The 144179-nt window shown below is 46.4% G+C and overlaps 2 long non-coding RNA genes and 1 pseudogene across 2 annotated transcripts; 2 read left to right on the plus strand and 1 right to left on the minus strand.

The window, feature by feature from the left end:
- Positions 1-26011: 26011 nt before the first annotated feature.
- On the plus strand, positions 26012-26447 carry LOC112666111 (NADH dehydrogenase [ubiquinone] 1 beta subcomplex subunit 2, mitochondrial-like; annotated as a pseudogene).
- Positions 26448-45548: 19101 nt separating this feature from the next.
- LOC112666067 (uncharacterized) lies at positions 45549-63043 on the minus strand. Its single transcript, XR_003140699.3, has 4 exons — positions 61687-63043; positions 58383-58594; positions 47111-47241; positions 45549-46591 (listed from the first exon to the last, which is right to left on the minus strand). It is a non-coding gene; the product is annotated as an uncharacterized LOC112666067 (long non-coding RNA).
- A 66-nt stretch (positions 63044-63109) lies between these two features.
- Positions 63110-121239, plus strand: LOC118351690 (uncharacterized). Its single transcript, XR_004807551.2, has 3 exons — positions 63110-63239; positions 65030-65251; positions 121050-121239. It is a non-coding gene; the product is annotated as an uncharacterized LOC118351690 (long non-coding RNA).
- Positions 121240-144179: the final 22940 nt, after the last annotated feature.

Below are 144179 nucleotides of genomic sequence, written 5' to 3' on the forward strand. Positions count from 1 at the left end.
ATTTGTTCTATTGCGTACTGGCCAGAATATAAAGCAGAAAGTTCCTGGGTCAGAATCAGGGTGCCAGGATTTTTTGTGTGTGTGTGTGTGTGTGTGTGTGTGTGTGTGTCTTTTAAAGATTTTATTTATTTATTCATGAGAGACATAGAGAGGCAGAGACATAGGCAGAGGGAGAAACAGGCTCCATGCAGGGAGCCCGATGCAGGACTTGATCCCAGGACCCCAGGATCATGCCCTGAGCTGAAGGCAGATGCTCAACCACTGAGCCACCAAGGCGTCCCTGGGTGCCAGGATTTAAGTCAGGTGCTAACCAGTGGCCCTGGACACATTTCTTAAACCGTAGAGACCTCCTTTTTCTAAGCTGTGACATAGGGATGGTAACTCTGTGAGGGAGCTTGACTTAGAACAGTGCCTGGTGTGTAGGAAGTGCCCAGTTATTTGTCTGCTATGATTTTTTTACTCGGGTGGGAGAAAGACTCACAAGAGCCAAAATTTTAGCAGGGCCGTGTTGCTGAAGGTTTGACAGACCAGGCAAAGGAGTTTGGATTTTGTCCAGGAAAACTTGAAGAATTTTAAGCAAGTAAGTGGTCTGATCTAATTCTGTACCCTCCCCCTAAAACACACACCCTCAGGGGACATTTGACAATGTCTGAAGACATGTTTGGTTGTTAACACTTGGGTGAGGATGCTTTTGGCTTTCAGTGGCTGGAGGCCAGGGATGCTGCTCCACATCCAACGATGCATAAAACAATCCCACATAACAGGCATAGAGCAGTCCCCAGCAGGATCTGCCCCAAATGTCAACAGTGCCAAGGTTGAAAAGGCCTGGATTCACGCATGATGAAGAAGAGAAATCGGGGATCCCTGGGTGGCTCAGCGGTTTAGCACCTGCCTTCAGCCCAGGACCTGATCCTGGAGTCCTGGGATCGAGTCCCACGTTGGGCTCCCTGCATGGAGCCTGCTTCTCCCTCTGCCTGTGTCTCTGCCTTTCTCTCTCTCTCTCTCTCTCTCTCTGTCTCTCATGAATAAATAAATAAAATCTTAAAAAAAAAAAAAGAAAAAGAAGAGAAATCAATCATGTCCCATGCTGGGGACTTAGTTTCCCATCTTTCAAAAGGTGGGCTTGGAAGGATCAACCGATCTGTTCCTTCCACGGGAATCTGTAGTGTTTTCCCATCGTGATTGACCCCGTGTCCTGGGCCCCTCTTACACCAGCTCTGGTGCTTTAAGGCTCTCCTTACAGGTAATCCTGACAGAGCCAGAGAGTTTGTGAAGAATATAGGCTCGGGATCCCGCCACCCACTTGCCAGCTGCAAGACCTGGAGCGATTTTCTTTGCTTCTCTGAACTTCGGTGGTTCTGTCCAAGGACAGGGAGTGATAATAACTCTACTTGCTTGTAGTAGAGTTGAGAGGGTTTGGAAAGCCTTTAGCTCAACACCTGTCCCATAACAGGTGTCTGTCCCATCAGCCTCAGCCCTGGGGGCATGGACTGCCCCGCCTCATAGGGTGTGAGATTGACAAACACAGGAAATTTTTGAGAAATTCAGACGGGGCTCTCTTTAGATGCCTGTGATAACCCCCATCAGTCAGAGGAAACCAAAGACACACACGCAGACACAGACACACACACACACACACTCCTTTGAATATTTGCTGAACTCCATCACAGAAGGGGAGCTGGAAAGGAAAAAGGAAGCCTCAGTGCAGTGCAGGACACACAAACCCCGTGTCTCAGGGCTAGGGAGGTAATGCCAAACAGCAGGGTTAGTCAGTCCGTTAATGACTTGACCGAATGGTACCAGAGACCTAGAAACGAGAAATGGTTTTCTCAGAGATGCTGAATGGTGGACCAGGAAGCCTGAGTGGTGAGTTCAAAACCCATTTAAGCCTGGAACTAGCTGTGGGAACTTGGGCAAGTCACTTTACCTCTCCATGCCTCAGTATACACCTCTCTAGAAATAGAAATCTAGAAATGATGATAATACCTACCACAAAGGGCTCAGAGAATTCAATATATATAAAATATACATAAAAGCACAAGTATTTGTGCCTGGCACAGTACAAGTGCTAGGGAGGTCATAGCTTCTAACTTTTGTTACGATTCTTACGCTGAAAGCAAACACTCTCCATCGCCCTGGGAGTGAAGCAGAGTAGTCTATAGACCAACAGCATCATTATCACTTGGGAGCTTGTTAGAAATGGGAGTTCTCAGGCTTCACCCCAGAACTACCCAATCAGAAACTCTGCTCTCAGCTCTTTAGTGTGACATTTGTCTTCTGTCAGTTTCTAGACTGTGCCAACCTCTCTTCTGTCCCAGGGCCTTTGCATGTACTGTTCTTTCAGCCAGAATAGCTATGCCTTGCCTCTCCCTGTGGTTGATCCCTGCCATCTCTTCGGCTTTAGCTTAAATGTCACCTCACCAGAGAGGTCTTCCCTTACCATCCACCCCTGCCCATCCCTCATTACTCCATGTCTCTACATGTCACATATTTCTTTCCTGGTACGAGTCCCACTCAACAGTTAACATGTTTCTGAGTCTGCTTATGTGCCTCTTGCTGTCTTCCCTCTCAGGATGTAAGCCCCAAGAGGGCAGGGATTGGGTGTCTGTGCTCAATGTCTGGCACAGAGTGAGTACTCCATAAACATTCATAGAAGCAATGAATGTGTCATATAATGAGTAGAGAATGTTCATCACACAGCTGGGCACATGGTGAAAGTCCTGTTATAAAAATAGTATTATAATATTTTTAGGACAGAATGGGCTTCCATGCAGACCTGGGCTTCTTGTGAGTGTGGACCATGGCCTTTGCAAACGGCTCCCTGAGCAATGCAGGGGCTAGCAGAGGCCCTTCCATCGCTCAGCCAGCCCCTGGCTGTACCCTCCTGCCCAGTCATGTAATGGGGCCACGCGGAAAATGATGTCTCATTAAAATCTGGGAATGGCTATCATATTGTTGTCACCTCACCCCAGCCATCAAGCACTCCAAATTGGTTTTTGCCATTTTATACAGCACAACATACATTTGTTAACTTTTCGAACAGTAAACACCACCTGCAAAATGCCTTTAATATTTAATATAACCATAAATTGTTTTGAAAATAAATCCAGCCATGTGGAAAGGCAGCAGAAGAGGCAGGAAGCAGATCCAGGCACCTGCTCCGTGTGGGGCAGAGCTGGTGAAGCCAACACCAACCACAGCCCCAGTTCGGCCAACCCAGCTCTCAGCCCCCCGACCAGCCACGCCAGCCATTAGCACGGGGAGCATGCAGTGTCTAACAGCCTGAGTGTTTCATTTGCTCGGCACGTGCCATTTGTTCCCCTTTTTGTCTCTCTCTGTCCCTTCTCACACATGGGTATGGGGCCTCAGCTCTTTTTGTCTTATTCACCTCGGATGTAAAATTGGGATGCTAATAATATCTACCTTGCTCACTGCTGTAGATCTGAACGGGGGAGTGTACGTGCAGATGTTAGAGCAGTGCCCGGCAGACAGGACAGTTTATGAATGTTTGCTGTAGGTTTGCTGTGGGTTTGCTGCCAGGCCTGATGGGCATCCTGCAGCCCGCTCCCTGTGGCTCTCTTTACTCCCATTCCAGCTGCATCCGCCTCTCTGGGCCTCGAGTGTTCCCTGCTCCCTCCCGCCGCTGGGCCTTTGTACCAGCTGTGGCTTCTGCCGAGAGCACACGTTTCCTTCCTTTGTTTGCCTGGCTAACTCTTGTATATCTCTCAGCTGTCAGCTCAGTCAACTGAAATGTTGAACTTTTGGGGAAAGGCAAACCTATGCTGGGTCCAAGGGATTTGGCAATGCCCCCAGAAGAAGGGAGCTGCTGTTCTTGGCAGACAAGGCTGTCATTGTCCGTCACAATGAGATGTGTGTCCCAGGACAGTCCCCCTGGGGACCACATGAGGAGGAGGTAGGCATCTTTTGCTTTGGTGGAGGCTAGAAGGTAGAGGGCTGATGATTTGGAAGACATTTCAGAGAAAGGAATGAATGAGAGAAAGGGAGAGAGGAGAACTCTGGGGCTTCTGACTTGGGTAAGAGAGTGTATGGTGGTACCTGGAAAGGGAATGACCGCATCCTTGTCTTACCAGTGACCTTATGTGATGTAGCACAAACAAGAAGTGGTGGAGGGGTCTGAGACAGTGGTACCCAGCTCAGACAAGAGGACGGCTGCGGGAGCAAACAGGGAGCTCGGAGTGACTCATCTCATACCATTTAAGCAGATAGATAAATGAATGCTGGTACTGACTCTGCTAATTAGCAAAGGGGAATTAATGCCACCCTAGTTAATGTTTGGCCCTCCTGGCCAAATTCAAGCTAAGACTCACTGTGTCTTCTTGCTTGCTTCTTGAAGTTTCCGAAAACACTGAAGGCTCCGTGTAAGGATATCTGATCATCAGTTGCCTGGGTTCTTGACTCTCCCAGTGACCATGCTCCCTAGTATGAGAAGGTTGGGTCCCTTACTGAGCAATTTGCTACTAGCCACTGAGTTATCTAAATGGCATACAGATCCAAATGGACCCATGGATGGGAAGATGTTCTCAGCTCTGCTCATCAGTGGACCATTGGCCATCTCAAAACAGCATACCCAGAGAAGACTTCTTGGCTTTCCTTCCCAGACATGCCCTTCTCATCTCAGTACATGGCACTACCGTCCACCAAATCCTCAAGCCAAAATCCCAAAACTTGCATGCCATCTCCCCTCTCCCCCTATCCAATCTACCTATAAATCCCGTTGGCCCTACCTCTAAAATACACTTCAGTGTCTCCCTATCCAGAATAATCCCCATCACCTCACTTCTTTCTAGTCCAGGGGTTGGCAAACTTTTTCTGTAAAGGGTCAGATAGTAAATACTTTGAGCCTTAAGGACTATATGATGATCTATGTTACACTCACTCAATGTATCTTTAGTGCAAAAGCAGCCATAGACAATAGTAAACACAAGCATGACTACATTCCAGTAAAATTTTATTTACAAAGACAGCAGCCCGCAGGCCACAGTTTGCCAACGGCTGTTCAACACACACACACACACACACACACACACACACACACCCCTGCTCCCAGATCCAGACAGTACAAAACCTCCAAACTGATCTCCTTGCTTCCACTCCTGCCACCTGTGCCACACAAGATCCCCACAGCAGCCAAAGCAATCTTTAAAAAGTAGTCAGACGGTGTCTCTCCCTGGCTTAAAATATCCAGAAGCTCCCCACTGCCCTTCAGTGAAATTCCAGTCTTTGCCTATTTTCCCTCTGCCCTCTGGGCTCCTGCCCCCATCCTTGTGCATAGCACCACTTTTTCACTGGGTTCTTTGGTGCAATTTTTCCTTCTGTCTTCTGCTGGAACATTCTTCCCCTAATTTCCTCCCCATTCAGCTCCCAAGTCAAATACCTCCTCATCAAAGAGAGCCCCTCTGACAGTTGCTTATCGCTGTCCCCCCCACCCTTCCTCATTACTCCACGTGAAACCGTCTTGTCTGTGGATTTGTTGAGTGTTTGTCTTCTCACTCTGGCACATACGCTGTGTGAAAGCAGGGACCTGGTCTCTCTCTTTGGCACTACTAGCAGCTCACGGCCATATAGGAAATCCTCAAATATTTGCTCCCTGAATAAAGAGAGGCTTCCATGCTGTATTTCCAGGCCATGCCTGTTCTACTGTCTCTTCACCTTCAATTTCTCCACCGGTGATCCAGCCCTTCTTGCGCTGGCCCAGGAAAGGCTTGCCTATAACTTGTTCAATGCATGCAATAAAGCAAAACGAAAACGAAAACCAAAAACATTTCTTGCTTGGCAGTGTCGTTTTGCTTGTCCTGGGACCCCTGCCTGTGCAAACTTGTGTGTCATCCGAAGGCCACACCAGGAGAAGGACTGCTCTTCCGACAGCTGAGCTCCACACGGAGGCCTATTTACCAACAGCTGTCATGCCCTGGAAGGACAGTGGGGACGCTTGGTCCTCTTGAGGCTCTGGTTCAGGAATCTGCCTTCTGTTCCTGGTGCTCCCTGATGTGTGCTACAGGTTTACTGGAGCTTCATTTCCTTCTTTCTGAAGTGCTCCCTCTCAGGTGTCCCCACGGCTCTCCCATCCCCTCCCACCTGTTTGCGTTATTGATGCTGGGATCAAGGGACTGCTAGTTGCCACCAAATATCCTTTCTTCCCTCTTCCTTGGTCCTAGAACCCCAACTGTATTGGAAGTGGTAATGAACCCGGCAGAAAGACTCCATTTGTCTCTTTTGCAGTTAGGTGTGGCTGTGTGACTATGTCTGGCTAATGGGATAGAAACAGAGGCTCTGATGGAATTTCTGGGAAGGGTGGTAAAAGGGGGCTGACTCAGCCATGTCTTAGTCTGCTCAGGCTGCCATAACAAATATCATCGACCAGGGTTGGGGGTGGGGGGCGCGGGCGGCAAACAATAGACATTTTCTCACAGTTCTGGAGGCTGGGAGTCTGAGGTCAAGGCCAGCCAGTTTGGTTCTCTGGTGATGACTCTTCCTGGCTTACAGCTGGCTGCCTTCCCAATGTAAGAGAGAGAAAAGACATTTTTCTTTTTCTTCCTCTTCTCATAAGGCCACCAATCCTATCAGATTAGGACCCTACCTAAGGTTAAATAACCTCATTTAACCTTAATTATCTCCTAAAAGCTCTAAATCCACATAAAGTCAAAATGAAAATTAGGACTTAAACATAGAAACTTGGAGGGACACAACTTGGAGGCTCAGCAGTTGATCCTCTGCCTTGGGCTCAGGTCCTGATCCTGAGATCTGGGATCAAGTCCCGCATCGGGCTCCTTGTAGGGAGCCTGCTTCTCTCTCCGCCTATGTCTCTGCCTCTTTCTCTCTCTCTCTCTCTCTGGGTCTCTCATGAATAAATAAATAAAAGCAAAAAAAAAAAAAAAAAAAAAAAGGAAGCTAGGTATGACCTTTGCTTTTCCCCTTCCTTTCTTTCTCCTTCCTCCCACTTAGAATGCAAATATGATGGCTGGAGCTTCAGCAGCTATCTTGGGCCATGTGGTGACATTGAGAATAAGTGCCAGATGCTGAGGATGAAAGTGTAGACAGATGGAGAGGATCTGGGTTGACTTTGCAGAGCCACCATCTCATCCCTGGAATGATGTTGGGATTTGCCTTATGGTCGAGCCCCGGTTTTCAATTGCAGCTGCACATTAGAATAACCTGGAGAAGTGTGAAAAATCCTGGTGCTTAGGTGTCACCCCCAGAAATGTTGATGTAATTGGCCTTTTAGAGTGCAGCCTAGGAATACTGGTGGGTTTTTTTTTTTTTTTTTAAAGCTTCTCTGGCGATTTTGATGTGTTAAGGTTGAGAACACTGTGTTAAAGAATAAACCCTTGCATAAGAGAATAGACTATATTTTAAACTCTGGTATTTTAGTTTTGTTATACGAGACTAACACAACTCCTAACAATCAGAAATCTAATTTTGGGAGATGAATCACTTCCATCTTCTAAGATCTGCAGAGCAGGAACTAGCCAGAGCCGGCAGGAGCCCTGGTCACATCCTACCGCGTTCAAAAGCATGGACTGGTAAATCTCAATTCAAACTGAATGGTGACAGAGCTGTGACATATTAACTACTATTTTCTTTCCCTCCACCCACATGAATAAAACAGTGTGTGTAACTAAAAATAAACTTGAGGATTAAAAATAAGCATTCGATTTAAAAATAGTCAGAGGTGGCACTTCTGTCAATACTTTTTTTCTTTTCCCCTGCAAGTGAAATCCATTGGTAAGGATCACTGGAGTCCAGTGAACTCTTCTTTTCTGTGACCCAAATCTGTCTTTGTGTCCCTACCACCAGTGAGAACAGGTGAAGGGTAGGAGCTCTGCGAGCTGGTGAGAGAGCTGGTTTAAAATCAGCAGGTGCCTGAGTTTGAATCCTGGCCCTACCACTGAGATGCTGAGCGCTCTGAGGCAAGTCATTTTACCTCTCTGTGCTTCAGATGCCCTCTGCACAAAATGGGGTTACAGTTCCACCCAAGCCCTGGGTTGGCGATGCAGGCTACACCACAGCAGGCGGAAAAAGGACTCGGCATCGTGCCTGACATGGAGTAAGTGTTTGCCAAGTGTCAGCTGTCACTCCTAGATATGGCCAGCTGCTCTTCCTAAACTGCATGTCCTTCCCATGGGTGGGGATGCTCTTCCTGCTTCGTTTCTGGGGAGGGCTGCCAAAACGGGGCTGCCTTTATGAATAGGGTGCCAAATGAGCAAACACACGTCTGGAAATAAAGGTAATTCATCCCTGGGGAGATACCATCTCCCAGGTTCAGGGGTTAATGGGCTTGGAGGATCCAGGACAAACGGGGCCTGAGACAAATTGGCTGAGCGGCTATTGTTGGGCAGACAGCTTCAGCTGTGTCCCATTTATTAGCGTGGCTGCCCCAGAAACAAATGGAAAGGCAAGCCCCCGCAAAGATAAGAGAACTCGAGCGCGCGGGGCAAAGCGCCCCGCAAGTCCTTGCTGCTTGGTGGCAGCCACCCCGGGGACCCAGGCTGGAGGGAGCTGGACAGAGGCCAGCTGCGTGCAAGGCGCAGGGCTCTGCTTGGTGGCTGGTGGCCGGGGAGCCACCAGGGGAGGCAGCCCCGGAGAAGCACTGACAGATGCGAGGCAAGCTCCCCCGGGGCCCTGTGCCACCCTCCGGTGCAGCGCGGACCAAGCCGAGAGCAAACCAACCGTCCTCTCTGGGACTGTGCATCTGGAAGCGAGCGGCCAGGAGCGTTAGGACCAATAAGTGCACCCAGCCCAGCACCTGTCCGGGGGTAATTGCATGTTTTCATCCTCCCAGACCATGTGGAAAGGCTCCTTATGCAAACCTGCCAAGCCACAGCAGACACCCCCACCCTGCCCCTGCCCCTGCCCCTTCCTCTCAGCTGGCCTGTAGGTTGGCGCAGCCCATTTTCTTGGGAAGGACAGTGAGTGGCGAAGGCTTAAGGTCCTAGAAGCTTTGCAGTGGGAGTGGCAGTCTGGGAGAGTGACAGGAGTCCTTTGCAGACCTGTGGGAAATGTGACCAGATGGAGCGCAGGCCTCTGTGGGTAATTGGCTTCTTTAGGGTTTCTCAAAGTTGGGCCCTGGACTTTTTGTTGTTGTTGTTGTTTTTTCCTAATCCCAGAGTACTGGTTAATCATATGGATTCCTGTGCCCTACTCCAGACCTCCAGGATTCGACCCTTGGGAAATGAGTGCAGGAATCCTGCATTTTAATACAGCTTCTTGAGACATTCTTATGCATGCTAAAGGAGTCTTCCCAGGCTTGGGTGGGCATCAATCATCCACGGAGCTTGTGAAACACAGGCAGTAGAGCCCTGCCCCAGCAAGCACTCCTGACTCAGTGGGTCTGAAGTGACACCTGCAGACTTGCATTTCCAACAAGCTCCCCCTAATGCTGCTGCTGGGGTCCTGGGGGCTATGCTTTGAGTAGCATGGCACTTAGATCCCCTGAACCGCCACAGGGTTTGCATTCAGGCCAAACAATGTCCCATTTGTCAACAAACATAAATGAAGCCCCAGCTAAGTGCTACACCTCCCTGTCTTCAGGCATCAGACCCTGAGGGCCAAAGCTTCTTAACTCCTAGGCCCCCAAAGATGCCTGAAGATATCCCCCAAGTTAAAGATGACCCCAGCAGGGCTTTGTGCTTCGTTTGCAGAAACAGAGGGCTTACCTAGACAGTGGTTCTCAGCTGAGAGAGGTCTTAAAGACTCTCCAGTGCCTGACAAAAACACCAAACCAATTAATTTAGACTCTCTGGGGGTGGGACTCACTCAGGCATCATCGGGGTTTTTAATGCTGCCCTGGGGAGTCCAATGTGCACCCAGGGCAGAAAACTACGCGCAAATGTTATTAACCCTGAGTATTGTTGAAACCACCCAGGGCATGATGAAAGACCCCACTACTGGGCCCACTAGGCCCCACTCCCCCACCATCCCGATTCCTTATTTGGGGTGGAGCCTGTTCCCTGGTGTTAAAACAAAGCCCGCCCACGATTCCCAGCGCAACCACAACCAGAGTGCAGGGGTGCACACCTGCTGGCCTAGTGGAAAGAGACTTGGGAGCAGCAGATCTTGGGAAGGACTAGGGGGTGGGATGAGCCAAGGATTGGGCCGGATTCCTTCAGGTCACCACAATCAATGATGTCGGTAAAGCAGATCACAACAGCGATGAAGCAGTTTTGTGAAGTGGGAGCAAAACAAATTTCTTGCCCTCGTACCAGAAACAACCACAAACTCTTGTCTCCCTCCCTGGCCAAGGCAGGCATTTGTGAGCAGGGTGGGGAGACCAGGACAGGAACTCCCTCTGCAGCTTCAGACCTGCCTCTCCTGGACTGCACAGAGGGGCGTGTCCCTGCCGGCCGTCCAGCCTGTACACCCAGATTTCTCCAGCTTTGCGGGCCAAGGAGAAAGTTCTGCTAGAATTACTACCTCACCTGTGTTATCTTTTTTATTAAGATGCTGGTTCCCTGGGTGCCATTTCAGCCTTCTGAACCTGGGGGTAGGGCAGTGAAATCTGCATTTTAAATAGACATTCTGGGTGATTCTAATGTACTTAATAGTCCAAGAATCACTGGCATGAAGCTTCTCTAGCTCTCTGAGGAAAGGGGAATTTTAGAGAGGTAGGGCAGAGAACACGGAAGGGGTGTTCTTTGCCATTTTTGGGTTACCTGAGGTCTCTGCTGGGCCCAGGATCTCTCAGAAAATCATTTCCCCCAGAGATAAGAGCCTGACCTTTTAACACAATTTACATCTGGGTCTAATAAATGGAGCTGACTTTACCCATGTGAGCCTGGGTGTCATAGTCAGCTGTCTTTGTTTTGATGTGTTTTTAAGGCCTCTCTAATAGAATGAGCTAGATTTCTGGCAAAGAAATGGATTTCTCTTCTCTCTAGAGAATTCTAAATCTCCTCACTAGAGATTTAGGCTGCCCGTCCCAATAATGACGAATGTTTATCGGCCCAGCTTTGGCCAGTGGTCCTGGCCTGCTGTGTCTGCCCATGACAAATGTTCCTTTGTGATCTGCTCACTCTGGGGTTACCAAGAATTTCAAATGGGGAGAGGGGTGGGGAGCAAAAAGGGAGGGAAGTGCGGAGACCTATTTGAAGTCCACTATGACCTTGGAATTCACAGACTAACCGAAGGACCCGAAGCTCTGTGACCCACAGCCATTTGCTATTTTGATGAGGCACAAGTTTGGACAGTGTGTGTCTTGACACTAATGAAGGTGAGTAGCTGGGGCAGGGGTTGAGATGACCACCGACCTCTTCACTTTGTAGGACTCACCACACGGTGCGACTCTTGTTTCTTGGTGAATATGGCTATGTGCCTAGAGAGAGAATTTCAGAGAACAGGAAATAATTATCAAGTTGTGGTAAGAGAATGGCACAGGGTGCTCATGACTCTTGGAAAGACATGTGATTGGGACAAAGCCAGGGATCTGTGTCATCATCTCCATCACTCTGAATCCAAGATTCCTGGAGGTCTCAGAACTAGCCTTCCCAAATATCTGTGGTCTGCTCTGTGCTGGCTGGGTCATGGGGGAAGGAACGGTAAACAGGAACTCAGATTTGAGTGCTTGTTATGGGCCAAGAAAAGTACAAAGAGTTTAGCATACATCATCTCATTTAATCCTCATCCGATCCTGGAGGTACATACTTTTGGGATCCCCATTTTCTAGATGAGGTACAAAGAGGTTATCCAGTTCTATCACAGCCGCACAGGGGCAGAACTGAGATTTGGACTGACAGACTCTTTCCTTGGCCAACTTCTTGGGCCTGTCCAGCCCAGTCTTAGCAAAGAATCCTGCTGAGTTGTTGAGAAAGAATCCCCCCCCGCCCTATCCTTGATGTCTGCTCACCCTTAATACCTGGTCATTGTAGTCTGTCTTTGATGTATCAGCCCTTGACCTGCCATTCACAAGAATCCTGTGAGATCGGTTTGCCAAAAGTCCTTACTTTTGACGTCCCCTCTTAATAATCTTCCATCCACCGACTCCTTTCTCCATTACTGGTCCTGCTGGATTCTACATTGAGCCTAATCTCTCTCCCCTGTTGCACTTGTCTTAAATAAAGTCTTTCTTATTATCTTAACAACTGTCATATAATTTTTTTTCTTTCACAGAATACAGGCAGTTGAACTCTGGGACCTACATTCTTAATCCTTACACTGTCCCGGCAGACCAGTGGTGTCAGATAGAACTATAATGCCGGCCACATTTTTCACTGAAGATTTTCTGGTGCCACATTAAAAAAGGAGAAAGAAACAAAATGAAATTAATTTTTTACATATTTTTCTGTTTCTGAACTATTTCAACATGGAATTGATACTAAAAAGTAGTATTAAGATATTTTACATCCTCTCTCTCCCTCTTTCTCTCTCTTTCTTTTTCTCTCTCTCTCTTTTTTTTTTTTTTTTTTTGGTCTATTTAAGTGTTTGAAACCCTGTGTATTTTCGATTCAGCGCATCTCGCTCTGGACGAGCACACATCAAGTGCTCAGTCATCACAGGTGGTGAGTGGTTATGGCACTGGGCAGCACAGTGGGGGACCAGCCCCCAGTAGGAGACAGGCTTGAGTCAGAGGATTTGTTTGTGCAAGTGCCTGGGACAGGTGGACTGCCGAGGATGGAGGACAGAGGAATAGAGAGACAAGGCATCTACCTGAGGAGAAGCACTGCTGACACCCGCTGACCATAGGGAAGTAGAGCCTACTGAGCAGTTGTGCCATGGCGGTTAAAAAAAAAAAAAAGAATGCCCCAGATTTGGAAATGAGAAGGATAAATGGTGAGCAGCCTGGAGGACCTGGCTCCAAAGCTAGGGCAGACAGAGCCTCATATGATTGGGAAGGGCAGGCCGGTGATCCATGAGGACCTTGGTATCTTGGTATCTTCGGTTGGAATGTGTACTCATCTCACCCTCTCACCCAGGAGCCTGTTCAGATGCAGATTCTGATCTGGTTGATCTGGGATGAAGCTAAGAGGCTGAATTATTTCTCAAGAACGCTAAGGTAGGGTGGTATGGCTGGTACGTGGACCACACTTTGAGTAGCAAGGGCTAGAACACATATTCGTGCTTTGAATGGTTGACAGGCAACATGGAAGGGGATGAGGTCGAAACTTTCTTAAGCTGGGGAGAGCTTTTGGCTCGAGTTCTTTCTAAGCTGTGGCCACAATTACAGCTCCTGCCTGTTGAGTATCACCTCTGTCCTGTGCTTTATACCAGGGGTCGACAAACTGTGGGCACCGGGCCAGATCTGGTCACTTCCTGTTTTGGTGAATAAAGTATTATCGGTATCCAGGCACACCCATATGTTTACATACTGTCACAGCTGCCTTCATGGTACAATGGCAGAGCTGAATAGTTGCAACAGAGACCATATGGTGTGCAAAGCCTAAAATATTTACCATCTGGCCCTTTATAGAAACGTTTTGCCATCCCTTCATACAGTGTCTCATTCACTTCTCATCACATTGCACAGTGAGTTAAGTACTATTATTGTCCCTTTTTACAGATGGACAAACAAAGGCTTGGAGGCATCAAGGCACTTGCCCAGCACCTCCCAGCTAGTAAAAGAAGCAGAGCTGGTTCTTATGCCTGGGCTGACTTGTGTCAAAGAGGCCAAACCTCAGGCTCTTTGTTATCCTAGTCTTGTGGAACTAGGAGTGGCTTCTACAAAGTAAAAATGTCTGTGTGGAGCAGCAGAAGTCGAAGTGGGAACACATTTTTGTGGAATGGACACAGACACATGTGTTCCTTGAGCACCCCTGTGTGCCCACGCAGGCTGGGTGCTCTCTGTTATAGCTCTTGCCCACCTTTGCCTTTCCCTGAGGCAGGGATGGCCTCCCACCCCAAATTGGCATTGCTGTCCCTGAGGCCTCTCTCTCTGCTGTGGGATGGCATTTGTTAGATCAACACCCCAACTTTGTGTCTCTTGGCGGGACAGATCAGAGGCACGGTCCCCCATGTCACCCACCTAGTCCCTGCCTTGTGCTTCTGATGAGTAGCTCCCAAACAAACTACCTGCATCCAAACCGCATGTTGGGCCCCGCTCTTAGGGAAACCCAAACTAAGACTCATAGCTGCTCAACTAGATACCGTGATAACTGGGAAAGTGCTTGCAGACCCACATTTTACAGGTGAGGAAACTGGGAGCTCCCAAGGATAGTAGCTTGTGTCACTTTTAGGGGTGGGGGTTCATAGCCAGATCTGCTCAACTCATTACTCGATGAGTCACACTGCCTGTTCTTTGATGATGATGATGATTGTGATGGCGATGGTGAGGATTGCTGAATGCTCCCTGTGGACAGATGAGGAGTCAGTGGCTCAGGGCAGTTTGGTAACTTGCCCAAGTTTTGTCCCCATGTGAAGAGGTTTGACCCAAGGAAGCCTGGAGTAGCAAGGCTGGAGACCGCCGTGGGCGTGGTGTTGGCACTTCAGCCCTGCCCACCAGGTGGGATGAGCATCTTCAATGACTGCTCCTGGGGCCGGTTGCCATGGCTACCACCAGGTAACCCTCAGAATAATGGAGGTCAGTGATGGGAACTGCAGCCACACCAGCACCTCAGTATGACGTGCCCCCCTCCCCGTTCCTAGTGCAGTGGAAGCTGGGGGGTGGGCAGGGAGCAGCCTGGTTGCTGTGAGACCTAAGGGAGCAGCTCTTATGATTGCATCTCTAGACACCTGTGAACTTGACCACAGTGTCTGGGAGTTGCTCTTGCTCTCCCTTACCCACCTACCCCCTTTAATTCTTCCCATACCTGGATATGAGCAGGAGCCTGCCTGCCAAGGGTGGGTGTTGTCGCTCAGCCCCCAATCTGCTCGTGCCCTTGTTGTTGTCTCTCAGCCCCCGATCCTGCCTGTCTCTCCCTCCTCCTCTTCCTTCCACCCTTGCAGAACTGCAGTCTTGCAAAGGCTACAGACCTCTCACTGCATTAGCAGAGAGGCTTGCCCAAGTCCAGATGCCCCCTCCGGAAGCTCTGAGGGTTTTGGTGGTGATCCCAGTCTTGTCATCTGGGAGATGGGGACACAGGCTACTGTGAGGACAATAGCAGGACAGCTAAGAGCCTGATCTCTGAACTGGGCAGACTGGCCTATGAATGCTGGCTCTGCTGCTGTGTGTCATGGTTAATTTTCTGAGCCTCTGCTTCCTCTTCTGTACAGTGAGGATCACAGTTGTAGCAACCTCCCTCGGGGCTGTTGTGTTAATGGTTCTAACGCCCAGAGCCCGCTACCTCTTATTTCCTGAGCCCCTGCCTGCCCGTGACCCTGTAAGGCTTTGAGTCTGCTAAGGGCAGTGGGTTTCTTGTTCCAGACCAAGCACGGTGACACAAGACTGTGCCCTGCGTTGAGAGGGAGCAGCTTGCCTTCCAGCTGGATGCAGGAGAGGGAGATAAGGCACCTCTGTTTCCTCCCTTGACTTGCTGTGCCTGTCACCCGAATCTGATAAGATAGGGCCAGCCGGGTGGGCCCCCACAGCTCCGGAGGGAGGGAGGTTAAGAGCTTGGAGCTGAAGGGGACACAGACTCCTTGAAGCCTGGGGTGGTGGCGTCCTTCATCGCAATCAGGCATGGGGCAAGGGTGGCAGAGGGTGAGGATGGGGAAATGGGAAAGATCTGTAAAAATCCTTTCCCCGAGCTATGTTGATTCTTCCTTCCCTCCTTCCCACCAGCCCTGAAGATGCTCTGATAGCATAGGAAGGAATAAGGGGGGCAGGGGTGTCTCCAAAATCCACGGTAGGCTCTGGGATGTCTTTAAAGTCTCCAGGAATTTTGGGAAAATTCTGCAAGGTTGCGCATTTTTCAGGGCAAAAGGGGACAGAGTGTTCGTGCAATTCTCATCCAATGGGCTTCTTCCAGTCTGGTTCCTGTGGCCGTGTCTTACGGCCATGCTCCCAAGAGCTGGTTGTTACATTTTCAGGGATTTGGAGAGCTGGTCGTTAAACATAAACATTAAATATTAAATGACAGAAACTTACAACAAAATAAGTATATTGAAAACAAAGGTAATAAATACTTCCTGATGTGTATACCTGTTACTATTGTCTCGCTCCGGGAGCTGGGTACGTCTGTTGTATCTGTAGGTGTGTTGCTGAACATTGTCCAGCTCTGCCTCGGTGATGCCACATGGATAGCCAGATGTTGGCCATGGTGGCAATATTCTTAGCAAATGCCACAAACCAGCCCTTCCCTGCACTCTGAAACTCTTATTAAACATTGACTAGTACGACACGGTGCCCACATCATCCACAACAGAATTATCTGAGGTTGTCTGAACGCAGATGCTGGAGCTCCTCTCCAGACCCACTGAATCTCTGGGTTGGGGGTGGGGAGGTGGGGGTCCCAGAATCTGTGTTTTTAGAGAGCTCCACGGAGGATTCATGAACACTGTGTAAATCCTGAGAGCTTGGAAGGGAATAAGGGAGGGAAGGAGATGTGCAGGGAAAGTGAACATGAGGAAAATTCAGGAGAATATGTCCCAGGGTAGTTGTAATGTGGGTGAAGACTGAATCCCAATATCTCCCATCTTTTATTATTATTACTGTATTGAGAGAGACATCTGAGCACTGGCCATGGTTCAGACACAGCGCTAAGTGCCTTCAATGTATGTTTCATCTCTGTCTCACCTCGATGTAAAAGTCAGTTTGGGTACCCACTCTATAGATGAGCAAACTGAAGCTCAGGCTCAAGTGCCTTGCTCAGGGTCCAACCTAGTGAGAGTTAGAGAGAAAATGCAACAACGGGAGTGACAACAGAGCTGGTGATTTTATTCCAAATTCAGTGGTGGGGACCTAGAAGGGACTCGGTGAATCTCAATGGATGGACTTACCTAGAAGTCACCACCTGACCAGAGCAACATTTCCTCTGGAGCGGATCTTATGATTCAGGGTAATTTCTTGAATGCCATTAACTATTTAACATGAGGAAGGAGAAATGCGCCTCCTCCCGAGATGTGAACAGTCAGGATGGGGCATCACCATGCAGGGGTCAGGCATGGGGGAGATGCCCCACGTTGTGTTTTGTGAGGCACAGGGCTCCTCACAGGCTCATCCTCTTCGGTTCCTTTGCTGGGCCAAAGAGTGACACTTAACACACGTCGGTGAGGGCGAAGACGAAGATGGCAGTGAGCATGGAGCTCCCAACACAGTCTGGCAGATTCAAATGAACCTAAGTGAAAAATTAAAAACACAGCAAGAGTCAAACAAGAAAGAAACCGAGTCACTGCCTGTTGTCACAAGTTTAGTTTACAAGCACGTGAAGGTTAGGGGGTAACAGGCAGGTCTGGTGGGGGCAGAGGAGGCTCAAAGTGGAGCAGCGACAGATGGAGATGGGAGGCTGGCTGATGTCCTGGGAGAGGGGTGGGTCAGGAATGCTGATGCTCGAAGTCAGGGAAGGATGCAGTGGTTTCCAAGAGCGGAAAGAAGCTTGAAAGGGCTGTGCTTGGAAGGCATCCAGGGCATTCTACCGCGAGCATCCAGCTGGGGCCAGGAGGCCATGGTGGGTGGGGGGCATCCCGGAAGGCCTGGTGCCCAGTCTGGCTGGCTTTCCCCAGGGGGTTCCAGAGGACTTCAGGACAGCATTCAGCTGACACTGAAAGAGAAACTCTTTCCTGCTCTCTACTCCCACCACGCACACCCCAAAGAGTGGTATTTCCCCCAAACCGTGATCTCTAGGAATTCTGGAAAAAGAGAGCCTCGTAGACAGGTCCAGGAATTGCTGTATATCATATCTTTTTCTGTAGAGATAATAATCATCACAGTAAAGGTTCTGAAAAGGTCTGCACCCAAGAAACATTTTTAGCCTGGTGAATCATTTAGAATGGCAGGTAGCAGACACTGGTGGACTCCACCCACATCCCTCAGATCCCTGGTTCTTGTTTCCATCCCACCCCTGCTTTTCTGCCTGCAGTCACTCCTAATGGCCCCCCTGGTGCTTTTTCAGAGAACTCCCCTCTGGCTAGAAGGCCTAATGGTGTCCTGGAATTTACACCCCCCACCCCCCACCCCCGCGGCAGCCCTTAAGCAATGACCAATATGCTGTCCTAGTTGGGGCAGCTCTGAGGCTAATTGAGAGCCCAGAGTTCCCCCATAGGACCAAGCCAAAGCTGCCCCGGTGGGACTAGGCTTCATGGGTCGTCCCGGGCTGTGCCCTTAATGGCTCTCTCCACTCAGGGTCAGCCTCTGGGGAGCCGGGCCTGCCAAGACCTCATTTCTCCCGCATCAGGACTGTGTGCTTCTGAAACACCTATCGATGTGGTTTGGATCTCCTGGCCCTCTTTGGCAGGTGCTTTGATAAACTCCACCCTGGAGAATAGCCTCCACACCGTGGAATTGATTTTCTGGAGAGGGAGAGCCCTGATTTGATGAGAAGAGGCCTTGCTCTAGCTCAGCCCGTGCTTTCTGAAGCCTCTCTTTGCTGTCCTCAATCCTGGGCAGGGTTTCTGCAAGGGCTCTGAGAAGAGATTTCCTATCCCAGCACCCAGCATCTCACCTGGGGAATTCAGCAGATCGGGCCACGTGGGCTGGATTTTCGAGGCGAGCCTAATTCACCTCTGCCACGGTGCTTGTTTATTTCTGGAGAATGGGTCCCCATAAACCTTTCTCACCGTCTTGAATCTATGTCTCCCTTTGTGGCATGAGGTTTGCCTGGGAAAGAAGTCAGATGCCTGCCTGGGCCAGGAGGATAGTGGAGGGTGAATCAGCCGTGTGGTGAGGTGACTGGGAGTGACAGGGGCTGGGACAGAAAGAGCAGGGTGCCTCCCATCAGAGGGGGCAGGGCCAGGGGCTCCAAGCTAGTTGTTGCTTGTAGGAATTGGACTTACAGGCCAGGAATTTTGGGGGAAAGCCAGAGATCCAGATGTTACTCAAAATCCCTTAACTTCCCCATATTAGCAAGTAGTTCTAATGTTTTGAAACGTTGTGGTACCAAGTAGTCTAGCAGTGCAGGCTTGATGAGAGATGCCGGGTCTGGATCATCTGCAGAAAAGCAAAGATGGTGGAGAGACGCCACCATGGAGGCAGAGGTCTCTGCAGATGTACCCCCTACCCCCAGCACACATATGTTGTCCACTCACTTTGCACATGCTGGTCCCTCTGCCTGAAACACTTGTCCTCCAATGTGTTGCCTGGCTAATTCCTTCTCATCCTTAAGACCTCTGCTTCCTCCTGATCCCGGGCCCCTGAGATGGCCTCACCTTCCTGTGAGAGCTTCCACTGGCTCTCAGCTTCCCCTTTCATAAGACTCATCCCATTTATAACTACCCGCTCAAAGTCTGTCTTCTGTGCCATTCTGCAGGCTTTCTAGGGGCCAGGACTGTGTCTGCCTTGTCCTCTGTTCTATTTCCAGCACTGGACATAAGCCTGACACACAGCAGGTGCTCAGAAGGTGTCTTTTCAGTGAATGAAAGAGTAGTGCATCCAAGAAGCTTCCCTTAAGGGTAATGAAGATCCCACACTCAGTAGAAAGGATTTTGTTGTGTCCTTGAAAACCACTCCCCTGGCTGTTGGTAGCCACTCACTGCGATTGTTCTTGTGTTCATATTGAGGCCCCCAAGGGTGGACATTGCTGAGCAGAGAGCTTAGGGCTGTGCATGCTGAGCTTTGTGAATAGAATCTCCTAGGGTGAGGGGTGACAAACTAGCCTTAAGCCAAAGCTACTCACTATTTGTTTTGGAAAATAAAGTTTTTCAATAAAACTTTTATTGATTGACAATATCAACTTTTATTGAAACATAGCTACACCCATTTATTTCTATGTTATTTTTGGCTGCTGTTGTGCTGCAAGAGCAGAGCTGTATAGTTGAGACAGAGACCATGTGGTCTTCAAAACCTAAAATATTTACTAATACAGTAAAAATGTATAGGCCTCTGCCCTTCAGTGCTGCAGTGCCCAACCTGCACAGCTTTACGTAGCGGCCGTGGGGCTAAGTGCACCCCAACCCAGATTTGAGAGCCACTAGCTACTGAGACCAGGCACATGCCCACAGGACTTGTGAGTAGTCCTGTTTTGGCAGGACGATCGTCAGCACCCTTTCTCCATTGCCATCCATGGATAGAAAAGACGAGAGAGAGAAAGGCAGTAATCAGAGGGCCACAGATGGTATATGGAATAGCAACCACCTTTCCCCCTGGCCTCTCCACCTCTTATGAGATGGAAAGTATAGAACAAGTCAGAGACTGGTCATGGTCCTTTTGCTCCAAAGTTGTCAAGCTCCAGGCCAGTGACTCCTGAGTGTGGAGAAGGGGCAGGAGGGAGCTGGAAGAAACGGGATAGCCTGCAGGCCCACCTTCCAGCCTACCCCCGATTAGTGTCTCCCATGGTACTATGACTGAGCCTTCCCGTCACCTCCCCTCCCCAGTCCATAGGTTGAAATCCTCACCCCCACCGTGATGGTCTTAGGAGGTGAGGCCTCTGGGGGGTGATTAGGTTAGGAAGGTGGAGCCCTCATGAATGGGATTTATGTTCTCATCACCAAATCTTCCAGCACCTCGATCTTGGAATTCCCAGCCTCCAAACAGCATGAGAAATCAATTTCTGTCGTGGGTAAGCCACTTAGTCCGTGGTGCTTCATTTTAGCAGCCCACGCAGACTAAGGCACGGGGGTCAGTGGCTACCAGTGAAGGTGGCTGGCTGTTGCCACCACAGGGATCTCAGCAACAAGAAGCCATGAGACAGATGGCCCAAAGCAGGACCTGCAGATGGGGGTAGGAGGACATTGAGCCTGAGCCCGATTTCCCATGTCGAGGGTCCTTATGGCAGGGACATCCCCACTGGGCCTTCCAGAGGACCAGCGATTGTTGCTCTAGTTATCTAATGCTATAAATAAACAAACTATCCCATAACTGAAAAGCTGAACAAAACAACAGGATTTATTTTGCTATAAATGTGTGGGTAGGTGGTTCTCAGCAAGGACAGCTTGTCTTTGACCAACTCATCCTGAGCGAAGGGGTGTCCCGGGCCAGGGCTGGAATCACCTGGGGGCTTCTTTGCTGGTATATGTGGTGGTGCTCACCAGCTGTTGGCTGAGACCTTCCCTGGGGCTGCTCGCTGGTCCACCTCCCACCTCCATCCATCCTCCCCATCAGCTGCTGGTTTTCCTCACGACATGGTGCCTGGTCCCAGTGCCCCTGAGACAGAGCTGGATGGAATTTGGATTGTGTTCTCTACCCTAGCCCAGAAGTTCCATGGCATAATTTCTACAGGATTCTATTCCTTAGGAAGTCAGTCACGAAGGCTGGTGTATAAGGAGAGCGCATTGGAGAAATCGTGGACATGTTTTAAAACCTCCACCAATACACTTCACCACGAATGAGTCTTTGGCACCTGCCCTAGGGAGACCCCAGAAAGAATGCAGCAGCAGAAGGAAGGAAAAGGAAGCCTGTTTCCTTCTCTCACTCCATCACTGGGGGGACTCTTGCGGGAGGCGGAAACAACCTCTGTGGTCAGTGCAGACTCCAGACACCATGCTCAGTCCAGTGTTGGGAAGAGTAGGCAAGCCTTTCAGTCAAATGTTAGATTCAAGCTTTAGGGTAGGGCTAAGCCTTAAGATCCAAAGTGAGGCAGCTTTGATAATCAGAAGGGATGGCCACGTTAGGGAATGAGATGGAAAGTCAGTTAAGGAATCCTTCACTGCTTAGGGCAGCAGGGAGGGGTAAAGGTTGGGGGGACAGGTGTCCATAGGGCAGTGTAGATAGTAGCAACAACAAAAGTACAGACGGGCCATATTTCCAGCCCAGCAGCAGCAGGCTGAGAGTCCTCTCCTAACGGTCTCCTTTGAAAAGCCTTGCTCGGTAGTCCGGTCCCATGAAGTTTGCTTTTCAGGCCCTATGTTTCAGGGAAATTGGATAAATTGATCCCTGGGGGCCCTTCCCAGACTAACATTCCCCGATTCTCTTGCTAACAGGGGCCGGGTGCTGACAGTTTAGTTAGGAAACGGTGACTAAGAATGTATTTATTTCATTAAGACAACTCTCAGTACAGACATCATAATAGTAGCTGGAGGAATTAGCTTTGTTCTCTGATTTCAGTGAAAGAGAAGTAGTTACACATGGCCTTTCCCAGTGTCTCTGTCTCTCTGGCCTCTCTGGAGATGGCAGCCTCACCCCCCACCCCTCCCCGAGTGTGATTTGACAAGAGGCTTTGAACAAATTTCTAGCAGTGGGACCACATTTGGAGCCAGACTTCTTGACTACTGGGAGTCAGTTTTACAACCCCTGGTCTTTAGAACTTCACAGCCCAAAATGTGGCCGGGAAACCATCAGCATCACCTGGGAGCTTGTTAGAGATGCAGGCTCCCAGGCTCCGTCCCAGAGCCCAGGGATCAGAATCTGCATTTTAACAAGATAGGGGTGGGGGGTGGTTCAAATCTTCTACATCAAAGTTGGAGATGTGCTGCTTTAAGGATCACAATCCCTGGCTTATTATTCTTACTCTGTCTCTTTCAAGACATCTGGAAGTCAAAGGGTCTCAGAGGTGAATTTCTTCCAGTTTTGATCCCTGGAGTCCCTGGCAACTCCCTTTCTAGCTGGTTCTTCAGTGATGGCTAGAGAGCTTAGGGATAGCTCGCTGTAAATCACTAGCTAAAAAGAATCATGCCACACTTTCAGTGCTTGAATTTAAAATGCCCTTCTTGGAGCCCCTGGGTGGCTCAGAGGTTGAGCATCTGCCTTCGCCTCAGGTCGTGATCCTAGGCTCCTGGGATCAAGTCCCGCATCAGGCTCTCTTGCAGGTAGCCTGCTTCTCCCTCTGCCTATGTCTCTGCCTCTCTCTCTCTCTGTGTCTCGTGAATAAATAAAGTCTTTAAAAATAAATAAATAAATAAAATGCTCTTCTTTACTCCTTATCTGGAGAATGCTAGGCAGAAATACTTAATGCTAAATGGTTTCTATTCAAATGTCCGTGTTGTGGAAAGCCAGTGTCTTTTTTTTTTTTCCTTTTAATTCCAGTCTATAGCAAGGTTTCCTAACACCCAGAGCCACTTCCAACTGTGCACTTCAGACTTTAGTTAATGTCAAATGGCTTGTCCTGTTGCAAATCTCAGAAACATTTCTGTTACAAGGTGGCTTGCCTCTAGCTATTTGTATAAAAAGCTAAATGAGCAGTGGAAGGTACAATAAAAATCCTCTATGTACTAGAAATATCACACCATTGTGTTGGGCTATTGTGCATACTTCTCTTTTACCATTTCCCCCTTAGACCACGAACATAAAAACCAACAGGGAGAGGTTTATAATTTTAGACACCCACAGCTCTCTACATTGACTTGAGTTAAAATGCTCTCATCTGACCCGATGAAGTACTTCAGGCATTTCCATTTTCATTTCGAGGCATTTCCATTTTGAACAAATTTTGGCTTGATCAAGTGACAACAGTCCACAGGTGGACTCAATCCATTTTTAGGCCTAAAGTGGTATCTTACTAAGAGTGTATCAAGGCTCTTGGGCACAATCTAAGTCTCTGAGCTAGCCCACCTTAGAAGCAAGGTTTCCCAGCACTCATGTCTACTCAACTGTAGACGCCAGATGAATAGTGATAATAGTGGGTATTCTTAAAATGGCTGCTTGACATCTGCTAAGCTTGCTGATGATTTTTTTTTTTTTTTTAGATTTTATTTATCTATTCATGAGAAAGAGAGAGAGGCAGAGACACAGGCAAAGGGAGAAGCAGGCTCCCTGAGGGATCCCAGGATCCCGGGATCATGCCCCGGTCCAAAGGCAGATGCTCAACCTCTGAGCCACCCAGGTGCCCCCTTGCTGGTGATTTTTAGTCTTCCTAAGTTTGGGTTTCCCCTGAATGCCCAGCCCAAAGCGAGTTTGGGTGCAGGGAATTGAGAAGTGGTCCCAGGAAGCCGGAGTGAGGGGAGCAAATGGGGAAGGTGGTGGTGGGGGGGCTTCTCAAGTTTACTGCAGTCTGCGGGGGCCAAATGGCCTTGGGGCTTTCGAGAAGCATAGAGAACACCTCTCAGAAAGGTGCCTAAAGGCGGATCCCTGGGTGGCTCAGCGGTTCAGCACCTGCCTTTGGCCCAGGGTGTGATCCTGGAGACCCGAGATCGAGGATCGAGTCCCACATCGGGGTCCTGGCCTGGAGCCTGCTTCTCCCTCTGCCTGTGTCTCTGCCTCTCCCTCTCTCTCTCTGTGTCTATCATGAATAAATAAATTTTTTAAAAATCTTAAAAAAAAAAAAAAAAGGAAAGAAAGGTGCCTGTAGCTCAGGGTGTCTGGAACATTCATGCAGTGCTCTCAAACCTGGTTGGCAGAAGGCCGCACCGGGGGCACGGAGCCTGCACTGCCCTGGCCTGGGCCTTAGCCCCAGCCTCGCAAGCTCCTGCGGCCTGGGCGCCTCACGCAGAGCGCGGCCGGCCTTCGCGCGGGAGAGGGCTGGGCACTGCCGGTGAGGGTGCGTGCAGACGGGCCCCTGCCCCATCTCGCAGCATCTGTGTGAGGCAACTCTGTCTCCGTGCTAGAGCCGAGGAATGGGAAGCTGGAGAGGCGAAGCCGTGTGCCCTGCTTTGAGGTAGGGACTTGCGGGTCCCGCAGCAGCTCTCTGACCCCAGAGCCTCTTCTGAGGACTGCAGACCACCCATCCTGTTTGCCCAGGACTGTCCCAAGTTTAGCCCTGCAAGCGGCATGTCTGGGAAACCCTCAATGCCAGGCCCTAGGAGAGGACAGGGGACCTGGTGGCATTTCCCTACCTCGGCAGCTCCTGGCTTCCTCCCTGGGCTCCCTCCCCGAGCAACAGCACGCACATGGGTTCCAGACGGTCTCTCTCATCTCTTGCTCCACTTCTGCATTCCGGTGAGGCTGTTTCCAAGTAAAACCCGGATAAATTTGGATTTCATATGGTGGTTTCTCCTGAGTGAACCTTTTGTGTAGAAAGTGGGAGACCAGAAAGTTTGGTTTTTTTGTTTTGTTTTGTTGTTGTTGTTGTTTTACTTCTTTTAAATGAGGCCCATTTATTCTAATGCTCATGGGGAGAGTGTGATGTCTAGAAATGAAATTTTATTTATCAGCTAAGTATCCATTATTGTTTCACTAGGGTTTTTTTTAATGTTAATGAAAAAAATGTGTGTGTGCACGTGAGGGTGTGTGCGCATGTAGGCACACATCATAAGTCTACGTGTATAGTTTCTAGGGCTGCTGCATCAAAGTACGACAGACCAGGTGGCTTATACAATAGAAATGTATGAACTTGTGGTTCTGGAGGCTGGAATTTTGAGATCATGGTATTGCCAGGGTTGGCGGTGAGGGAGGATCTGGTGCAGGCCTCTCTGCTTAGCTTACAGTCACCTCTCTTCCCCCTGTGTCTCCACAGCGCCTTTCCTTATGGATGTTCTGTGTCCGTACTTCTCCCTTTACAAAGGACACTGGTCATGTTGGATAAAGGCCCACCCTGATGACCTCATTTTGACTTGATTGTCTCTGCAGAGAGTCTCTCTCCAAATATGGTCATATTCTGAATACTGGGGCTAGCACTTCAACATATGCATATGGGGGGACACAATTCAATACATAACACCCTTAGTTACCCTCTGGCGTAACTAAGAAGATCTCAGTTTTGCTGGGCCTTATTGCCTTACCTTCTTCCCTCCTCGTCCCCTTTGAAGCTCCTCACAGTCTTCGCCTTGGAGGATCCCACTGACTCAGCTCTACCTCCTATCAGAATATGTCAGGCAGAGAATCAGCAGGTGTGACATTCCTATAGTTCCCTGACTCACACCTTCAACAAACATTTATTGAGCACCTGCTGGGTGCCTTGCAATGGGCCAGATGCTAGAGAACAAAACAGAGATGAACAAGACTCAAGCCCTACCCTCACGAAGCTCACACAGGGTATAGGAAGAATCTAGTCCTTCGAGCCAAATGACTTTTGGTTCAGATTCTGCTTTTATTTTTATCCAACTTTTGGTGGCCCTGGCTTGTCACATGAGATCTCTGAGCCTCACTTCTATTCTTGGCAGTAGTAGGCAGGGCAGGTGATGAAAGTGCTCAGCCTTGAGAGGGGCTCTCCGGGTGCTGGCTAGCATGTCGGCTCTGATGCGCTTGGCGTCTTTGGTTCACGTTGGAGGCCAGTTGTTCAGAGGCCCCGGCCAGCAGGCGGCTGGAGGCGGTGGAGTCCATCATGCTGGTGGCAAGGTGCATATTGAGCCCCGGTGTAGACAGCTTCCCCAGCTGACCAGGTCCCAGATGATCCAGGCCGAGTTCTTCAGTGGCACCATGTGGTTCTGGATTCTCTGGCATTTTTTGGCATGACTCAGATGCTGTGCTGGGTCACTTTCCATATCCAGATCCTTCCCAGTGGATGGATGAGAAACTAGGTATCCTTCCTGATGATGAAGACTGAAAATATAGATTGAACTCTTTGCAAGCAGGAGCCAGGTGAGAATTTCAAGCAATTACGGACTTCATATTGTACATGAAAGTTGTACAATTAAAGTATTTTGGTCAACAGTGGGAAAAAAAAGTGCTCAGCCTTCAGGGTTGTTGTGAGGAGTAAGGGTCCAAGTAAGTGCCCAGCACAGTGCCCGGCACACAGTAGCCATTTAGTTAATAGCTGTTCAGTGAATGAGAACTATGTGCTCAAGTAGTAGCACCAAAGTGATTATTAGGAATAGCTAATTGTATAAACAGATAAAGGAAAAATCCAAAGAGGTAGGTCCTACCCTAGGCTGCGGAGGTCTATGATAGTGTAATTTTGGTCTGTTGGGCATGTTTCTTTGGGTATCCCCTCCACATGCTGTGAGTCCCACTGAAGCCCATCTAAAGTGCCCTGCATCCTCAGGGCAAGGTTAGGCCCATGACCTCAGATGGCCAAAGACTGAAAAGTTTGTCTTCCCTGGCCAAAATACTGGGTTCACTGATGCATAGAGGAACAACAGGGCCAATGATACCTCCCTGGAAACGCCATCTGTGTGTTGAAAGAGAGGGTCTTGTTTTCCACTGGCTTGCTAAACTGGGACTACATGTAGATAGCAGTCATTGTCCCATGCTGCATATAAGAGGACATCTGGGGACAGAACTAAGGAATGGAGATAAGAGAGAAGGAGACAGGAAACTGACAAAGTTGATGGTACTGTCTGAGACCCTGGATCCAGCCATGGTTGAAGCTAGACCTGCCCCTGAACATCACCTTCCTGAGTCTGGAAGTTATCTATACTGGCCTAATCTGAGCTGAGCTGAGAGATCTCTGCCTTAATAGTGGGTGTGAACAAAGTGATTGGGAACCCAGAAACTGGTCCTACTAATCTTGACAAGGAGTATCAACTTAGTTTTCTTGAAGCGCATGACACGTGGGCCCTCTTCAAAGATTAGCCCATCCTCACCCGGCAGAGGAGCCCAGAGGCACTGGAAGGAGCGGTGTGTGTGCAAAGGGAGTGATGGGTGGAAGGGCAGGGCATATTCATGCTGGAGAGGTTGTGGCATATTCAGCCACAACCTTGTGGCTATGGTTGGAGCTGGATCTTATTACTGGGGATGGAGAATATGGTTGGACTATGAAGGGCCTTGAATGCCAAGGCAAAGTGTCTTTGTTCACTCAAGTCAGGGTCCTCTGCTTTTTTCTCTCCCTCCTCTTGGGAGGAAGATGTGGAGGTGAGGGGAGAAATTGTTTGAAAGGGGGAGAAATCTTGTCTCCAGGCTGTCAAATGTCAAGGGAGGCACCCATTTCCCCCACATTTTTCCAGTGTCTGAGTACCCAACCTGAAGACAATAACTGAATGGGAGGGACCAGTTCATCAAGAAGTTAGGCCCATGGTTCCTGTGCTAAAAATACTGATAGATACGGGTGAGCAAAGGCCCAGAAAGAGGACCTGACACTGAGTGAAGAACTTGAATGCTTTAGCGCAATTTCTTCTTCAAATGGGAAGAAGGGAGCATGAAAGAGGAGGCAGGCAGGTATCGTAGACAGAATAATGGCTCCCAGAGGTGTCCACGTGGAATTCCCGAGGTCAAAACCCCATAGGATAGGTTACCCTACATGGCATAGGAACTTTGTAGGTGGGGTTAAGGGAAGGATCTTGAGGCAGGAATGTTGATGATCCCAGTGGGCCCATGTAATCACAAGATAAGAGGGAGGTAGGAGGGCCAGAGACCGAGAAGGAGGTGTGAGCATGGAAGCAGATGCCACGTTGCTTTCATTGCTGGAAGGGGCCACGCTCTGAGGAATAGTGATTCAGTCCCACGGGAAGGTCCAGGTTGGAAGTGGGTGGTGGGATTATCTCCCTGCCCCATGCAACATACCAAACCAAACTCGTGGATCTGGGTGTGTACTATTTCGGGGAAGGCCATGGAGTCAGACAGGGGTCATCTTGAAAACAAGAGGACGGCACTATTTTAACAGAGGAAATAGAATGTTTGGCATTCTATTTAAGCCTCTTAAATCAGGGTCCTCTGGTCAGCAGTGTCTGCATCTCCTGGGAACTTGATTGAAAAGCACATCCTCAGGCCTCCTCCCAGACCCCCCGATTCAAAAACTCTGTTAAGACTGTGCAGGCAGGAATAGATTCTCCCCTAGAGCCTCCGGAAGGAACACAGCTCTGTAGACATGTTAATTTTAGTCCCTAAGATCTATTTTTGGACTTTGAACTACAGAACTGTAAGATAAAAGTTAGCATTGTTTTAAATCCCTGTTTGTGTTAATTTGTTACAGCAGCAGTAGGAAACAAAGTATAGAAAAAGCAGTTCGGAAACAGCAGGATAAAAGCTTAGGGCATGGGCTCCTGGGTTTACAGACCAGTCCTGCCGCCGTCCAGCCTGCAAGTTAACGCACGCGCTCTGGGCCTCGGCTTCTTCCACTGTAATGTGCATTATGCCCGCTGCTTAGGAGAGTTGGAGAAAAATCAAATGAGGTAGTGCACGCAATGATAATCACAGTGCCTTGTGTGTGGTAGGCGCTTAAGTAATATTGGCCATTTTTCCTTTCATTTTTTGAAGATATTTATTTGAGAGCAAGAGCAAAAGCGAGAGTGAGAGCGAGAGCGAGAGCGAGAGAGAGAGAGAGAGAGAGAGCACGAGCACAAGCAGAGGGAGCAGGAGAAGGAAAGGGAGGAGCAGGCTTCCCCACTGAGCAGGGAGCCTGATGCAGCAGGACTTGATCCCAGGACCCCCTGATCATGACCTGAGCCTAAGGTAGACACAACCCACCGACTGAGCCACCCAGGTGCCCTTTCCTTCCTTCCTTCCTTCCTTCCTTCCTTCCTTCCTTCCTTCCTTCCTTCCTTCCTTCTCTTTCTTTCTTTCTTTCTTTCTTTCTTTCTTTCTTTCTTTCTTTCTTTCCTTTCTTTCTTTCTTTCTTTCTTTCTTTCTTTCTTTCTCTTTCTTTCTTTCTTTCTTCTTTCTTTCTTTCTTTCTTTCTTTCTTTCTCTTTCTTTCTTTCTTTCTTTTCTTTCTTTCTTCTTTCTTTCTTTCTTTTCTTTCTTTCTTTCTTCTTTCTTTTTTATCATGACATGCAGAAAAATGTAAAAAATATGATGTATTCAATGTAAAAAAAAAAAAACTTTTTTTCCTCGTCTTTTAAATGTTTATCTTCCAAATCCTTTTCCGTGGGGGCTGTTTTGGGATGTCATTTGTAACATAAAACAAGAGAATTATGAAGGAGCTTTTATGAACACTTTCAATAACAATTTTTACATTTATATGATGTTTCATGGGCTCTGCCCAAACACATAAACTAATACGAAAAAAGAGAGCAAGCACAACAGAGTTATATTAAACCCAATCAAACCACAACTTGTTTTTCTAGCAGTTGGTTATAAAACATTTCAGCTGACTGGATAAAGGTAATCTGTTGCTTCAAATTATTTACTTTTTGATGCAGAAATAAGGACTGTTTCCATTTTTATTATTTTTATTTATTTATTTATTTTTGTTTCCATTTTTAAAGCACTGCGTGTTGTCCCAGGACATGTTCCCATTTTACGCAGTGGGGAATGAATCTTTCCAGGATCCATGTCCTTGGACCTAGAGTTGGTACATGTTGGAGGGCATGAAGGCTTTGTCCTCGATCCCCCCATCCTCTCCCTGCCTCTTCTTTCATCTATACCCTCCACAGGTGACCTTACCCAGTTCAGTCATTTTAAATCTTGCCATGTGCTTGTGAATTTGAAAAATACACTTCTAGCCATGGCCCTGTGCTTGCAGACCAGGCTCATGAACTAACGGGCTACTGGCCTACGTGATGTCTCCATTTGGATGCCTGCTACGTATGGCTGACTCATCCTAAAAAGAAGTTTTGATTTCTTTCCCTTTGTGGGCTTGCCCCTCCTCCAGCCAGTCCCCTCTCAAAGAGTGGCGTCCTCATCCACGATCCTTTGTGGGGTCTTTCCGACAGCTAGTATTATTGGCTGTATACTCACAATATGACCCAAATCTGTCCTTCTCTCGCACCTCTATCCCTGTCATCTGTACCTAGATGCCTTCAGCTGCCCCTTAAAGTCCTGTAATATTCTCGCATATAGTCTCCCTGCTTGGTGCTTACTTCACTACAATCTGTCCTACATAGTAGCGGAAACGATCTTTGAAAACATTGAAAATTGGATCTTGTCACTCTCGTGTTCAAAACCCCATAGTGGCTTCTCATTGTATGATCAAACTAAACTCTTTACCTCCAGGAGTAAGTCCTCAAAGGGCATATAAAGAGTGTTTTCTGGCTGAAATGATGTGGAAGGAGAGGACCACAAACTGTCTCAAGGTCTACTTTAGGGAAACCAAACTAAGACACCTTAACCAGACTCTCTGCATAACAGGAGAAGCAAGTCCCTACTGAGGAATTGCCAATATGTGCTTCCCAATTACTACTCTAGTAATAACAGCCCTGATTTGCACATGACTGGTATAAAGACTAAATTTCCCAGTCTCGCTTGCCTCCAAGTGTGGTTGTATGTAAGTTACGGACAATGCAACATTTGCACAAACAAAGGTTTGTGTGCACAATTCTGGGAAGTACCCTTTAAGGAAGGGAGCATGTTCTTCAATGCTTTCCTTATTCCTGCTAGCTGCAATGCAGATGTGTTGGCTGGAGCTCTGGCAGACATTGTGAACCATGAGGTGACCTTGGAACAGAAGCTACATCATAAAACACAAGAATGAAGGCTGGGTCTCTGGTGGTTTGAGGAATGTCACACCACCCCTGAATTGCTAATCACATCTCTGCATTTTTATTTTGAGTTTGTCCCTTGCAGCAGAAACAAATGCTAAGTACTGTAGAGGAGGGGCATGACCAACCAGAAGCTGGGAAAACAGTTTTTTTTTTTTTTAAGATTTTATTTATTTATTCATGAAAGACAGAGACAGAGAGAGAGAGAGAGAGAGAGAAAGAGAGAGAGAGAGGCAGAGACATAGGAAGAGGGAGAGGCAGGCTGGATGCAGGGAACCCAATGTGGAACTTGATCCTGGGACTCCAGGATCATGCACTGAGCCAAAGGCAGATGCTTAACCGCGGAGCCACCCAAGCATCCCGGAAAAACAGTTTCAAGATGCCTGCAGCTCACCACCCAAAGGCCTGAGTAGACTGATGGTGATGGAGAGATGTGGAAAACATTGAGGAAGGTGTAGGATGCAGACACCTTGATAATAAATTAGAAGTGGAGCATATGCACACAAAAGACAAATGTCAAAGACACTTCCAGTTTTCTGGCCTGAGCAACCACATGGTTACTAGTTACTGAGTTAGGGGCCAAGAGAGCACACAATTAGCATTTCTGTGAAAGAGCTTTGTAGTGTTGTGTATCTCTGGCATTTTGTCATCTGAATCATTGTATTTATGTCACAAATTTGTGGTGAAATGACCCACTATTTAAATCAATGCATATGATAGGGCTATTGTATACATGTCAGTGCTTTTCCAAATATCTGTAATTTCCATTTCTCATGAAGAGAAATGCCCTTGTTAGAGCCTATTTTTAGGGGTTGGTTCTCAGGTAATGATGTTATTCTCCCTTTGAGCTCTGGGTCAGTATAATCTACAACACATACAGATTGAATCCTAGGCTCTTGGTAAGAGAAACACCATGAAAGATAATCTCCCAGGCCCTTATCCAGGCCTTCCTTACATTAGATTTATGATTTGGTGGTGGGGAGGGGAGGAGGGTAGTTCTAAAATGTGCTTGGAGCTTTAACTCATGTGGCCTTCCCACTTATTTGGGTTGGCAGAGTCACTCATCTTCTTTATAAAGGCTTGGCTCATTGAGGATGGTATTTTATATTTTTTATGTTAAGCTGGAATTTCCGGGTTGGGTTCTGCAGCATATGGCTCTGTTTTTACTAGGTTCTGGTGGGCTGACAAAGGAATTTTCCCTGTTTTGTTTATTTCATGCTGGAGTTTGGGATTGGATCTCCATGGAGGAGGAAGGAAAGTATTGGCAGGGGAGACATTGTCTATCCAAACACAAGTCTATCCAGCACAAGTCACATTTTGGTTCCAGCTCTGGAGATCTGGTTATCCTCAGACTCCAGGCCAGAATCAAAAGCACAAGTGAAATGAATTGCACTAAGGTCCTTCTTTTCGCAAAACAATTGGGCTACATGTTAAACTGTTACCCTAAGGCATCTAGCTGTAGACCCACCCGATGTAAGATGAGGGTCCCTGACTCTACTCGGTAGAATTATCAGTCATGTTCTTAAAGACTTCCAAAAGAGTGGGCTGCTTTCAAAGAAAGTAATACTGCATAGCCAGCCTCTAAAATGGCCCGTGGTATTACCTATCTCCTGATATTTAAATTCTTATGTCCAACGCTTCCACTTTGAATAGGGCTGACTTGTGTAACCAGTAGAATTCTACAAAAACAAAAACAAAACCAAAAACAAAAACACGATGTGACTTCCAAAGCTGGCCCCTAAAAGACACCACAGCTTCCATCATCATGCTATTCTTGGATCACTCACTCGGGGCAGCCAGCTGCCACGTCAGGAGATCACTCAGCAATCCTATAGGGAAGTCCATGTGGTGAGGAGCTATGGCCTCCTGCCAACAGCCATGGGAACAAGCCATCCTGGAGGCTTCAGTCAGGCCTTCAGATGACAGTGGCTCCCCACTGGCATCTTGCCTGCAACCTTGTGAGACACTAAGCTGGAACAACCCAACGAAGCTGCTCCCAAATTCCTAACCCACAGGAACTGTGAGATAGTAAATGTTTATTGTTTTAAGCTACATGTTTCGGGAAAAGCAATTGATAACTAAAACATGATGGTACAACTTGAGAGTCTTACTTAATTCATCTTGAAATAAAATAGCAAAATTAAAACTTATAATAGGAAACATTTTCAATAATTTTTCCCCTTCTTAAAAGTCTTATGAAAAAAAAAAACCTTTTTGGGGGGTATTGTTGTGAATGGATGTGGCAGTTGTTTGTCATTTGCAGCTACTCCAATTCCCTTCACCTCATAGTTGGAATTTCTATCAGGGACGTTATTCTTCCCTTATGTAGAAAATCTGGTTAAAATGTCTTTCTTTGGGTTCCTATAAGGCAGACCTTGAGACGGGGATTTAAGTGCAAGTGGTCATTTGGGGAAAGGTTCCAGGAAACCCTGAGAGAGTGTGGAAGTAGGACATGGAAAGGAGGCCACTGTTTCTTATTTGCATTAAAACTCTGGTCATCACTGTGGGCAACTGGACTCAATCACACTGAGGAACTTCTGAGAAGGAACATACTTCAGAATTTATTTTTGAAGGACGAGGGGGCTGAATTATTGATCTTCCAGACCCTGTCCCTCATTGGTTGGGGGTAGCTCACTGGCCAGGGAGAGAAACAGTCTATACATAGGTGAACCTATAGGTAGCTTCTGGTGTAGGATGAGGGGATAAAGATGAGCATTGACTGCAGCTTCTGCAGAGGGCAATTTCTGGTGACCACTACCCACAGGGAAAGCCAGCTGGTGGAGAGGGAGGGGGTGATGTGGGATAGAGAGTATAAGACCTCAGCTGAGTCCCTCAGGCATTTTCTCGGGTCCCAAGAGTACAAGAGGAGGGACAGCTTAGAAGGCTCTCACCGAGTTAAAGACATTTGGATCAGACTGTTCTAGATTCCAGACTGCAGCTCACCTTCCTGCTTCCTTGGTTCCTGTTGGTCCTAAATCCAGTCTCCAAAAATCAGGGAGGTCTCCTGTAAATTCCACAAGCCCTGGACATCCTCTCGAGAAGTTCCTCTCTGCCTACATTGGCCAGAGTTGGGTTCTGTTGCCCACAGCAAAGAGGCCTAACTGAGACAACAATGGGTCTCACTGAGATTAATAGTAAAGTTCATACTTTTCCAACCCAAATCCCAGCGGGATAGCATAGATTTAAGAACTTGCTAAATGGAGTCTAAAGGTCATCTGTATGTGCAAGATATTCAAGAAGGCTTTGAAAAAGAAATGTGAGGCTGCAAAGATCTGTGGTGGCATTAAGTGGAGACTGCAGTTTATAGAACCACTGGTTTAAAGATAAAGGGCCGCTGGCTGGTCTAATTTGGCAGACAAAAATTTCATTATCTAGAGCACATAAGCCTCTCCCTCTGTTGGACAAGAGATGAGATCCTGTCTATAAAAGCTTGCTCTCGATTTCAAAGGTCAACACTCAAAGCGTGTACATCTGCCACCCTCTTACTGCAGACCAAAGACTGGGTAGGAATGACTTGATATTTAAGCATGACCTGCCTGTCTAGACCTTTTCGTTCTCTCGTGCTGTCTTTCTCCTGCTACCACTTACACACCAGTGCCTGCAGACCTCATGGATTCAAAACTTGTGTTAGCCCATTAGGAAAGGGTGAGGAAAGGCTGCTTGCAGTGAGTACTTCTGAGAGGTGTCAGCAATAATGCTGCTCATTTTCATCAGGTGTAGACCAGCTACTAATCTCTTTGGTGCTGAGGGGCAGTGGGAGGGAACCAGTTTCTTTAAAATACATTATTGACCTGCTGAAGTTGTGCACATGGTGAGGTTGGATGGTCATCACGGCAGTATAGCATAGTGGTTCAAATCGTAGTTGGTGCTCAAACAGCCTGGGTTCCAGTCATGGCTTGTTATTTTCTGATTGTGTGAATTGGAATTTCTCTAGGTCTGAGAGTCATTGACTGTACGGCAGAATAACAATACCCACTTCATGGAATTGTTGGAGAGGAGGATTAAATGAAACAGCCTTTGCAGAGCTTACAGTAAGTGTTTAATAATCCCCATATCATTTATACCAGTGAGGCTCATGGCAGGAAGCAAATGGCAGACTCTGACTGGTACCTTGGAGAGAATTTAATAGACTGCTTACAAAGTATAGGCAGGCTGTAGGGACATTAAAAGGGAGAGTGCAGTTTTACCAAGGGCTATTACCACCCCTGGCCAGGGAAGGGGGGAGTGGGGAGAGGCTTACCAGAACCCTGACACTGAAGAGTTTTGTAGAGAGGACCACCTGACAAAATGGTCATGATGGATGTTGCCACCATGGTGGGCCTTGAGGAGGAGGGTAGGGAAATCAGCATCCTGACCTCCTTCTCTTCCCTCCCTCTAACGTCCTCATGTTGGTGCTCCAGAACACAAAAGAAACTGGGGGAAGATATGAACAGGGCACAAAGCAAGTTGAGAAAGGGCACAGCATGGATTTAGAAGGAACAGTAGGAAATGTCCAGGCTACGATTACTGCCGGTGTTTCTGGGATACTGAAAAGAAACTTAGAGGAATGCCAGGAGCTTCCAATCAATGTGCCCACAGAAGAACCATGGATTTTTTTTTCTTCTGAAAAGTCTCTGTTTGCCTGAAATTTTTCTGTGTTAAGCTGTCTTGATTTGAAAGTTTTGTGATTCCTCATTCCTATGATTCCTCTTTTTCCAAATTCTCCACCTAGTTTTGGAAGAAGACTGAATTCAATGAAGCAACTTCTCCCCTCCTTTGTTCATCTCTTTCTAGAAGCTTCTAAATTATAGTAAATTTCCCATCACGAGCTTCCCACTGAGCCTGTGGATGCAAATTCAATTATAATGGCTAAAAGTTCAATACAATCTCCGGAGGTTAAAGCTACATTAGGTGGAAGCTTGGTAGCTAGATTGAGGACACACAGTTACACACCAGGGTTGGGTGTATATGGTGTACATGGTTGGGCCATGAGCATCCAGCTTTGCCTTTAAGGTTAGCTGAAGTTTGTAGGTGTGGCTTACCCCATTGACAGGAGTTGATAGTTCCCTCCTTCCTTTTTAATACCCTCGTGTTTTTATCATTTGATTTAATCATTGTGTTATTTCAATAACCTCCTGTTTGAAAAGACACTGGCTTATTTATAATGATTTAAAATATTTATATTTTGGGGGTATCTGGGTGGCTCAGTCAGTTAAGTGTCTCTGCCTTCTACTCAGGTCATGATCTTGGGGTCCTGGGATAGAGCCCCACACCTGGCTCTCTGCTCAGTGAGGAGCCTACTTCTGCCATTCTCCCTGCTTCTGCTCTCTGACTCTTGCTCTCTCTCAAATAAACGAACAAATAAATAAAATCTTTTTTAAAGATAAAAATAAAGTAAAATATTTATATCTTGAATTTTTATAATTAATTCGCAAACCCTCTTCATTCAAAAACATTTACTACAATCTTCAGCTCCACCTAACTTTCGGAAGATTAGGCATGTCTTATGACTCTGGTGAACTATTTTGAAGCGCCCACATTGACTCCCCAATTTAAAAAGTTTATAGTGAAATGCTTACTGACAATTAGAAATTTCAAGGCTCAGCGCTTTGGAAGTGGCCAGGCCTTTCTACCTTTCCCCCCCTTGTCAATCAGACATAGATGTGCCCCCTCCTTTAAGGGCTCTCTGCAGCTGAGACAGTCCCTCGGGACTGATGGGTTTTCAGCTGATCTACCAACTGCACTTCTCATCCCCAGGGCACCAAGGCCTTCCTTGAAGGGGGATTTAGGAAGAGTACCCCCCTGTCCTTCACAAAGAGCTTGAGGGAAGATGTGACTATATGCACATCTTGTCGATAAGGAACCTGAGATTTAAGGAGCTGAAAGATCTGACTAAGATCATACAACCATAAATCCACAAGCCAGTGCCTGACACTCTCAGGACAAGAGTTTTAGATTCAAAATTTTCTCTTCTAGAAAGGAAATTTAGTGCATACACCACATATCACACTATATCTCTGTATTAGTTTCTGTTGCTGCTGTAATAAATAAGCACCAACTTAATGGCTTACAACAACACAGATTCATTATTTTATAGTTCTGGAGGTCAGAAAACCTGAAATCGAAGAGTTGGCAGGGATGCGTTCCTTGAGGAGGCTCCAGGGGATATCTGTCCCCTTGCCTTCTCCAGCTCTAGAGGCCACCCACAGTCCTTGGTTCCAGCCTCTTCCTCTGGCTTCCTAGCCATCAGCATAGCTTCTTCCAGTCTACTCTTTCTCTTTGACCTCTGCTACTGCCATTTTGGCTCCTGTTGCTCTGAGCCCTCCGTCTCCCTCCTAGAAGGACCCCTGTGATCACAGTGGGCCCACATGGATAATGCAGCTCATCTTGCTATCTCAAGGTCCTTCATTCAATTAGATCTCCACTCAGTCCATTTTTCCATATAAGATAATGTTTTTTTTCAGGTTTCAGGAATTAGGCATAGATATTTTTGGGGCCATTATTCTATCTTTTTCTATCTAACACAACACCAGAAGTGTTTAGGAGAGCAGTCATAATCAGAATCATTAATATTTCTGCAGCAAAATGTGTATACATTCATGCCAAATCATGTACATCAGTGGTTAGCAAGCTATAGCTTCTAGGCCAAATCCCACCTGTTTTGTAAATCCATTTTGTTAGAACACAGCCCCTCCTATTTGTTATGGCTGCTTTCATGCTACAGTGGCAGACTTGAGCAGTTGTGACCTGCAAAGCCTAAATTATTTCCTGTCTGGCCCTTTACGGAAAAAAGAAATGTGCTGACCCCTGGTATAAGTAATATCTCTAAATGGTTCAGATCAGCTTTGCCACCAATTGAATTTTCCACAAACCTAAAGAAAATCTTTTGGTTTTCAAAATTCCTGAATTTTGGAAGTAGAAACAAGACTACTTGTTAATGATTGAGCAGAGGACTTGAGTCCAGATTGCCGTAAAGCCCATGCTTTTTTTTTTTTTTTTTTTAAGATTTTATTTATTTATTCTCGAGAGACACACCGAGAGAGGCAGAGACATAGGCAGAGGGAGAAGCCTGTGGGGAGCCCAGTGTGGGACTCGATCCCAGGACCCTAGGATCACCACCTGAGCCGAAGGCAGATGCTCAACCACTGAACCACCAGGTGCTCCAAGCCCATGCTTTTAATCCAAACAATCCTTGACCCCATCGCCTTTGCATTTAAGGCAAGAGTATGGTGTGACTCTTTACTGGACCCATTTTAGGGCTCAGACACCAAGAGTCTTGGAGCAGAATGTGGCCCTGGGCATCACCCCCTCCTTGGGTCTGAAGATAATAGTCCAAAGGCCACTTGGGACTAGAGGTGTGGTGGCTAGAGCAGTGATTTCACAGCCGTGTACCTGAGAGCCTTTAGCCAGAAGCGTACATTCTGATCAGCGAGGTCACCAACATACCCTGACTCCCCATTGCCTCACCCAAGCTCCTTCACTCATTGACATTCCCGGCTTGGTCCCTGAAGGCATTTGAGATCCAACTACTGACCTCTCTCCTCCCTCCTATCCTATAGAGGAAGAAAACAAGGTCTAAAAGAAGCAGCTAATATAAGGTTACAGAGAAAAGAAGTGGCAGACAGGAGACCAGAACCTGGTTCCCCTGCTCTCTCTTCCAGTTCCCTTTACTACGCTACAGGTACTTGGTCTTGGCGCAGGGCCAGCTGTGATTCATACACACGGCCTTTACTGGCTCGCTCCTCCTGCCACGTCAGTCCCCTCCTCTGCTTGACTTGGTTTTCCCCGCAGGTCACCAGTAAATCACTTGCCTAAACAATCATCACCTTTAAATGTGCAGTGGTCCCAGATGTTGTAATCTCTCTTGGCTTCCTTTGGTACTCTGGAGAGAAATTTCCTTGGAGATCTTCCAAATTTGGGGCTGAGAACTTGTGATCACATGAGTTTCAGACTGTGCCAGACTTGGGCTTTCAAAACCATCACAGCTCACCTTTCCCCTAAGTCAGGGTTGAGCTGTGGCCTGAGGAAAAAGGTGCCTGAGTCTGGGCGGGGTCAGTTCTAGGTGGGGTTCTGGGGTCTTGTTAGAAGGAAGAACTTTTGGCCCTGGGATGATGATCCACTGACATCATCCTCCCTGAGGTCATTCCTGAAGGGATTCCAGAAAGAAAAAAAAAAAATCTACCTTAATGAGAAAGGGTATAAAATCTCTTCCAGCTGTTGGACTTTTGTGAGGACGATAAAGTTCCCTTTCTGAGCACTCCTCTGGCTTGAACTTAGCCAAACCTCCTCCATAAAGTATCCACCGTGGGGAAACAAATCACTTTTTAATTAGAATCCTTAACGATAAGTTCAGGGATAGGGCCAAGAACACCCTGGTATGCTCCATTACATCTTCCTCTTGAGAGACATTGCAGAGAGCTGGATGTTTCTAGAGGCTGAATATCTGTTTTTCTCTGCATTTGAATGTAGGTATTGTTTTCATTGCTATTATTACATGCTTCAACAAGTATATGGTCATTGATATAGATTGGAAGTTGTACCTGGAAGGGTCTGGTACACAGAAGAAATTTAAATTCCCCCATGATTTCTATCCACTGATCCTCCTCCAGTCATTCTAAATGAACATACTACCTGAGTAAAAATAAGGAGCTTCTCTGTAGATGCACTTCCACACCAAGGCTTCCAGCCATTCCCTTCCCTTCCACCATATTGTCTCCAAGCATCTCTAGAGGGAACTTGTTCAGAGCCACTGTTTGGAATTCAGACTATCTTACTGAAGCTTGATTTGCTACTTGGATAATTACTGTAATGATCTCCACCATTCAATAAAACCGTATTTTTCTGGGGTGCATGCGTAGATGTTTTGCCAAAAGCCCAAACTGAGGGAGCCCTGTAATGTCCTGTAGCCCCTTGATATTTCGTACGGGCTACTCGTGTTGGTGGGCATTCCGTCATATCTGCCCTTCATCTGGGTGAGCCCAGAGTTTCTGTGAGGCTCCTGTGCCTACTATTTGAAGTCTTCATTTATCCTCCAACTGTGCTTGTAGGTGCCTGCTAAGTACGCTAGGCTCTGTGAGGAATAGTCTACTCCCTTTACTATAACTATTATGAGTATATAAAGCTGACGTTGGATTTCTTCCTACACACCAGGCACCATTTTAAGTACTTTATATGTATTAACACATTTAACCTTCACGAGAATCTTATAAAGTAGGTACTACGGCATGATTATTCACATTTTACAGAAGAGGAAACCGCATCAAGGAAAGGTTAAGTAACTTGCCAAAAATCACACAGCTAGTGAGCCGCAGCATGAAGCAGGACTCTAACTGGTTTGGGTCCCAAGTCCATGCTTTTAACCATCGCACCCTATGAAGATTAAGAAGGGATGCTTTCTACCCTCAACTTTGGTACAGCAGGGCTGCAAACGCAAATGCTGCCCGGGAGCAAGCAGGAGATGGAAAAGAGAGAAATAGGCCGGCTGGGCAATGTGGGGAAACAGACAGCTCCACCTTTTTTCAGGGGGCAACTGCTGCACAGACCCAGCCCATCATCACCCTGTAGGCCTAGCAAGGCCCTGCTCACCCGTGCTTCAAGAGAAGCCAAAAACACAAAGGTTTGAAAGTTGAACTCTCTAGCCATAAATGAATGAATGAATGAATGAATGAGTGAATGAATGAATAAATAAATAAATAAATAAATAAATAAATAAATAAATTTACGTTTACCAAATATCTGTAAGCTGGGATGAGTCTGTGGGTTGGCAGTTTGCAAATCCAAATCATATAACCCATATATGCTGGTACCCATCCTGTAATGGGGACAGTGCTGTGCTCGAACAGAGGCACACTGGGGAAATGGTATGGGAATTCAGAATAACAGAGAAAGGTGACATCTACATGGCACTAGGGTAGAAAAAAATGGCAGTTCCGGTGGTCTGTGACAAGGGGCTGGATTTGTAAATGCAGAGAGGCCCTTGTAGGGCACGTAAGGGGAATCAGAAGTTCTGTTTGGCCCCAGGGAAGTCTGGTAGTCGTTAAGTGTTGAAATGTGCTGTACTGGTTGGTAGGGAGCCAGTGGCCCCCCCAGGGGTCCTCGACCAGGCCTTTCCCAGAACCAGGAACGATAAAGGGTTAATGCAGGGCACCACTGACGTCCAGTCTGCTTGGTCAGTGCTTCTTTGGCTCCTTGTCAGATACTTCAACACCGCTGCCCTTGACTGTAGAGAGGGTAATGGAGCTAAGGCTGGCCCTGGGGAGTCAGGCCACGCATAGTGACTCCGGGTGCCAAGCCCAGGTGTGCGGACCCTGACTCTGGAGAGCCCTAGAAGGTGTTCCTGCAGGCCCGGACTTGGCCGTGCGTTGGGCCTTTCAGTTCTGAGTCAGGGAGTGGAGGAGGGGAGCCCTGGTCACAGGAATTAGGGCAGAGGCAGTGGGAATGCAGTGGGAAGGCGCAGGCCGAGGAGAGGCAGGGCTGGTAGAGACGCACAGGGGCCAGTGCAGCCACGGCCGCTTCCGGATCGAAGCCCAGGTGTGGTGCAGGTGGCATTACCAGATACCTGGAGCTGGGTGTGGTGGAACGGGCGAGGAATAGAAGTAATCTTCGGGACAGTTCGGTTTTGAACAACTCCTGGAACTTTCAGGCCGTGTGTATCACTGCCTGTGTTTCCCAGGAGGATAGCCCACGGTCCCAAACAGGAACTATATACATCCACCTCCTTGCCCCTTCCCCAGAAGTAATTTCTTTAAAACATATCAAAGCTTTGAGAGAAAGAAGCACGGGACTGGCAAGTTGTACCTCAGAGGATGAAACACTAGATTTGGGAGCTTTGTCATAAAAAGTCCAGGTAGGAGCAGCCCGGGTGGCCCAGTGGTTTAGCGCCGCCTTCAGCCCAGGGCTTGATCCTGGAGACCTGGGATCGAGTCCCAAGTCAGGCTCCCTGCAAGGAGCCTGCTTCTCCCTCTGCCTGTGTCTCTGCCTCCCTCTCTCTCTCTGGGTCTCTCATGAATAAATGAATAAAATCTTTACAAAATAAAAATAAAAAATAAAAAAATAAAAAGTCCAGGTAGGCCTCGCTAGAGGCAGCTCAGGAGTGCAGGGGGTAACGTTTATGGAGGGCTTGCTCCCTTCCAGGCACAGGCGAGGCTTTATGCAGATTATCTCATTTGATATTCAGAGCAGAAGGGCCCTATGAGCTAGGTTACTCTGACTATTCCCATTGTATTTAGTTTTATTGTTTTATTATTCCCATTTTAAAGATGAGGCAGCAGGGGGTCCCAGGAATGTCACATCTATTTGTGGGAACCGTCCAAAGGAAAGACGAGGACTTGTAAGGCAGACTTGATTCACTTTATGATGTGTTTTCAGAGAGCTCCCTAGTTCCAGGGGATGCTATTGTCATGAGTCGCAATTCCAGTGTTTCTACACTCATCTCAGAACTGCGGCTTTTCATGAGCGCCCAGCCCTGGTGGACTTGTCTTTGAGCCTTGTTGAGGCAGCAAGCGCACAGCTTTTCTTAGAATTTAAGGCGCCTTCCTGTAAATTTTACGTACTATTCAGAGAACTTCCATAGGAGGGGATATGTTTATTTGTTATGACAAATCATATTAGGGTCAACCCTTGATGACACAGTGGCTTCTACGTGTGGGGTCAAGTTGAAAAGCATGGACTTTGTTTTGTGTTTTGTTTTGCTTTGTTTTGTTTTTGAAAAGTATGTACTTTGGAGTCAGAGAGACCTGAGTGCCCATTTTATGTCCATTCTTTACTGGCCCTATGACCTTGTTCCAGGCATTTAAGCCTTCTGTGCCTCCGTTTCCTTGTATTTCATGCCAGCCTCATTGGATTGCTAGAAGATGCAGTCTTTTAAATAAATGCTTTTTTCGGGATGCCTAGTTGGCACAGTTGATTAAGCATCTGACCCTTGGTTTTGGCTCAGGTCGTGATCTCAGGATCGTAAGATCGAGCCGTGTGGGCTCCATGCTTAGCTCAGAGTCTGCTTGTCCTCGTCCCTCTGTTTCTACCCCATCCCACACTTGTTCACTTGCTCTCTCCCTAAAATAAAGAAAATACTTAAAAAATTAAATATATATATGCTTCCCCCCTCTATTCTCTCCTATAATTCTCATATTTTTCGCCTATATTCTCTTTTTTTTCCACTCCATTTCCCTTTTGGATATAACCTAGGCCAGGATCAGCAACTGTTTCTTTTCTTTTTCCAGATCAGGAACATCTTAGACTTTGGGGGCCCTACAGTTTCTGTTGCAACTATTCCACTAGTTTCTGTAGAAGAAAAGCAGTCAACAGACAGGATTCACAGGTAGATGTGGCTATGTTCCAATAAAACTTTATTCATAAAACCAAGCAACATCTGATTGGGTCCATGGGCTGTAGTTTGATAACCCCTGGTCTAAACTGAGTGGTTTTGGGGACTGCCCTGGCAAGTTTGGGAATGAAAAGTGCTCTGCTGGCAAGGAAGCCGACTTCCCGATGGGGGGAAGGATTCTAAAGTGCTGCTTTCTCAAACATCCCTCACGAACATGATGGGAACTCTGTTTCTAAGGAAATGCACAAAAAGGCCTTAGGGATTTCTGAAACAGCTTCTAGAAGATGAGATTTTAATCACTTTTAATGGTTCTGAGATTAAACTGATCAGATTTACTTTCAAAGAGGTACTTGTAAAAACAAACAACAAAACAAAACCGTTGGGCATTGGGATGTCTGCCACACCGAGAATGTGCTCTGCTTTATGGCTTCCGGAGGACAGAGGGACCATTGCATCCCAATGGGGCTTTGCTCACTGCCTGCTTTTCTCCCACAACTCTGTTGCAGGACCATTAATGCCACCAATGTCCATGGTCCCTGGGGTCTGATTCTACTGGCTCCGGTGCATTTAAAAAAAAAAAAAAAAAAAAAGAGCGCCAAATAGGCCTTCTGAGGCTCGGACTCAAAACAATAAGGCAAAAAAAAAAAAAAAAAATTCTCCAAATGTGCGGGGTTTCTTTAATAATATATGTGGCAGCATTGGGTGTGAGCCACCGTAACTCCAGCTCCTGGGCTCTGAGCTCCACCCCTGCGTTTACACCAAAGCCATGCTTCCCACAGATTGCTCCCCGCCAGTGACTGAGTGGATACTGGGGCCCACTTATTCCTGGGATTTACAGACTCTTTGGATGCTGACTTTGGCTCTAAACCTTCTTGAATTTTCCTTAGTCTACACAAATCCTAGGATGCTTTTCTCTACACTTCCATTCTCTCCTTGGGGCAGGATCAGATGGACATAGTTGTCTGAAGTCTCTCCCTTCCCTTTCTCTCATGAGTGTTTTCCATAATAAAAACCTTGTCTGTCTAATCCCATCTTGGTATCTGTCCCTCAGAGGACCTGGACTGGCACAATATATACTTTAAAAAATACATGAACCCCCAGCACTAGAGTAAGAAGGCCCTTTCTGTGATAGCAGCCACCTCTTACAGAGAGAGCATTTTGAGTCCCCAGCATCCCTGCCTTAGTTCGGGTCTCCCCAGGAGACTGCAAAGACTGGGACTTGACTATAGTAGTTAGTACGGAAGACAACTGTGGGGATCAGCAGCAGGAGAGTGTGCAAGTGAGACAGGAAGGACCCAGAAGCCAGTAGAGGCTGTGTTAAAGTCACTGTCATGGACGACTAAAGCTGAGTCCTGTGGGGGGGTCCCTAGGAGACCTCCGAGTTGTACCACTGAGGGAGGGGTGGGCAAGGAAGCTGGGTTGGATGGTTTTTCCATCCATTCCTATGTGCCATTGGTTGGGGGCAGATCCTGGGGGTATTAATTCCCCAACACTTCAGTCTTCTCTGAGCATGGGCAGAGCATGCTCTCCTCTCTAGTGGAAGCTCTCAGGGAGTCACAGGTGCTTCTACTAGGAGGCCATGGGTGTAGGAACAGTGAGTGCCAGGACTCATGGATGGAGCCTGCCAGTGTTTGCCCCAACCTTCATTTTTAGGTTATGAGGTTCTGACCCAAGGCGTGCTCCCATGACCTAAACACTGTCACCTTCCAGCCACGGTGATGAGTTTGGGTCCCCAACTCAAGCTGGACCAATCACAGTCCTCCCTGGAACTTTCACTAGCACTATCAGGGAAGGAGATATTTGCTTTTGAGGTCAAGAGGACTATACGCCACCAAACGGTAGCTGGCAGCCGTCTTGCCCTGACAGTGGAGCAACTGCCCTGAGAATGAATGAAGCCAGCATAGAAGAAAGTAAAGTGAGGGAATGGAAACAGGCAGAGAGGGGCTGATGCTTATTGGTGACATTACTGAAATGTCTAGATCCAGCTGTGCCTGAAGCCAAAGCATTTCTGGGCTTTCTGATCTCAGACTGATTAATTCTGTTCTTGAAAAAAAAAAAAAAAAAAAAAAATAATTCTGTTCTTGCCAAAGCAAATTTGGGTAGGGGCTCCATCATTTAAAAACAACAAGATTCTGATATGAGTAGACTCCTCTCCCCCAAGGGTATTATTTTTAAAATATTTTATTTATTCATTCATTCATGAGAGACACAGAGAAAGAGGCAGAGACAGAGGCAGAGGGAGAAGCAGGCTCCCTGCAGTGAGCCTGATGTGGGACTCAATCCCAGGACCCCAGGATCACTGCCTGAGCTAAAGGCAGACCCTCAATCCCTGAGCCACCCAGGTATCCCTCTCCCAAGGGTATGAATGCGGACTTGAGAAAGAGGAAAGAACTATTTCTTAGCGTAGAATCTTAGTTTCATGAGAAGACTTGCCCACAAGATATGATCTAGATAGAAGATAGAAAGAAGAAATGGAAGATAGAAATGGCCCTGAAGTGAGGCATAGCAGGAGCTTTTAGCAGACATCACAGGCCACAGATTTTAGAAGGACCCCTTCCCAGGTCCTATTCTTCTCAAAAGAAAACTTCATGGAGTGACATAATGGAAGCTCTTACGTTTGTCGTTTGAAGCTTTTCAATAATCATAAAGTAAATGAGCACGTCAGGGCTAGATTTCCAGGTAGCCATGCCACAGGAGTGTGCTATTGGAAAACTATTTTCACCAATATTTCATTCCATTTATTATTGAAGAATTCTCTGAGCTTGACTTTTTTACTATCAGTACCCATCTCCTAAAATTACTTCTGTGGCTGAGGCCTGTAGTTATATGCTTTTTTAGCCAGAGTTCTGAACTTTGCATAAAGAGTACAGATAATTTGCCCTTTGCAAGGTTCAAATAGTCACTGTGTAAGACCTCCCAGTGAGGAATGTTACCAGCCCCATTCCCATGTTAAACCCCTAACCCTCAATGAGATGGTATCTGGAGATGGGTCCTCTGGGTGGCAGTTAGATGGAGAAGAGGTCATGAGAGTGGAACCCTCATGATAGGATTCGTGTCCTTATAAGAAGACACACAGCTTGCTTGTTCTCTCTCTGCACATGTATGCAGAAAGAAGAGGTCAAAGGAGCACATCGAGAGATGACGGCAGTCCACAGGCCAGGAACCAAAATGGACAAGACCTTGATCTTGGACTTTCCAGATTCCAGAACTATGAGAAAACAAATTTCTTTTGTTGAAGCCACTGATTCTATAGTATTTTGTCATGGCAGCCTGAGCAGACTGAGACAGAGGGGGAAGTGGATCTCACTGTAAGTGGAAAATGAGCCCAGGAGTAGGTGGCTTTTTGTCACCATCTCCAGGTCTACAGTCAGAGGTAGTGCTGCTCAGCACAGCCACATGGCCACAGTTGGTGGCTGCGGAGGGTGTGGGACCTGGAGATGTCTACCGTGGTTTCTCGACAGGATTGGTAAGGATATTTGGGGTGGGACAGTTCTTCGAGAGGGGCTGCTACATGCATTACAGGATGTTTAGCAAGCCTGGCCCTTGTCCACTAAATGCCAGTGGGGCCTCCCAGCCATGGGGACGAACAGAAGTACCTCCACACATTTCCAAACTCACCAACGGGAAGGTAGTCCTGCGCCTAATTGCAACCAACTAGAACCGCCACGTTCTGAGCGTTTAGTCCTTGCTTTATTATCATTCTAATAGTTGGCGTGTTAAAGCTTACCCCGTGGTCAGGGCTGCCCAGGGAGTTGTAAGGGGAGAGCATGTCATTCCTTCCGTATTTGATGAGAAGGTGTCCTGGTGCTGTAAGATTTCCAGGGCTAATCAGAGGTAGTAACATCTGAAATCCAGGCCCTGGAGAGGCAAAATGGCATGTGTCCAATGGGTATGCAGTCAGTATTGTACCTTGACAAATTATTTCATTGATTTCTCGCTTCCAGACAGAAACATTAAACTTATGAGGAGTGTCACCTTTTTCCCTAGCTGGCCCTCTCTCATTTGTCTTCTGAGTCTGTGCTCTCAGAAATACCTTCCTTAATTAGTCTTGCTGCAACTTATACCACCTTCTCCTTGCCTGGGCATCCGTATCGTATTACGCTCAGAGACATTAGAACACACAGGGTCTACAGATTGATCTCTGGAGTTAGATTATAGGTTCGAGTCCTATCTCCGTCCTTATTAATCGTGAAACTGTTAGTTGTACAACTAACAGCAATATACTTTTTTCCTCCTGTCTATAAAACAGGGGTAGCAGTAATAGCTCCTATCTCAGGTTGTCGGGAGGGTAAAGTGAAATTCCTGGCATTTGAGGGATGAAGAAGCAACAGTTGCCCAAAAGTCTTCTTGCACAGAACATTCTGTGGCTTCACCAAGGTGCAAGATACTCTCAAAGTTCTCTGCCATTTTGGGGTTAAATTATTTAAAACTCCAGTTTAAAATGCAAATATTGGGAAACTCCTGGAGCACAGAGTTGTGTGTTATCTTTGTATCCTTTGCATGAACGCATGGAAGGTGGGCACCAATCGACTGTGGAGTGAGCAGTGTGTCCAAAGGCTTTCTTTGGCCATTGTGATGGTACCGATAATGGCAGCCCACCTCCACTGAGTACATACTGTCACGCTGAGCTCCAAGTGTTTTACATAGATATTGAGTTATTTAATCCTTATGAGGTAGACAGTTTTATCATTTCCATTTTTTCAGGGAGGAAACTGAAGCTGCAGAGAAATTGATTTGCCCACGTTCACACAGTCGGTAAATGTGACCTCAGAAAAAGACAGAGCAGCCTGGGAGGGAAGCAAAGCTCTGTCCTGAGAACCCTGGCCTGCTAACAGCTCCCCGGGGCCTGGGTGGGTGGGTGCTGAGTGGCAGAGTGGATGGTGGTGGTGGGTGGGTGGTGGCTTTCCTCCAAAGAGTGATCGCACAGGATGTCATCTGTTCTCAATTTCCACTCTGGTTGTCCTCCGTGGCAGTCCTCCAGCCCAACACACGTGCTCAGGCTGTTGGCCAGGAGCTAAATTTATTTGCAAGCTTTGGGTTCAAACAGGTACATAAATTGTATGTATATACCCTCATTCCTCAGTTTAGCCTGACACAGCTGAGTACCCATAAGGTTTTCACAGGCTATGTATTCCCAGGCCTAAGCCATCAACCCCGTCAGACGGCCTCCAGCTGGCCCCCCTTGCATTGCCCCCCAAGCACACACCAGGCACCTTGATGGCCAAAAACTGGCGCATTTCCACCCTCACCTCTAGTGAGGGCTTCCTGATATCCCAAGAACCTAGAACTCAGTCCAGCCTTCTGTCTGAACTCTGCTCAGCTTAGTCCTTATGTCCTGTTCTCTCACAGCCTGACCTCCTCTGATCCTTGTGATTCATCCCTCTCATGCTCCTTCAGGCTTTTCCATTGCTCCCAAATCAAAACCCACTCCATTCAAGGGATTTATTACTCTCTTTACCCTGGGGTTCTCGCCCATCTCTGTGGGCTCCCACCAACCTCCCTCCAGTGCCTCCCTGCATCTTCCTGACCTTCCTTAGTTTCTTATGAGTGAACAGGATATTTTGTTGTCGCCAAGTTGGGTGATCACTTTTCCTTCACTATGAGGGAATAGTCTTCCAGTGATGGACGACGAGCCTGTGTCCACCAATAGGCTTTGCTGGAGGGATCCCAGCAAACCGCTCATAGTGTAAATCACCTTCTTAGAAGTCTCGTCTACCATGGAGTCGGTTCCCACGTTTGTGTTTCCTTCAGTGCCATCAGGTGTATGGCTTTCAGAGGCTGTTTTAGGGAGGCCCACATGACAGAAATTTCAGATGCTCTTTCCACATTTGAGAAAAGACTCCATTCCCCCCAAACACAGGGCTTTTGGGTTTTTTGTGGGGGGGGGGAAGGTTAGCCAAACAGCCTTGAGAGTAGGGCCTTAGTTTTGCATCTTCTGCAGAATTTGACATTTGTTGAACCGAATGGAAAGGGGTAAAGTCTGGTTAGGACATTTCAGAGGATAAGGAGGAGGACGTGCTAGCTAACATTGGTAGCAACCCTAACCCGCAGTGAGTGCTTTACAATACACGGCATCTGTTGATAATCCTCCAAACAATTCTCTGAGCACATATTTTTTATCCCCATTTTGTGAAGAAGAAAACAGACCCAGAAAGGGTGAGCAGGTTACCTCAGGCCACACAACTCGTCTTGGGCAGTGGTTGCATCATAACTCAGGCTTTCCATTCCTTCTACGGTACTGACTTGCTGATTAAAGTCAGGCCATCGTTGTGTTTCAGCTTAGATAGATCCATTTGCTTTTCCCTGTTCCTACAAGACCCTGTTTTCCAAACCTCTAGTGAGGGCTTCCTGATATCCCAAGAACCTAGAACTCAGTCCAGTTTCAAATGTTGTCAGAATTCAGAAGTTTTGAAAGGCTGGTAGCTACCCAGATTTTTTTTTTTTTTAATGGAATTCTGGTAGTAAGTAGTCAGTGTTTGGAATCCACTATCTGAACATTCAGGAGAGTGTCGGAAACGTAGCTGAATAATTTACTGAAGTTTCGTTCACATGTGCCTGCATTATGAAATTCCAGTCCTTTTGCTTTTTCAATCATGGGAAATATTTGGGGTTGAGCTATATCTAAGAGGGAGCATTTCTTTCTTTATTCAAAGGAGTTTAATTTTTTTGTTAAATACTGAAATACATTGAGGGGGCCTTACTTGCTGCAGATATGGAAATGGGACCACTTGGGTTATATGTTACCAGTTGCCAATCTCGCACGCGCTTCCACAATCTGTCTCCTTTCAAAGTATGACAGTTGGCAGAAATTCTCCAGCATATGAGACTGTGATTGTTTCCCGACATTAAAAATCAGCCTTCAGATCATTGTTCCCACATCTCTAGCCCCGTCCTCCGCTTGCCTCTTGCACACAGCTGTAGCTCACCGGCATCCTCGGGCACGGAGGAGACCCCCTCGGGTGTGCACACTGGGGGCATCGGGTTTGATGCTCTCTACCTTCGCTCTGGGGTGGCTAACGGCTGCCATCCCCTCATGTAGAGAATCCATCAGCTGCCTGGAGAAGGCAATGAAGCATGTGAGACCCAGGAACTAACTCTATTTCCTAGCAACCGGGGAAAACCATTTCTCCTCTGTCAGCAGGAATGCTCAGATTTATGTAAGCTACAAACGCCCGTTATCACTATAATAAACCATATATTTGCAGGCGGTATTTACAGCCAGCTAATCGTGGCACTCCATCCTGGCAGCCCCCGGCTTGAGGGCTTCCTATTTGGAGCCCCCCAAAATACGATTAGGTGGATGCTGAGTACTAATTTAGTTAACAGCAGTGCCTGACAAAGCTACTAACCGCCTAATTATGAAGGAAGATTACTGATACCATTAATTGAATGGTTGTAAAACTCTGGTAAAGTCAGATGGTAGTAAAGTCCATTTTCAATTTACTAGGCTATTAAAAGTATTTCCGGCTATAAAATAAACAGACACAAAGCATACTAAACAGGCTAATATGGAAACATAAAAAGAGAAGGGAGAAGCTTGTCGTAGCAATTAGTGGTCGTGATTAGCTGTGCCACAGACCCGGTGGTGGAAATTAAAGATTAATTTATGACAGCGCTCTGGCGAGGGAGATCTGCTGGTGACTGTTCGGCCTACAGGTGGGCCGGGCACTTGTCGTTTCGGTTGCCAAAAAAAATCATCTCTGACTTAGGCAGTGCTTCAGGCTTCTGTGAGACTGTTTGTTAACCTGTAACTGAAAGCTGCTTCATTGATACAGTCCCTCCTTTGGAGCCTCCGTTTCCCTACAGGACTGAGCTGGTTTAGGGGCATTGCAGCTGTAGGAGACCCTAAGGGGACCTGTTCCAACATCACATCCTAGCAGCCGGGATCCTTACTGATCCTTAAATACAGTTCATCTGTTCATGGTGTTCCTACCTGGACACACCTCTCCACTCGCTCTTGGGGAAACTCTTCTGGTTTCCACATTTTGGAGAGTTCTTTTAGAGAACCTGGTCTCACTTGCCATTCATCCCCACTGCCTCTTCTTGTATTTTTAGTTGACCCAGCTGGTAGGTTCCTAGGGAGCTCAATAAAGGTATGTGGTCTAAGGGAAGGGAAAGCATTCCAGGGCCGTGAAGCATGTCACATCTTGGTCAGTTTCACCTAGAAGGTGTGGGAAAGTTGAGAAGAGGTTACATAAGAACCAGTTACTATGCACAAATAACAGGAATGACGTTTGGTGTGGAATTTTGTTATCAAAACATCTTTCATGTTCTGATGTCCAGAAGCAGTGATCAAATAAGCTGTTATAATAATAATGCGTATTACGCCACTCTTGCTACTGAGGAGATCGAAGCTCAGATAGGAGCGCTGACCTCTTTCCAGGTCCCAAAGTCAGCAAATGACAGAGCTAGGAATAGAAGCCATGTCTCTGGCCCAGGCTCGATGAGTCGAACACAGGAACTCCTTTGGGGGTTAGTATTGGCCTAAAACCCTACAAATGCACTAAAGTACTTATTTGCAATATGAATGCAGATAAGAATGCACCGTTGGGGTGGAGGGGACTCCTTAGACTCCATTTTGAGAATGATGTGTGACATGTAGCTTCATCCAATGAAGTGAAGACGTTATGCTCCAGCAGAGCTTGGGTGCATTACCTTTTTTCCAGCTTCTTGGATTGGACAATTGGGGATTGCTTCACCAAAATTTAGCCACCCCATCACTTTCTTGTTTCTCCAGCCTAGATCTGAGCTACTCAGAGTGTGGTCCCTGAGCCAGCAACATCAGCACTCCCCAGAGCAAGGAAGAAATGTAAATTCATGGGCCCTACCCCAGATGGGCTGAATCAGAATCTGTTCCCTAACAAGACCTCAGGTGTTTTCTGGGGGTGTTTAATGCACAGTAAAGCTTGAAGAATGCCTCTCCAAATGTTTCTTCCTAAATTATCCCAGAGTAAGAATCATCTGAGGTATTTGCTGAACACATAGCCTCCTTGGCCCCTGTCTGGAGCTTCCCCACAGCAATGGGTCTAGATGGGTCCTTGGGCTATGTGGGTAATGCTTTCAGGGGTTCCTTTCCCTGAACAGAAGTCAGGGTTCTCTGCTGTAACCCTGTGGTTCTCAGTCCCAACTGTCCATTAGGATTACTTGGCAAGCTTTTCAAAAATACTGAAGCCAGGAATGTACTGAGAGCAATTCCACTCCATTGGGTGGAGGTGGAGCCCAGGTACTTTCCCTGATGAAAGAAAGTGATTCTGATGTAAAACCAGTGTTCATAGCCACTGTCTCAATCATTGGTTCTCAAAAATGTGGTCCATAGACCAGTTGGAAAAACATGACCTGGGAACTTGTTAGAAATGCAAATTTGGGGGGCTACCTCCCAGACCTACTGATTCAGAAACTCTGGAGGTGGGCCCAGTTTTATGTGTTTTTTAATAAGTTATCCAGACAAGACTGGCTACATAATTTGTGGGGCCCAATGCCGAAGGAAAACACAGGGTCCCTTGTTCAGAAATTAAGAATTTCAAGGAGGTGTCAGCAAAGCATTGAATAAAACATGGAGTCCTCTAAGCACCCATGAAGTCAGCACTGCTTCCAAGTGATTCTGGTGCATGCTAAAGTTTCAGAACCACTTGTCCAGATTTTTCTCTAGGTTCAAGCTTGTGTCCAGGGGTGATTCTCAGGACTTAGCATCCATTGTCCCTGGAGTAATGATAATAACAGTACTATTCACTGATCATTTGTGAGATACCAGGTTTGGCATTTCCCACACATTATTTCATTCAAATCTCAACACAACCCCGGGAAGCAGGTTCTGTTATCTTCGTTCCCCTTGTACAGATGGGAAAACTGAGGGCCAAGGCCAGTCGCCATTGGTTGGTTGACTGTGTTGAATATCAACTGCATATCCCCTCCTTACAATTCTTCTTGCTACAGTAATTGTCAGCCCTGAGGCCATCTTTACTCATAACTCTCTAGGTGAGGACAGATTGGAAGAGGAGGGTCTGAAAAGCTTTGCTCTCATAGGATATAAAAGTCTATAATCACAAGTCTTCTACTTAATGTTTTACCAATAGGGAGCTAGAGGCTAAGACAAGGGACAGAGCTAGTTAGTTAGTGACAGTCAGGATTTGAATCCAGAATCTTCTGATCTCGAGTTCCTCCTACTGTTTGAGGCTGCCAGAGTCCTACACACTCATTTACAGGACAGATAATGTTCCTCTTCTGGTAGTTCTGAAAGAGAGGGGAAGAGTAACAAGCCAAGGAAAGAAATGACATCTTCAGAGGGCTAGAAAAAGTGAGCAAGGAACAGCAAAATACTCTAGAGAAGACTTGATTAGAAGAGAGAGGACACTAAAGTGAAATTGTCCCATCGTTGTCAGCTGGGCATCCCTGAGCAAATGATTTCACCTGAGTCTGATTGTTCTCAGATAATAGGAGTATAATAACTACCCACCTTTATTGGGTTATTGTGAAAATTCAATGAGACCATGGTTTAAAAGAGCCAAAGTGTTTAATATAGTATGTGCTCCATAAAAGATGGCCACTTGTGTTATCACTGGGGTAGCCTTTGCTCCAGGCCATGGGATTGTGAAGGAAAAGTCTTTGCTCTACCCCTCTCCCCATTCCTTCCACCCGCTCCCCCCCCCCCCCATATCTGCCTTCCTTACAGTGGTGTTAAGTAAATAAGAAAATTCTGGACTATTTCAGGTTCTGTCCCAACTCCACCACTGTCACTTAGACTTTGGACTTGTCTATCCCCTGTTCTAGGTCTTGGTTTCCTCAGCTGATAGTAACAGGCTTGGACCAGTGACCTATGAGGCTCTAAGATGCCCTGCTGGCCTCTGAGCATCACAGGATCCATTTGCACTTGAAGCCTTGTTCCTGAGCACATGGTCTCTTGATAAACACTTGAAAGCTGAGACGGGAGAGATTCCAGAGGCAGGTGGGATTAAGGTTTGAATCTGGTCTCACCCAGCTATTTACTGGAAGAAGTGTGGGAAAGTGGAAAGTCCTCCCTCTACATGCTGAGCCTCAGTGGCCTGGCTTCAAAGGTTTTCCTGGCATTTCCACGAAGACCACGAGGATCCCTGACTTTCCATGAGCCCCAGAGCTGAATTCTGACTACCATAAATTATGGTGCAGCTCAATTCATTCCTGTCTCCCTTTTGCCCATTGGATCCCCCAGGAAGCCAACTCCGAGCTGCCATTGGTGAACAGGAGGCAACGTCTGTGGAAGAGAAGGGGAAAGGAGGGGTGGGAAGAAAAGGGGAGAGGAGGAGGGAGGAGAACCAGGCAAAGGGAGAAGTGGAGCTGCAATGCTGTCACGAAGAAGTCCTCAGCCACCTCTGCAGGGTATCTTCCCCTGGGAGTTCCCCTCAGAGTCATCTGAGTTGGAGCTGGAGTGGGGGGGGGGGTGTTGGGCCCTGACGCCCCCTTGTCTGTCAGTTGTTAGAAGCAGCCCCCATGGAAGGGGACAGGCTTTGGAGAGGAGGCAGCTCTGACTGGCTGCCTCTTTCCTTAAGGGGTATTTGGATAGCTCCGTGCCATGTCCACCACTCCTTTTTCCAATTAGTGCACCTTGGAAATGCAGACCTCCTAATCTTAGTCTTTGCAAGTGCTAATTGGGTGGAGGCTCTAGAGTCTCTAGTTTTTCACCAATTTGTTCTTTTCCTCTTGAAAATAGGTCGTAGGCACCTGGGTGGCTCAGCAGCTGAGTGTCTGCCTTTGGCTCAGGTCGTAATCCCAGGGTCCTGGGATCTAGTCACACATCAGGCTCCCTATGGGGAGCCTGTTTCTCCCTCTGCCTATGTCTCTACCTCTCTATCTATATCTCTCATGAATAAATAAATAAAATCTTCAAAAAAAAAAAAGTCACACTGGGAGTCAAAGCTGGCTGAGAGTTCAAGCAGAGGGAGTGATATGGGATGATCTTGTCCCAATACTGACACTAAGAGCCCTTAGTTGCTATCAGTTACTGAATACTAACTATATTCAGGCTGAGGATGACTCTCATTTTCTTTAAGGTCCTTTCACAGATCTAGTGTGGTGCTGTGAGCGCTGACTCTGCACCCAGTGGTGCTAAGAGCAGCCCAGTCAGGAGCGCCTGGCCTGGGAAAGGCCAGAGAGGCTTGTTCTGGAGAGAGCAGCTACAAGGCCTTTTGTTTCCCACATCTTGTGTGTAACAACCAAAGCTCTGCTCAGTAGCATCCGTAATGGTGGAGATGAGGTTGTGTGTGTGTGTAAATATCAACCTTTGACCGGCCTCATGAATATTAGAAGTGTGCTGTCTTTGGTGAAACTAAAGCCGATACATGGATCGGCTCAGGTCCCTTAGAGGCATGCACGTGTTTTCATGAACAGGGTATAAGAATTCAGGGAGGTCTGTAAAGTTGGCCCCAAGATAATCACGAGGCACAATCACTAAATGCCTCTGTAAATGTTCATGCCGAGGGGGTGGTTGTGACAAAAGAGGTCTTGTGAACTGTTTCATGCTTGCTTGTTAATAAAATAATCGTTGATAACTTTTCTTCTGTGTGGCAGAGTCCATCTCTTTAAAACACAGAAAAGAGTCCTATGTGCCATCGCTCGCCCTGGTCACCTCCAGCTTCCTCAGCAGCTGCTCCCTGTAAATCCGTGAAAGAGCATGGGGGCTGTCCCTCGACCACATTCTCTCTGGTCCACTGGCACCTGGGCATTAGGCCAGCCACCGTCTGCGTGTACTTCATTTAATACCCATGGCAACACGAGGAGGTAGGCGCTATTGTTTATATCCACTTGATTAGTGAGAAAACCAGAGCTCAGAGCGATGCACTACCCCCATCCGAGGTCCTCACAACAGACCAAAGTGGGATGTGGATCCCTGCTTGTTTGTTTCCCAAGCCTGCTGCCTGCCAGAGGGTTGTCTGGGGCGGCAGGAGGGAAAATGAAGTGGGCCTCGTGCTGTTCAGCTGGTCCTTCTGATCCCCTGTCACTGTGTGCTACAGTAATATTAGGGAAGTGGCCATTCTTGCACATCTGGGTGACTCATTTCTAAAGGATTTTGGCCAGCTCATGGGTCTTGAATTTCACCTCAGCCATGAGAGCTTACTTCTAAGATTTTATCAAGCAGATCAAAAGGCCAATATTTTCACCTGAATGAACGAATGAATTTGAAAAAGCTCATTTCTGACTCTGTAAAAACCAAGGCCTGTATCTGCCTATGGCTCCATCATGAGCCATCCATGTGACCCTGAGCCAGTTCCTTTAACCTTTCCGCATTAATTTACTTCCTTAAAAAAAAAAAAAAAAGATTTTATTTATTCATGAGAGACACACAGAGAGAGGCAGAGACATAGACAGAGGGAGGAGAAGCAGTTTCCATGTGGGGATCCTGATGCGAGACTCAATCCCAGGACCCCAGGACCAAGTGTCTGAGTCAAAGGCAGAAACTTAATCACTGAGCCACCAGGTGCCCCTTAGTTTACTTCTTCCAAAATGGAAATCATCCCTCCTGCCAATTTATGTCTGTGATTTGGGTGTGTGTATGTTTTAAGAAATATAAAGTAGGACCCTAAGATGATGGAACTCATCGTGAGAATGCTCAAAACTGGCAAAAATATCCATAGAGGATGCATCTGCTGTCCAGAAAAGAGCATCAGGAAGTGTGGGCTTTCTGAGCCTTTTCAGGAGTAGAACTGGCCTGTGGCCTGATAGAAAGAGCTTTGGAATCAGCCTGTCCTGGTGTCAAAGACGATGGCAGCACCATCCCTCACCCCGCCATCCCCTTGGCACTCACCATTGCCATGTGTCCCCTATCTGGAGCTTTCTCTGGCCACTGGAGTATGCTCAGCTTATAGACAGGCATGGCTGGGTATGCCTAGGGATGATGCCCCTGACAGCAGCCCCGACCAAAGAGGAATGGGGGTTGGTGGATAAACACCCGTGTCCTCGTCCCGGAAGCATGTGCTCCATAGTCTTCCTGTGGTCTCCGGCTGGCCTGAGCCCTAATCGCCCACAGAGATACCCTAGGCACTAATGCATTCCCTTGGCTTTCTTCTCTGTTTCATCTCTTCATTCCTTTCCCGTGTTCCCTGGGACCACCTTGCAGATGAACTCTTTGCTCTCAGATACTGATTTCAGGGTCTGCTTTTATGGAACCAAGATCCCTGGTTCAGATCCCTTCTCTGCCACTGACCAGTTCTTCGTCTTTGGGCAAATTACTGCAGCATCCTCACCTAGAATAGGGAGATGGCGAACAGAGAACACATCTCACAAGACGGTTGTCAGGATTCCAGAAAATATCCTGTGTAAATGGTTTAGAACAGCATCTGGCATATGGCAGGCGCTCAGTCAATGCTACCACTGTTGTTTTTTATTATTGTAATTATTCGTATTATAATTGATAGCTCCTGAGATTCCCTTGGCCAAGTCTAAATCCATTCTGAGCGCTCTAAGCCCTCAAACCTCCGACTTACTCTGGCTGAGTCTCCCTGGTTATTACAGGGCATCTAATTCATGTATTCATTTAACATATCTTTAGCAAATGTTGACTTAACACCTATTATGTTGAAGACACAGTGCTACGGTGGATATAAAGAGTAAGATGAGGTCACTGTCTCCAAGGAGATAAGACATATCCACACATAGTTCCGGTCTAAGATAAATTGTGATATGTGCTCTAGTCTACCTGCCAATAAAGCAGAAAGTGAGTCGAGAGGAAAGTGAGAATCACTCTATCTGGTGGAGGAGGAAGTGGTATTGGAGGTAGATTTTGAAAGTTGGGTAGAATTTCAACAGAGGAGAAGGAGGAGAGAGAATGTGGTAAAAGGAGGAGTCTGGCATTCTGAAGAGAGCTCGTCCGTTTACAGAAGCACCAGTTGATGGATGAGTCCTCTTAGCTGAGGGGACAGCAGATTCTCATGATAATAATAATAATAGTAATAGTACCTTTCACTTACATAGTACTTACCATGTGCCAGGAACTACTGTAGATGTGCTATACATGTTAACTCAATCCTTACCTTCAAGGTCAGTTCATTGTACAGATAAGGAAACTGAGGCACAGAAGAGTCTAGTGTCTTGCCCAAGCTCACTCAGATGCTACGCGGAAGGCTGGCATACAAATCCGGGCGGTTTGGCCGCAGGGTTCACACTGTGCACTACATCTCAAGAATGACACCTCTTCAGAACTTTAAGGGAATGTGTTGCCGGGATGTTGACAATGGAGTACAGCCTGTGAAAGAAAACCCCAGAGCCCCATAGAAGAGGTCTCCAAGGGATCAGAGGGCTCTGGAAGTTGCAGTTACCCTGACAACGCTCGGCTCAGGCCAGCCACACCCCCAGGCTCACTCTCACTGGTTCCCAGCCCTGGCTTTGCCCCTGCACAGAGTCCCCTTTCCCCTCGGGGCCTGCGGGGAAGTATCCATGGCTTGCGGTGGGTGGCTGCGGTTTGGCACTTGGGACCCATGTGTAAGAGGAGCTCCCTGGGGCAGAGGCATGTGTTTGTCTCCAGAACTCAAGCCCCAGAGAGCCTCAAATAGGTGGTAACATCACTGGCTTGATCCAAATCCAAACAGGGCAGGGTTTTCCTGTTTGTTTGTTTGTTTGTTTTTCCTCCAGCAGGGAGAGGAAAGAATGTGCCCCGGGCTGCTAATTGGATAGCGAAGTGACCGATTTATTATTTTCTTATCCATGCTGAGCAGAGCTATAGGAAATCTCTGGGGCGAGGAAGGACACGGTGGGGAGTCTCTGGGTCTCTTGGAGATGGAGTTCACAGTTAGGACCAAAGCTGCCAGCTGACATGTTTTCTTTGGCCTGCCCAGCATTTAAAAAATGTTTTTAAATAGATGCTGACATTTTAAAACGGGGGAGATTATACATGAAATCCTGCATTCCTGGCCGTATTGAGAAACTGGAAGATCTGGGCTCAGATCCCCCAAGGTAACAGTCTGGGCTGCAGAGCTGGGTCTGCCCCTTTCTGCAGATGGCCGGGATCCCCACCACCAGTTTCACTCAGCAGCATTAGCTCTGCGGCCCCCTCCACATCGGAGCCTGTGACCCCAGAAGGAAGAGAAGGTGTCCTCCTAGGACACCGACCCATCTCAGGACAGGCACTACCGTGCAGTTGTGGTTCAGCAAGCAGACCAACAGCCAAGGCATCCTGCGAGAGGTGCTTCTGGAGTCAGTTTAATGGCAGATTAAGTTGCCCATTACGAAGCCATTAGAACACAGCGTGATGCATCACTGGGTAAACGAGAGGGGCTGAAGTCAGAGACAGGTTCCTGGAGCGCTCCAGCCAATTTACTTCTGCTTCCCCCCACCCCCACCCCCACCCCTAGGCAGATGAGAGTAGAGACTGTAAATCACTCGCTATGCAATGGCTCATCATAAAGGATATGGAGAGAAATTAGGGGAGGCAAGAGAAGGAAAAGCAGTGATGAACAAGGCAGGGTTGTTACGGCGTGATTGAAGACAGCAAGACGGTGCCTGTGAAGCTGCTGGAAATCCAACTTGGGCTTCTGGCCTGATTTTGGCCATCCTGCACTAACTGGGAAAGCCACCATCCAGGCTACTGCTTTGCCCCAGAAGGCCCGGGGCTGGGGGTGGGGTGGGGGGGTAGAGCTGGGGGCGAATACGTGGCTGGAGAACTTCCCAAGACAGTGCCTGATGGTGCCAACTACATGGAATGTGAAGTCACTCAGGAGTCTCTTAATCCCGCTTCTGTTGCTTTGGGCTGTGTGACTTTGGATAAGTTACATAACCTCTCTGAGTCACATTTTCCTCATCTCTTGGATGAAGTAAACATCCTAAATGCAAAAGGTGGTGCTGGAAGTCATTGTAGGCACTCGCCAGGTGATGCTCTCTTCAATGTAATATAAAAGCTATAAATTGGATGATCCCTAAATAAAGGTAGAGTTCATGACCCCTAGCTCAGGTGGCACAGTCAGTTGCACAGGGACGTCACTGGCAGGTTCCCTTTTGTTCCTCCTGAGGAATGGAGGGAAGGCTTTCCCCGTGCGGGGTTCTCGGAGTGTCCCAAGCAGCCACACAGGCTTTCCATGAGGCTCAGGTAGGCAGTTTTGAATGGGAGAGCTCCGTGGAAGAGGAAGCTGCCCTCAGCTCACTGTGCTGCTCCAGGACTCCCCAGCACCGGGCAGGAACAGCCCCCATCCAAGCTTGTTCTCTCCCCTCTCCCCCTGCTCAGGGCCCTGGGATGCTGACCCCAGCAGCGCCTTGCTCTTTGTCTTTGTTTGGGCTTCCGCCAAAGCAGAGCCTTAGATGAGGACTTGAGGACTGCTGGTTTCTCAAGAGGTCAAGTGAACGGGGAGCTGCCATTCAGATCCCCCTTCAAGGAAGGACTGGTGGCCTGGGCAGGGCAGTCAGCTCCTTCAGAATCTGCCCCAGCTGCAGAGAGAGCAGCTCTAGTGCCTGAGGTCAGGCCCTCCCTTCTGGGGGCTGCTAGCATCCCCTCTGCTCCCACAGCCTGAAGGGGTGGACATGGTGAGGCCTGGCCATGCAGCCCCAGGGGGGCTCGCCCCAAATTCCCCGAAGCTTTGTTGGTCCTGCACCGCACCTCACCTTTTCCCTCTATCCAGGGCTCCTTCCTTCTCTAGGTTTCCTAATAAAGATCTTGCCCAAAAATGCGGCCCAAGAGTCTGCCTCTAGAGAATGCAGGTCGTGGTAGGTTGGTCTCCGGACTCAGGAGAAAAGGCAGCAGGGAAGGCAGGAAAGGCAATGTAAGGGTGTGTTGTCAAAGCCAAAGGTGCTGCTAGGACCCCGAGAATGGGCCAAGACCTCCTGGCATTTGTCCACGAGCTGCCCACGGCCCCACATTCCTGGGTGTCACCGTGGACTGGCTGAGAGGGCTCCCCACCTTCTGGGAGGACCCCAAGCGGAGAGTGGGTGCACTGGAAATGGGATGCTGTCAGCATGAGTCTGAGCTTTATGACGCATCTCACTGCAGCTGGGGCTGAAGTCAGCAGAGGGTGTGGGGTGGGGGGGCATGGCATGGGACACCCCAAACATGTTAGGCGTGGCTTCCAGGGCCCAGTGGAAGCCCCAGCAGGAGTTCAGAGTGAGGAGGGGCCCGTGATTTCTCCCCTGTTCCTTGCTGCCTCCACAGCAGCACTCAGGCAGAAACTCTGCTTCCCGCAGCCCCGGGGTGCCAGCTCGTCCCACAGCCCCGGGGTGCCAGCTCGTCCTGGGATGGATCAGAAACCCCAGCCCCCCTCACCCCTTCTGGCTGAGGAACAAGGGCCTCCCTGGATTGCTGGTCTCGGGGTGTCTGCCCCCCCGCCTTACTGCTTCCTTTCCCCCTGCCCTCACCTCTGTCCATGGTCTCCTCAGGAAAGGGTCTCCGGCTGGATGCTCTGGGGACCCTGATTGACAGGATGGACCAGGCCACCTCTCGAGGACGACACAGCCTTGTCTCTGAGTGACCCTCCGGGCCCCGTGAGCCCCCAGCCGCAGCTCCTCGTCTCTCCTCCCTCCCTCCCTGCCAGTGTGGGTCTCCCCACAGCGTCTGCTCACTTTTGAATCTCTTTCTTGTAGATAAATTTATGTCCTCCTCCTTCACGGCTTTGCCTTTTGATTCGGAGGAGGAAAAAAAACCCATTTCTATAAAGCTATTAAATGTTTTCCTTTCACAGACACCAGTTTTGTACATCAGAAGCGCGTTGCCTTTCATGACTATTGAATTCTCGGAAATGGGCTTCAAGTGCCTATTTCAGGAGTTAAAATCTGAACATCAGCTCTTTTTCCCTCTGTGCATTCCTGCCACGCAATCCTAATCCTCTCCGTGATGGATCCCTCTGGCTGGGTAGAAGGAGGATCATTTAAAGGAAATGTGAGAAAGGAAGAGGAGTACTCCATTTCAAGAGATTTTTCTCCCAGTAGTTATTTTCCACAGGTGAGAGGCAGTGAGACTGGCAGCAGATTTTTTCAGTGAATATATAACCACTCCTCCACCCTGGGTCCCCAACACACGCATTCTCCAGGAACGCTGGAACACCCTGTGAGCGCATTCATTCAGCACATGCTGAGTGCCTACTGCATGCCAAGCAGCCAGGTCCTGAGAACGAGGCATGCGATTCCTTGCCCCTGCCATGGAGTCTATATCTAGGCTGCGTGTTAGAGATGAATCCAGTGATTCACACAATGTCACGTTGCAGTTTTCTCTTTGCACTTGCTCTTCCGTCTGCCTGGAATGCTTTCCCCTTGGGTACGCACGTGGCTTGCTCCACATCTCCAGGGGTTTTCTGCAGTCCTCACTCTTCCCGGAGGACCTCCGGCCACCCAGCATTCTTGCTCTCTTTTCTCTTTTGTTTCCTTGTTGATGGTCAGTCTCTGACAGAAAATAAGCCCCGTGAGAGTAGAGATTTCTCTCTCTCTTTCTTTTAAAGTCTTTTTTTTTTTTTTTTTTTTTTTGTTCTCTTTAGTAATCTCAGAGCTGAGAAGAGTACACGGCACATGGTAGGTGCTCAGACAATGCTTACTGAATGAGTGAACTGTACCAAGTACTAATAAGTGTGGGGCTCACAAGGACTGGAAAAGGAAGGCTCCTGGGTGGAGATGCCGATGGGGCTAATCTAAGAAGATCCGGAGCAGTAACCAGGCCTCAAGGGGAAGGGACTGATTACAGGCAGGAAGCCCGAGCTTGGGCGGAGGCCGGGGACAAATGGGAGCTGAGGGGCTTCAGGAACTAAAAGGAATTCAGTGAGGTCAAAATGGAATGGAATTGTAACTGCTCGCTCCCGCAGTGGTGAGCAAGGAGCTGTACTTATCCCATTTTAGAGGTGAGAAAATCAAGGCACGGGGAGTTTCAGTGACCTGTATGAATCACAGACCTGATGGGCAGCAGAGTTGGAGTTCAAATCCAGGTACTCTGACTCCAGAGCCTGGGGTCTTGTCCCCTCTGGCCGTAGGTCTCTATAGGAATAGACTCAGCCAGCACCTGTGGCGCTGTGGAGAGACACTGGATCCAGGGTAGGGACTGCAGAGTTGCAGGCAGTTGCAAGGGGAGTGTCCCCCCACACCCCAGGGGGGGATTCCAGGCTCAGCCCTCCCAGCTCTGCACACCTCACCTCTGCTCCCCCAGGCTCTCCTGAGCCACATCTGCTCTAATTGGATTGACTGTCAAAAACTTGTTCCAAAAAAAAACAAAAAACTTATTACCCATTTCTAGTCTGGATGGGCAAAAGCAGCCTAAACTCCCTAACGGTTTGGCTGTGTACCAATAAGATCCCTTCAGAGATTGTTATAAAGCCAGTGCTCTGTTCTCTGGGATGATGAGTTATTTTAAAAAGCATTAACTAGGTCATTCGCAGTGCAGTGTGGGTGGTTCTCAGCCTTGGCTGTCCACTAAAGTCACCTGGGGAGCTTTTTAAGCATGTCTGTGTCTCAGCCACACCCTGGCCATTTATATCAGAATCGCTAGGGGTAGGACCCAGGCAGCAATATTTTTAAAGCTCTCCAGGGAAGCCTGGTGTGCAATCAAGTCTGAGAATCACAGCTCCCAGCTCCTCAAAGGGTGGACGGGTGGCCAGTACCATCAGCATCCCTGGGAGCTTGTTAGAAACACAGAGGGGTTGCCTGGCTGGCTCAGTTGGTAGAACATATGACTCTTGATCTCACAGTTGTAAGTTTGAGTTCCATGTGAGGTGTAGAGATTACTTAAAAAAATAAAATCATTAAAAAAAAACCCATCTTGCTCCGCTCCAGACCTACTAATTCAAAATCTGCATTTTGTTTTTATTTTTTTTGTTTTTGTTATTTTCAAAGTCTGCATTTTAGTAAGGTGATTCCTGTCCACGCTGAAGTTGAAAAGGCAGCTCTCTCTAACCACACTGTCCAGTACTGTAGTCACGTGTGGCTATTTAGATTTAAATTAAATAAAAAAGATTCAGCTCCTCAGTCACACTGGCCACATGTTGCATGCTCAGTCGCCACCTGCAGCTAGTGGCTACCACATTGGACAGGGTAGATACAGACTATTTTGATGATTGCAGAAAGTTCTACTGGAGAACGTTGCTCTAGAACATTCTGGAAAGGGGTAGTAATTAGCCACCATCTGTTTCCTTTGGCTACTACCAGGCATACAGGTAGCAGGCAATGACACTCACTTGGGTGGGACAAAACTGAGATGCAGTCAACTTGGCACATATCTAGATTATTTTCCATTCATTTTATTTTATTTTATTTTATTTTTTATTTTTTTTATTTTCCATTCATTTTAAATCAAGAGCATGGCCATATCTTCCTAAGCCCTGCATAAGTGCAGTTGGTGTGTGACATGGGGCTGGGGGCACAGATGGGTGGGGGAGAGAGAGAGGCAAGATCACTTTCAAGGGCTAGGACAGAAGGCGAGACTGTTACCCTGGCCCCCACCCTCCCTGTCAGTCCCAGTCCAAGGCAGCAGGAACACACTCCCTAATAATCACAATGCAGGAAAGCACTCGGCGACCAGATGTGACTCATTGGTGACTCCAGGTGCAAATATGAAAAGCGGGCATTTTGTCAGCTGAATAATAATAGCCAGGCTCCAGTGTGATGAGGCTGGGGGCTTAGGTCGTTTTTCTTTGCAGGGTAGAGTTGTTGTTTTTTGTGGGAAGGAGTTCAGTCCCTTCAGCAAAACCCTTCCTCTTTTTATTTTTTTATTTTTTTGAAAAAGGCCAGGCACTGTTTCTCCTGGAGACCTTTGGTTGCTGACAGCAGGCTGCATAATGCAGCGGGAGCTGAACAGTATGATGATGACAGCCCACACCAGCAGTGGAAAGCGACGTGCATTTTCCTGAGAGAAAGCTGTTCTCTATTTAGAGGGCCACTTTGCCAGCTGACAGCAGGAGAGGGGCCGCGCTCAGCAAGCAGCGCCTTCATTTACGCACAGGGTCCTGTGAGTGCTCGCCCTGCAAAGTACTGTGGGGCGATGGGGAGATGGTTCAAAGGGTGAAAGGGTGAAAAAGCAGAATAAGAGAATGGTTGAGCAAAATGTGTCCCTCTGGGTAGCAACTTGTGCCATGGGGTGCTGTGTAAATCTTAACGAAATGTCAATCTTACCACTCCGTTCATATTGTTAAACAGTAAAGCTTTGCATTTTGGAGTTGTTTTGTGATAGCTTTATAAGCTTTATAAGGTTGGTCCTTGTGACTACCTCAGGAGGAAGTCGCAGCAAGTTTCATCATCCCCTTTCAGGTGACAGCCCAGGGTGGTCAAGTGATTCTTCTAAGGTCACACAGCTCCTAATGAGTGGAAAACACAAAGCAATCGTTTATTTACTAGTAACTATTTCTTGAGAATCCTATCAAGTGCCTGACTCCTGGGATGTTTCTGTAGAGTTTCTATTTCCATCGACCTTAGTTTCTTTATTTCATGGAGCTGGGTTTCTAAAGAGGCTGTGAGAGGGGGAAAAAAGGCGGGTGCGGGGGAAGAGGAGCAAATTAGCAAATGATTGCAAATTATGGTGAATGCCATGAATGAAAAAAACTCAAAAAACCACAAAACAACCCAATGGCCAAGGGTAGAAGCACTAGGACAGAGGTAGGCAAGATGGGTAAGTGGATTTGCAAAGTCTTCTCTGAAGGGGAGACATTTGCGTTGAGGCTTGAGGGATGGGTGGTAACTGGCCTAGTGGCTAAATAGCCTAATGTGGTTATTTAGATTTAAATTAAATAAAAAAGATTAGGTAGGGAAGGGGCCTAGGTAGGGGAGGGGTGGAGGCTGGGGGGCACTGCAGACCGAGGGGACTGAAGGATGTAGGGTGGGAATCTGCTGGCCTCCAGGGGCTGCCTGCAGGAAGGCTGTGAGACAGAGTGTGATGCAGGACAGGACACCTGGCTCCCTCCCTCTGCCTTTCACCCCACATACCTGTAACTGAGGGGCTAGCCTCTCAGTTCCTCCTTTCTCCAGGTCCTCTCCTGAGAATCAGATCTGCAGGCTGTTCCAAGGTTTGGCGCTGTAGCTTGCGGGGATGGTGGCGAGATATGGCTCTGGAAAGTTGGATGGAAGGGCAGTGGGACCTCAAAGACACTGAAGCCTGGGTGTCCATGGAAGTGGGAGCAGAAAGGTGAAAATGAAGAATTGAGAGACAGTCAGAGGGCAGAGGTTCCAGAGCAGCTGTCAGCTGTGGGGAGAGGGGCACAGAAGCTGCAGCAGGCTGTGGGTGGAAGCCTCTTCAGTCTCATCTGAGAGGTTACCTTAGGCTGCCTCTCTCTGTTTCTTTGGACAGGCTATTGCCCAGAGACTGGATTAACATGAGCTTATGGAGGTTATTCTAAAATACGATAAATCAAGGCTTGACTCCCAACTGAGAGCCCTGCAGAGTTTGTCAAAAGGCAGTCATAACGATGGGCTCCTGCACATAGAGATTGGAGCCAGAGCCATTCAGCAAATAACAGAGTTCTTTTCTTCTCCACGCCTATGCCAATTGGCTCAGCACGGTATCTCCAGTGACTGCTGCATTTGGGAAGCCTGACTTACTGGATGGAACTGTACACATTGTGAGGTTGGGCCTTGTTAGGTCAGATTAGGAGGAGAGGAAGGACTAATCAATGTTTTGATAGTCATTTCTCACACGTTCACTAATTTCACCATTCTAAGCCTATTACATGCATGAATTTTTTTAATCCACATCAGAACCTTGCAGAAATGAGATAGGTATAATCTACAGCCCCATTTTACAGAAGAGGAAACGGAGGTACAAACTCCTATTGTTTTAAAAGTTATTTATTTATTTTAGGGATAGAGAATGCACATGAGGTGGAGAGGGGGTACAGAGGAATAGGGAGAGAAACTTTAGCAGACTCCGCACATAGTGTGGAGCCTGACACAGGGCTTGATCTCAGGGTCTGAGACAAAACCAAGTCAGACGTTAAACCAATTGCACCACCCTGACACACCTTGTTGTATAAACTCATAAGAGTCAGTAGGTGGCACAGCCAGGACTTGAACTTACTGTGGCTCCAGAGTTCCTGCCCTTTAGCATCGTAGAGGTGACATAAGAGACCTCCGGTCTCATTTGACCACAGATACCACCCCCTTTGGCCACAGTACCTGACCAACATGACAATCACTTCTAGAGCACTTATTAAGGGCAATATTAGGTAACGAATACATTACTGTAAGCTCTCTTCTCCCTCACGAATATGATACATACAGGATTTATCAGTAAAGGCAGTTGGTGAGGAGAGGATAGCTTACAGATGTGGAATGAAACAACCAAAGGTCTAGAAAATTTGAGTTTCTACCAACATATGGCAAAGTACATTGCCATGCAATAAGCATTAGGTTGTTTCTAAAAGAACTAGTGAGAGAAATAAGTCACCACCATGTGAATTCAACAAACCATTGTCAGTTGCCTACTCTATGGAGGGCACTGTATGAGAGACTGGTGTACTACATTGGGTTGTTCTGACCAAGTACCACAAACTGGGGTGCTTAAAGTAATAGAAACTTTAAAAATATATATATTTTATTTATTTATTTGACAGAGAGAGAGAGAGCACAAGCAGAGGGAGTGGGAGAGGGAGAAGCAGGCTCCATCTCAGGACCCTGGGAACATGACCTGAGCCAAAGGCAGATGCTTTACAGACAGATCCACCCAGGTACCCCTAAAGTAAGAGAAACTTTATTCTCTCACAGTTCTAGAGGCTTAAAGTCTGAAATCAAGGTGTTGGCAGGACTCTGGGCCCTCTGAGGGTCCTAGAAAGAATCTGTTCCAGGTTTGTCTTCTAGCTTCTGGGGTTGCCAGCAACCCTTGATATTCCTTGGCTTATAGATGCATCATTCCAGTCTCTTCCTCTGTGCTCACATGTTCTGCCCTTTGGTCTTCATGTTGTCTTCATTCTATGCATGTGTGCCTCTGTGTCTCTACTCCCTATAAGGACGCCAGTCAGATTAGGGCCCACCCTAATGACCTCAGCTGACCTTGATTGTATCTGCAAAGACCCCACATCCAAATACGGTCAAAGCCACAGGTACTTAGGGTTAGGACTGCAACAGCTTTTAGTGGGACACAGTTCAACCATAGCACTAAGATGGATAAGCTCCTTTCTCCACCATGGCAATTAGAGACCTGTGTGTCTCTAAGAGTAACCCATATGGTAAGCTAGCAAGCATAATTTGGGAATGCCTCATGGGCCAAGGGACAATGTCACTGGCCTTCAAAGGATGAGTAGAAATTCAGCATTTGGAAGAGAAATGACATTTCAGGCCGCAGAACTGGAGTGAGCAGAGACAGAAAGGCCAGAAAACAGAGGAACTGCTGAGGGCTAAGCAATGGCTCTGACGCTGAGTAGGAGGGAAGATTTGTAGCCAGGTTAGAGAGGTATTGATTGCTAGTCTGAGAATCTGTACTGGATTCTTGGAACAGTCGTGAAGTGCCGGCTCATAGCCCTCACCTACCCTTTACCGTGCCCACACCTGAGGTCAGGTGAAGGTGAGTGTATGGGGTCTGCCCAGAGGCAGGAACCTCTAGGTGCAGCAGCTTTGCCTTTGCCCTAGGGCAACCCTCTGGAGAGGGTTGCAGGCAGCAGCTGGGGAATGGGAAACAGAAGGACCCCGCAGGATCTGGTGGGACACCCCAGCCTCTGCTACACAGGGGAGAATCCAGGTGCCAAGATCCTGGCGGCAGGAGGAACTAAGGCAATGGAGATTTGGAGCGGGGTCTGGGTTAAAGATGTGAGCTTGGGATTCATCCATATGTAGGGGATATGAACACCTGGGAGTGGGTGAGGTCCCCTAGACAGAGCACGAAGTGTTCAAAGAAAGGAAGCCAGAAGGCAGAGATGAGAAAAACCTGAATCAAGGAGATCAGTGTGCCTGCACTTGTCTAATTAGACAGCTCCAAGCGCTAGATAATTGCCACCCAGGGTGAAAGCCCATGCCTTGGGGAGCTTCAGTAAGACTCATCCCCACCATTCTTTAGGGACTGAAAAAAAGTCACTTTTTTTCAGTGACTTCTGCATGGCTGAGGTTCATTTCAATAAGGGACCTTTGAGAGACACAGGTCTTTATTCAAAAAAATAGTGACCTGTGTTAGTTCAGAGCTCAGGCTCTGAGGTTTGACCCTTGGATCTGGCTTTTGACTCCATCACTTATTTAACTGAGAGACCCTAGTGGAAATTACTTACTTTTTTGAGCCTCCATTCCCCATCTGTCCAACGAGAAGAGTAACAGTACTGATCTCAAAGAGCTGTCCAGAAGATCATGAGAGACTGCACGTCAGGTGCATGGCGCGATGCTGTGCCCATGACAGGTGCTGTCAGTGATGGTCACATTCAGTCAGCCGCTGGGGCAGCACTCCTCAGATGACTGTTACAAGTCCAAGTTGTCGGGTATTATGCTGAGTGAAATAAGTCAATTGGAGAAGGACAAACATTATATGGTCTAATTCATTTGGGGAATATAAAAATTAGTGAAAGGGAATAAAGGGGAAAGGAGAGAAAATCATTGAAAATATCAGTGAGGGACAAAACATGAGACACCTAGCTCTGGGAAGTGAACAAGGTGTAGTGGAAGGGGAGGTGGGCAGGAGGTTGGGGTGACTAGGTAACGGACACTGAGGGGGGCACTTGGTGGAATGAGCACTGGGTGTTATGCTATATGTTGGCAAATTGAACTCCAAAAAAAAAATAAAATAAAATAAATAAAAAAAAAAAAAAAAAACAAGTCCAGGTTGTCACCTATGCTTCTGGCCTACCTGCTCTAGACTGAAGGTTCCAGCGACCCTCTCTTTGGGTTCAATTAATTTGCTAGAGAGGATCACAGGACTCAAAAAGACCTTTTGCTTGCTAGATTACCAGTTTATTATGAAAGGATATAATTCAGAAACAGCCGATGTAAGAGATGCATATGGAAGATATGACGGGAGGATGCAGAGCTTCCTTGCCCTCTCTGAGCAAATGTGACACTTTCCCCGCAACTCCACAAGCGCACTAACCTGGAAGCTCTCCAGATTCCTCCTTTTGGGTTTTTATGGAGGCTTCACCACAGAGGCACGACTGGTGAAATCACTGGCTGCTGGTGATCACACTCCCTCTCCAGTTCCTTTTCCCTCCCCAGAAGGGGAGAGGTGAGGTGGGGGCTCAAAGTTCCAACCCTCTAATCACGTGGTTTTTTCTCCTGGCAGCCAGCCCCACCCCACCCCCCAATCCTTAGGTGTCTTCCAAATGTCACCTCATTAAAATAACAAAAGACACCTTTATCACTCTCATCACTTAGGAAATTCCAAGGGTTTTAGGAGCTCGGTGCCAGAAAAGGGAAGCTGACCCAATACACATATCTTATTATAAATCACAATGTCACACCATCCATCCCTTGAGGGAGAAGGGAGGGGTGGCGCTGAATTAACTCCTGAACTGCGGAAAAGCTCTGTTGATATCAGAAGCAGGGGGAAAGATCACAAAAATAACAGATGTTTGGGGGATTGTGAAATACTACCCAGTCCTAACAAGCCTAGATTAGACAACAGTGTGGTGTGGATACTAAAACACTTGGGTATGTGGACAGAGAGAAAAGGGACAAAATACCTTCAGCCATTTTACTGTGCTATTGGGGGAGAACCCTGTGTCTCTTGATAATGTAAAATTGTAGGAAAGACAGGGCTTTGTAATTTGATAGGTGTGAATTCAATACCAAGCTCTACCAATTACTAGCTCTGAACCTATCATAACCTTCAGTTGTTTCATCTGTAAAACTGCAGTAGTGGTACTCACCCCCATAGGGTTATCACCAAGATTAGATGAGGGTGTGCACGTACAGTGCCAATGGAACGCTGGCATCTGTAGCTAAAAGATGTGAGGAGAAGGAGAATGATAAGGGCTAAAGACTTACTCTGTCTTTCTGGAAAGGGAGGACACCTCCCGACTCTAACTATGTTCTATTCTTATATCACTTTATGCAAGGTTAAGATCCTTAGAAGAGACACTCAGATTGGTCAGGCTTGGATGACGGGGAAGGCCAGGTGGGGTCAGCACACCTTGCTTGGCCAATCCACTGAGACTGTCTAAAAGGGGGATGAAGTGGTTCCCAGCAGAAACTGGGATGCTTCTGGAGAAGAGTGGAGTTGGATGCTGGATAGGAGAAGCACAGATGTATGCTACAGACATTCTCCAATGCAGCATTCTAGGAAGCCCTGCCAGACTTTGGCCCTCTCCTGCTTCCTTGCATTAGGTGTTTCCCCTAGTGGCACCCAGAGAGGAGGTGAATGGGGGATTGTGGCTGACGCTGTCAGTTACCTCCCTTAAGAACCTTACTCCACCTTCCTCATAGTCCACAGCACCTGCTTAAATTCAAGAGTTCACTGTTCCATGTTACGAGGGGATGTTGCTTTTTCTCATTGATTGTGGTAGTTTCATGACCCTTGCCAACAAGGAAGGTCAGGTGGCTCTCATAGCCAGTGGGTTATCAGCCGTGACGCTCTTGGAGAGACAATGCTCTGAATAAAAAGAGACACATGGAATAAAACCCTTCTCTTCTTCAGGCAGATGTTACTGGGTTCCCATGTGATACCTGAGACTGTGGCAACCGCCTTGTAATAACAAGGTGGCGGGGCAACTTGGTGGCTCGGTGGTTGAGCGTCTGCCTTTGGCTGAGGTCCTGGGATCGAGTCCCTTATCGGGCTCCCCGCAGAAAGCCTGTTTCTCCCTCTGCCTGTATCTCTGCCTCTCTCTGTGTGTCTCTCATGAATAAATAAATAAAATATTAAAAAAAAATAACAAGGTGGCAAGCCCAAGAGCTGAGTGGATGTGATGGCAATGGTAGGACAGAAATATATCACATCATCATTTGCTGATCTACTTCTTGTAATGCCTATCATCCAAACTACGTTTAGATAAGTTTTCTGTTACTTGTTGACAAAGCATTTGAATGATATATGCCCATCCACCTCAATATCTCCAACAACAAGGAGGACTTTCTGTTCTGATCAGTGGTTCTACAAGTGTGGTTCCTAGACCAGCAGCATAGGCATCACCTGGAAACTGATTTGAAAAGCCAATTCTCAGGCCCCATCCTGCCTTCCTGGATCAGAAGGGAGGATTGGGGGCAGCAGTAACCTGTGTTTAAACAAGCCCTCCCACTGATCATGATTTAGGATGGAATTTGCCGATCCTTGCTTTATATTAATATATGTCATTCTCACATCAGAACTCACCATTGGCAGTGGTCTCACACATTATTCCTTCTAATGTACCCTGTCCTGTTACTGCTTTGATTCCACCATCCCTAAAATAAAACAATTTTTTAAGAAAAGAAAATATTTGAAAACTATTAGCCAGATGAACTTTTTGCCCATTGTTTCAGTTTGCTTGCTTGAAGTCATTACCTCCTTCCAGACAGTACGTTGGTCTATAATAGCTAGTCTATAATAGCTAGAATGTGGCAGTTAGTTCCAAAATGTTTAGAAATGCTAATAATCTTTATTAGTAATGGTCCATGAGGGTATCCACTGAGCTTTTGGAAGTGAAATTAGTAAGGAATTTTGGGGACTTGTACACTGCTCAGGATATGCAAATAGCCATGTGAAGAGCAAAAGGATTCAGAGTTAGAAGAGGAAAAGAATGAAGAAAGTCACTGCAAGAAAAAGGAAAAAACATAAAAAGGAAAGCATTCTGGTTGGGACAGTAGGTGAAGATGGATTTGTCTTCTAGGACTCTATGCATTTAAACAAATGGAGGGGAATGTGTGGGGAGGCGACTCAGGTGGGGGAGGGCCATGAACAAGGTATCAGGGAAAGAGGGCATGAGATGTGTCTAGAAAAGTGGGCAGCCATGGATAGAATGGTCTACTGGACGCCCTGTGTGGGATGGAGGACCACAGCAAGACCGAACTCTGGCACCACTACCTACTAACTGTGGTCTTGGACAGCTTCCCTAGCTTCTCTAAGCCTTAGTTTTCTCAGCAGTCCTTGGACTCAAGAATAGAGGCTTGGTGGGAGGTTTACATGAACCAGCATGCTGTAGACTGTATTGTGTGCCCCCCCCATTCATATATTGAAGCTCTACCCCCCCCCCCAATGTGACGGCATTTGGGAGAGGGGTCTGTGGGAGGTGATTAGGGTTAGATGGGTTCATGAGGGTGGCTTTATAAGAAGAGGAAGAGACCAAGATCCTGCTCTGTCTGCCATGTGAGGACACAGCAACAAGGCAGAGGAGTGCAAGCCAGTAAGAGAAGTCTCGCCAGAAAGCCAATCAGCTTGCACCTTGCTCTTGGACTTCCAACCTCTACAACTATGAGAATATAAATGTCTGTTGTTTAAACCACCCAGTCTATGGTATTTTCTTATGGCAGCCCAAGCAGACTAATACACGGCATATGTTAGGGACCTTTTAGGGGGCTTGGCTCATTGTAAGTGCTCACTAAATAAGATGCATAACAATAAACACACTAATGAGCAGTAAATTTGGAGGATGAGATTGCTAAGGTCTTTGAATGGCTAAACTGGGAATATAATTTATTCTGTAGATGACTGGAAGTTTTCGAGCAGGAAACTAAAAGACAAAGCATATGTGTGCAGGGTCTGAGGTCACTCTGACAATAGAGCATTATATAAGGCAGGATTGGGCAAACTTTAGCATCAGAATCAAGTCCAGGGCTTGTTAAAACAAGTCCATGCTGCCCCACTCTCCTTTTCAGATTTAGTGGGTCTGGGACAGAATCCAAGTATTTGCATTTCAGATAAGTTCCTAGGTGATGCAGACGCTCCTAGCCCAAGGATGCCACTTCCAGGGAGGGAGGAAGAGAAAGGAATAGAGACTCTTGTGACCTCTGGCTGGTGACTTGCTGCCGGGAATGGCAGCAGAATGCTTGCTCTGCAAATGTTCAATCCACCCTGTGGTAGATGATGGATAATGTAGGTGGTACGTGGAGCTGCCGGGAGAAATTGCTACAAGTACAGCAAGCAATTATGGCATTGGGTTTCTGTTTCTGTTTTAAGGGTAAACCACTATAATTATAAAACTTGCAAAACCCTGACTTATGAAGTGTAGATCCTGGAATGGGGAGAAACACCACGTTCCTGCCTTCTCCAAGTTACAGATTTTGGGTCAGGGCTGACCGCTTAGGCCACCTGCTAAAATGACACAGACTAGTTGCAGGGTGACGTCATAAATAATGCCGGTGAAGTTAGCTGAACACCAGGGTCATTAAGATGTTCAGTTGCATGTGGGATTGTAGGTATGAGACAGACTTTTGTGTTATTATTTATTTTTTTTGTATGACCTTGAGGTGAATGGTGGCTGTTTCTTCCTCAGCATTCCTTTATATTATACCTGCCCTCTCCCCTTAGCTTTCTTAGGGAAATTGTTTTGTCACCATGAACTCCATATGGTGCTTGTGAAGCTGCCAAACTCTTTGGTCCCTCCTTCTGGCCCCAGGGTGGGCACCAGATCAAAGTCTGGCCAATCACAGAGCCGAATCTGCACCCCCCCCCACCCAAGTGGGCTGAGGAGGCACGTGACCCAGCATAGCCTTCAGAATCCTTCTGTGGGACTCATCTGTGGACATCAGAAGAGAGACCCTCTCTCCCTCGGGGCACTAAGCCAAGCTGGTGTTGAGTCTTGGTGTTGAGTAACACATGCTGTTCACCAAACCCCTAAACGTGAGGAATCCTCTTGTCACAGGAGGGAATGAGGCCAACCCATAGAGAAACAACAACCCAACCCTTGAAGAGATCCTTATCATCTCTGTCACTAGAATCCCAAGACTGATACTACAGGTAGATTTTCATTTGCATGAGTCAAAATTTTTTGCCTCTTTTTCTTAAGCTTTGAGTTGGTTCCTGGCACTTTTAATTAAAAGAGTGAAAAACAAAGTTCATATATCCACCCATCACCTTCTAACTTGCAGAAATCAGGTTGTGCCGGAGAAATTGCGTATTCCATACTCAAATGCTGACATTGGCGTAGGAAGGAGTCTTTGGGAGGTGTCTGAAATTTCAGGGCACTGTCTCCATGGGAAGCTTTGAGCATTACGTTTGGAAATGCTAACGAGAGAGAGGGAAAAAGAGAGCAAAGGTTTATTAATCTTCACATGGCCAAGTCAGTCTGTTTAGGAGGGAAAAAGAAACAAAAAGTGATGGAAGATGCTGGTAGTGTTCTTGATGAAAAAATGGAAGGTTTTCATCATTAGGTAGTGGGAACGCTGGTGATCAGGAACTTTTCCTACAAGAAGCACCCTCGTACTTTTCATGTTGGTAGTGGGGGTTAACACTCCTGGGATTGTTCATCAAGCTAATGCTAAATAACCTACATATCTGACCAAAGTGAATTCACCCCTATGTCCTCAACAAAGGGAGCAAGCAAAGGGAATGATAATTCAGCAGTGCAGCCAACCCTTGCTCTCATCCCACCCAGTGGACAATGGACACTTTGGAGGGTGAGTTCCAGCCTCTCACAGTTGAGCATCTTGCTGGACTTGTGGGCATTGGAGGGGATTTTCCAAAACCTAACTGTAGCTAATTTTTATTTTTGTGAAAATTGAGAACCTGACTCCCTCAATAAGATGAGTTACCCCTACAGGACGCCCCATATTTCAAGTTTTTATTGAAGCATATTCAGGGGCTTAAGTGGTGACTCTGCAAGTGTGTGTGTGTGTGTGTGTGTGTGTGTGTGTGTGTGTGTGCTTCTCAAAATGTATCAGGTATTATCTGAGGCTCAGCATTAATAAGCCATATAATTACCAGGTTCTATAGTATTCGAAATCAAAATCACTTTTAGATTCCTTTCCTCCTCTGGGCTGTTGTAAGTGATAAGCACATCAAAATACTTTGTGATGGCTGTGTAGGAGAAAAGTCCTCTCAGTGCAAATTACCAGGCAACTTTTATCCCGTTGAATAAACTCTAGGCAGCCACTCTGCCATCAACAACACATATGAAAGGCTGAACTCTGTGGTTGATCTGTTTTGTGTGAGGTGGGCACTTGCTGTTCTATTTGCCCAGTGGCGCTTTTTAATTGGAATGATTTTTATTTGGTCTGATTTCCTGAAATAGAATACATTGCCTGCTAACCCCAGAAAGTCTATCAGCATAGAGAGCAAACTGTCCTGGGCTCTTGGCTTAGCTGTTTGGGGAGGAGCCGTGGCAGTGGGAGTGGGGGAGTTGCAGCATATTCAAATCTGATATTGAAACAGTTTGTGTGTGTTTAGGGAGTAACCGCAAAATTTGACATGCCATCTCCACCCAAACCCCAAACCCCAAACCGGTTCCATTCCAATAGCCAAGCCTGCTCCAGGCCGTGCTCTCAAAGCTTCTTTTGAGTAGTTTATTTCTTCCTATTTACAACTCCCAGAGTGAGCTGTTTTTTAAGGGAAAATCAGTTTCTATTAACGTCTAGGACCCCGAGTGGGTCTTTGCCTCTAATTTGTCCTGCTTTGTTTCAGCGCAAGCACACTCTGAACGGGTAACCAGGCGAGCGGGGGCCTGTGACAGTCACAATCACCTCGAGTTGATTTATGCACAGGGATTCAAGGAGCAATCATATTTTAAATAAGGCTAATCAAGCTGTCTTTTTGTGCAAGCCCCCAAAACCACACACAGACCTCACCCTCAGCGTGCTCTCGTTTCCACTGAGTAAAAGCAAAGGCGAGAGGCTTATTAGGAGCCTGAAGCTGGCCCGGAGAATTAAGCTAGTGCTGCCCAATGTGTAAGCACAGCAGAATACTCGTCGGAGGGAGGAGGACAAGGAAGCCACGTGGTTCCTGCAAATTAAGGGACTGGATGCTCCGCTCTGGTTGTGATTTTTCTGTTTCAGTTGAGCCCACTTTGGGTTTCTTGCCTTACGTTCTTTTGGTCGACTACTTTGCCTCATTGTGTTTTTACTGCTCAGGACTCTGGCTCCGGGCTTCCAAGGCCGCATAACCAAGATCAAGTTTACTTTTCAACTTTGTGCTGTCCTCTTTGTTCAGTCCTCACCTCCTCTCACTTTCTTCCTCCCACCTCCCACAACCACCTCTGAAACACTAACCCCCTCCATGTGGCACTGGTTTTGTAACCCACCCAAACCTGTCTTTTTTTTTTTTTTTAAGTTTCTACTGTGTCCCAGGATCCACAAACTTTCTGTTAAGGGCTCCAGTAAAGCATTCCAGCTTTGTAGGTCATATGGTATCTGTTGTAACTACTCCACTCTGTTATTGGATTGTAATAGTAGCCTGGCCATCAACAATGCATAAGGAAACAGGTGTGCCTTTGTTTCAATAAAACTTTATTTATAGATAGAGACAATGGGCCAGATTTGGCCTGAGAGCCAAATGTAGTGAATCCCTGTGACATACATAGGAGATCTACCAGACTTTGTAGAGTATTCCATCAGCAGAAATACTGGCAGCTCTGATTGAAAGGATGAGGAGAATAAAGTGAAAGAAGACTATCAGACCCTCTAAATTTTATTAGCAGGAAACAGGCTGATAAAACTAGTCAGCTGCAAACAAATGCTACCTGTCATGCAAAAGGAAGGAGAGGGTAGGGGTCAGTTAAGCGTCTTCAGCTCAGGTCATGATCTGAGGGTCCTGGGATCGAGCCTGCCATCAGGCTCCCTGCTTCTCCTCCTGCCCCTCTCTCACCTCTCATGCTCTATATCTCAAATAAGCAAGTGAAGTCTTTAAAAGAAAAAAAAAGTTAAAAAAGAAAAAAGAAGGAGAGAGCAGAGCCATGGGCTTCAGGGCAGAATTGGGAGCCAGGCTCTTGGCTCCCTGATGGATTTTGCGCAATTGGAGTTAGAAATTGCTTGGGACCAGGGGGTCCTTTTTTCCTTTCCCTTTTCTCCCTTTTTGAATAGGAATGTGTGTAAGATATCCCGAGGGGGTTCTAAACCACAAGGGATAGATAACTTGTTTGCCAATTTTACAGACCCATAAATGGAGAGGAATTATGCCCCTAGATGGATCATATGAAGAGTCACACCCACACCTCATTTAGATGATTTAGGGGATGAGATCTGAGACTTTTGAGCTAACGAAACTTAGATGAGTTTCTGGACTTGAGTTATGCTGTTTTGGGGAACTAGGAATGGGGTAAATGCCTGTGAGGCAGATACCAGGGGACAGTTAGTAGATTGCTGTAGGTTGAATGATGCCCCACTCCAAAGATATCCACATCCTAATCCCCAGAACCTATGAGTATGTTACCCTTCATGGTAAAAGGGACTTTGTAGAAGTGATTAAGTTAAGGATCTTGAGATAAGGAGATTATCCTGTTGGGCCCAATATAATTACAGGGGTCCTTGAGAGAGGGGCACAGAAGCATCAGAATCTTACTCCAGTGATTCTTAGCAATGGTTGATGCTGTCCCGAAGGTGATATTTGGAAGTGTTTTTGGTTGTCACAACTGAGGAGGCTACTGGCTCCCTCTAGTAGGTAGAGGCCAGAGATGTTGCTAAACACAGGATAGCCCCTGCAAGAATGATCAGACAAAAATGTAACTAGTGCTAAGGTTGAGAAGCCGTGTCCTATCAGTCCTGTGAGGGTGGGTGTGGTTATCAGGCATGCTTCATAAGTGAGGAAACAAGGTAAGAGACGTTGAATTAGAGAAGGCTGCAGAAGACCGAATAGGTGGTAGATCGCAGAGCTGGAGCAGAAGCACTTGTCTCCCGGCCTCCAATGCACGGCTTTCTCTTCACCTCCACTTTACCTACCACTTTACCTCCGTTTAGCTGGGCTGGACATACACTGATTCCAGCCTAGAGTCCATAGATATCAGATGCTTCAGCCCATAGACATTTGCAAACCAGGTGTCCTGGGGAGTGGTGGAGGTTTCAGGCACTAGAGCAGGCAGAATAGAATTCTTTCAGGAAGAGATACTTTCAGTCTCCCTTGGTAGATGGGTAGGAATAGGGCTGATAGGCATATTCCACCAGAATCCAGAGACATCCCTGCCTTTTTACAAACCTGAGTTTTATATTCTCTTCCAACTCTTGTGAAGATTTTTGGGCCCACATAGATACTCATTCAGCCAACATTTCCAATTCCTGTTTCTGCGGAAATCTACATCAATAGGACCTCTAAGTACTGTACTCGCCTCCCTGTTTGACAGAAGAGGAAACTGCGCCCCCAAGAGGCTTGCAGTGACTTGTCAGAGGGGGCACACAGCTTTCAAAGGGCAGAGCTGGAATTTGAACCCAGGCCTTTCAGCTTTAAGTGCAGAGTGATTTCCACCATGGAACTTTGTACACAAGGCTCTGTGTGTATTGGGGCGGGGGGGGGGAGAAGAGGTTTTGTAAAATATTCCCTACTTTTAAGGCATCTGCTATCTAAAAGAAGAAGTGGAGTCATAAGCAGGTAACTAAAATATAAGTGAAAGTGAGAACATGTGTTTCACATGGTTGCAAAACCTACGTTTCCACAGGGAAGAGAAAGAGAGAAAGGCCCTTGGGGGTGGGTTGATGGACATCTGGAAAGTCTACAGGGAAGAGGTGCCACTTGAACAGAGGCTTAAATTGCAGGCAGAACAGAAGGCCAGTGCCCCACATCAAACAATAGATTCACTTCCTGAAAGTGGTTTCTGCCTCCAGATGCTAAAAGAAAAACTTCCTCATTTGACTTTCAGCCAGTCCTCAGTGACGAGCTGTGGGACTCCGTGCACGTTCTGAATATTGCTCTTTTTTCTCCATTCATAATTGAACAGCCAAGCAGTCTGAGTTCTGTAAGCTTCTGATAGGGCCTGAAGATTTGCTGTATTTGGCATGCCTTGCGATTTCCATCGTCATCATGATTATACTAAGTTTATGAGACAAGCCTCTTATCATTGCTATCAGCACTTTTGTTTCCCCATATTCTGCTCATTTTTCCCAAATAATAAGATCCAAGCGCTCTTAAAACAGTCAAATAATCACACTAACTAATACTCTCCTGGGCAATCACAGTAGCAAGGTGGAAAGGAAGACCACACACTTTGATTCCACCCATTCAGCTGCTCATGAACTGAAACCTGATTTCTGGGAGTGAAGGATGATTTGGAGCTCTCAAAGCAGAAAGCATGAATGTGCAGATAGTATAAATTCATTCATTTATTCATTCCTCTATACATATTTATTAAATACCCACTCCACTCTGTGCCAGGCACTATTTCAGGAACTAAAGATAACAGCCACAAACTCTCCAGGCAAGTCCCCTGCCGGAGCTTCCCGACTAGATGGGGGAGACCTGTAATAAGCACACAAGCAAATCCGTAAAGGAGGTAAGCTCAAATTGTGACAAGTAGGGTTGTCAGGTCACTTGCCCTCCTGGCTTGCCCAGCGCTGAGTCAGGGCACTTAAAGTTCCAGGCTCCACGGGCGGGCGGCTGGTTATACAAAGTCAGGGAATCCAGGCCATCTGGTTTGCAACCCAGAAGTCCTGGAGATACATCTTCTCCCAGGGAGCCCCTGCTGCTTTCCCCTCTCTGCTTCCCCTCCACCACCACCCCCAACCCTGTAATCCCTCCCTCCAGCCCTTCCTAACCTCTCAGATGCTGCTTCTCTACATTTTATTTTATTTTATTTTATTTTATTTTATTTATTTTATTTTATTTTATTTTATTTTTTTGCTTCTCTACATTTTAGTTGTGGAGTTTGTTCTGCTAGTCTTCAGATCACTCTCCAGGTTATTTACCTGGAGGTAAATGATATCTACTTGTAAACGTGGGATGGGGTGAGTCTGGTGTCCTCCTGTTTGGTCACCTGCTCTTCTCCCGGGTTGCCAGATCAAATACAGGCTGTCCAGTTAAATTTAAATATCAGATTTTTAAAAACCACCTTTTCAGGTGTATTTACCAAAATTGCATCCTGCGTTTTTATTTCCTCAGTCAGGCGGTACTGAGGAAGTAAGTGGAGTAACTGGGATGGTGTATCATTCAGGGCTCCACCGGGAGGCCTATACAGGATATCTGTATTTGGAGATTTATTGCAGGGAATTGACATAAGCAATTATAGGAGCTGGACAGGCAAGTCCATCGGGAGGGTAGGCTGGGGCTCAGGCACAAGCTGAACCTGCTTTCCATTGGCAGAATTTCTTCTTCAGGGAAAACTCAGAGCTGCTCTTAATACCTCTCAACTGATTGGCTCAGGACAGATTATGGAAGACAACCTTTTTTTTTTTAATTTTTTAAAGATTTTATTTATTTATTCATGAGAGACAGAGAGAGAGAGAAAGAGAGAGAGAGAGAGAGAGAGAGAGAGGCAGAGACACAGGCAGAGGGAGAAGCAGGCTCCCTGCAAGGAGCCCGACATGGGACTCGATCCCAGATCTTCAGGATCAGGCCCTGGGCTAAAGGCTGATGATAAACCGCTGAGCCACCCAGAGATCCCCCAGAAGGCAACCTTTATTGCTTAAAGGAAACTGACCACAGACCTAATCATTTCTACAAAATACCTTCCCAGCAACAGTGAGACTAGTTTTCATTGACTCACTAGGGATTTTACCTAAGTTGGCCGTTGCAGATAGAAAGGGGGAAGGGTGCCCACAGTCAGCAGGGAAGGCTCCTCTGAGGTAGGGACATTTGAATTGAGACTTAAACTTTGAGACATTGAATGTTGAACTGCATCTAAGAGTCAGGAGATCAGAACATTCCAGATGACAAGAATAACAGTGCAAAGGCCCTGAGGTAGGAAAGAATCCATTTCATTTTAGAAACTACGAAACAAGTCAATATAATTGGGAAGGAGTGATCAAGGAAAGAGTGGTACCTGGTTGGGTGGAAGAGGAAGGCAGTCTAGGTCACATAGAATTGTGTATGAAAGTCACATTTATAAAACTCCAGGACTATTACTATTTATAAAAAGATGTTGCAGGGGAGAGAAAAGAGAGCATGCCTTTGAAAAAGGTTTCTTTCTGAAGTATTTCTGGGTATCTGGCTGGTACTAAAGCTGTCTGGTTGGCTTTAAAAAATTCCTATGGGTCGTATAGGCATTGGACTTCACCCGACTGACATTATCTGGGACTCCACAAAGTAAGACCAACCCTTATTATTGCTTCTGAAAAGAAATCTTTTCAAGAGCTGGAGAAAAAGCCCAATAGGTAGGCAGCCACTGTAGGGCATCTCCAGCTCATAGGTTTATCCTCAACCAATCTTCTTTTTGAAGGCTAGAATAGTCAGATGGCAAGCCAATTGTTTGCAGAAGTAGCTGGATATGAGTCAACACTTACTTTCTGTCTGTGTGGCAGGACTTATGGTTTGTTTAAGGAAAGAGTCTAATAATTTTCCTTAAAGAGAAAACAAATCAGTTTTACCTATTGATCCTCTATTGGAATTCCACGGGCAGTTTTATCTCTTGGAAATTGTAAATATATCTGTGAGTCTTCAGTGCTGGTGCAGGAAAAATCACTATGTAGACTTCTGGAGTTTCTTAGAATCCACAACTTCTCAGAATTTGCCTGTTGCCTCAAAGTCAGATGCGGATCCCTCTAAAATGTATATGATATCTTTAGGAAAATCACTTGCTTTCTCTCGACCTAGGTCTATCTATTATTTTATAATGAAGATTTTTCTGCTCTCTGAATTTTTGCTCAGCCTGAAAATTCTGCTTCCATGAGAATTCTCTATATTGTAAATTATCCCCAGTATGGCACCTTGATTTGATAGAGAATAAGGCAAGAAATATTGATTTCTGTTGCGTTCACTCCCTGAAATACTGATGAATTCTTCTTGTTCTTTCTCCCACCCCCACTAATGATCAAAATGTGCATAGGTGTTTTGGTTATCCCACTGCTAGGTTGACACATTACCCCTGAAATTCAGTGGCTTAAAACAATAGACAGTACAGTCTCACAACTTCTGTGCATCAAGAATTTGGGAGTGGCTTAGCTGGCTTCCGGCTCAGGGTCTCTTGTACTTGTAGTCAAGATGTCACTGAGGCTGTGGTCATCTGAAGGCTTGTCTGGGGGCTGGAAGATCACATGGCTGTTGGTGGCAGGCTTCAGCTCCTCAACATGTGGGCCTCTCCACAGACTGTTGGATGTGTTTCCATGACGTGGCAGCTGGGTTCCCCCACAATGAGTGACCCTCGAGAGAAAGGAAGCCGCAATGTCTTTGAGGATCTAGTCTTGAAAGTCATAGGTGATCAAGCCACCATATATCTGTTTGTTATATAGATGAGCCATTTTATGTACTGTTGCATCCCATGATAGATTGTGCAGAAATGTTCAAGAGCCAGGCTTGGTGGAGGATGGCCTTCTCAAGAAGCAGCAAGCCGTATAGCTGGGACACCAGGAATTAGCTGCCCGTGAGTGACTCCCAACTCAGGTTGGGTTCCCCTAGAAGTAGACTTGAGACAAGCATAGGTGTGCAAGTTGTTTATTTGGGAGATCTCAGAAACACTGGTGAAGCGGAGATGTGAAGCAAGAAGGGAACATAGGAAAAAGACATGGGTTATTGCTATGGCGCTATTTACTCTCTGGGTGACTGGAGCTAAATCCCACTGAAGAACCCTGGAAATGGTGTAGAGCCCACATCTCAGAGTTTCTCCACCTAAGGGAAGCAAGAGACCTAGGTTAGTGTGTTCGTCCACCAGCTCCCATCAGACTTGGGTTGAGAGCTATTTCTGATTGATTCCCTATCCTTTCTGTATGAGGGTACTAGCCTGCATAGCAAAGACACACAAACTGAGTGGTTCACCATAACACAAATCTGTTATCTCACAGTTCTGGAGACCAGAAGAGCAAAATCACAGTGTTAGCAGAGCCATGCTTTCCTTGATTATGCTAGGAAGGGATCTGTTCCATGCTCCTTTCTAAGCTTCTGGCAGCCTCTGTTGTTCCTTGGCTTGTACATGTGTCACTTTATCCTGTCTTCCTGTGGCATTCTCCTTGTGTGCCCTCACATCGTCTTCCCTCTGTGTATAGCTAGTTGACTCTGTGTCCTTGTTTCCCCTTTTTATAAAGGCACCAGTCATATTTGATTAGTGCCCACCCTAGTAATCTCATTTTAGTACCACTGTAAAGTACCTGTTCCTAAATAAGGTCACAATCTGAGGTGCTGAGGGTTAGGTATTGAGGAAGACGTTACAATTAAACTCACAATATCCTGTGCAGTCAGAGCTGGTGTCAGTTGTTGGGAGCAAGAAGATATATCCAGTAGAGATCCTGTCTCAGGATCTCTGGGATTGGCTTCTGGACCTGGGGCTTCCTGGGTACTGTTGGAAGAGCCCAAGGGTCAAGTGCAGCTAGATACAACATAGGAGATAGGATGCCCCAGCTGTATGAATCCTTATTGTTTAGGTGCTCAACCTACAAATCTCTGAGTCATCCTTGATCCTCTTTTCATTTACTTACTACTCCCAATCCACAGCAGATATGCCAGTTCTGCACAAACCTTTGTATCTAGATTCCATCCCTTGCTTCCCATCAGCCCTGACATTATCCTACTCCAGGCCATCTTCATCTGTCATGTGAGATAAGGCTTGCAGCCTCCTACCTGGTCTCCCAGCATCTGCATGGATCCATCTGGGAATCCGGGATCCTCTTAGAAATTGTTGTGGGCTAGGAGAGCCTGGCTGGCTCAGTCCAGAGAGCACATGACTCTTGATCTTGGGGTCATGAGTTCGAGCCCCACATTGGATATAGAGATTACTTAAATAATTTTTTTTAAAAGGAAGCTATTGTCTGAACTCTGTCCCCCTAAAAGTTATAAGTTGAAGCCCTGCCTTGTTTTGTTTTTAAAAGGATGCACCAAATTTGCTCTTCAATCTTCAGTTCAGTTTTACCTTGTTTTTCCTCTTATCTTTCCCTCCCCCTCCCCTTTTCTCTTCCCCACATGGCTGCCTCTCATTTCCTCAGAATGCATAATAGCACTCTGAAAGATTGAAAGGTCAGAGGCATGGAGTGTTTCCACAGAGTAATGTTAATATAAATATTCTAGAGAGAAAACTGATCCAAACATGGACCCAACTAACACTGATTTCAGCAAAATGAGGTCCCAACCTTCCAAACTATCATTCCCTCTCCTGCTAGGTTTTTGCATCTCCTGTCCTTGACCTTGCCTCACAATGTCCCTTCCAAAGCTATAACTATATTTCTAGATAAATAATTGTATATCCTTTCTCCTGGGATAGATTATTTTCCCCTAAAGTCATATCTGCCCCCAGAACAGAGATAGCAAGCAAGTGACTGAAGTATTTGAAACAGGTGTTTTGAGCTGCAGTGTGTCTATGCCCAGCCAGGCTTGGCCTGTCAAGCTGGACAACATGGGGTAGGAGATGGATAGGATCCCAACGTTCCCACAGAGCCTGACTTTACAGCTGAGCCTCCTAGCCACCATCAGAAACCATCATGAAACCCATGAAACCATCAGAGAGGGATGTGGGGCCATGCCTTTTCCAGTGATCTATCCAAAGGCATCTATGGGTCAGGGTCTGGAACAAGTCACACTATATGGGTCAACTTCCCATGACTCAGCTCATTCCAGTTTTTTAAGTATGAGTGATACCTGGTTAAAAATGAGCACCAGAGTTGTCTTTAGACGAATTCAAGAACTAGGCATTAAAGGGTAAGATGTTGTTCGTTTCCTCTTCACTAAGTAATGGTGAAGGGGTCATGGATCCAATGTGTACCATGTCATATACTGCCGGGCCTCACCTTTAACCTTCTTCCTTACCAATTCAGTGATACTGACTGGATTTCCAACTGCCAGCACCTCTATTTCTTTTCCTGGGAGCTTTCTCTTGCTGCTGGAATCTCCTTTGAGCAGCATTTTTTTAAAGATTTTATTATTTATTTATTCATGACAGACACAGAGAGAGAGAGAGAGAGGCAGAAACATAGGCAGAGGGAAAAGCAGGCTTCATGCAGGGAGCCTGGCGTGGGACTCCATCCGGAGTCTCCAGGATCACACCCCAGGTTGAAGGCAGCACTAAACCTCTGAGCCACTGGGGCTGCCCCTTTGAGCAGCTCTTAACTAATTACCAGTAGAAGTTGCTATATAAGTTAAAAATAAAATCCCAGCTCCCTCACCCCTGGGGCAGGGTAGCTCAAAGACACAAGCTCTATGCTAGTAACTAGAGTACAAGATACCCATATCCTAAGGACTTTAAAACTAGAGTGGCAAGGTTTTAAACCAATGATAAATGTTAGGAACCCTATCAGACACCCCCTTTGTTACAGAGAGAGAGAAGGAAAGAGAACAAGTCCAGTCAACTCAGCTAGGCCCTTGTGGCAAGGAATGACTTTGTGTTTCACCTGGATCTTCATCTTTGTATATCCAGATCTCTTTGGGGGATGTGCATCCTGAGCTGACCCAGCTTGAAGAATGACTCACATTAACCAAGTCTCCAAGAGTCGGTATAGATCAGAATGCTAAGTTGTGAACTAAGACTAAGTGAATTTTTGCCAATTGCCAAGCAGACTCAGGATTACTACTGTAGGCTCAGCAGTGTTTCTCCTCCTCCACAAGAAGGTTCCCAGCTGAAGCCAACTCGCAATCCAGAAGTCATGGGATTGTTTGGGGGAACCATGAAACAGAGCTAAAGTCAAGGCCTAGCAAAGATGCACAGAGATTTGAAGAATGAAGTCATTCATGTGTGATGGTTTTGAACTTTCCTTAGAAAGGGGAGGAAGGAGGAGATGTTTTCAGAAGGTGTGGTTGGTGAAGCTGGGGTTCGAGGACAGCAAAGTGTATAGCAGCCATTGTGAGGAAGAACATGGAGAATGAACAAATCAGAGTAACAAGATTTTCAAGCAAGAATAGCACTTCTAGGGTGCCTGGGTGGCACAGTTAAGTGCCTGACTCTGGTTTCAGCTCAGGTCATGATCTCATGGTCATGAGATCCAGCCCACATTGGGCTCTGCACTCAGCATGGAATCTGCTTGAGGTTCTCTCTCTCCCTCTGCCCTTCCCACTCCTGCTCTCTCTCTCTCTGAAATAAATAAATGTTAAAAAAAAATAAAGAGTAAATGCTCCTTCCAGCCACTACATGTATGCTAAAACAGTTTGATTTTGAACATGGCCAGAATATGAGCTTTTCAATCAGATAGACCCAGGATTTCATGCTCACCCCACCAGAAGTGGACAGTCCTCTCTCACCCTCATCTGTAGGATGGATGTAATGACACATCTGGCTCCTAAAGTCAATGAATAATCAGTGAGACGATGCAAGAGAAGTGCTGAGCATGGAGCCTGGCTCATAGTAAGCACTCAATGAATGGTAGCCAAGTTGACGGTTTTCATTTGTTCAATCTCCAGTCACCTGACGTTCTGCAGCCTGGAGACAGTAGCAGATAACGTAGGTGTCATCTACTCTTGGCAATAGTCAAAGGTTCAGTCATTGGCCAAGGGGATCCAAACAACGAAGTAGCCAGAGAATCAAGTGAACATCAAATACAATCCTGAGGGAGAGAGAGATGAGTCTAGGATAGCACATCTAAAACTTCACTGTGCACACAAATCACTTGGCGGAACTTGTTGAGATGCGGGTTCAGATCCGGAAGGTCAGGGCTAGAGCCTAAGATTCTATATTTCTAAAGAGCTCCCTGGTGACATCAGCGCTGTTGGCCCTCAGCCCACACACAGAGTTACAGGATCTAATGTGAAGCCCAGAAGAAAAGAAGGCCTGGAAGCTGGAGTACAAAACTCAAATGTGGTCAAGGAAAGCCAATGATAATCTTGGAGTTGTATTTCTGTCACTCATCTGGAGCTGTGCCTGGTAGTCACTAGCCCCATGTGGCTCTTGACACTTAACCCTGATGGAGATGCCCTGGATATGTAACAAACACACTAGATTTTGAACACTGGGCGCAAAGAAAAGATCTCAGTACTCTTTTTATGTTGATTACCATTTATGTTGAAATGCTGTTTTGGAGACCATATTAAATAAAATATATTATTAAAATTAATTTCACCTGTTTCTTTTTACTTTTTTTTTTTTTTTTCCCTAAGAGGTGGCTGCTAGACATTTTTAAATTACATTTGCGGCTTACACTAAATTACTATTGGACAGCACTGGTCTAGAAAGAGCCTCTGTCTCCCGCCCCCTCTGAGCGCCTGCCTAAAAACCCATCGTCGCCAATTCTCTCGGTACCTTGGGGAACGTGGGAGACTGGAGAGGTTCATCCCTCTGAAGGGGAGACAGGCAGGCCCGAGCAAGGGAGCTGTTTGGGAGGAACAAGAGAGAAATATGCCAAGTCATTCTCCGCAACAGCAGAGCTATTGCCATGGGGCCGGCTGGGCGGCCTGGATCCCGGAGATGCCAACCTGCCACGCTCCAGTGCCTTCTGTCTGGGCTTCTTCAGTTCTCTCTCAAGTTCCCTCCCCATCCTGGGCGACAGGTAATTAGCAGGGCCAGCTGGCAGCCTCCACTGGGCACTGCCGCCAGAGAGCCGGCCGCCGGCCTGCAATTACTGTAATCCTGGCGTGGCCTTGCAAAGAGCGCTCTGTTCAGCTCGCGCTCTGCAGCGTGGCTCTCGGGTGCCAGGGCTTGTAACCTCTGCGTTCTCAGGGTGTCTCTTGGCAATGAAAGACCCGCGGAAGAAAGTCTCCAGTGTGCATACCTGCCGCAGACTTCCCTTGGTAAATAGCTGGCCAGTCGGGCATACGTCGCTGCCTGCTGGCCGTATTTGAAACGTCTCGGCCCAGCCACAGATTCCTCGGACAGTTTATTTTATGAGTTCCCAGTATCTCCCTCTTTTAGGAAAGCGTTTCCCAGGCCCGGTGGCCGCTCCTTCCAACTCCAGAAACGCTTGTCCAGGGCAGATCCCAGGCCCTCTAGAAGTGCATTCCGAATGACATTTGAAAAAAAAAAAAAAAATCCATGAACCTTAGGTTCTGTGAGGCTAGAAGGGAACGAGGAGTAAGGCTGTTTCATCACGTAGAGATCTCTAGGCAAAGCCGGGCCTGCACAGAGGCAGCAGATAGATCCTCAGTCACAGGCTGACGATTTGGATTCTCAGGCCTCAGTCTCATACGTTAAAATGGGCATAGTAGTACCATGTACATTGTGGAGCTGTTGTGGGGATTAAGTGAAACAGTCCTTGCAAACACTCAAATGTATGCCTTTGAAACTAAGTCAAATAACAGGGAATGAACTGGAAGAGGCTTGATAGATGGAATGCATGTAGACCTAACCCGAGAGAATGTTCCAGGTTAGAGCATAGAGATTTAAGTGGGCAGGAGCTCCTTTTAAAGATGTGGTCTCTCCCTCCACCAAGGGAATGAGAAAAGGTTCTCTTGGAGACACAGTGAGTACAGGACCCCTCTCTACCCCGTCATTAGAAAAGTGCACATTAAATCATTTGTGACATTTGGCACAAGATGAAAATGCAGGGCCTCTCGGTCAAAAATCAAGAAGAAGTTGCCATTGAAGGCACCAAAATGGAAAACTTTTTCCATTCTGTCCATCTCTGGCTCTGGCTCTCTCCCCTTGTGTGTCTATTTGTAGTTTGATGTGCCATCCCTCAGGCAGGAGGATTCTCACCTGGCCAACGCAGAGCATCACAGGCACCTGGGACCCTGCAACTCATCAACATGCAAGCATGTACCACCCCATCCCTCCCCAACAGCAGGTTCCCCCCTTCCAGAAACCACCAGACTGAAGCCCCCATGTCCCAACCAGAGCTGGAGAAGTCAACCCCCAACCCACAGAGGACAGGCCACCTCTGGCTGGGACACATCTGGTCTGGGTCAGGATGCATAAAACACTCACTCCTGCCCGGCTGCCTATCAAACATGCCATGGCACTGTTGTGTCTTGCTCTGCCCCAAGATGTGACCTGATCCTGCCTATTTGGGTGCTGGCCCCTAGGTCAGTCAGAAGAGAGGGTAAAATACATTTTTGGGCAGAACTTAGGGGCCCCTGGTGGAGATGGTTGCCAGCACTGGGCAGTGGCAGGCAGATGGAGGCCAAGCAGGTTTCTGGGGTATCAGAGGGTATAAGAGCAGACAGCAGGGAACTCATCCTGGAGAGACAGAGGTAGAGATGCAGTAGGAGTCAGGATAGCACATGCTCCACTGTAGCACATGCTCTACTGTCCCATCAGAACTGACCTGTGAAACCCCAAATCAAGCATATAATTATTGGGAATTCAAGATGGCACCTATAGAGCCTGAGCGCCCCAAGTGCAGGGCCCCTCTGAGCCTGATCCCTGGCTGACTGCGCTGCTTAGACTCCGAGTAACCAGGCCCTGGATGGAGATGACTGTTGTGTTACCTCCTTATCCCTTTTTTCCCTTCCCAGGTAAAGCCTCGGATCCAGATCCCAGCTCTGCCACTCACTAGTTCTGTGACTTTTGGCCAATTGTTTAATCTTCCCAAGCCCCAGTGTCTGCATCTATAAACATGGCAGAAATGATAGAAATGGACTCTAAAGTTGTTGCAAGAGTTAAAGGAGATCATGCAAGTAGGGTTTAGCTTACTGCTTGATGTAAAGCAAAATTGTAAACAACCATTAGCAATTGCTAACAAAGCAATTCTATAGGGACCCATCCTCCCAGTTTATCTCCTGGAGAAGCAACCCTTCACTCTTTTCCAAAGCTCAGGGATCCTATGGTTCCCTTTTTTGTGGTACCTGATGAGTAGCTGAAGGAAACAAACCAATAGGCAGGGTTCTATTAACATAAATAAGAAAGTGGACATACTTAGTCACATCCGGGCTTATTTGCTAGCAAGTGCTGCTCTTTTTTTTTTTTTTTTTTTTTTTTGTTTAATTTTTATTTATTTGTGATAGTCACAGAGAGACAGAGAGAGAGAGGCAGAGACACAGGCAGAGGGAGAAGCAGGCTCCATGCACCGGGAGCCTGATGTGGGATTCGATCCCGGGTCTCCAGGATCGCGCCCTGGGCCAAAGGCAGGCGCCAAACCGCTGCGCCACCCAGGGATCCCAAGTGCTGCTCTTATCACAGGTTCAACCTGGTCCCATTTGTAAAAGAATAGCTGAGAGGCAATCCTATGGCTTCTATTTAACTTTATCTATTCCTTCTTAAAAGCTGATTTCATTCCCCATTTTCCTAAGTCCTGCTCTCAACCCCCTAAGAGAACTCTTACTCTGTCATTACCTGCATGACCTTAAGTGAACCACACCTAGTAGCGCCTCTCAGGTGTTTTAGTGACAGTCTTTTTACTAGAAGGGAAGCTACCTGAGGACATGGCCTATATTTGGTTTTGCCTAGGAATGAGAATGCTGGTACTTAACATGATCTCTCACTTGTGGAAGATACTCAATAAACGTTTTACAAAGTAAAGGAATACTAGATGGAAGAATGGATGGATGGATGGATGGATGGACGGATGGACAGAAGGAAGGAAAGAAGGAAGGATAAATGGACAGATAGAAGTTATATTTTATGACCTCTTGAGGTAATTCCCAGCTCTAACAATCTTTAATTAATTATGCTTTAAGTCTAACTGCATTGTCTCAACTTCTTCCTTGAGGGGTGAAATTGAAAGCTTCAGAAACTTCTCTTCACATGAGGGGCCCATGAAAGGGGGAAGCCAAATCAAAAGCGTAGGGTGGGTTGGTGGGGTATCCCTGACTTGGCGAGGGCTTGAGACCCAGATACACTAGTGCCATCTTGGTTCTAGTGGAGCTTTTTATCCAGGTCACAATGTCTCTTTAGGTACCTAGGGCTCCTACTGCATTCCCCCGGGGGGCTGGGCTCACAAGAGTGGTAGGCAGTCAGATGGGGATTGAAGCAAATTCTCTGGGCACAGAAGAGCTGCAGCCCTCCCCTATGATTGGCTGGCAACATGTCCATACGTGTTCCCCAGCAGATGGCCTGAGAAGGGCAACTGAGCACTGACTGGGTTGCCATGTGGCTCCCTGGCACTAGAATGGATGGAATCACTCCCAGAGACCTAGAGTCTCTTGATCTCACTTAGCTCCTGTCTCCATGGTCCCTCTTCTCCTTCTCCCTCCCAGGGGTAGAATCGTTTAATTTATCTGGCAGTGGGGGGAATATGTGTTCTGTAAGTATGAATATAAACATTTCTGCCTCGCTTTAAAATAGTGTTGTGTTTTTTTTTAACTCAATAAGCAAATTGCATCCCCCCACTTCCTGCCTTTTTTTTTTTTTTTTTTTTTTAATCTATATCCTACGGTGACTGCCTTCCCACAACACAGTGGGTGACTCATTCTAGCTGTTTGGGCTAAGGAGAAAGACCCCTAGGCTAGGGATTGCTTCTCAAACAGTAATGTGCACATCAATTCCCAGGGGATCTTGTTGAGCTGCAGTTTCTGATTCTGTAGGTCTGGAGCAGACTGTACCGTTCCAACAAACTCTCAGGTGATGCCAATGCTGATGGCCCAACAAGCTCACTTGGAGTAGCCAGGCTCTATGGACAAAAGAAAAGTTCTAGGATGAAAGAGCAGAGAACAGGCACATCATCTAATATTTCAAAACATTCTTGTACCACACAGAAACTGGAGTTCTAGGAACAAAACTGAGAATGAGAACGAGAGGGACAGAGAAGGGCAGGGGGTAGGGAAGGAGGGAGAGAGAGAAAGAGAGATTGAGAGAGATGATTGCAGCCAACTGGTCTACTCTCCTGTTTTTGCTCCAAATTGAGTCTGAAAACCAGATAGTGAAGAATTGCTTGTCACCAGTCCATGTTCACAGGCTGGAAAGGGTCATAGAATCCAAGAGGGGAAACTGAGGTATTATATAGTAGGGAAGGATTTCTTCCTGGCCTCCAGAGACTACCCTTCCAAGATAGAATGGGAGTTGCCTGTGTTCACCACCCTAGGCCCTCCTTTGGATTGAAAACAAATGCTGGCCCTCTTCCCGTCCATCTGCCCGCCGGCTGCAAGGCACTTTTCTTGCCCTGCTGCTGGTCTCTCACACACACAGCTTCCACAAATGCTCTGGACTAATTGGAGCTGAGACAGAAAGATGGCTTCGAGCTTGAAGTGGCACTTTCCCCCTGCTTCTTGGCAAAGCTCCAGGGCCATGGGATCATTTAGGACCAGAGAAGAGAGGGGCATGAGGGCCCTTGAGCGGCCGCCCTCACAGTTCTGAGCGTCTAGTGGGCTTGGGCTCTGAGACCACCGGAGGGATGGATGGCAACTTCCATAGGCTTCATGTTGTCCTTTATTTTATAAAGCAGGGAGGCAATGACAGCCCCAAATGGATTAGATGTTCAAGAGCCCTTATGGGCCACTTCTCCTCCATCCATTGGGATCTTCAGTTCAAAGACCCACAAGAGTCCTTGCACATTTTCTTTCAAGCCAAACTCCAGCCAGCCATCTAAATCTTTCCAAAGAAAAACCAAGTAGAGGCTTAGGAGAAAACTTGCCCACTCAGCTAATGAATGAGGATCTTGGCCTGCCTTCATAGGTGAAGGTCAGAATTGAGGTTTTGCCTGACTCTCCAGCTCATCAATCTAGGATTTGGGATTGCAAGCCCAAATGCCTACTTGGGCCAGGCTGGAAATACACATGGCTGGACAGGAGAAAATCAGGACTGGTGGGTAAAGAGGGCCGCTTCAGATGATGGCTGCCATATGGGTGTATGGGCCCAGCTCTCCCCAGGTCCTGGGCTGGGTGGGGGAGATTCTAGCATTTTTTTTCAAATAATAACAAAACAATTTATAAAGCAGGTACAACATGCCAGGCACTGCTTTTAGCACTTCAGCTATTTTATCTTATTTGGTTGTCATTTTAACTTTATGAGGAAGGTACTATTATTAGCATCATTTTGCAGATGAAGAAATCGAGGCCCAGGGAGATTAAATAACTTGCCCAAGGTCTTCCAGCTTGGAAAGTGGCAGAAATGGAATGTGAATCTAGGAAGTGTGGCTCCAAGCCCCTAATCACCATGCTCTACTATAAGCCAGGAAAGAAACATCTAGATTCTTATGTTCACACTTGTATTAGTTTTTTATTGCCAGGTAACGAATTACCACAAACTCTGCAGCTTAAAACAGCACCTGTTTCTTAGCTCACGATTCTATAGGTAAGTCAGAATAGGTTCAATTGGGATCTGGGCTTAGGATCTTACAAGGCCAAAATTAAGGTGTTAGCTGGGCTGGGCCCTGTGGAAGCCCTGAGGAAAAATCAGCTTCCAAGCGCATTCGTGGTGTTGCCAGAATTCAGTTCCTTGTGGGCGTGTGACTGGGTGCCCATTTCCCTGCTGGCTGGGGGCCCAGGGTGATGTCAGCCTCTAGAGGCTGTTCTTGGGTCCTTCATCGCCATCCACTCCATCCCAAAAGCAGCTACACCACGTCAGATCCTTTGTGTGTTGTCAATCTCTCTACTTCCTTTCTGCTACCAGGGGTGGGGGCAGCATGGGGATGGGGTGAAAACTCTGCTTTTAAGGGATTGCCTGATTGGGTCAGACCCACCCAGATAATCTCAATTAGGTTGATTGACTTGGGACTTTAATTCCATTTGCAAAATCACTTCACAGCAGGGCCCAGATTCCTGTTTGATTGAATAACAGGGGAGGGGGGTCTTGGGGGACCACATGTAGAATTCTGCTTACCATAGCACTTAACTTTAATAGGTATTAAAATCTTGTTTATGACAAACAAAACATCTTCAGGAAAGGGGCTGGGGGCTTCTGACATTTGGTCTTTTATTTTGTTTATTCAACAAATCTTTATCGAGGACCCACTGGGTGTCGGCACCATGCTAGGTGCTGAGAATACAGCAGCAAACAAGACTGACTGCCCCTGGCCTTGGCCTTCCAGGTGCCATGTCACTAGGGCACCTGTGGGGGTCCACTTGGTGAAGTGGCTGCCATGATCCCCGGGCTCCATGCCCATTACTCTGCTTGAGTATTTATTTGTCTTCAGTTACATGCCCCACAAACCCTGTTTGTTTTTCTCTCTCCCTGAATATTCATGACCACGAACTGCTCAGATTCCCTAATCAGTCTCCCATGTGAGCTACATTCAAACAGGGACCACGTCTAACACCTCTGTTCTGATGTTTTGGCCAAAGCAAATAGAATTACCAATGAACAGGAGCCGGCTACATTCCTGGTCCCCGTGAGACAGCTGCTATAGGCAGGACAACTGGAAGTCCCAGGAGCAGGACAGCAGATGCTGGCTGGCACTGGGAAGGCAGGAAGAGACGTGGTAATTTCCTGCCTGCCAATTTTTGTGAGTCCCGTGGTTTATCAGTAGCCTCCTGAAAGAAGGGAATGTCTCCCTCGGTTTTAGGCCTAATATTTCTTAGAGCTTGAGCTGTTAACCTTCTAGAGAAGGGACTTTCTCCCTCCATTTCGGGCTTTATATTCCTGAGAGCTTGAGCTGTTACCTGCTGCTAAAATATGATTATGCACAGCCAAATGATCTGATCCAATATGCACAGCCTTATGTTTTAATATTCTCATTAGTTCAATTTCATTAGTATTTACTGAGCCCCTTGCATTCGATGCTTTAGAAATGTAAGTAGTTCCCCCCCCGCCCCCTCCACCCTTCTCTGCACATGTTCCACCTACATGTCGCATCCCGCACAGCCTAGCAGTTGATCTGTGCATCTCAAAAATATGTCCATGTGCTAGTGTCCCTCAGAGTGTGACATCCAGGAAGAAATAGAATAATGCAGATGTGGTCTAAGCATGACCCCTTTGGTTGGAATGAATTTCTCCTTCTCCCCATGCTCCACTTTATACTGACTCCTGAATGCTGGGGTCATCTTGGGATAAAAGCAGATCCCAAGGGGCTGTTGCGCTTGACTGAGCATTATCTCCCCGTTCTGGATTCCTGGGAAAATGTGCCAGGCTCCCAGCAAGGTCCCCCCTTGGGGCTCTAGCATGCATAGGAATCACAGGCAGGCCACCAGGGGGGTTTTTTGCATAAAGATTTCATAGCCTGTTGAGAGAGAGAATTGATCACCAACACTGAGACTCATTGGACCAAAACTCTAAGAAGGGAAAGGGTGAGGGGCTGAAATCACCAACTCTACCCCCAGGATGGGACTCTTAACATGCATGTGCTCAGTGTGTGCCTCTATTAGCTCACACTAGAGGTGTGAGCCCCTAGAGGTGGGTCCTGTTATGACCAGGGAGTTTCAGGGATTTCGGCTTCTGCAAGGTTATGCAGGCTGCAAGCTGCGGTGCCCAGGGGGAGAGGGTCAGGACCCTCCCAAGATGGTTTGGGAAGCTCAGTTTCTGTCATCTGGGGGAGATCATCTGCAGAGAATGCTGCCAAATGCTGTTCGTCCCCTTCCCCAGCCCAGCCTGCCAGTCTCATGAGAGAGGGATGGAGATCTGCCCCACTGGGGGAAAAAAAGAAAAAGCAAGGAGAGGGGAGCTTTTTAAAACAAATTTTGATATTAGCATTGAGGGGGCTGGCTGGAAACAGGCAGAGAAATGAGTTTTGGGCTTCTCCCAGGAGAGAGTGCTCATGGTTTTACTTTGTTTTAATTTTCTCTCCTGATGAAAAATTTGCCATGGTTAGAGAGGCATCGAATAAACAGAACTGTGACTGATGTTTTTCAAGTTCCTTAGCGGATTCCACGTATTTTTTAGAGTTCCATCAATATTTCAACAGTTTCAACATGGTTCCCCACTGGGAGGCTGGGGTGGAGGGAGGGGTACCTGACATCTCCTTTCCCCCCAACCATGGCCAAATGCTGGGCTCGTGTCTAGGGCCCTGAGTTTTGGGAACTTGTAGGAAGTGGGAGCAGACGGTACTGGGGACCCACTGTATGTCCTTGACGCTCATCTCTACCTGTGAAGGCAGCTACTGCCTGCTGCTGCGACTCTGCTTATGGGCATTGTCCTCATAGGACAGATGCTCCAGGCAGGGCCAAGAATGAATGCTCTGTTAGAGACTGAATATCTGTGTTCTTCAAATTTGTAATGTTGAAATCCCAACCCTTAAGGTCATGGTATTGGAAGGTGAAGCCTCTGGGAAGTACAGATCCTATGAATGGGTATACTGCCCTTATAAAGGAGACCCGGCGAGCTCCTTTGCCCCTTCCACCACATGAGCCAGGAAACAGGGTCTCACCAGACACCGAGTCCCCTAATACCTTGATCCTGAACTTCCCAGCCTCCAGAACCATGAGAAATAACGTTTTGCCTTTTATAAGCTTCCCATTCTTTTTTTTTTTTTTTTTAAGCTTCCCATTCTATGGTATCGTTGCTATGACTGCCAAATGGATTAAGACACACCCTCAGCCAATATGATGGACGGACAAAACCCAGCCCTGCACTTTCAAGTGGAATAATTCTGAGGCATCGTCCACACGGTCTCCCAGAGTTCCCCAGAAAGAATGAACCCCAGCTGCCGCCAACAAGACCTTGCTTAATAATCACCTCTACTGGGGCATCTGCGTGGCTCAGTGGTTGAGCATCTTACCTGTGGCTCAGGGTGTGATCCTGGGGTCCTGGGATCAAGTCCCACATCACACTCCCCACAGGGAGCCTGCTTCTCCCTCTGCCTGTGTCTCTGCCTCTCTATCTCTCATGAATTAAAATAATAATAGTAATAATAATAATAATGATGATGATGATAATAATGCCCTCTACTGGCTTCTTTCTCTTCTCTGGCTCACTTTCCCACTCCCTCACTCATGCTTCTTCCCAAATAAACTATTTTGCTCACATCTTCGCCTAAGACACCGGAGAGAGTTCCACCCCAGAGAGGGCCACCTGGAAATCTAATTTAAAGACCAACAACTGGAAACCTAGAGAAGTGTCGCCTGTTAGCGCAAATGTCTCTACTCTCATACTGTCATAGGCTGGAGGGCATGGTTCTCAGAGACGCACCTGCCATCTGTCTTTGTCTTCCTTGGTGTCTTCTAGTGGACGGGCAAGACTGCCAGGAAGCAGGGCTTGGCTGAGGTTGAGATACCCATGGCTGGTGTGTGTGTGTGTGTGTGTGTGTGTGTGTGCGCGCGCGCGCAGGGGTAGAGGCTGACCTGACACAGGAAAGACTTCAAGGATTAGCCTCGGCCTCCTAGGTATGGCACAAATGGAGTAACACGGGCAAGGAGCCCATCCTGGCAGCAGAGACAGATGTAGAGTTTGAGAAGAGCTACTGGCAAGATTCTTCCCTTTGATCACGCTTGGCACGCACGTGCAAAGTCTATTTATTATTCCTTTCCTCTGAGTCAGAATGTCCCAGAATCATTCCTGTAAGCTGGGCCCTTTTCCCCTCCACTGACACATTCAGGGTCCCCTCTCCCTCCAACCCCACTCTCTCTCAACCCTGGCTTTGTCCTCTTCTAGTTAAAATCCCTCTGGGATGGAGCAACACACCGAAAGTGTATCAGTTAAGAGGCACTAAGTGGGGGACCCTGTGTGAAGTGCTTTATTTACTTTATTTTTTATTTTTATTATTTTTTTTTTTAAAGCAGGCTCCATGCCAGGAGCCCGACGTGGGACTCGATCCCGGGACTCCAGGATCGCGCCCTGGGCCAAAGGCAGGCGCTAAACCGCTGAGCCACCCAGGGATCCCCCTATTTACTTTATTTTTTTAAAAAAATTATTCATGAGAGACACAGAGAGAGGCCAAGACATAGGTAGAGGGAGAAGCAGGCTCCCTGCAGGAGCCTGATGTGGGACTCGATCCCAGGACAGGATCATGCCCTGAGCCACAGGCAGATGCTCAACCACTGAGCCACCCACGCGTCCTGTGTGAAGTGATTTAAATGAACAGATTATATTCTGCTAAAAACGTTTCGTTCTACTTCCCAAGTGAGCACATCAGAAAGCACAGACAGGTTGAATAATAGGCCCGATGTCACATAGCCAACATGGCCCATCTAGGATTTGACAGTAGGGCTGGTTGCCTCTGCAACTTGCGTTCTTAACCACTTCGCTATTTTACCTCCTGGAAGTTTATTTGGTTATAGGTATAAATGTCTGAAGCAGGTGGTAATTCTTTTTTTTTTTTTTTTTTTATTTATGATAGGCACACAGTGAGAGAGAGAGGCAGAGTTATAGGCAGAGGGAGAAGCAGGCTCCATGCACCGGGAGCCCGACGTGGGATTTGATCCCGGGTCTCCAGGATCGCGCCCTGGGCCAAAGGCAGGCGCCAAACCGCTGTGCCTCCCAGGGATCCCGCAGGTGGTAATTCTAATTAGACTCTGGGTTTTTACAGCACCTTGCAGTTGACAAAGCCCTTAAATTCCCATCATATAATGTAACGTTCGCCGTGATTCTTTGAACCGTATAGGGCGGGAATCATTAGGATGTGGTCCTTAGCACAGTCCATAAACAGCAGCCACTAGTGATGACAGCATCACTCTCCTTTTACAAGTGAGGAAACAGTCTCGGCTCAAGTGACTTGGCAGAGACACCCAATAAATGAGGAGCCATGTCTTGTGAACTTGCACACAGCTCATCCTGTCACTCTTTCCCTTTGCACACCCCAGTGACGGGCCGGGTACATCCTACCCATGAGTCCTGGGATCCCGCTCTCTTCTTCAGAGCCTGCTGACTGATTGTCCTCTGGAATGCACGGGGCTTTCAAGGAGTGTTTATTTCCCCTCTGTAAGCCCCGCACAGAAACCAGAAGCAGGATGTCAAAATCACAAAGGCCTCCGGTTGCTGTGCTGCTGGAATGCAAAACCAAGGAATTGTCCTTTCTTCTCTTGAGAGGTTGTAGAGGAATGGCTGGAAATTAACTTGGACTTTTCTGGGGCATGGGAAGGAGGAGAGAGAAGGTTAGAAACAGTTTATCCAGACCTGCTCTGATTGGAAAGCTGGCCCATCACTCATTCCGGAGGACACAGGTGTGGAGCGAGGAAAGGGAAGGTCTGGTGATATCATGGCCCATGCTTCCCATCTTTATCATGAAATGCCAAGACACAAGGCAGTGGCTCTCACTTGAAGGTAATTTTGTCCCCCAGGGGACACTGCTGGTTGTCACACGTAGCGGGGAGGAGGTGGGTGGAATGGTTCTGGCGTCTAGTGGGCAGCAGCCAGAGATGCTGCCAAACATCCTCCTATGCACAGGACAGATTATCGAGCAAACGTCTGTAGTGCGCAGGTTGAGATGGCCTGCGGGAAGACATCGTGAACCTTCTTCCTGAATGAGCCCTGTCCGCAGAGAGCAGTGGACAGAGAAAAGGTACACCCCAAGTACACGAGGGTACAAAAGTGACATTTCTTGGAAACATGTTATCTGAAAATTGCCAAATATTACAATATATCATAAGAAAAATATATTGGTCTTTGTCCCCTTTCTGGCACAGAGCTCCGAAGACTCTTGGAATTTCCTGGAATGAGGGTGATAAAGATGTCTTGAGTCATGTTAATGAGGGGGCTCTGGGACCACACCTAGGGATGGGGGCTGGCTGCCAGGAGAACAAACCGTGTGATGAGGGCTGGAGCTCTCAATCCCACCCCCTGACCTCCTGGGAGGGAAGAGGGGCTGGAGATGGAGTTCAGTCATCAGTGGCCAGTTATGCCTGTGAATGAAGCCTCCAGAAAAACCCAAAAGGAGGGGATTTGGAGGGCTTCCAGATTGGTGAACATATGGAGATTTGGGGAGAGTGGCGTGCCTGGAGAGGATGTGGAAGCTCCTTTTATAATCAACCAGCAATCTAGCTAGTGACGTGTTTCTCTGAGTTCTGTGAGCCGCGTGAGCAAATTAATCAAACCCCAGGAGGGGACCATTGGAACCTCCAATCTATAGCCTGTTGTTTAGAAGCACAGGTGACAATCTGGACTTTCGACTAGCTTCTAAAAGGGGGCAGGAGGGCCGTCTTGTAGGACTGGGCCTTTAACCTGTGGGATCTGATGCTATTAGCAGGTAGATAGTGTCAGAGCTGTGTAGGTCAGCCAGCTGGTATTGCAGAGAAGTGCTCGGTGGTGTTGGAAGAAACCCATAAATCAAAATTGTCACAATCTTAATTACATTATACCTCAACCCCAGCTCATTCACCACCTGCTTATTCTCAGCCTCTTGGGTGATTTCGGCTTAGCACTTGCACAATTCATGATTTTTTCAGTTATCTGTCTGTCACCTCTGTGGTAGGGCATTTCCATGAGGATAGGGGCCATGCTTGTCCAGTTGCAGCCTAGTGCCTTGCTCCGGCTGTTTTAAATGCACAATCTTACTATCCCATTTTACAGGAGAGAAAACTGAGGCATAGTTTATTCATTTATTTGGAGAATGAACAAAACTGAGGTTCCCCTTCCCTAAAAATGCTGTGGTCATGCTGCAGCTTAGTTATATGCTTTCTGGTCTCGTGTTCCCAGGAGTCAAAACCTCACCTGTTTGCGAGGTTTAGAGAAAGGAACACACTAGGGATCTGGTGAGGGACTGTAGCTCCCTCAGAAGCTGTTTGATCTGCAGTAAGTCAGGTCTTCATTCTGAGCCTCGGTGCATTTGCGTGCCAAAAAACCAAAACAAGATTGGATTAGGTCAGTCTTCTTAAAGTATATACCCCTTAGAACATTGACTCTAGGAAATGTTACACGATTTTCATCCAAAAAAGCTGAGAGTCCGCTCGTTGAGAAAATGTTTTAACTAAAGAAAGATTTAGAAATGCAGGATTTACTTATTTATTTGACAGAGAGAGAGAGAGAGAGAGAGAGAGAGAGAGAGAATGAGCACAAGCAGGGGGAGTGGCAGGGAGAGGGAGAGGGAGAAGCAGGGAGAGCAGGGAACCCAATGTGCGGCTCAGTTCCAGGACCCTAGGATCACAACCTGAGCTGAAGGCAGACGTTTAACCAAATGAGCCACTCAGGTTCCCTTGAAATGCAGGACTTAATCAGAGCCTTTCATATACCACTGTATGGTTGAATGCCCAGCAGGAATATGTCTTTATCCTTGTTTCCCAAATATCTGTTCAAGGAAACCTTTTTTTGAGAAGCACGTTAAAGGATCTGAATTCCATGACATACACCTTGGGCAATATTGGATAGCACAAAAGTTAGGAACCCCCTTACTCTTACGTGTCAAGCTCAACAGTGAATATAGAGGGGTGAGGGTCTATTATCATTGGCTGGGACCTAGTGCTTGTGTCAGAGCCTCTTGTTATTTCTGATACCTGATGTCCCCTCTCCTGCCCTGGCACATTGTTAGCAAGCTTTTCTTACCCCTCTTACCTCTAAGGGCGGAGTCTGTGCCTAGTCTTGGCCAATGGGATGAGAGCAGGAGACCTGGCCTCCGGAAACTGCTCCTGGACTCAGGTCTTCTATATTGTCCCCCATTCCCAACCCTCCTCCATCAACTCTCAGCCAGATGCAAGGGTCCAGTGAGGTGTCTCAGAGCCTCAGGAAATGTGGATCCACCAGATGGAGAAGACCCAGGCCTCTGAAGGCTGCCCAACCCCCTGATTGGAGCCAAACAGGAGTGGGATGTCCACCTGCTGTTGTGTGAAACCTCCAGGATCTGAGACTCATTTGCTACAGCAGTAGCTGAGGCTGCCTGACAGTAGTTATTTGGGGGAACATTCCTGCACAACTTGTGCCACTCCTATGGAAAGGGAGTGAGAAGATGTACAGATGACCTTGCCCTTTTCACACCTCGGGTCTCTGACCACGAGGCCACTGCTGACACGAACAGGTGCCTCGTATTCATTTCCTGGTGTCAGTCACCAGAGGCACATGGAAAGACACCCGAGGAGGATATCACAATGTGTCTCAGGTGGCAGACCCTTTAATAATGATGACCAGTGCTCACAGGGACACTCTCCTACCTTTCTTCCTTTAATCTGGAACCAACAACAGGATGAAAAAAAAATCCCCAGAAATCTGTGAGCTGCTGTCAAGCACAGCCCAAGCTTCTGTCGCTTGTTGTCAGTTTCCCAAGGAGAGAGTACCTCTTGACACCTGTCAAGGCTCTGACACTTCCCACCTGCCTGTGGTTAGATGGGAGGCCACCGCAGGGATTAAATCTCTGCCGGCTGCCTGGCCCTGGGATGCCCGAGGCTGCTGCGGGCTGCAAAATCCCCTGCTTGGCACCTGCAAGCTCTGTGCCCAGCCACAGAAGAAGCAGAGTCCTTGCTGCCTCTCCAGGCAGCCTGCATGTCTGGAATTTGGCACCAGGGAGTCTCAGGGAGCAGGAGGCAGCCCAGGCCAAGCTGGGTTCAGTCCCATCTGTCTCCGGCTTCTGTTTGGCATCTTGGCTGTGCTGCTAGGAGCCCTCTGCAGTGCCCAGCCTTTCTCAGCAGCTGCTCAACAGGAGACAGGAAAATCACTCTCCTTCCAGTGGACTGGTCTAGGGAGGAGCTTTCCCCAGGAATCCATGGGCCAGAAGCAGCCCCGGGTGGCCGCGACCGACAGGCCAGACCAGGCAGGCGTTTGAATCTTCAGACGGAGTCGTGTGTCTTTATTTCTTCCCCATGCAGCATGGCTGCTTCAGGCTGAGATATTAGCTCAGATAAACTCAACATGGAAATCATAATCCAGCAAGTCATGGCCATTCTTGTCAATTCTCTTAAAGGTTAATCTGCTTTTCTCCTTATTAATGAAGGGCCTCGGAAATGCAGCCAGGCCTCTCCCGTGTTTTGGTAGATTTGGGCTAATAGACTGTTTTATTTCCATGGTAACAGCTTCCAGTGTTACAGGAAGATAATTTTCCAGACAAAAGATTTGTGGGTCTTATTATTCTGCAGAGATCTGACTGTGAAGGCTGAGAGAGTGGGTTCAAGGGCTGCCTGGGACTGCAAGGTTGACCCATTCTGGAGCACCTGTTTGCCTCCAGCTTCTGGGTCTCAAGGCTTATTAGGGGGATGCATTGTGGGAAATTGGCAGGGACTGAATAGGAAATTGGCTGGGACTGAATAAAGATATTCTTTGAAAGACAATACTCTAAATTCATTCTCTTATCAGCCAATGGGATTTCAGTGAGAAGTGGCTCGAATTATAGTAATCGCTGGTACAACAGGAGCCTCTGCCCTGTGGAGTGAGCGAGGGGCCAGCCTTCTCACAGTGAGAGTCTCTTGGAGAGGTGCCTCTCAGGGGTCATCACCCTCCCCACCTCCCAGTCCCAGGGCAGACTGGTCGAGTGCTCAGCACATACTCTGTGACACCAGCCAAGTCACAGGGAAACAAAGGATGAACAAAACAGGCGCGGCTCCTGCTCCGAAGGAGCTTAGAGTTGGCCTTTGTGTCAGGGAATGGGTGGGTTGAAACAGACAAGAAACCAGGCAATGGCAATACTTTGTGATACATGTGATAACTGGGATATCCGGGTGCTATGGGGATTCACAGTAGGGCAGAAAAGGCACCCAAAAAGAGCTCTTTTAGGAGGACTTGAGAGCTTTGTAGGAGTGAAAGCTGCTCGGTCATTCACTAAATGACTATCATGAGCCAAGCACAATCATAGGTCCTGGGGACTCAAATGTGAGCAAAACCAGACAGATTCCTTATTTACACCCTGATAAAGAGGTATTAATCAGCTCTGAGGAGTAGTGACATGGGAATTTGACCAAGACAAATATCAAGACTCTTGTGTATAAGCTGGTAGGCTGTGCACTGCCCGACTCTAGGGAGAACTATTCATCACTGATTTAAATATTTATTTTGATGGTTTTCTGGAAGATGATATCTAAAATGTCTTGAGAAAGGGTCACCATATCTTAAATTGCACAAAATTAATTCTGCGGCCTAGTGAAAATTTGCCAGGGAAGGAAGGAGAGTCTTCTCCAAGTGAGTGACATTGTCTAGGGAACTGGACAGTGGGTAGAAACTCGCTGGGTGAGGAGAGAGAAGGAAAAGTGTCCCAGGTACGGAAAACCACAGGCATTCATTGGACCAGTTGCCTCCCAGAGACTGAAAAGAGGCCAGGAAGCTAGAGCAAATGGTACCTGCTGAGGATAGAGAAGGGGCAGGAGAGAGTACCAGGTCAGAATCTCACTCCCCCTGCCTAGGGTTTCCAGTGATGCTGGTCATTTGGCGCCCTGGGCCTGTAGATAGACATAAGTGGGTAAAGTAGATGCAGGGGTGGCAAGGGGTCATTTGTTAGTTAAGGAAACAAGGCAGTCTTGGTAGCCCGTAAGCACATTGGTCCATGGATCACGTGCATCAGAATCACCAGAAACACATATACGTATACAACCAGGTAAGTCCCACCCGAGACCTAGCAAAACAGAATCTCTGGGGCAAGGCCCAGGAATCTGCATTTCATCCAGCAGGCTATGCAACTCTGTTGCTGCCTAGGTTTAAAAATGGTGCCAGTTAAGCTTGCGCCCAGGGTGGCCACACTCTGTTCATTATTCTGTCTTAGCTGTCTCTCAGACTTTAGGCAAGCACAAGGCTTCCTTTGGATCTATTTCTTTATTGATCCAATGAGTCCCATAATATCTGTCCTTTCTTCCCAGAGGACGGTGTGTTCATTCTTCCCCCATGTTCACTGAAGGAATACTACGTCAAGTTGGCAAGACAGTTTCATTTCATGGGTTATATGCAGTTCTTTAGGAAGTGGCCACAGGGAAGAGAGGGTTGAGAAGGATTCTGAAGCTGGATGCAGATGGATTAAGGGTATCTGTCACAAGCATTGGAAGGGAGATGGTGACACATCAGTTCTGAATCTAGAGCTGTCTTAGATGAGATGCTGCATCCTCAGAGTAGCCTTCCCCGACCCCCTAACGTGGCACCACGCACCTCCCTCATGTCACCGAGTAACACACCCCCATGTGATTGCCATCACAGCCTTCACTATAATATGCATCTCTCTTATTTATATAATCGCTTCATTTGTTTTTTTTTTTTTTTTGCTCTCTGATCTTTTTCTTCATTGACTATATGCTCCAGGAAGGCAGGACTGTGCCTTTGTATCTCTTTGGATTACCACTGTCTCCCTCGCTCTTGGCACAAGCTCTTGGCACAGAGTAGCTGCTAATTAAGCATGTGTTGAGTGCATGCAGAAAGGCATCAGGAAATTGCCATCCTGGAACCCAGTGCACGGCACTGCAGAAGGCAGAGAAGATACGGTGAGACTTGGCAGGGACCAGCACTCAGACAGGGAGGCAAGACCTGCTCCGAAGGAAGATAATGCTTAAGTCAGATAAAGGAAGCAGAAGGGTGATGTGGGACTACAGGGAAAAAAAGAGAAGACTTGAAAACACAAGGCAATACCCTTCAGTGAGAATGTTGTGAAATATATAATGAGTGATCCATGTCACCTTGCTCTGAATGGTTAAAAATACTTTCCGAACACCTGAGATGGTCAGCATCCATGAGGTCTCCACAGGGAAGGGGTTGTACCAATGAAGGTACGGATATGGATGAGCTATAGTACAAAGTGAGCCACAGCCTCAGGGCATCTATTCTGGAGAAGGGAAGACTTACGTTCACACAACCTATACACAAATGCTCGTAGCAGCTTTGTTGGAAAGAAGCCTGACTTCCTTCCCTGGGTGGTGCAGCCATACCCTTGCTACTACTCACTCATAAGAGGAAACAACCCACCCATACAGGTAACAACTAGATGAATCCCCAGAGAATTACACTGAGTGAAAAAAAAGCCAACTGCAAAAGGGGCATAACATTCTTGAAATAACAAAATTACAGAAATGGAGAACAAATGAGTGGTTGCCAGGGGTTAGGGAAAAAGGAAAATGAGTTCCTCGGGAGGGAGGTGGGTGGGATTATAATTAAGCCACTGGATGAATCCTGTGGGAGTGGAATTGTTCTGTATCTCCACTGTGGTGGTGGATGTGCTAACCTACACATGTGATAAAATTGCGCAGAACTCAATACACAGATGCACATTCAAACGAATCCTGGTAAAACTGGGGCAATCAGAATAAAGTATGTGGACGGTATCCATGTCGAAAACCTGGTTGTGGTGCTCTGCTAGTTTTGTAAAATGTTACCGTTGGGAGAGACCGGGGAGCTGTGTACATGGGATCTCTCTGTATCACTGCCTACGATTTCATGTGAAACTAATTATCCAAAAATTAAAAAAAAAAGTTTAAGTGGAAAAAATCGAATTTTTTTTTTGTCTTCCAACCTGGTTGAAAGTTGGAGGATTTCCCAGAGTGCATTTCAGCCCAGCAGATTCCATTCTGTGCCCCCTCACACCCCCCCCCCCCCGCCACTGCAGTGGGACCAAATTGTTTACAGTCCATTCTCCCAGAGACTCTTGGCATTCCATGTAAGCTGCATGGTCTGTTATAGACTATAGCTCCAGCAAAGCTTTCTGGAAGACATCACTGGAACTCTTAGTGTCCAGTGTTGACACAGAACTAGTTTTCTGGCTTCCAGGCTGGTCAAATCGGAGGATATCCAGATACTGGAATGGTAACCCATGAAATACATTTGGGGAGATTGCTCCGGTTGCAACCTGTACTTCCACTGTGATAAGATTTATGTCTTTGATTCTCAGTGCTTGCTCCCCACCAGGCTTCCTGCTAGAGTGTAAGCAGCTTGAAGACAGAGAGACTGTGGTATGTTCCCTACTGTTATCCCTGGTTCACAGACCCATCACACAGACATCCCCATAGTGGCCATTTGTTGTTTCTGCTTGTCTAGCATCCATTTGTCCTTCTTCTGATAGCAGCTCATTTTTCCTTTGGGGAACCACCCCTCCCCAATTGCAGACAGTCTTGGGGAGAGTATGAATCAAAGTGCCCTGGCTCCTTCTCTGGCTAAGGAGAGGCAGGAGACCCAGGCCAGAACGATCAGAGGTGGTGAGTGATGAGCCCTAGATTTTCACAAAAAGTATTTTAAAAGACAAGTTCTCTCCTTTCCCTATGATTATTCTTCTGATAGGATGTCATTTGAGAGCTGTGGGAAGCCTTTTCACTAACTTCCCTTGAAAGAGTTTATCTGCAACAAAATGATGCATCATTCGAGCACCTGGATCTGGCCATACCTGAAGCTAAAATATCCTCAGACTTTTCACTCGAAAAAGTAGGCTATGGTGATGCCTTTTCTGCTTGAATCAATTTGATTTGGCTTTATGTCATTTGCAATCAAGACTCCTAAGTCATTCAAGTACTTAGTATTCAACAAATGAATGAATGAGCAAATGCAATTCTGCAAATATTTACTGAGTATCTCCTACTTCTCAGGCATTGTTTGAAGTCCTGCAGAAAGAAACAGAGGAGCGGCAGAAATGACGGCCTCCCTTGAAAGCCAAGTATGTGGCCTGACAACCTAGAATTTGGGTCAAACCATCCAATTATAGTGGCTGCTTAGAAATGCCTCTTCTCCTCTCAGCCTCTCCCTTTCTTCTCCCACCAACATAGCTATGGTTTGTTGGTAACTCCGTTCTAAGACATGGCCCATGAATTCTCGAACACCAACGCTCACATTCACTTGTGGGGCCAAGTGACTTGGTTCTGTCTGGTTATCAGATGCAAACTTTGTCACAGCAGGAACTTAGACCAGACATTAGGGGAATATTGCGGGACCAGATGGTGTTTCTGAAGAAGGTTGTCCTATTTTTGCAGCTCTAGGATTTGACAATAAATCTGCCTGGCAGGCCTCAGATGTGATTTGGCCTCAAAATGGTCTCTGTTAATCCTTGATGCTGTGTGTATCTGTCAAGGTCCAACTAGGAAAACAGAGCCTGCTCTAAGTATTTGAACAAAAGGAATGTAATACAAGAGACTGTTTACTCAGATGAAGGAAGCGACTGAGAAGCAAGGGACAGAGAACTGAGAGACCACCCAGAGATCTGCACGGGCAGGAAGACGCTACTACTACCAGGCTGGAGAGGGCAAGGGAGCAGGTGGTGTTACCTGGGTCCAGGGGCTGGAGCCACCCGGCAGAGGCTGGAGCTGGGCAGGTCTGTGCGGTGGAGGCTGATGCCAAGAAAGACATACGGTCACTGCAAGAGACACAGAGAATGAGAAGGAAAAAGATTCTTTCTTATCCCTTCCTCCCACCTTCCAAACTCACAACAGCTTCCTCCCAGTGGTCATACCCAACCCAGCACCTCTCAGTAACCGCACCTAACCCAGCACCTCCCAGTGGCCACAACCAAGCCAGGACTTCCCAGTGGTCACATCCAACCCAGTACCTTCTAGTGGCCTCACCCAACCAGGAACCAAGTTGAGGCAGGGAGCCTCCTGTGATTACAGAGCACAGCAGAGGTGGGCAAGAATGGATGGGGAGAGGGCGGGGGTGGCAAGAGACCCAGGGCTGCACACTTCTGTCACCCCAAAGCTGCCATTGCTGGGTTCCCATGTGCATCATTCCCCTTCTTATCCGGGAAGAAATGGACCTTTTGAAACAAAGATATCACCAAGCCTCTGTCAGAAATCAGGACTCATATGCTGCTCATATGGAGTATAAAATGGCACAACCACTTTTAGAGAACTTTTACAAGTTTCTGATAAATGCGACACACATCCACCCTAATGACCCAGCAAGTCCACTCTTAGGTATTTGCTCAAGAGCAATGAAAATATTGCACAAAGCAAATTATATGAGAATGTTTGTTGCATTATTTATAGCCCCAAATTGGAAACCATGTAAAGATATGTCTGTAGGAGAATGGATGAACAAAATTATCAAGTGATCATAAGATGGTATACTTCTGAGCCACATAGAGGAACACACTACTGCTACACACAACAATATGAATGGGTCAGAAAGGGTTATAAGTAAAAGGGCCAGACACCTACAATCTCGTTCCATTTGTGTAGACTCCAAGAAGAGACAAAAGCCTAATGCACGGTGATAGACATAAGATAGTGGTTTGGAGTGGAGGTCAGGGACTGACTTGCAAGGGGAATTGAGGAAACATTCTAGTGTGACGAAAATGTCCCATATCTTATTTTGGATAGTGGTTATCCAGGGGTATATAATTATCAAAACATTACACTGGAAACCTAAGATTTATGCACCTTCTTGTACATTATTTATAGGTCATATTAAGCCGTAAAAATAAAAAACAGAGAATCCCTTTTTAAGGTTGAGAACAAATTCCTTCCTTCTCTCTTTGGTCTGTACTCTCAAGAAGGACAGCATTAGGGGATCCCTGGGTGGCTCAGCGGTTTGGCGCCTGCCTTCGGCCCAGGGCGTGATCCTGGAGTCTGGGGATCAAGTCTCCCATCAGGCTCCCTGCATGGAGCCTGCTTCTCCCTTTGCCTGTGACTCTGCCTCTCTCTCTCTCTTTCTCTCTCTCGATCTGTTTCTCATGAATAAATAAATAAAATCTTAAAAAAAAAAAAAAAAAGAAGGACAGCATTATTACATCCTGGCAGATTTCTCATTCCACATTTCCACTCTGTAGGATGTCACCAAGAAGATGAGAGCACTCTGTCTCTTAAACCGACTAATTAGGAGTCAGATGCAGCCCTAATGCCCCCACCATCCATATAACTCGTGAGCATCAGGTTGACGTGTACTTAACATTCAGCTAAGAGACCATAAATACTTAATCATGTGACCACTACTTTTAAAGACATCACTTATGACTGTGCATTTCTTTTGGAAATGGTGCTCATCTGGCTTCATCCAGATATCCAGTAAGGATCACTGGGAAAAGATACAAAGGCAAGAAATGTAATAATCTGTACGTGTTGTTTCCCCCAGCAGCCATTTCCTGTTTTCTTACTCCCACCGCTGGCTGTTATTAAAGGTTCATGTGGTTTTGGGGGAAATGGACTCTCCCCACCCACCTCTGATTCTGCCAGTCCTAGGTTTGTAGCATATGACCTAGAATGAGCCGATCACTGCATGCTAACCCTGCCCCCCTCACCCCCCACAGAGATCTGGTGAAGGTGGATGTATGACCTCCAATCATATTGAATCCCAATACTTCGGCTTACTAAGACTTTTCCTCAACACAACCGTAGTTTGGGAGTATGAGGCCTGGCATTGCTATAGCTATTGCTACTTCCAAGCAGGGAGTCACAGTAGGAACCTAGCAGAGAGAGATGAGAGCAAAATTGGAGTATAGCCCTGTTGTCATCATGATAATATGTCTGAGGTCTACTCTCTATCTCAACTTTTTGGTGACATGAGCCAATAACTCCTCCATTATGTTTAGGCCATATATTCTGTTATATGTAGCCCATGGCATCATTTTGTGTGATAACCAGCACAGTAGGCTCATTTGGGCAGCAGGCCTGAATCTGTGAAAAGTGGTAGGACTAGGAATCAGAAGCCTTGAGTTCTGGTGTTGGCTGGGTCACAGCTGAACTGTAGGACCCTGGGCAAGTCATTTAATCTGGCAGGATCATTCTTTAGTCCTCCACGTGATGAGGCATTTAGAAAGCAGGACCTCCAGGTCCTTTGGCACTAATAGGAGTGACATTGTTGAAAATAATTATAATAATAACTTACTAAGTTCTTGCCATGTGCCTGGTTCTGTGTTAATTGCTTTGGATTCAATGTTTCATTTGATTCTTGTTATCACTTGGGGTTTAATCCAGAAAGAGGAACCACCATGAATATTTTGGAATCTGTGAATATTTCAGAATAAAGGATTTATTTGAAGAAGACCTCACATGTTCATGGGAGAAATTGAAAACTGGGGTCCAAAAGGAAGAGTTGGAGGATCAGAATAAAGTCAACAGGAGCCAGTTCTCTAACTGGTCCCCCTGCAGAGCTGCTACAGGTGGAAAATAAGGAGTCTGCTAGGGAATACAGGAGGTAATGCATGTCCCACTGCCACCATGGGTGCAGCAAAGGGGAACCAGGTGTGAAGTCTACAGAAGGCTGTTATCACAGACTCTGGCAGAAGGCCTGGGGCCAGTTACGTAGGACTGGCAGTCAGGAAGAAGGGGTGGGAGGCACCTCGTGACTCAGTTGGTTAAGCATCTGCTTTCCGCTCAGGTCATAACCCAGGGGTCCTGGGACTGAGCACTGCCTCGGGTTCCCTGCTCAGTGGGAAGCATGCTTCTCCTTCTGCCTCCACCCCTCCCCTGCTCATGTTTGCTCTCTCTCTCTCTTCCAAGAAGAGATGGAAGCCGGGCAGGAGAAAGTGAAGCCAAGCTGGAACTGATACCTCTTCATCTACGTCTTAATGCATCAAGCACAATGACCCAAGAGTAATGGCTGCTGCTTCACTTTTCCCTTCCAAATTCATGCTTTTAAAAAATTAACTAATTGATTAATTAATTAGCCTAGAACAGCAACCCAAACACACACAAGGAAGAGGATTCTAGGAAATGTCATTCCAGCTTAGCCAAACCGACAGTGCAAACCAGCAAACCCTCTAAAGAAAGACGGATGAGGGACGCCTGGGTGGCTCAGCGGTTGGGCGTCTGTCGTCGGCCCAGGGTGTGATCCTGGAGTCCAAGGATCGAGTCCCACTCAGGCTCCCTGCATGGAGCCTGCTTCTCTCTCTACCTGTATTTCTGTCTCTCTCTGTGTCTCTCATGAATAAATAAATAAAATCTTAAAAAAAAAAAGAAAAAGAAAGATGGATGAGCATTCCCCTCCAAAGTTTAGAGAAGCTAAACAATTTGCCCAAAGTCACCCATCTGCCTAGTCCTAGAATCAAGACTAAGACCCGGAGATTTTTTCTTCTACTATACCTCCTTGGTCTATTGTACTTGATCACTTCTCCTCCAAATTTAGTTTGTAAATTTTAGCTATGAAATGTTGATTTTACTCATAATTCTTTTCTCTTGTCATTTTCACCTTCCTAATTCATTTCATTAATGACTCTGGCTCTTGCTTCTTTCACTTCACTGTCCTTAGCTTATTGATTCCTGAGCCTCACAGCCTCATGGCCACAAGACAGCTGCTGCAGTGCCAGGCAAAGCATGGAACATGACAGCAATCAGCTGAAGGAGAGACAGGGCTATTCCTTTCTTGAGACTCTTTTTATTGGTTAGGAGCTTCTTTCCAGAAGCCCCCATCCCTAGGGCCTGGGTCACATGCTTGAGCTCACTTGCAAAGGAGGCTGAGAAAACAAGTATCCAGTTTTCAGCCTCCATCTTGGGAGGCCACTTTGCCAGAACAAATGTGGACAGGATACTGTGAGGCAGGCATCCACCTGTGTCTGCCATAACCTCACCAGTTCTTTTTTAGCCTTACCCTTTTTAGCCTTACCTTTCAGTCAGCAAGACTAAATGGTTTTGTCTGTGTTTTGATTTACACAGAGAGTAGAAAGATCCTCTTTCTACTTGGGAATCCCTAGAATTGTCCACATTAGCATCACTATGCAAAGGACCCAAAAACAAAGTCTCCAGAGCATAATGCCCTCCAGGAAAGGAGTATTAACACTATGCCAAACATATACATTGGTGTTTCTCAGCCACTTTTTGTTATGATCCTCTCCAAATAGGTTTTGGAGGCTTTTTTTTTTTTTTTTCTGGTGAGCTCCTATGAAATTTTAAAACGACTGGTGTAGGTTTGTCTGTGTGCTATATGTATATCTGTGATTTATACATAGAAAGCGGAAGATGTTTTTCCATCGGAGATTCCATTTTCTCCTTCTTGGCTGTCATCCGGTCCCTGTTGGGAAGGCATGATCTAGATGCCACCTTGAGCTTTTTCAAACAGATTCTTCATATTTTCCGAGGATGTGGATATTAGTATTTGTCTAGCCACAGTATTCAGATGTGTCAGCCCAGCCCTGAGGAGAGAATGAATATTTGCCTCCATTTCTGACTTGCCTTTTCTTTCTTTCTCTTTCTTTCTTTCTTTTTCTTTCTTTCTTTCTTTCTTTCTTTCTTTCTTTCTTTCTTTCTTTCTTTCTTTCTTTCTTTCTTTTTCTTTCTTTCCTTTCCTTTCCTTTCCTTTCCTTTCCTTCTTTCCTTCTTTCTTTCTCTTTCTTCTTTTCCCCCAAGACTTTAACTCATTCACCTTAGTTTATGAGGCTTCAAATGTGGAGCTTGTAGTAAAATAAAATTAAAAGTTCAAGAAAGGGGCCTGGGCAAAATGAAGGCGACCTAATCATGCTGTAGGGGAAACACACAGTTCATTAGTTGAGACTTTTGACTCGCAAGTACCTGGACAAGTTACTTTTGGCAGGGGTGGGGGATTTCGCTGATGGGAGCCAGCATCCGTCTGCTCAGGCTACCAAAACTGAGGCAGGCAGACGCGTGGCTTGAACAGCAGAAATTAACTGTCTCACAGGTCTGGAGACTAGATGTCTGAAGTTAAGATATCGGTAAGGCTGATTTCTTCTGAAGTCTCCCTACTTAGCAGGAGGATGGCCACCTTACTGTGTCCTCATGGCCTTTTCTCTGCACACGGGCATCCTTGCTATCTCCTACTCTTATAAGGACACAGTCCTATTGGGTTAGGGCCTACTGTAATTACTTGATACAACCTTAATTACCTCTTAAAGACCCTATCTCTAAATACAGTCTGTTCCTGAGGTCCTGGGAGTCAGGGCTTCAACATATGAATGTGGTGGGGCAGGGAAGGCACGATTCACCCCTTAACAAATACGAGATCTTTTGTGGACATTGCAGCAGAGCAGATACGAGGCTGCTCCACCTGCTATTGGAGATCTTTGGTTCTAGAGCAGGTATCTCCCACCAAAACACTTCCTAGCACGAGGAGGGAGGATAAATGAGGAGGCCAATAACAAAATGATGCAGCAGAGACTGTGGGCAGTGGGACAGCAGATGCCTCATCTGAAGGAAGCGCTTACTAAACGTCCTATGAGATAGGAGCACAGGCCCAGTGTAGCCAGATCGCCCAGTTTTCTAAGAAAAACTGAAAATCTGGGGGTTTTTGTGACGTTTCCAATTTAAAAAAAAAACTGCTGGCCAAATAAAATATCTGCCAGCTGGATCTACCCTGCTCATCGTTCCTTCTTCAGCACATTGCTGGGATGTGACCCAGCTGCCTTCTGTAGGGCTCCGTTCTGTGGGGATAGTTTCGGGTTGGCTGAGCCGGTGCCAGATGTCCCTGGGAAGGATAACTCAGCCAAACTATGGCTACTGGGTGGGCAGAGTGACAGACAGGGTGGTACCTAAAGAGCAGGGGCTCAGCGGAAACTGTAAAATCCCCCACTGGGGAGGGGGTCAGGGTAAAACCTGCTGGAGCATCTCTTCCTGGAGTCAATGAGAGTTGTATCATCAGTTGGAAGCAACTTTCCACAGCTTCCAGAAAAGCAAAATCGAGGTGAAACAGGTTTAAACTGGAACTCAGGGAATTAAAATTGGGCTTTTGGGGAAAGTTGTAAAGGAGTTTTATGGCTCTGAGAATCTACCATGGGGTCTTAGGTTCTCTCAGATGGAATCCAAACTGGGCTGTCCTGGCTGGTCTCCAGGAAGACCTTATCTGTCTTTGTCTCTACTCACTCTCTGCTGCCCCAAATCCCATTCACTGCCATGGCCCCGAACAGCATAGGCCATTTCTTATCTCATCAACTTGCAGATCAAAGTGTGATTTGGGCTGTGAGAGCCAGCACCACCCCCCTTTTTTTCCCTTCCCATCCTTTGAACCACCAAAAGCCTGAGCACACTCTTGATGTTGCTGATTCTGTATTTAGGTGATGTCTTCATTTGGGGGGCGGGGGTGGATAGAGAAAGAAAGAAAGAAAGAGAAACGTCACTGCGATGGGCTGACGCCAGTGGGAAAACTGGCATTAAGAAACTGTTATTAAGGAAGAGGATGTGTGGAGAGTGATGATAAATTCCATGCGTAATTAGTTATTAAGAAACAGGTTGGCACCCCTATTCATCTACTCTGACACGTCTTCTCCCATCTATTAACTTGTGGCTATTTGAAGGTTTCACATGCAAACAGAGCCAGAGATATCAGTGGGGGGCACAGCTGTTTGGGGGAAACAAATTAAATCACGTCCACTGAACTGTTTTGCTGTTTAAATCCATTCTAAAGATATCCGAAGACCAATGAGGGTTCTTTCTTTCTTAGTCAATCAAACCCAGCTCAGGCTCCAGAACAGTCATTCTGATGGTGGTTCTGTCCAACATTCAGAGGACAGCAGCTGCAGAAGGGGAAATTATAGCATCAGAAACTTCCCAGCTGCTAGATTCTGTGTGGATCTGTTTCCGATGACTTTTCTTTTATTACTTTTATAATTAATTCGCATAATGCTTTACAGTCAACACAGTTGACAGGATGCCTTCCAACCTTCATTTGTTAGAATCGGTTTATAGGGTGCCTGTCTCATGTGCCAGGTTCCTTTGTGGTAGTGACAAGGAGAGGCAGAAAAACAAGTAAAGAAATAAATAAGCAAGATAATGGATCTCAGAGGTGGGACATAAATGATAAAAAGGAGCTGTGTCCAGGAAGATCTAGGGAATGCACGTTCCAGATCAGGTATGATTCTGCTCCCCAGGGCACATATTGCCATGTCTGGAGACATTTTTGGTTGCCACAACTGGGGGCAGGGAAGGGTTACTGGTCTCTAGTGGGTAGAGGCCAAGGATGATGCTTAACCTCCTACAGTGCAAATCACAGTCCCCACAACCAATATCCAGCCCCAAATGTCCATAGTGTCAGATTGAGAAATTTGGTTCTAGATAAAGAGAATAGCTTCAAATAGAGAGAACAGCAAGGAAGTTGCGGGAATCAAAAAGAAAACCTAGGATGTGAGTCTACTCGTCAGCTCTCATTGCAATAATGCTACAATGCTACCGCAAAACTCAATGACTTATAACTGCAAGCATATCATTTCTTTCTGTTGCTCTGGGGTCTTTTGGGATGGTTCTGCTTCAGGCACTACTTATCTAGGCTTTGCTCCAGACTACAGGGTAGGCTCAAATCTGCTGTACATCTTCCTTCAGACAATAGCTACCTGGGGCACATTCTTCTCCTGGCAGATCACAGAAGCACGAGAGGCTGTGCCAAACGGCACACACTAATTGCAGGGCTCTTCCCACACCATAACCACTAACATTTACTGGCCAAAGCAAATCTCATGTCCAAGCCTCATGTCCAAGTTCAGGGATCACAAAGTCTACTCTATCATGTATAGACATGGCAGGGTTCTCATGGAACGTTAAGAATGGAATGCAAGATCCATCTCTATCTCACTGGGCATGGCAGAGAGGCGTTGGGACTGGAGAGGCAGGCTGGGGCAAGAATAGAGAGGTGGACTGTGGATTTCATTCTGAATGCTCTGCAAAACCATTGGATGGATATAAGCTAAGGAGCTGCACATAATTACGCTGAGCAATTACAAATGGCTGCTTTGTGAGGAGCAGATTGTAGGAAGCAAGAGGAAGACGGGGGACCAGGTAGGACACCATTGCAGTAGACCAGGGGAGATACAGTAGTGTCTTAAGTCTAGGATCTGGGCAGTGGAGAAGTACCACAGTGCACACGCTCGGGATGTATTGCAGAAACAGAATCATCTGACCTTATTGATAGATTTGGGATGTGGGGAAAAGAAAAAAATCAGGGATGACTAAGCATTTTGTCTTGAGCCACTACATTGGATGGGAGGTATAGCACCACTTTGTGGAGCCAGAAAACCTGAGAATGAGCAGTTCCAGGGAAAATCAGTCTTCATCCCATTTAATTTAATTGTCTCAACAGGTCTATCTAGAGGTGCTTATACCATCTCCTCTTCCTAGAAGAGGAAATAGGAACTCAGAAAAGTAAAGTGACTTGTTCCAGACCACAACTCCCGTCAGTGGCAGAGCCAGAATTTGACTGTAGTTAGTCTGTACTCAGACTGCACAGCTGTACATGGTTGTTTCACTCCTTCTCTACACCTGTAGGAGGCTCCGTGGTTTGAGGCTTCTGAGAAGCTTGCCTGCTTCTGAATCTATTTTTTTCCAGACCGTACATTCCAGAATTAGTCATCTATGTGTCAGGGCTGTAGGAAGCAGGCAAGAGCTTGGAGCAGAGCAGCCTGGCCTCATGTCCCAGCTCATCTGCATTCAAGCTTGTGTATAAAGAATACAGTTTTTAGAGAAGGCACAGGGACCAGACTACTTCCATGGCCTTGAGCCCTCCAACCCTGCTTCCTCTACGGTCACTTCTATCCCATCCTCCTTCCCTCATCTGCACTTAGCCATAGGGACTCTCTCGGTCCCCAGGACAAACTGAGTTCTTCCTCACCCAGGGACTCTATGCCTGCTGTCCCCTCCACCAGGATCCTCGTTCATGGCTCTTCTACAGTCACTCTATCACCTCCATAGTGCTTAGCACTGTAAGCTTTTCAACATGATTTCCTTTCCCTCTTTGCCATGCCAGAAGTGTGAGGGTATTTTTTTCCCCTACCTTCACTGTGAGACCCTGGTGGGGCCCCTGGAGGTAAAACTCACAAGAGAATGGGACCACTTTGGAATTTCTAATTCTCTAGCTGGTCCACACGGAGCCCCCAGCAATTCATCAACTAGAAGTAAATGTCCTCCTACCCATTGGCTGTAGTCCTGGGCCTTTTCTGCTCTTGGTAAACTATGATACTCTGTCCATCTGCCTGTCACTCTGGTCTTGGGGGCAGTGGTTTTTCCCTGTGCTCTCAGTTCTCCCAGGTGTCTTAGATTTGCTTACTTTCATTTTGTTTAACCTTTTTCTTCTAGTAAGGGTAAAAATGACAGCTTTTGTTCTTTACATGGTGGACCAGAAACCCCATGATTTTTTTTTTATTATTGTGTTTTGTCTGTTTCTCCACTTCACAGAGATCTTCTCCATTTTACTCACTTTGTTTCCTTGAGATCCTGGAGTATAGGTTTGCACATGATAGGTGCTCAAAATTCTAGGCTTGTGGATGGATATGAGGACCTGGATCCATTGCTTCATGTCAGATGTTTTTAGCTAGGAGTTGAAATACATAATCTCTGAGGAATCCCTTCTAGTATATAAATGCTATGATGATGAAGCTGGGAGTTTGCTTACAAAATGTGACCTGCAGGATAATTTACCAAGCCATGAAGTCTATTAATATAAATGACATGGTCCAATTTGCTAGCCAGTCTCCTTTTGAAATTTCATATATGCAGGAGGACCTCAACCACCAAATGAGGGGGTCCCCCAGCTCCTACAGATTAAAAAGAATAGGGGCACCTGGCTGTCAATAGGTGGAGCACACGACTCTTGATCTCAGGGTTCTAAGTTTGAGCCCCATGTTGGGTGAGGAGGTTACTTAAAAATAAAAATCTTAAAAGCAAAAAAAAAAAAAAAAAAAAAAAAAAAAAAAAAAAAGAACAGAAGAGACTGGAAGCTCTTTTTTGTATTTCTGAGAACCTTTGGAAAAGGCATATTTCTCTATTATTATGAACATGAACTCAACAATGCCACTTATTAATTTTTAAAGTGTGAGAAAGAATTAATTACTTCTAACTACATGCTGTTTCATTTGAATGACACAATATTTCAAAACACAAAACAATGGGTTATCATGAGGAAGAAAATGATCGAGCTTCTTGCTGATTTAAAAGGGCGGGCCAGTCTGGGAAACTCAGAAAGTGGAATTTCAGCATCCAACTCCTGTGACTCTTCTCCACCATGCTGAACCCCTATCACGTTCCTCTGAACTGTGATTATCCCTTTTTGGGGGCCCACATACAGTGAACACCTGGTGATTTGACCTGCTAATGATTTTTGCAGCAAAGACCTGGTGAAGGCATCCTGATTATTCATAAGGAATCGATCCTTCCTCCTCCCCCAGACCATGGCAATTGAATAGAAGTAGCTCCAGCTTTCTTGACTCCTGGTGAGCAGGTGGCAAGACTCAGTAAAGGGGTATATTTCAACCTAGGGATGGAAGTGCGGCCAGCTCTAAACAATGAGAATCTGACTCAGGATTTTAAATGGAAGTGTTTGCAAGAAAATTGTCTCTGTATTTAATCAGAAACTGGCAGTGTGCAAACCTATGGCTGTTTGCGGCATTTTGTCACTCTATAGCTAAGAGTGTCATAGGCTGGGCACTCCAGGAAGAAGACTCAGGCAAAGGTTTATGTGCAAAAGGTTTATTTTGCAGATGTTCCTAAATGGCATGCGCAGGAGAGTAAGGAAGTGAGACAGGAAAAGGGGAATAAGCCCAAGCAAAGTGCATTAGTGAGCTAGATACTACTGAGGGAAGTGGGGCTTCATCCTGTTAGAGACATCTAGAGAAAAGTATAGACCATGGCTCAGAGTTGTCCCATCTCAAAATAATCAAATCAAATCAAAATAATGTTTGAATCTACTAATTCTGCCCTTCTTTGGCTGAGGACTGCTCCCAGGACAGTTGGTTCCCTGGCACTTTTGCTTGCCTGCCACAGCCTGAACCTGCTCCCTTGTCAGAGAAAGCCCCCAGGCTGAGAAGCACAGGAGCTACACATGGGTGCCATGTGTGTGCACATGGGAATGCTAAGTGTGGAAGCACTGTGTACAGGGACCCATGGGATCTGCTGCAAAGACCTTCCCTGAGAACAAAGCCAGCCCAGATCAAGCAGAGGACAGAGTCCTGACCCCACCATCTGGCACCTGCCTCCAGCATGTGTCAGCTAGCACTGCACCCCTGGACTTTCCTTTATCTGAATCAATTTCTCCTCTCCTTCTGAAGATGGTTTGAGACTGGTTTCTGTTCTATGTAATGAAAAGATCCTGATGGATATGCAGTGTTTCATCTCATCTTACAAGTACTTGAACACGTAACTCCCTGTATCTCCCTTAGGAGTAGAATCTATAATGAATGTACTTTTGAGTCTTCCATAATACCTGTTAACAAGGTTCATATCAATTTTAAGAAATATTTGTTAAATGAATGAATGAGTACTGAAAAGACTCACCAAAGTGCCACACAAGTCTGTATATAATGGTAATTCACTTTAAGGCACCTGGCAGAGGGTGAGTGACATAGGGAGAAAACATCTGCAGCAGATTTATCCTGACATTGGCCCCACTAAAATGGAGAGGTAGGGGTGCTGGGGATGGCAGTACCACTGGGACTCCATGTGAAAATAACCCAAGTGTTAGTTCCTCTACCCAGAGAGATTCCTTGGTTTTATTTTTTTCCAAAAGCCTCATTTCCAGCTTTTCATTAGCTATGCCTTAGCTTTCCATCAATCCTTTATTTTTCCCTAATTTGGCCTGATTTTGCATTTCAATCTCTGTCATTTGCCACCCCAGAACCCTAACAAGCAGAGAAAATACAAAGCACAACCATCCCTGCAGAAACCAGCGTCCCCTCGTCTCAGTCCCAGATGCTGTCTCTCGTGGTGGCAACATGGGGGATTGTGTCATCAAGCCTGCTTCCCTGCAAGATGCTGACTTTAACAGATTAGAAATGTTGCCGGCACATCCCACGCTTCCGCTAATAAATGATTCCATATCTATCATGAATGAATTTTTCAAGTCTTCCATTACTGCCCTGTGTACCTACTCACGAAGTACATTTCCAGGCGATTTTGTCTGAATTACATGGTTAATTGCCTCATATTTCCAGCTCATGTTACAGGCCCCCTGAGTTAGAACGAGGGAGAGAAGTACCATGTATCATTTCCTGTACAGAGGACAAATTCATGGATAGAGCAAGGCACGTACTAATGCTGAATGCTAATTTGTTTCTAGCTTCCAAGTATAACTAAGTTTTAAAAAACATAAAACCCAAAGATAGAGAGGTAGAAAATTCAGTCAGTTATCTAGATAGATGTGTTAGCTTCCAAATTGTATATTCTTTCATTCATTAATTTTTTTCATCAAAACATGCCCATGTGCTGTGTGCTGGGAAAGGTAGAGAGGGTAAATGCACCGAAGTGCTGTCACAACCACTCTAACTGGTGCTGTGATATGTGCACCCATTAAAAACCAGAAAAAGAATAAAAGCCAAATAATAAAGTTACAATACAAAGCAAGATAAGATAAATGGTTTCCAGAAGTTTAGGCAGTAAATCCTATGGGAGTTCATAGGAAGGTAAGTTTAGCCATTTAGACTGAGATTCATGATCAGAGTTGTCTCCAAAGGCAGGACCTGGATGGATTATAGAGGGGTGCGCATCTGCTGGGTAAAGCCGAGGGGGACATCATGCCAAGATTCTGAAATTTCCAGGCACAAGGAAAATCGGGGTAATGTGCATTGCCGGTGTCCCTTGTAAGTGGACCTCCCCAGCATAAATGTCTCATTGAGTCTGCTCCTTGGCTGTAAAGCCCCGGCTGTCTTAACTGTATTTGGAGCAGAGCTGAGACTTACCTCTCTCCCCTACTGCACTGGCCTTGACATGTATCACAATAGTCCTGAATCAAGATGGGTCCATCTCACACTGCGTGTACGGTATTCCCCACTGTCTGCAGGTGAGCTGAAGGTTATAGCAGTCAAGGCTGCGGTAGGAAGCAGAGGGCGTGCTCAAAGCAGCAGGTGCAGGAGAGTTTACTAAGGGGACTGGTCCAAAAGAAGGGATGGGAGGGACGCCACAACACACAGAACAGCACAGGGGTAGCAAGGAGAAAGGAAAGTTTGAGCTGGTAGCTAAACAGTCATCACCACTACTAGGCTGAAGTGGGGAGGCAGATTCGGGGACCTGGAGGCAGAAGGGAGGCCACTGTGATGCCCACCTTCCAGATCCCATTCGGTGACAGGCTCGCTGCCCATCTGCTGGCAGTAGATGGCTGGCAGGTATGCCAAGGTCATACCTTTTCTTGGTGCAGCCCACAGCCAATGACCGCCGCATGTGGGAGTATCTTGGTCCGGTGCTGCCAGAAGACCAGTTCCAACTCCAGGTCCCCTGGTGGCTGGCCTGGACCATCACTGGGCTGTGTCAGCAGGGGCCACACTTGGTCACAGGGGTCTGGGCCACTCTATTTGGGCTCAGCCCTCATGAAGCCCTTCTAGAGCAGCTCAGTTACATGAGTTCTGTCTTCAACCCCCTTCTCTGAATGGAGGGGTTCAAAGCTGGCCAGCGTTGGGGTATAGAGAGCAGCACATTCTGCCTCCCAAGTTCTAGCTTATTGTGTAAACACATGTGAAGTGACTAATGTGGAGCCAGATATGGGTGAGCCAATGCAGGCACAATCTCTTCCCTTCTAGAGCGTAAAGTGTACCAAGGGAGCCACACATCATCCAACTATGTCAATCATGCACATGGCACCTGGGACAGGTGCTCTGCTTGAGCATTACTTGGTGCTCCGGAATCATATCATTGTGGGGCGGGTCCTGATCGGAGATGCCTGCCTTTAGCAAGACCCATATTAAATCAGATTAGCAATAATTCACATACATTTGATGTCTTCTGTTAGTAATATTCTATCTTCCAACTGCCCCCCTCCCCCTCCACCCCTTAGCTATAAATCCCCAGCCACCATTACTGTATTTAGAGTGAAGTTAAGGCCAATCTCTATGTCTTATTGCAATAGTCTTGACACCGATCACAATTGTCTGAAGTCTTCCTACCATTTTAACAAGTGTCAGAATAATTTTTTCTTGCACACATCCAAGGCTGTGATTTATCTTTCATCAGATCCATGTCAAATTAATCGTGTCATAAGTTTCATTTGATTGCAACACTGAATTGCACACATTGAGGCATCCATTGTTTCTGTCATCCATTGGTCATGTTGAATGGATATCTACTCACAACTTGAAAAAAATTAGACCAAGTACCATTTGGTACTCATCAGCTTAGAAATGAAATTTGAAGTAATAGAAATAGATGAATTATTCAAAGGTGACTGGAGAAAAATTAAATGAGAAGACCAAAGCCCAAGCCTTGGAGAATGCTGGTAGTTAGGTTCAGCATAGGATACTCAGGGTTAGGAGAAGATAGCATTCAGGAAAGGCAGCCTGTATCCTGATGTCAAATATACCAGGATGTCAGGGCTGAGATGGCTATATTGATCAGTATTTTTTGGGTTGCAAGTAACAGCGCTCAAGTATAACTGGCTTCAGCAAAAAATGTTAACTTATCAAATAAAACATTTCAACAGGATCTCTTCAGAAATGGTGGACCTACTGTCTCAACATATGACATGAGGACACTGTACTGCTTAGCTCTACTCTGCTAAAATGACAGTGGGGATGGTTGTTACACCTGAAACCAACAGGTTACTGAAACTAGGAAACCCTCCTGCTTTGAGGTAGCCTTTCTTCATATCATGGCACCCAGTAGACTTGTATCCTCTCAACCCCAAGTCAGGTCTCTTCAGAAAACAGAGCCTCTATCTTTGCTGCCATTCTGAGACAAACCACGTAATGGGTCACACTGGATGACTCAGGTTCCACCAATTATGAACCAGCTGTGATGGACAAGAGAGTACAATGATCCACTTGCCGGTCTGAGTATCATGTCTACCCTAAAGACAAAGGCAACGCTAGGCCCAGTGTGGACCGAGCCTCTGCAAGGGCTGGTTTGCCAAGGGAAATTCTGTCACCAAAATTGGAGGAATTCGATGTTAGCCAGAGAAAAGTAATAAATGCCTTCTGGAAAAATGGAATAGCCAGATATTTAAATCTGGAGCATTCTTCATGAAACCCCATGATACACCATACTTAAATATGTAGGTAAAACATCTGCCCAGCCGAGTCAATTGTGCCTTTCCTTCTAGGGGTCTTATCATCATGGAATCACAGCCTCTATTATCCCAGTAATTCTGTTCTTTCCGAGCTCTAGAAATAATGTCAACAGATCCACAATTGTTGAGCTTTTGGGAGATAAAGATGTCCGCCCCCCTCCCCCCATACACATATGCAGTGCTATTCTTGGAAGAAGGATTGTGAGAACTAAAAATGAATCATTTTGGCAAACGAGGGTGGATTAGTACAATACAAATGACTTTCAGGATAATGGCACCTCCTCCCCCAAGTAGATTTGATAGAGGTGCAATGTTCTGTGCTCCTAGTCTTACGAGTGATTCAGGCTCTCACTGAACACAAGTCATGTGACTGACTCATGAGTAAGGCAATCGCCTGCTGTATGCTTTATAGACTTTATTCTAGAGGAGCAAGCAGAGAATGTGGGAGGAAGTTGTGAAAAGGCCAAAAGGAATACCTGCCTTTTTAAAGCTGAGCTGAGCTCATCTCTATTGATGGGTAACCTAGTAAGGAGTGATAGGAGTTTACTAGTGTTAGGAACCTGTTGTTTCCTATCCAACACCCATTCCCCATCGTGCCATGTTAGCAGCTCCCTGGTTTTATACAGGTATGAGGCAGCCATAACTTCAGAGAGGCTAGGTCCTCCTCAGTCCTATGACGGAGTCATGGTGTGGCCAATATCCATGCTTCTCACCACCCCATCATTTTCTGTAGTAATAGAAATCCCAGATTTTAGCTGGGCCCATAGCTGTGAAGAGTAAAGACATTTCTCAGCCTCTGTTGCAGCTAAGTAAGGCTGGGTGACTATGTTATGGCCAGTGGGAGTAAGTAGATATGGTGCATATACTTTCTGGAAGCATTGTTCATAGGAAGGGATGTTGTCTTTTTGCTGTCTTTTTTCCTTTCCTCTATGCTGGAATGAGGACTAGACACTGGAGCTGGAGCAGCCATGTTGGGTTGTGAAGCAGGGTGGGACAGAACTCTAGAGGAGATGAGGAAGAGAGACTCCTGGGCAGCCTAACCAGACTTCCAGATAGGAAAGTCAACTCCTGTCTTTCATCTGTGGCATGAAGTTTTCATTTCTTTTAAGCAAATGTAACTCCTACTTATTATATACATGCTAATTCTGTGTTTCTATGCTTGATTCAGCCTTGGGCATGTGAATTTATTCTGAACAAGGAGATATAATGGGACATCTAATGAGAGTCTAGGAATTTTTTCTTACTTTAAAGATGAGGCAAAAAGAAGCTCCCTTATCCTTTTCTGTCTTTGTGGTTTTTTAAAATATTTTATTTATTTATTCATGAAAGACACACAGAGAGAGGCAGAGACACAGGCAGAGGGAGAAGCAGGCTCCCAGCAGGGAGCCCGATGTGGGACTGGATCCCAGGAACCCAGGATCATGACCTGAGCCGAAGGCAGACGCTCAACCACTGAGCCACCCAGGTGCCCCTTCTGTCTTGTTTTTGTTTGATGTGATGCTAAAACTGCAAGTGACCTGGGAATGCTGAGTGGATCCAGCCCAAGGCAGAGCAGAGGCTGGCAGAGCAACCAGCAGGAAAGAATCTGAATCCTTGGTGTCCTCATCAAGCCATCTGATGAACCTCCCTGCTCCCCCAGCCTCCAGGGACACATCTTACATCTAGTATTCCTATTATGGGAGATATCTTTCCTTTACCTAAAAAAAGTACTTTGCCTTGTGTTTTCTCTCAAAAGCTGGGTGCAGTCTAACAGTCACACCAGTCTGTTTCCTCCATTGTAAATTCAGGCTTGGATTCTGAGGCAGGGCATCAGGGGGGCCTAAGCCACTGGCTCGGGGTCCAGCAGACCTAAGTGGCTGCACGTCTCTAGGGTCTTAAGACCTAGAAAGTAAAAGGAGAGGGTCAGACATCAAGCTCATTAAGGCTCCCTCAGGTCTAGCCATTGACCTGTGAGAGGCGCTCAGGACTCCTCCTTTACCTTTACCTAGTCTGCACATTTCTCAAATCATTGTGGAGTAGGGGCTGGGATGGTAACTTTTTATTTTGACATATATTCAAATTTAAAAAAATACATTCAGGTTTATAGAAAACTCAGAAGAATAATGCCATCATAACTCCCCTATGCACTTCATCCAGATTCCCCATTGATGAACATTTTACTACCTCTGCTTTACAGGAGGAAGGAAGGGAAGTAGGAGGAAGGATGGGAAGAGAGGAGGGAGAGAGAGAGAGACAGAGAAAGAGAAAGAGACAGGATATGCTCCTTTCTCACTAAATATTTTAGTGCTTATTTCCTAGGAGCAAGTCTTTTTTTTTTTTATTTCTTTTTATTGGAGTTCAATTTGCCAACATATAGGATAACACCCAGTGCTCATCCCATCAAGTGCCCCCTTCAGTGCCCATCACCCAGTCACCCCAACCCCCCGCAAGTCTTTTTTATATACAAATAATAGTTACCAAAATCAGAAGATCGACATTGAGACAAATACCACCATCCAACCCAGGCCTCTTTTCAAATGGGGCTGCTTGCCTCAATATTGTCCTCTATAAATATCCTGTCCTCTCCGGTCTAGGCTCAAACAAACCCAAGGCCAAACATTGCTTTTGGTCATGGAGGCTACTCAGCTCCTTCCAGTTGGGAACAGCTCCTCATTCGTTCCTCATAGCCTTCATGACGCTGACATTTTTCAGGAGAATGGGCCAGTGATGTTGGAGAGCATCACTCAGTTTGGCTTTGTCTGATGCTTCCTTATAATTCGATTCAGGTTGCACATTTTTGGCAATGATGTCACAGAAAGTGCTGTGTTTTCCTCAATGTGTGATATCAGGGGGCACCCAGGGTCTGCTGGCCCCATAACAGGTGACACTAAGCTTGCTAACATTGACTGAGGGAGAATCTCCCAGGCTTCTCAGCTGTCAAGTGACTTTTTCCCTCTTTATGAGTAACATCCATACAGTGGGAAGAGTCTCTGAGACCGTGTGCATAGCTGTTCCTCATCAAACTTTGACCCATTAGCCTCAGCTCCTTTTGATGTTTCTGAGCAAACATCAGTTACTTCAATGAGGATCCCATGCTGACTTCCTTGAATCTTGTCAACAGGAAGTTTCAAGAAGTGAGTGCTACCCTTCTGAGCAGGTCCTGTTCTCCAGACGAGCCCCTCTGCCTGACTAGAGGGTCTAGAGAGCCTAGCTGTGACCCCATTGTTCAAGGGTCCCAGGCCCCTTCTGGTCCCTAGGCATCCTCAGAAGTGCCCCACCCCTGAAAGGGGGGCTTGAGACCAGCCTCCTCTCTTGCAGAGTGGTGAGGCCTCTGCTGTGGGCTTAGGCACTGATAGGTGAATAGGGCACAACTAGAGGACGCCCGTGTTTGGGGTTCTTTACTAACACTGTGATTCCCACTGTGCTCTTACCTACACCCCTCTGTCATTCCCAACACAGACTTTCGATGCCTGTGACTTTTTAAGGTTTTTTTTTTTTAAGTTTTATTTATTTACTCATGAGAGACACACACACACAGAGAGGCAGAGACGCAGGCAGAGGGAGAAGCAGGCTCCATGCAGGGAGCCTGACGTGGGACTCGATCCCCGGTCTCCAGGATCACACCCTGGGCTGAAGGCAGCACTAAACTGCTGAGCCACCTGGACTGCCCCGATGCCTGTGACATTAATGCTCTTTGGCTCTTCCCCTGGTCTCTCTTCCCTTCTCAAGGTGGTGGGACAATTTGAGATATAAGCAGATGCTATTGCTCTGCAGTATTTTCTATAATGGCCAGCCCTTCCCTCACTCTGAACAGCTGGGTCACCTGCTCTTACTGTCTCAGGGAAAGATTGCATCAAGGACGAGGCAGATAATTCTGAGGATTTTGTGTTTCAAACTTTACCTTTTTTAAAAAATTTAAAATAATATAAAATGAAAGAGAGAGAGGTTATCTTGTTCCTTGTACCCCCCTGCCCTTTATAAAGTTCCTGAAGCCTGGGCTAAAGTGTGAGGAAGTAGGGGAACCAGAGGGCAAGAGAAGATTCTGGGCATCCTGACCCCACAAGAGAGCTGAGTCCTAGTGGAGAAGCGACAGCAGGCCCCCCACACTGATATAGGTAATCTGAAAACACAGGCTTGCACCCCTATTCTGAGGAGAATACAGGGATGTGCCAAGGACCCAACAAGTGTCCCAGGCATGATTAATTCAGGGAAGGGACCCAGCTGGAGCACAGAGGGCTGGCATTTCCAGAAGGTTCTGTGGTTAGACACGGAACAAAAACCAGATGGAACAGGCATGTCAGCAGACTCCAGGGTGGAGCTGGAGAGAGGACTGCATTGCATTCTGCCCATAGATCTCACCTGGGGAACTTAGAGGAGATTCTGTACCAAGAAGAGACAGGGTTCAGAAGTGACAGAAATTAAGTTTCTGCCACTATGTGGGATGGGGGCTTAGCGTAATGTTTAAGTTGTTCATCAGGTAAAAAGAAGGTTATGTGTCTTACAACCTGAGTTTGCGGTCTGAGACACACTCACTTCATAGGTCTTGTCTTCCTCTTTTTTTCTGCTTTTCCATCTCTGTCATCCTCTTGTTCATTTTTACCTCCTGTATCGGTTAGGTTTAGGTTAGCCGCATGTAACAGGAAAACACAAGTTATCAGTAGCTGACACAAGAAAGAAGTCTGTCTCTCTTTTAGTGGGAGAGATCTTGAGGTAACAATCAAAGGCTAGCAACATCGTCATCAGGAACCCCCTTCTTTCTGTGTGTTCATCCTCCTCAGCACTGGCTTCATCCTCCAAGTCAACTCATCATCCAAGATGGCTGATGGAGCTCCCGTTGTCACAACCAAATTCCAGGCTGGTGTAAGGAGAAAGCAGGAGAGGACAAAATAGCATGATGAGTCAGATGAGTCAGCATCCTTTAAGGGGCCTTCCTGAAAGTCCCACACTAAACTTATACTCTTTAGCTCACTGACTAGAGTGAGGGCTACACCCAACTGCAAGGGAAGTTGGGTAATGTGGTCCTCTGCTGAGCACTGAATTAAACATTGGGTCTATTACTAAGTAGGAAGGGAAGATGGATATTGGGTGGCACCTAGGAGTTTCTTTCAAGCCAACCCCTTTTCTCTCCCTATATTTTCTTTCTTCCTCTCCTTTGTATCTCTCTGGGCCTCATCTTTTCCTGTCTGGCCCTGAGTTCCAACCTCATTTCACAGCACCTGGAAGAGCCACCAACCTCCAAGGCCTGGTCTATGTCCACAGTTCCACACAAAGGGCAATTGTCTGCATTGCATGAGCCGGAGCTAACAGAACGCACTGTGCTGTCGTGCTTGCCTTGCCCACATGGTTTCAGTTTCATGAGGTTGCAATGGATATGCTTCCTTCCTGACACTGATTAAAGTTTCAGCCCATCTCCTATTGCCCATTGTGTGGGATGGTCTGTATGTGGACACATGCCAAGGAAGTCATTCTAGAACCTCTAGGAAAGTGACCAAATGGCCCAGTGAGCTGGAGCTGACTTTGATGCAGAAAGCCTGTAGTGCAGGTGTCCTGGAAAATGCTGGAGAGTCTTCCCTTTACTAAGGAAAAGGGAGGAAAGGGGAAGGAACAGATATTTTTAAGGGACTATCTCATCCCAAGTCTTATAATAATTCTAAACTATGACCTGATGTGTTTTTCTCTTACACCAAAATCTGTGAGGTAGGTAGGTACTTCTCTTAGTTTGGCTTCCACCTAAAGCCGCCCTGAGACAAGGACATAGGTGTAGGTATGTGTTCCAGCAGAGGTGCCAGGAGGGATAAGTGAGGAAGTTCTGTGCTGTAAATGTGTATCAACTGGCTTTCCAAGAACAACAACCCAATGTATAGCACTTAGTGACCTCCATGATATAAACATGCCATCATAATATCACTCAACACAGAGTTGGAGAGACATGTACCCTCAGTTCTCACAAACCAATACAAGGGAGCTCCATCAAATCAAAAGTGAGATAAAGGGAGAAATCCAGTGAAGGAGGCCATACGAGAGCAGGTTCTTGCTGTGGGCCAAGGGCACAGGTTGCAATGTTGTGTTCTGTGAAACAGTGTGAAGCACACCTTGGAATCCATCCACAGGGACTCTGGACGTTCATCAGACTCTCTCCTCTACTGTTGTGGTTGCCCCTGAATTCTTAACCCTCTTCATCTCCAGTTGAGCCTTCAAGCCATTATCTATTTTATTTTTTTAAAATAAATATTTTGTTTATTTATTCATGAGAGACACAGAGTGAGGCAGAGACACAGGCAGAGGGAGAAGCAGGCTCCATGCAGGGACCCTGATGTGGGACTCAATCCCAGGACTTTGAGATAATGACCTGAGCCAAAGACAGACACTCAACCATTGAGCCACTCAGGCATCCCAAGCTCAAGACTTTAGACAGAGAAGGGAGAACACAGGTCAGTGAGGTGAGAAGTTGTCGGCAGGCTGGAAAGAGCCTTTGCCTACAGATGCAGCTGAACTCAGGTGGGCAAGAGTACAGGGGATGGGGCAGCAATGGCAAAAACATGTGCCACAGAAGGAACCAAGACACTTCTGGAAAGGACCAACTTGTAAATATTTTACTAGCTGGCTTTGCATGCCACATGTGGGCTCTGTTGCATGTTCTTTGTTTTGTTTGTTGTTTGTTTTACAATGCTTTTAAAATGTGAAAAACATCCTTAGCTTGTGGGGCTGAGTAAAATTGGGCTGCAAGCCATAGACTGCCAACTCCTCTCTCCAGGGCAGCAGTGGCAGGACCCAGCGTTTGTCAGAAAGGCAGGCTCTTGGGATCCATCCCAGTACTAAATCATAGTCTGTGCACAAGAAAGGTTTGAGAACCACTCTGCTACTACACTACTATGTTCATTATACAGTTAAAGAAACCCAACCCTCAGAGAGGTTGAGTCACTTAAGAAAAGTCACACAGAGCCAGGACTCAAGCCCAGGTCTGACTGATCCCAAGGCCATTCTTTACAAATCTAGGTATAATTATGAATGAAGCATAAATGAATAATTTTTTAATCACCATATTTAAAGGAAGCTGGCTAGTTCAGAGCAATATGACAGTGATTTAGCACTAATGTCATTGAAGGAGCCCTGGATGTGGGGAAATGAGTCTTTTCAGCATTCACTTTTCAGGAAGACAAGCAAGGTAGCAATCCAAAGGGGAGCCTCTGTGTCTGAGATGACCATTTTTCTTATACAGGTTCTCAGATATCTTAGGAGTTTTCTGCCTTCCTCAGTAGATTGGGACCTCTTTGAGAGCAGGAACAGGGTATTCGTTTTCCTTGATGACCTCACAGAGGATCAGTATATTGATCTACAATGGAATACATTGATCCATTGTTTACAAGAGAGGTTTACAAACTCCCACCGCTGGATTGACTTCAATGATACCCTTTGGTAGATTAGAGACCAATTTAAGAGAATCAACCTAGGGAATAATTCTTCACAAGGCACTTGCCGACAGGGTCCATTCTTCTACAAAGGTGTCATGGTGCAGAGGTAAGAGCATAAGTCAGGCCCCCAAATTGACTTCCAGATAGTCTGATCTGTTCTTTCCATCAAGGGGTTCTATTATATGTGTGTTGGATCTTATGGACTTACCATTTTTAGTTCTCTTCCTTAATCTTTTTTGCAAAATGATTAGTTTGTAAGCTATCAGATATTAATTCTGATCTTGGTTTTCAGTAGTATTGCAGAAAAGATATCACTTCTAGTCTGTGTGTGTGTTTAACAGCTTTGTTGAAATATCTTTGATGTATAAAATCTCTTGTGTGTTTTAAATGTGACATCCATCTTTGGGTTGCCTTGGTGGCTCAGCCAGTTAAGCATCTGACTTTGGCTCAGGTCATGATCTCAGGGTCTGGGATCGAGTCCCACATTGGGATCCTCACTCAGTGGGGAGTCAGCTTGTTCCTATAACTCTTCCCCTGCTCGTAGTCTCACTCTTTCTCTCAAATAAATAAATAAAATCTTTTAAATGAATGAATGAATGAATGAATGTGATATCCATCACTTTCATCTCCAGCAAGTGTTTATCAGAAATTGGATTATGTTTTTTCTTCATGACTATCTGCTCTCATTTCACAGATCCAATGTCCCTTTGAGTCATGTTGAAAACACTAATGATAAATCACCTAGTGTTTACTTTTTTATCTTTCACAAGAAAACATTAGCTTATTGCTTCAAATCAGTCCTCTTTTCATTGCCACAAATAGTAATCTCTGTTTGTTTATTTTCTTATACAGAGTAATCTCTCTTTGTGAATTATTGGAACCCAGGATGGTTTCTTTCAGAGACTTTGTTTATCCATGTCTGAATTACTGGTACTCAGATGAAGGGAAAAGAGAATGTGAGATAAAGGTAGTAGTGTTTGCAGGCTGGGCTCTGATGCTAGATTGCCTGGGGTCAAGTCCCAGTATTGCCACTCCTGACTTGTATGATTTTGAGTCATTTGCTTAATTGCTCCAAATCTCAGTTTCTTCATCTGTCAAGAGGGCATACTGAGGGTACTGACCTCCTAGGTATGTCATTAAGATTAAATGAGCCTGGACACACGGTGTTTAGAGAGTGCCTAGCACATGGTAAGCTCTGAGAAAGTGCTAGCCATGGGGCTGCTGCTAGTAGTGGTGGTGGTGATTGTGGTGAGGATGGTGAGGATGATAATGATGATGTCAGTAGTCATGGTTATACTTCATTCATGCAAACTTTTTGTCTTTCTTTCCAAGTTCATTGTTTCTTTGCACTCAGGTCAAGCCAGTCCTTGAATCATCTCTCATATATTAATTGCATTTTGTAGAAGTTCTTCAATCAAGGTTTCAGGCATGTGGATCTGGGCCCACTCTCTGGTATAGTAATGTGGTAAACTTATTATTTTATTCAGAGCAAAATCTATCCTGCTAAAAAAAAGGCCTATTTTTCTTGGGGGATATTTTAGTCCATGTTCCATAGGAAATAGATCCTGAGACAGTGTTCATTTGGCAATGCTTTGTTGGAGGATGCAATCCCAGGTCACAAGAGTGAGAGAGAAAAGAAACAAAGCAGAGAAGGAAGGAAAGCAAGTGCAGCTCTGCATCGTTGAGTGAGCCACAGCTGCAAAATGAAGCACAGCTAGTCGATGATGCAGATTGTATGTCTGCAGAGGGGTGATGTAGAAGAGTCCAGCAGGAGAACAAGGTACAAGGAATTTAATAGCTGGTTCCTTCACTCCCCAGTCTCTGACTGGTCAGTGTCAGCCCCATGGGGCACTGATTGGTGGTGTTACCCCCACAGAAGCAGCTGCTAAGGAAGTCAGATTCCATGGCCGAAAGTGTGCTGCTTTTCCTTTTTTAAGAAAAAAAGTTTTTTTTAAAGATTTTATTTATTTATCTGAGAGAAAAAGAGAGCATGAGCAGGGGGAGGGACAGAGGAACTAGTGGACTCCCCGCTGAGCAGGAAGCCCCACCCACAGGGCTCTAGCTCAGGACCCCAAGATCATGACTTGAGCTGAAGACACCCACTTAACCTGCTGAGCCACCCAGGCATGCTGGGCTGCTTCTCCTTCACCTGGAAGTAATGGAAAAGCAATGGAGCAGGCCAGTCCTGGCCCTCAGAGCAGGTGTGACATAAGCCATGAGAAAGTTTTGCCTTCCCTCCAGGGGAGACTGGGCCACCACAGGGATTGAAAGAAGGGAGCCTGGCATATGGATGTGAGTCCTTCACTGATAGAATCATGAGAGGAACATTTTATCTTCTCTAGTACAGCTCATGTCCAGCCATTCAAAAGCTATCTGTTTGCCTGGGACATGTTTTAGCTTGGGTTGCCTAAAGATTGAAGCTTAGAACTGTGGAGCTGAGTGAACAGAGGGAGGACCGTAAACTGGAGCTCACACCTTTCAAGTACCTAAGGATGTTAACATGTGTTTATTGAACTGTTGTTTTTTGTTTTTTAAAGATTTGCATTCAGGGCTGTTTTTTCTGTTGAGTAGGGAACCTGTGAGCTGAGGGCCAGAGTGGAATTGCAGAGAGTGGTGGGAGTCTGTGGGGGTGGAGGGAGCCTGGGAGGAGGAGGCAGCCATTTCCCTAAGACAAACCCAGAGAATGACAAAGAGGCTTTTCCAGGAGTTTCATGAAGTTCTCTCTGTTCTGTGCTATAAATGTTCTTTCTTGTTTTCTTCAAGGTCATTAGCAACATCTACGTTATCTCCAGTATGTTTCAAAGTGGATTTATTTGGGTCAGGGGCATTGGTGAAAGCGCGGAGTTTGGCCTCAGAGTGACCACACAGCAAGCTGAGGTGCCTGCCCCCTCCCCCTCTGGAAGCTATTGGATTCTTGATTTTAAACAATAGAAATTAACTCTTAATGACTTCACTGGAAAAGGAATCTGGAAGATCCTGGGATCTGCATGTTAGAAAACAGGCAGGAACCAAGGCAGTGCCCACAGATCAACCCACAGAAAGACCCACAGTGGGTTGTAATAGGAAGCATCTGCCTGGATGCCTCCAGTGCCACCACCAGGAATGAATCAGTCACCTTGGAGCTTTGCCTTGCTCCCCACAGAGGGATAATCCAAGGAGCTCAGCCCAGTCCCACGGGTACACATCCTGCTTGCAGAGGGAAGCAAGGGAAGCAACCTATTTCAGCTAATGCTCCATGGGTGGAGAGAGGGAGTTGCTTCTTGTAATTCCACGTGGAGAGGCAGAGACTGTGTTGGAAAACACAGTTAACAGAACAGTCTGTTAAAGAAGCAGACTCTAGGATCAGATGGCCTGGATTTGCAGCCAACATCTGCCATTTGCTTGCCAAGTGTGCTTAGGAAAGTCACTTGAACTCTCTGTTTCTCAGTTTTCTTGCTTAGGAAATGGGACAAAGTTAATCCTTAGCTTCAAGTATCCTTATAAAATGAAATGGTTAGAGCTCTCATTTCTAGGGCCACATTTTTAGGGCTGAAAGTCATTTAGCAACTTGTATTAGTTTCCTGTGACGTGACCAATTGCCACAGACTGGGTGGCTTAAAACAACAGAAATTTATTTAGAAATTGAGGTGATACACTTGAAATCAAGGTGTCAGCAGGGCCGCACTCCCTCTGAGCAATTCTGTCCCTTGCCTCTCCCAGCCTCTGGTAGATCCTGGCATTCCTTGGGTTGTGGCCACATCACACCAATGTCTGTTTTTTGTTTGTTTGTTCGTTTGTTTGTTTTTTTCATCTGAATCTTCTCCTCTTCTGTCTTCTTTCATCTATAATGAGGGGGGGTTGTTTTTCAATTGGGGGTTCACCTACATAATATAGGATGATCTCACTTTGAGATCCCAACCTAATTACATCTGCAAATGCCTTTTCTCCAAAAAACACTCCAAGGTCCCATTCATATGTTCTGGATAGACATATTTCTAGGAAGCCACCATTCAACCTACTACATGATTCTTTTTGCTTTTTTCTCAAAAATTGGAGAAGGGGTTGACTGCTTGCTAGATAACCAAAGCAGTAGACCCTTTTTTTATGTGTTGATAATCCCATTGTGGGGTGGAATTGGGAAGGGAGAGGGTTGCAAAACCTGACTCCATCACATGAACCTGTGCCATCAATATAGTTTTGACGAGAGTCCAGAAGGGTGTTTTTGGAGCTCATTTAAGAAAGGAGTGAACACACAGGAATGACAGATCATTCCCAAAACATATTGTTTCCTGCCTTAAGACCCAAGCTGTTATCTGGATAAGTAGTTGGGTGATTGAGAGCTTTTCAACCTTTGCTAAAATGACTGAAAAGCTTAAGACTGGAACTTCAAAGATAAACTCCACGGTAAGACATCAGTGACCACGGGCTCTCTCGTGCTGCAGAAAACTTCACTTTTGTGCAGTCAGCCCTGCCTGTGTTTTGGGAAAAAAAAAGGATTCCCCTGGAAGAACCTGAGACATGGGGAGGAAAAGTCTAAAGACCCCAATTTCATTCTGTTTGTACCCTCTCAGGTGATGGCAGAAGAGAGAGGATCTGAGATCTTTCAGTAAAAACTCAGGGATAGTGAGATGTGACTGCCTTACCTTTGTACCATCAAGGCACATCTTACCTCTTGAAGGAATCCAGAATATACCACTGTGATACAAATATTATTTTGAGGAGAAGCCATTTGAGTACCTGAAATTTCTTATTGTCTAAAAGAAGAACCTCCCAAAAGAACTCAAAAGAACTCAATTGTTGTAAATCCCCTCTGCCATTTGCTTGCCAAGTGTGTTTAGGAAAGTCACTTGAACTCTCTGTTTCTCCATTGTTGTAAATCTCTGGAGTTACCAGAGAACACTGACTCCTCCCCAGGGATTAGAAGTCTCCATATCACACCAAAGAGATGTTTTCACAAAACTACAGCTCCCATCTGTTCTAACAGCCCACTTACCATTTCAAAAAGTCATTTGTTTTTCAACAGGTGCCCTGAAACCTCGAATTCTAACCACACCTTTGAGTCACATTTTTCTATGAACTTCCATATATGCATGATAAATTCTTTTCTCTTACCAATCTGTTTTTCATTTTTAATTTGCGAGCTCCCAGTCACTAACCTATGCAGGTAGAGTAAAAGTTTTTCTTCCCTGTCACTTTCATATACAGTGCAACACAGTTTTGCCTTCAGGAGATACTCTTGAAGAAATGAGACAAGGAGGAGAAGGAAGCCAATTATGTGTGTCGCTGAACATCCTATCATAATGGACAACTGGGTCTCAATCCTGCTGGGACTCTTAGAGAACTGGGTAGGATATCTGAGAGATGTCAGAAGTTGTATCCAGGGGGTGAGGAAGCTGGGAATTTATCCTCCTACTCTCATTCATCATTGGCTGAGGGCTGCTCTTGCCTGGATCTGTTTCCCAGCACTTAGAGCCCCACATGAGTGCTGAGGAGGAAAGTCCTCTGGCAGATGACAGGTGCTTGCAGAAGACACCACAACATAGAGGGGTCATAAGGGCAGCAGGATGTGGGTGAGGCACCACCAAAGTCATGACTGTGGGCTTTGCAGTTAGAAAGTCCTGGATCTAAATCCTGGTTTAGCTAACTGTGAGATTCTGGGAAGTTCCTTATCACTCTGAACCTCATTTTCCTCCTTTGTGAATTGAGGATAATAATAACTACCTCACAAGGTGTTGATTCAAAATGAAACCCTTGTGTGAAATGTTTGGTCTATGTCTGATGCAAGGGAAGCCCCTGTGAGCAGGAACTACTTTGTACCATCATAAGATTAACGCGGCATTAACATTATGGCTCTCGTTTGAATGGACCCGGAAATTCCAGAAAACCCTGGCAGAAGACAGTCTGTTGTGCACACATGTTGGTACGTCATTTAAATGAGTCCTGGAATCACTACATTCTTGGGTCTAAGATTGGGGGTGAGTGCCAGCATGGAGTTCTGCAGTTCAGTCTGGACATTATCTACCTATAGTTAGCATCAAACCCCACAGGTTAAGGGGTCAGTCCCACAAGACAGTCACCCACTTCAGATGCCAATTGCAAGTAGTGGGTCCCCAGGGTACCCAGATTTCTGACTAGCTGGGCTATGAATTGGAGGTTCCGTAATCCCCTCCTCAGATTCAATAATTTGCCATAATGGCTCACAGAACTCGGGGGACCGCTTACCTACGTTTATCAGTTTGTTATAAATAAAGGATATGGTAAGGATACAGATGAAGAGCTACATGAAAAGTTATAGAGCGCAAGGTCCGGAAGGGTCCTGAATGCAGGAGCGTCTGTCCCCAAGGAGTGAGGGTATACCACCCTTCCAGCATGTGGATGTGTTCATCAACCTGGAAGCTCTCCAAACTCCCCACTTCAGAAATTTTTGGAGGCTTCATCATGAAAGGATGAACAATTATTAACTCAGTCTCTAGCCCCTCTCCTCTCCCTAGAGGATGGGGGATAAAGCTATAAGTTCTACATTTCTAATCATGGCTTGGACTTTCTGGTGACCAGCTCCTAATCTAAGAACCTACCAAGAGTTGCCTCTTTCGAATAAAAGACACTCCTATCACCTATGAAATTCCAAGGGATTTAAGAGCTCTGTGGCCAGAACTGGAGCTGAAGGCCAAATATTAGGACAGAGCATGCTCCTAGCACCTTTATCATCTAGGAAATTAGAAACTTTTGAGGAGCTATGACCAGAAGCCAATGATGAATACCAAAATATATATATAATTAAATATAATATATTTATTATATATATTATATATTATATATATAATATATATTTTATGTATCAGGATATCACAGGGAGTGTGGTGCATAGCCCCTTCCCTTTCTGGGTCTGGGTCTACAACAAGTTAAGATAAAGCAAGGAGGTATTCAGCTATTCGGAGGATTTAAAAGGCCAAGGAGATGAAAGAGGACCCACAGGGGAGACCCTTCTGTGGCCGTCTGAGACTGCCCGTCTAAGTGGACTGGCAGTTACCATGGAGGCAGAGCCTAAATTGTCCTGTGGCGGCTCTGGGTGTATTTGCACTGCTAGAAGTCAGACTGTTCAAGAAGGGGACAGTGCCTTCCCACCTTTGTAAATATGAAGAGCCGAAGAGAAGGGCTATGTGTGAAAGCCTTCCTAAACAGAGCTAGCCTGAAGCATGATATAGGTTCTAATCCTAAATTAATCCTGCATCACATAAGATTTCTGCTGGGCATGAAGGTCTTCAAACGTATTATTCTTGGAATCTCAGTCTCCTTCGGGAGTCAGGATGCTAGCTGTCTTAGCCCAGACTCTTTAGAAAACAGAGCCCAAGGCACATGATTATATGCTAATCTTTTATGGGGATGTGCAATCCCAGCGCAGCTAGAGTGAGGGAGAAGGGGAATGAGGCAAGGAACAAATGCCAGCAGATAGGAGAAGGTGTGTACCTAGCTGGCAAGACAAGAAACCAATTGCTGTGTCTCCAGGCACCATCCTCTGAAGGGCCATGTGAACATCTCAGGTCAATGTGCTCTCGGGGAAGGACAGGGAGGAATTACCCTTTACCTCCCGTATCCCACTGGTCAAAAGATTGCTCCATGGAGACACACACACTTCCAAGGGTTGCACATGTGGGGGTGCAGAGGCATCTTGCATCTCAGCAGCAGTAGGGATGCCCTTGGGCAGGAGGGCAGAAGAAGGCCATGTAGGCCTGAGGCAGGAGCTTACTTAGGTCATGCTGTAGTGGTGGTGAAGACTCTTCTTGACCAGATTCTTATTCTCTGAATATTGTTTTGACCAGGCTCTGTCTTTGGGCCTGTCCTCAAATGTCCAACTTTAGCAAGAATCCTGCTAAGTCAATTTTGCCAGAATCCATCATTCATTCCCCACTCCAGGTGATATCTGATCACCATGGTCTGCTTTCAGCAAGAATCACATTAGGTCAGTTTATCAAAGAATTACCTTGCCCTCTTAGTAATCTTCCATTCACTGATAGCCAGCCATACTCTGCTCCTTGGCTCTAAATCCCCACTTTTTCTTGATATATTTGGAGGTGGCCTAATCTCTCCCCTACTGCAAAGCCTCATTGTAGCAGTACCCTTGGATCAGGTCTTTCTTAGCACCTTCAACAAGCAATGGGATAGGTTTTTCTTTAGCAGTAGTCAGACCATATAGAAGTGGTCGCCCTGGTGAGTTCAAAGTCCATGCAAGGTGCCTGATACACTAGCTTAGGATCCATTTCTACAGGCAAGAATGGACTCTGGGTAAATAATTTAAAACTAAGATCTGTTAAAGATCTTTCAGAAGGGATGTCTGAACACCAAAAGTTCCAACTAACTAAGTCTAGACTACTCAGCTAGTAGCTACCAGAGTCTGACTCTGAACCCAGGCAGACTAGTTCCACACCCTGCTATCTTACTTGTTGCATTTAACAGACACAAAAGAACATTATAGCATACAGAAGTGTACATGGGCTCCATCCCTTATCAACCTTGTGATCTAGGGCACCTCTGTGGCCTTGGTTTGTTCATCTGTATCACGCAAGTGGGCATTCACTGGGATTTTATGGGAATAAATATTTTGAAAGAAGTCACTGAAAGTATACCTCTCCATGCCTGGCTCCACATAGACACACACTCAATTTTCTGTTGTTATTATTATGTTGTTGCTGTTGTTGTTATTATTATTATTACCAAATAACTTTGAAGTGTTTTCACCTAAAATGGTGCTTACTGAACACAGTACACTTTTTAGCACAAAGAAACACAATTAGCTTCTTTCAAGTTTTAATTTTGGCCACCTTTACCTCCCCAAAGTGTACAACGCATGCATATAATACAGTGTACTGGAATGATTAGTGATTGAGCATGCAGTGACCCCAGCTACTTTCTGTGAAATCCAAATTGAGTGAGCTGACACACCACAGAGACAGAGAGAGCTGTTTAGATAATTGCTAATCATTCATGAGGATAAAATAAACCTTTGCAGGAGACCTCATCCTCATACTAGATTATTATAATACTTAAGCAAAATCTCTGCCTTTAAAAATGTCTTATAAATTTAGTTTGAACGCTTGTATTAGGTTTAATACCATCTTATTTTTCTGTTTTATGAATCATGTCAGTTTTTCTCTGGAGCTTGAAAGAAACGGTATCCATTAACAGAAGGGAAAGTCATTAAATGACTCATCCTGTCACACCACTGGGAGATGCTCACCCCAGGTTTGTTTTATGTGCTCATTTGGGTGTGGGACACGGAAATACTAATCCCAGAGCTGACCCTCAGCCCCACTCCTTTTGAGACCCTCCTGAGGCTATTTCCACAGTATTCCTTATCAGCATACACATCACTCTTCTCTGGCTTTGGTAGGTGATTTTGCATAGCCACACATCAATAGTTCATTGATCGACTGAGTAGAAAAAGGAAGAGTTCCCCAAAAGTAAATTGTTCAACTAAATGGAGCTTATCCTTGCAAATAACACATTTAAAAGTTTTAATCATATTTGAAAGAAATGTTTCTAGGACGTACGTGTCCTAGTCAGAAATTATTTGGTAGTAAGTCACCAAAACCTACTCAGGCTGGCTTAAGCAGAGCGGAAGGTTTCTGGAACAGATACAGGGGCATCTCATGGAATCCAGGGCAAAAAAAAAAAATAAATAAAAGTCCAAAGTTTCCTAAGAGGCGGGTAAATTAACACTCCCATCATTGGTCCAACTCATACTCTTGGGGACCATTTAACTACTGATCGCTGTTTCTCAATTAACAAACTGTAGGGACGTGTCCTGATCAAGGAGGTGAAGAACTGGGTTTGAGTACCAGCTCTGGCTCCAAACAATACTGTCACATTAAACATTTGTTTGTAGTTCTTAGCCAAAGAAGGGCATCACTTGCCTCTACCCCAAAGAAGTATTAGAAAATAGAGTAGTATTCATTGTCACAGTGACTTGGGGAAGAGACGCTACTGATATTTAGTGAGCAAGAGTCAGGGGTGCTTGTTTACCTCCAGCGTACACACAGCCCCACAAGTGAAGAACTGGTCTCACTTCACACCACTCCCTCCCTCAAGCCCCCAAATGCCAGTCGTGTCCTGAGAAACAGGGAACTCCTGTGAATATTGATTTAGTTTCCTCAAAATGAATGGGTTTAGCCCTTGGGTCCATTACAGTTTTTTAATTCTGTGACCTAACCATGACAGTTCAACATATTAGTACAGAGAGGCCCTCTGGTAGTGATTTGTGCTGTTGGACACCCATTCTGCTCATCCCCATTTCTGAGCACACTGAAGGTTGGAAGCATGTGACCAGTGCTGGCCAATGAGCTGTAAGCCAAAAAGCATGTCACTTCCAAAATGAACTGTTAGTTGTCAGTGAGTTATCCATGAAGGTGCTCTTTTCCCTTTGCTGTGCCAACAGATATTATAATAGATGGTGGCTGCTTCATGAGCCATGGGTCCCAGAGTGAGATAGTCCTGATTCAGAGTATTGATTATAGACAGGAGTATGGGTAAAAAATAAACTTTCATTATTTCAAGTCATTAAGATTTGGGGGACTGTTTGTTACTGCAGCAAACACAGCCAACCCTGACTGATATAGGCTCTCAGAATTGCTTTGTGCCAGAATTCTTTTTAAGTACTTTACCAACAGTAACTCATTTAATGTTTACAATAACCGCATGAAGTAGCTGTCATCACTATCCTCATTGTATAGATGAGAAAAGTGAGTTGCAGGTTGAGCAATGTATGCAGGTGGCAATAAGTGACAGTGCTGCGATTCAAACCCAAACACTCTGGCTCCAGAATCCTATCTTAACTGCAGTGCTATACTGCCTCTCATGTCTTTTTTTTTTTTTTAAGACTTTATTTATTTATTCATGAGAGACACAGAGAGAGAGAGAGAGGCAGAGACACAGGCAGAGGGAGAAACAGGCTCCCTGCAAGGAGCTGGATGTGGGACTCGATCCTGGAACTCCAGGATCATGCCCTGAGCTGAAGGCAGATGCTCAACCACTGAGCCACCCAGGCATCTCGCCTCTCACGTCTTATGTAGCAACTGCCCCTATGCTAAATGACCTTAAACTAAAGGGCTTCAGTTATCTAACTTCTGGTTTCAGTATTTTAAAAATTATATTCCTAATTCCTGTTATCTGTCACTTTTTTGCCATTGCCAACATACCTGCCTCTAGCAATAATCACCTTCCCTTCTCTCTTCTAATATGCTGTTTATAATCAATTATGGACTAGGAAACCAGATAATTAAGCTTGTTACATATGTTATAATTGTGACTAATTGAGTCTGGCCACCTTGATAGTCAGCATCGCTCTGTTCCTCACCTACTTGCCTTGCTCAGTCTCTGGTAATTGTGTGATTGGTGGCTCTTGTATTGTCCCCACTCTAAACAGCATGCTGTTTCGAGGGAAGGTAATGAGCTTAATTCACCTTTGTGTCTTTCTGTCCCCTTCCCCCAGTACCTAGCACAATGCTTTGCATATGTTAGGTAACTAATAAATATCTGCAAAGACTATTAAGTAATTAGGTCCTGAGTAATGGCCTAAGAGCTTGCCTATAAGTTAATTAGATGGACTTTGCTACTAGTCTTTGGGACATCCATTTTAGCTGTCTAGAGGCCTTTGGGACTTTTTATTTGTGTCTTGGATACTTAGGATTATGGGACAGAGAGATCAATGCATTCTTTCGTTTAGTTCCCCAGTAGATATTTATTGAGTTTATAACATAATATTAAGAATACTAGCAGCTTGTATTTCCTGAATATTTACCACATGCCAGGGAAATGTTTGAAACACCTTATAAGTATTAATTCATTCAGATCTACAACAACCCAATAAGGTAGGTGCTATTATCATCATCCCATTTGCTAGCTGAAGAAGCTGAGGCACAAAGAACAATTTTCCCATGGCCCCATAGCTAGTAGGAAGTAGAGTTAGACTGGCTAGATGCTAGGGATACAGGTGTACAAAACAGAGAAGCCACCTGCCCTCATGAGGTTGACATTCTAGTGGGAAAGCCAGAAAAGAAATAAATAAGTATATAAATCCATAAAATATTTGCAGGTTGTAATAAATGTTCTAAAAGGAATAAACAGAGTGCCATGATTGAAAACAAAGCAGTGGCATGGGAGTGTGACCCAGGAGGCCATCTGTGATGGAGTATATTAGTTCATTATCTATTACTGTATAAAAAAATTATCCCAAAATGTAATGTTTAAAGTAATAAACATTTATTATCCCATATTTTCCTTGGGTCAGGAATTTGGGAATGGCTTAGTGGGGTGGTTCTAGCTCAGAGTTTCTCAAGAGGTTTTAGTTAAGATATCACCTGGGGCTGTGATCATCCAAAGGCTTGACTGG

Source organism: Canis lupus, chromosome 20 (genome assembly GCF_003254725.2).
Source record: "Canis lupus dingo isolate Sandy chromosome 20, ASM325472v2, whole genome shotgun sequence".
NCBI lineage: Eukaryota > Metazoa > Chordata > Mammalia > Carnivora > Canidae > Canis > Canis lupus.